We start from the raw sequence: 142,383 nt of genomic DNA, 5'->3' as shown, positions 1-142,383 counted from the left end.
CTTTTGCCAATAACACAGTTTTTATCATTGTACCTTTATAATAAGTCTTGAAATCACTATTGAAAGCCCCTTTTTTTCCTTCTTTTTCAAAATTGTTTTGTCTCTGCTATGTCCTTCCCATTTTCATACAAATTTTTTGTCAATTTCAGCAAAAAAGCCTGATGGGTCTACGATTGGGATTTCATTGAATCTATAGCTCAGTTTGGGGAGAACTGTCACCTTAACAGCACCGAGTCTTTTAATCGTCAAACATGGTCCATCTTTCCATTTATTTAATCTCTTTAATGTCTCTTGGTGACATTTTGTTTTCTAGATACATATCTTGCACACAGTGTTATTCATTTTCTTCCTTTTTTTTTAACCTTTGACATCCACTTTATTTTTTTTAATGTACATCCAAATTAGTTAGCATATAGTGCAACAATGATTTCAGGAGTAGATTCCTTAGTGCCCCTTCCCCATTTAGCCCATCACCCCTCCCACACTCCCACCAGTAACCCTCTGTTTGTTCTCCATATTTATGAGTCTCTTCTGTTTTATCCCCCTCGCTGTTTTTATATTATTTTTGTTTCCCATCCCTTATGTTCATCTGTTCTGTGTCTTAAAGTCCTCATATGAGTGAAGTCATATGATATTTGTCTTTCTCTGACTGACCAATTTCGCTTAGCATAATACCCTCTAGTTCCATCCATGTAGTTGCAAATGGCAAGATTTCATTCTTTTTGATTGCGGAGTAATACCCCATTTTATATATATATATATATATATATATATATATATATATATATATACACACACACACACACACACACACACACCATATCTTCTTTATCCATTCATCCATCGATGGACATTTGGGCTCTCTCCATACTTTGGCTATTGTTGATAGTGCTGCTATAGACATTGGGGTGCATATGTCCCTTCGAAACAGCACACCTGTATCCCTTGGATAAATACCTAGTAGTGTAATTGCTGGGTCATAGGGTAGTTCTATTTTTAGTTTTTTGAGGAACCGTTTTTGAGGAACGGTATGGAAAACCATACCGATTTCCAGAGTGGCTGCATCAGCTTGCATTGCCACCAACAATGCAAAAGAGACCCTCTTTCTCCGCATCCTCACCAACATCTGTTGTTGCCCGAGTTGTTAATGTTAGCCATTCTGACAGGTGTAAGGTGGTATCTCATTGCCCTTTTGATTTGTATTTCTCTGATGATGAGTTATGTTGAGCATTTTTTCATGTGTTGGTTGGCCATCTGGATGTCTTCTTTGGAGAAGTGTCTATTCATGTCTTTGGCCCATTTCTTCACTGGATTATTTGTTTTTGGGGTGTTGAGTTTGATAAGTTCTTTATAGATTTTGGATACTAACCCTTTATCTGATATGTTGTTTGCAAATATCTTCTCCCATTCCATTGGTTGCCTTTTAGTTTTGCTGATTGTTTCCTTCACTGTGCAGAAGGTTTTTATTTTGATGAGATCCCAGTAGTCATTTTTGCTTTTGTTTCCCTTGCCTCCGGAGACGTGCTGAGTAAGAAGTTGCTGCAGCCAAGATCAAAGAGGTTTTTGCCTGCTTTCTCCTCGAGGATTTTGATGGCTTCCTGTCGCACATTCAGGTCCTTCATCCATTTTGAGTTTATTTTTGTGTGTGGCATAAGAAAGTGGTCCAGGTTCATTCCTCTGCATGTCACTGTCCAGTTTTCCCAGCACCACTTGCTGAAGAGACTGTCTTGATTCCATTGGATATTCTTTCCTGCTTTGTCAAAGATTAGTTGGCCATACGTTTGTGGGTCCATTTTTGGGTTCTCTGTTCTGTTCCATTGATCTGAGTGTCTGTTCCTGTACCAGTACCACACTGTCTTGATGATTACAGCTTTGTAGTATAGTTTGAAGTCTGGGACTGTGATGCGTCCTGCTTTGGTTTTCTTTTTCAAGATTGTTTTGGCTATTCAGAGTCTTTTTGGGTTCCATACAAATTTTAGGATTATTTGTTCTAGCTCTGTGAAGAATGCTGGTGTTATTTTGATAGGGATTGCATTGAATATGTAGATTGCTTTGCGTAGTATCATTTTCTTCCTATTTAATGTTATTACAAATGATACAGTTTTTAATTTTAAGTTTAAAATATTTGGTGGTATATATAAAAATATATTGATTTTTATGTATTGATCTTGTATGATCTTGCTAAACCCTTATTAGTTCTAGAAGTTTTTCATAGATTCCTTAGGATTTTATATCTATACAATCATATCAGCTGCAAATATGGTTTTTCTTTTTCCTTTTCAATCTAGATGCCTTTTATTTATTTTTCTTGCCTTATTACACTAGCTAGGACACTAGCTAGGATCTCCAACACAATGTTGATTAGTTGTGGTAAGAGTGGGCATTCTTGTTTTGTTTCTAGTCTTAGAGAGAGCGAGCACTGTGTTTCACCATTAAATATGATATTTGTTGCAGGTTTTTCACCGATGGTCTTTATCAGGTTGAAGACATTTCCTTATATTTTTAATTTTCTGAGAGATTGTATCATGAGAGTTGTTTTGCCAAATTTTATCAAATGCTTCTTCTGTATCTGTTGAGATAATCGTATGGGTTTTCTTCATTCTGTTAATATGGTGGATTACATCACTTGATTTTCAAATGTTAAACCAACTTTGCTTTTCTAGGATTAACTCTACTCGGTCATGGTGTTTTTTAAATGGTTTTATATAAAAATACATATTACTAGATTCAACTTTGTAATATTTTACTGAATATTTTTGTGTCTTTGTTCATAAGGGTTATTGATCTTTAGTTTTCTTGCCTTGTGATATATTTATCTTGTTTTCATATTAGAGCAATACTGGACCCATAAAATGAGTTGGGAAGTTTTCCCTCTTTTTTCATGTTCTGAATTTGTGTAGGATTGGCATTATTTTATTCTTTAAGTATTTGGTCGAATTAATCTGGAGTTTTCTTTGAGTATAGAGCTCATATTTAAAATGGGTTCTAAAAGCTGCTTGGCAGTTCTGAGTACAAGGGTGGGCTTTCCTGGAGCATCATTGGAGGGTGATCCAGATGGGCTGTTTAGTAAAGGAATCTTTAATACCACTATCTGTTAATCTTCCCTCTTGCCTCTCAGATTCCTGAGAGCAGACTGTTCCACTCTCCAGCCCAAAGGGGTTAGGCTGGTGGTCTGCCCCGTGGGAACCCAGAGGGGGGACATCCAGCAATCAATGTTCCATGGCATGCCCCTGCCCCTCCTCACTTGGTCCAGGCTCAGGTGTCCCCCAGCTCAGAGCTGGGCAGAGTTGGGGTCTCATAGAGAGGACTTGGTTTCCCTCTCTCCAGAGAAATCTCCTAGCTGTAGGAGTGGAGGACAGACTGGGGAATCTTGCCCCTATGAAACAGATCTTCCAGCCATTCTTATTTTAGACTCCTTCTTCAGCCCAGCCTCTAGAGTTCCACGGCATCAACAGGTTCTGAGCCTTTTGAGGATTCTATGTTATAGACTGGGATGGTTCTAGGCTTTCCCTACTGCCTCCTCGGGATTCAGGGTGTTTTTAAGTCTGAAAGACCAGTTGCAGCTGATTTCCAGCTTCTAAAATTTTGGTGTTTCCCCCCCCCCCCCATTAGTTCTTTCCTTGTAGATTTATGCCTTTACTTTTTTTTTTTTTTTATCTTTATTTTTGAGAGAGAGAGAGCAAGCAAGCAGGGAAGCAACAGAGAGAGAGAGGGAGACACAGAATCCAAATTAGGCTCCAGGCTCTGAGCTGTCAGCACAGAGCCTGACATGGGGATTGAACTCACGATCTGCGAGTTCATGACCTGAGCCATAGTCGGATGCTCAACCAACTGAGCTACCCAAGCACCCCAGGTTTATGCTTTTACTTTAAAAACAACCTTTACTATCATTTGAGCGTAGTTTCAAGAAAGCACTTAAGTAGATATGTATGTTTCATCTGCCATATTTACCCCCCAAAGGACTTGTTCTTATTTCCAATCCATAGCAATCTGGCTTCTGATCAACCACTCCACAGAAAGCTGCTCCTTCCTAGCTCACTAATTAACTCCTCCTCACCAAGTACAACGAACGCCAATCAACCCTTATCTTCCCTGACCTCTCAACAGCATTTGTTACCCCTGGGCCTCCCTGTTGGGCACTGCTTCCTTCCCAAACTTCAGTGACCTCACACTGACCTGGTCTCCCACCTTATTTCTCTGTCTCGGTGACCTTCAACACTCCAACTGGAGCCATCTTCTCGAACCCTCATGTGCATATTCTTTCGTGGAACAATCACGCAGACCCAGGCCAATGACTCCCAAGTCCATTTATCACCTGCCTCTCCCCCAAATACCAGATCCAGGCACATAACTGCCTACCATGTCTTCTCATCCATGAACACCACGTGTCTCCATTTGATCAACACGTTTACGTCCTTCAGTAGAGATTTGTTTTCCTCTTTAAAATATTGCGTATTTTCTGTTCTATGGGTTCCTGTGTTCTTTATAACTTGTGTCGCTATCATGGCTGGAATCTCTCTGATGTTGCTTTTACTGACTGGCTGTTCTGGGGCACTGGCCACCTAATAATCTCCTATGGGGTTGCCTGTATCTGGCCACCCCAAGCCTCACTTGTATTTGCTCTAAATGTCCATCCACTGATCCTCTTGGATAATGTAGATGGACAATCGTGTCCCCTGTAAATGAAGACCATTTTGTTCCTTCCTGTGCCTTCTCTCGTCTTGCTGTGGTGGGTCAACTTCCAGGACAGAACTGAATGGTAAAGGAGCAGGCACGGAAGTTCTGCCCCATCCTTGAATGGAAGGAACGTTTCTAAGTTTTCACCGTTAAGTTCCAGGTTTATTCTTGTCAGTACTACTTATCACATTAAGGAAGTTCCCTTCTGCTTCCCGTTTGCGAGAGATTTTATCAAGAGTGAGTGTGACTTTGATCGGTTTCCTTGGCCTCTCTCGGAGACATCACAAGGTTTTCCCCTTTTAAGCTGTTATTCTACTAAATTACACTGGTATGACTATTACTGAGCTAACGCCGGAGCCATTGTTCTGGCAGCCTTCTGGACACCTTAACCCTACTATGTGATCATTTCTTCTTTTCAGGAGAGTAGACAGACAGAACAAACCAGGGCCCACGTTCTCAGGCAAGTTTCACCAATATCTGTTCGCCCCCTTACTGGAAGATAGTCTCAGGGAGCAACATCGTGTAGATCTGCATATTTTCCTTGTCGGACCAGTTTTTGGAGATGGGCTTGCTTAGCGTTCAGTGAAAAGTTGCACCCTTCAGGTCCCGAAGGAGGATGGAACCAAGCCAGGCTATGATCCAGACCTGTGATTTCTGCTTTAAGGGATACAAGCAGCCATTTAGAACACCCCCGCACACCCCTGCTCATGCCCTCAGTGACTGGCTGTGTCCACCTGTAGGACCAAGTGAGTGACCAGCTCCAGGGTCCAGGACATTCAGGCTCAGGAGAAATCGTACTCTGGATAGAAAAGTGGCTAGGGATAAGCACACTTCAGCTGGTCTCCATCTCTTGGTGTCTTGAAAGTTCATTCAGGGGCGCCTGGGTGGCTCAGTCGGTTAAGCGTCCGACTTCGGCTCAGGTCACCATCTCACGGTCCGTGAGTTCGAGCCCCACGTGGGGCTCTGGGCTGATGGCTCAGAGCCTGGAGCCTGCTTCCGATTCTGTGTCTCCCTCTCTCTCTGCCCCTCCCCCGTTCATGCTCTGTCTCTCTCTCTGTCTCAAAAATAAATAAACGTTAAAAAAAATTTTTTTAAAAATAAAGAGTCAGCTTTAAAAAAAAAAAGGGAAAAAAAAGGAAAAAAAAGGAAAAAAAAAGGAAAAAAAAAAAAAGAAAGTTCATTCATTTCCTTGAGATCAAAGGAATCAAAGTAAAGATTCACCCAGCAGAGGGAATAATTCCTCATTTCAGCAGGGCCCAACATAGTAATGGTATAATGTTCTTTATATATGCCATAATTTATTCAGAATTTTGGTTGGCGGATACATAGGTGAGATTGACACGGTTTTCTCTTCATGTCCTGCATAGACTTGGGGAGCTTCAAAAAAAATACAACCCGGGGTCCAAGCCCTGGAGATTCTGATCCAGTTGCCCCAGGATGGAAACAGGCGCTGTGCTGAGAGTGGAGGGCCCGACTCGGGGCTCGAACTCATGAACCCTCAAACCATAACCTGAGCCGAAGTCAGATGACCAACCGACTGAACCACCCACGTGCCCCAGGAATCTGGTGTTGTTGTTTTTTTTTTTAAAGAAGCTGTTTAGAAGCTTCTTAAAGACAGTCAGGTTAGGAAACTACTGAGTAGGAAGACGGTGGAAGGTCCTGGCCTCAGCCTCATCACCACTGAGATCTAGGAGTTCCTGGAGGGTCTTAGAGATCATGTGGATAACACAGACCTTACAGCCTTATCTTCTAGTGCCAGTTCCAGCCAAAGTGAAGCAGGAGTGTGTGTGCCTGTGTGCACAGTGCTGAATCCAGCTCTCTCTGGGAAATGGAGGGACTCTGATTTCATAAACCTGCGGTCCCGGAAGGCCCTGGAGACTGTACCTGCGTGCCCTTGTGTGATACACCTGTATACTCTTTAGTGCTATTTTTCAGGTATGTGTAGACGTGTTTGTGATACCTACAATACAACATGATGTAAAAACACTGCTGAACTCCGAGCAACCTTTTCGAGGTGTTACTTTTCTCTACCAACAGTTACTAGAAGTACACCTACTATTTTATGTGTCTTGGGTAGGGGGCCAATTTGTGATTTTTATTTTTTATTTTTTTAAGTGTATTTATTATTTATTTTGAGAGAGAGAGAGAGAGAGAGAACATGAGCGGGGGCAGGGAAGGGGCAGAGAGAGAGAGAATCCCAAGAGGGCTCAAACCCACAAACCATGAGATCATGACCTGAGCCAAAATCAAGAGTCAGATGCTCAACTGACTGAGCCACCCAGGTGCCCGTTATTTTCTATTTTTTTAAATTTTAGGTAGGGATCTCCATCCACGGAAAGGCTGGGAAGTCCTGGGGGAGAGGCCCCCTGGAGCCAGCAGTATCCTTTGAGTTCACAGCAGCTGGGAGGTTGCTGCTCTGTCCACTGGGCAGGCAGTCACCAGCCACCCCCGCCCCACTTGGGTGACCAGCTGGCCCGGGTGTTCTCCAGGACTTGAGTCATCCCAGCCTGTGACAGTGAGGGCTCCGTTAGAAAGGAGATTCAGGACCCAGGGATGGAGTGGTTCATTTGACTATAGAACAGTAGTAGGGGTGAGGGGGAGGGCACTATGGCTGCCATCCAAGTGGACTCCTTCTCCTTTCCCTCCCCCATTTCAGACTGACTCTTAGGGGATTTCTCAGCCTTTCCAACTTTGAGTGGAAGAGTCTATGTATTAACGGTCTCAAAAGCTTCTATAAGACCCACAAAGGCACCATGAATAAACTCTCATTACCTAACCAACCTCATGGCCCTTCCTAACGTGGGAAAAGTTATAAATCTGGGGTGACCTGGTGTCTGACTCACTCGCAGCCTTAAATCAGATGGTCACTGAAACTCCTACATGGCTTCCTACTGAGAGGACATCAGACTTCGCTCCTGTTAATCTCAAGGGCACAAAAGCCCTGACAATGCCACCATCTTGAGAACACACAAGACATCTGGTGGGGGTGGGAGGGGGGGGTATTAAAAGCCTTCATTTTCCTGAACTGTCTTGAAACCTCCTGTCCTTCCAGCACTTTCTCCAAACCCCCCATTCACCCCAGCTGGGGAATTGTATTTGGTCCCGAGTAAATGCAGCTTCTGAGAAATAAGCACCTCTACCTTCTCAAGGAAACTTTAGGGGTCCTTTTGTTCTTGCCCTTGCCAACCAAGACAGGTGTACCCACTTTTTGAAAGTTTGCATTAGGCCACTTCGCTTTTACCAAAGACATACATCAGTACCTATTTCCATCAACTCTAAGAAACCCAAAGAGGATTTTGCTTTTATGAAAAAGGCAAAGGGCACAAAGGGCATTCAGTGTTTGTTTTTCAGCCCGCCCTCCTGGAGGCAGTGTGTGCCCGGGATGAGAGTGGCGCCACCAAGCTCCTCTCCCCGGAACTACGCTCAGCACCTGCACGTCTAGCCGCTGGAGCTTTGAATCTGTACTTTACCTCGACTTATTGTGTGCATACATTAGCAAGATCTGTCTTAAGGTATCAGAATAGCCGAGAAGAAGTTATTTTGGGGGTATGGGCATGCTCAAAATTTTTTCCGTATAAATTAACGGTGATCACTTCAAATGATGGCTTGCGAAACGTTTTCATAGAAATGCTCTCCTTTCCGTTAGCAGGGAAACCTGTAAACTTATTTTGCAAAAACCTTCAGGACAGAATGCTTAGAACCTTGCTCTTGTTTTCCATTCTTAGAAGTGTTGCCATTTGTTCCCTGGGCTTCTGTTCCCAGACCCTGTAAAATGCTTTCCAGCTCTAGTCCTTTGAAGCGGTTTCTTTGCAAGCAGTCTTCTTCCTGCACAACATAATAGCAAGGAATGCCTCCGGCTTGTATTTCTTTTCTTTTTTTCTAAGTTTATTTGTTTATTTTGAGAGAGACATAAAGCGCATGCATGTGGTGGCAGGGAGCAGAGAAAGGGACAGAGGATCCTAAGTGGGCTCTGTGCTGACTGCAGAGAGACCAATGCGGGGCTTGAACTCACAAACCGTGAGATCATGACCTGAGCTGAAGTCAGATGTTTAACCGAATGAGCCACCCAGGTGTCCCAACAGGTTTTATTTCAACAGAGGGGGGAAAAAGGGGGCTGGATGGGCCCGGTGGTGGGAGCAGTTTCTTGCTGTTGAAGGCCACCAGCTTTGGGGTAGGGGCGGCAGTCTGAGGGCTTCCAGAATGGCTCTGAGGAGGAGAGAAGCCCTACCGAGCCTGGGAGCAGAGGCCAGGGAGCCTCTACTGGAGGCCTGGTCACAGCCTGAAGGCTTGGGGTAAACAGGGATAAAGCCCCCAGGGCAGCAGGTAAGGATAGCTGGAGGTTGGAGCGGAAGCCTTGCTCCCCGGGAGAAGGCTAGAACCCAAGAGGGTATTGCCACCACCATCTCTGTGGGGCTTCTGGAAAGGGCAGGGCAGCATCCAGGCAGGAAGAGACTGCGGGTGGCAGGATTGCTGGTCACCAAGGACATGAGGAACGGATACAGCTATGGGGTCTCCTCTGAAGACTGCTGTGATCCCAGCATCAGCAAAGGGTCTGAGAGAGGTTAAACGCCCCTTTTAAAAGACAGAGGCATCCCAAGGGGGTTCCTGAGAGCCACAGAGAACGTGACTCATGGGCTTGTAAGTTTGCCTTCTAAGAATGCCCTTGACCATGCTGATGGCAATCCCCACTATCCTTGTTGTATCCCCTGGCATCTCCCCAAGAGACTTCTCCCAGGCCTGCCCTCAGGAGGCAGAGAAAACATTTGCTGGGTCTCTGTCCTGGGCCCCAAGATGACATATATTTTTTTTAAGTTTATTTATTTATTTTCTTGAGAGAGACCAAGAGAGCACCAGCAGGGGAGCAGCACAGAGAGAGAGGGAGAAGCCTAAGCAGGCCCCACACTGTCAGTGCAGAGCCCGACGCAGGGCTCAAATCTACGAAACTGAGATTGTGACCTGAGCCAAAATCAAGAGTCTGACGCTTAACTGACCGAACCACTCAGGCGCTCTGGATGACATACTTTTAAGAGAGTTTAACATCAGCTTTGGTGAGTTGAATCCCCACGGAAGTAGGGCCCATGCTTCACGTGTAAGATGCAAATCTTATCCTGATTTTTTAGTTATATCTGCAAATGTTCTGAAAAAAAGAGAATCCCCCAAGGCGCCTGGTTGGCTCCGTCTGTTAAGCCCGCGACTTCGGCTTAGGTCATGATCTCACGGTTCGTGAGTTCGAGCCCTGCGTCAGGCTGTCGGCTGTCGGTGCAGAGCCCGCTTCCGATCCTCTGTCCCTCTCTCTCTGCCCCTCCTCTGCTTGCATTCTCTCTCTCTCAGAAATAAATAAACATTTAAAAATAGACAGAGAGGGAGACAAAGAGAGAGAGAGAATCTCCCAGTTTATGTCTACTAGACATGAACTGATTTCCAGGGATATGATGAGACAAAAAAAAAAAAAATGCGGCCCTGCTGTGTGGGCACGGACACCCAGGAGGAAGGGGGCAGCTTTGTTTTCAAGGAATCACCATTGCCAAAGATGAACCTTAGGTTAAGGGCTATAGTCCCCAGATCCCTTGTGCTTCCTGCAGCTGCCCCCCAACCCTGACTTACACTTTGGCCTTGTGAGCCTTAGTCTGAATGCAGGGATCTGCAGCTGAAAGAAATCTGAATATCCTCATGAGAGGTAGAGCAGCAAATGTGACTCTTTCAAGAGAGTATTTATAGCATAAAGCTGAAAGCTTAACTTGAATCGTGTTGCTAGTAGGTGTTTATACCCCCCATCCCCTAGGGATCTCACCTCTAGCATTGCAGATTGGAATGATGTATCTATGTGGTAAGCAAGCATTTCTAAATACAAAATATTTCCTTGAGAGGACAGAGATGGGTTGCTACTAGAATCATCCATTTCTACATTGTCGGAGGCGCTCATTCAATTAACAGAACGTGGACTACTTGGAGGAGTTCTCTCTGCCCCCTGGTGGTTGTAAGTATAACTTTTTAATAGTTTCAGTGAGGCGTAAATGACGTAACCGCATACGTTTTAAACTTACCAAAACTTTGGTAACTTTGGACATACGTACACGAAACCACTACGAAATCATCACCGCTACCAAACTAACAATCATATCTATTACCCCCAAAACGTTCCTTATGTCCCTTTGTCACCCTTCCCTCCCACACCTCCCTACCCTCTCCTATTATTGTTGGTTTGCCCTTAAAGAATAGAAATTACCCAAACTGAACAACAGAGAGTAAGCAGACTAGAAAAAAATAAACAGAGCCTCAGAGATATGTAGGACTATAACCAAAGATCTAACATTTGTGTCATCAGTGTCTCAGTAGGATGTGGGTGAAGTTGAAAAAAATATTCAAAAAAAATAAGAAAATAATAATACAACCCACAGAACGGGAGACCCTTTTTGCGAGTCATATATCTGATGGGGGCTAGATCTATAAAGAACTACTACACTCAATAAAATCACAAATAACCCAATTTTTTTTTTTTGAGAGAGAGAGAGCACACGAGCGAGAGAGAAAGGAGGAGAGAGAGTGCAAGTGATTGGGGAAGGGGCAGAGGGAGAGAGAGAATCTTAAGCAGCCTCCACACCAGCTCAGAGCCTTACACAGGGCTCGATCTCACAACCATGAGATCATGACCTGAGCTGAGATCATGACCTGAGATCATGAGATCATGACCTGAGATCAAGAGCTGGGCACTCAACCAACAGAGCCACCCAAGCGCCTCAACCCAATTTTTCAAATGCCCAAAAGAAATGAGTAGACATTTCCCCAAAGAATGTAAACAAATGGCCAATAAGCTCATGAAAAGCCGTTCAACATCATGAACCACTAGGGAAATGCAAATCAAAACCACAATGAGACACCGTTTCATACCTACTAAGGTAACTACCACCAAAAGACGGAAAAAAATATTGACGAAGATGTAGAAAAACCCTCATACATCACTGGTGGGAACGTAAAATGGTGCGGCCGCTGTGGAAGACAGTTTAGCAGTTCCACAAAGAGTGAAGCATAGAATTATGGCATGACCCAGCAACTCCACTCCTAGGTATATACCCCAAAGAAAACTTGTACAAAAATGTCCATAGCAGGGGGGCCTGGCTGGCCTCAGATGGAACAGCACGCGACTCTTGATCTCTGGGTTATAAGTTTGAGTCCCACGTTGGGTGCAGAGATTACTTAAAAATAAAATCTTTTTAAAAATGTGCATAGCAGCATTATTCAAAAGAGCTACTACATGAATCTTGACGTTATGCTAATTCAAAAACCCCCATCACAAAAGACCACAAATTTGTGAGTCCACCTACGTGAAATGTCCAGGATTGGCAAATCCATAGAGAGTAGACTGCTGGATGCCACAGGCCTGAAAGAGCGGGTAATGAGAAGGTACTGCGAATGGGTATAGAGTACCTTATTGGGGTGATAAAAGTTCTCAAATTGATCGTGGTAATAGTTGCACAGCTCTGTGAGTAAACTAAAATCTGCTAAATTGTTAGTAGGCATTTTTTTTCTTTTTCCATTTTTTATTTGCATTCTGATCAGTTAACATATAATATTGGTCTCAGGAGTAGAATTGAGTGACTCATCACTGACATAAAATACCCAGGGTTCATCACAACAAACCCTCTTAATGCCCACTACTCATTTAGCCCATCCCACACCTCTCTCCCTCCCTCCATCAACCCTCAGTTTGTCCCCTATCATTGAGTTTCTTATGGTTTGTTTCCCTCTCTCCTTTTTTTCCCCCTTCCCAGAGGTTCATCTATTTTGTTTCTTAAATTCCACAGATGAGTGATATTATATGGTATTTGTCTTTCTCTGACTGACTCCACTTAGCATAATACTCTCTAGTTCCATCGACTTCATTGCAAATGCCAAATTTTCATTCTTTTTGATGGCCAAATAATATCCACTGAATATATATATATATATATATATATATATATATATACCACATCCTCTTTATCCATTCATCAGACGATGGGACATTTAGGCTCTTTCCATAATTTGGCTATTGTTGGTAATGCTGCTAAGAACATCGGGTGCGTGAACCCCTTCGAATCAGTATTTTTGGACTCTTTGGGTAAATACCTAGCAGTGCGACTGCTGGGTTGTAGAGAAAATTTAATAAACAAATTATGAGAGAAAATTTTCCAAGCTTGGCAAAAAGACAGGTAAATCTGCAGACTCAAGGTGAGCAAACCCCAAATAAAATAGACTGAAAGAAATCTATACCAAGACACATCATAATCGGACTTCAGAAAATTAAAGACAAAGAAAAGTTCTTAAAAGCTCAGAGAGAAAACAGTACCTTGTCTATAAGGGAAAACAATTCAAATCACAGCACACTGTCATCAGAAACCACAGAGGCCAGCAGGAAGTGGCACATTTGTCAAATGCTGAAAGTCAGTAACTGTCAGCCTGAGTCCGACACCTGGTTCCTGGATCTACCCCAAAAGCATCAGCAGAGCTATTGTTGTCTTCATTGTATTATTAACTTCGCTCCACATTCTGTCTCGTTCTCTACCTAATTAACTTTGCCCTTTCCTCTCCTACTCCCTGTTTACCCACTGATTGTAGAAACCTAATGGGGACGGGATGGCAACATTTGTCTTGATGTATCTGATCTTACCAGGTCCCAATAGCCCCTCAGCGTGGGGAGGAAGGCTCACCTCCGCATTGTTTCTTTTCTTTTTTTTTTTTTTTAAACTTTTTTTTTTTTTTTTTTTTAACACTTATTTATTTTTGAGACAGAGAGAGACAGAGCATGAACAGGGGAGGGTCAGAGAGAGAGGGAGACACAGAATCTGAAACAGGCTCCAGGCTCTGAGCTGTCAGCACAGAGCCCGACGCGGGGCTCGAACTCACGGACCGCGAGATCATGACCTGAGCCGAAGTCGGCCGCTTAACCGACTGAGCCACCCAGGCGCCCCACCTCCGCATGGTTTCAAGTCCCCTCCCTCAAGGTTTCAAGAAACCCCTAACCCTCCTCTCCTGTGTATGTAAGCTGCCCCTGGGCTCAACAGGGCAAGGCAGCTTTGGAAATGATCCCCTGCCTTCTTGTCGGGCTGCCTTCGGATAATAAAGGTTTCTTTGCTTCAAAACCAGTGTCTCAGACATTGGCTCACTGTGCGTTGGGGTGCACAGACAAGTTTGGGTTTGGTTAACAAGCCTGGAATTCTCTATCTGGTGAAACTACTCTTTAGGAATGAAAGAAAAATAAAGACATTGTCACTGAAGGAAAACTAAGAGAATTTGTCAGTTAAAGGAAGTTCTTGAAGCAGGAAGGAAATGTGTGAGATGATTGATTGATTGATTGATTGTAGAAAGCAGGCAGATATATAATAGAAAATAGAAAAAACAAAAACAAAAACAAAAAACAAAAGAAACCTGTATTGCTCTCTGCTCCCAGTTCCTGGCACAGAGATCCTAAAACCATTGTAATAGCTTAAGTGATAAGCACTATCTTTTGTGCTAATAGTTGGTCTTTGACTCCCGTTGCTGACAGTTCCTAAATCCCTTGGAATTACCTAGGTGATGGTAGGGCCACTTGGGTGGCTCAGTCGGTTAAGTGTCTGACTTTAGCTCAGGTCATGATCTCTTGGTTTGTGAGTTCGAGCCCCGCGTCAGGCTCTGTGCTGACAGCTCAGCTCAGATCCTGGAACCTGCTTTGGATTCTATGTCTCCCCAGCTCTTGGCCCCTCACATGCTTGTGCTTTTTGTCTCTCTCTGCTTCTCAATAATAAATAAATATAAAAAAAAGCTGGGTTTTTTTTAAAGTGTCTTTTATTCTAATGAGGTGACTCTTGGTGGGCTCCTGCATGGGGCCTGGCCACCAAAACGACCAAGTCACGATTAGAAGCTTAGGATTTTCAGTCCCACCTTTCATTCTCCAAAGAGGGGAGAGGGGCTGGAAATGGAGTTCATGATCCATCATCCCTATGTGATAAAGATGCCATACAAATCCCAGAAGTACAGGTTTCTGGGAGCTTCTGGGTTGGTGAACACATGGAGGTGTTAAGAATGGCACACCCCTTCCCACGTTTCGTGCCCAGGCATTTCTTACATCTGCACATTCATCTGGATCTTTTATCATATCCTTTTTTTTTTTTAATTTACACCCAAGTTAGTTAGCGTATAGTGCAATGATTTCAGGAGTAGAATCCGGTGATTCATCCCCTACATATAACACCAAGAGCTCATCCCATCAAGTGTCCTCCCTAATGCCCCTTGCCCATTTAGCCCATCCCCCCACCCCCCACCCCCCACCCCTCCAGCAACCCTCAGTTTGCTCCCTATATTTAAAGGTCTCTTATGTTTTGTTCCTGTACCTATTTTTCTATTATTTTTGCTTCCCTTCCCTTATGTTCATCTGTTTTGCACCTTAAATTCCATGAGTGAAATCATATATTTGTCAGTCTCTAATTTCGTTTAGCATAATACACTCTAGTTCCATCCATGTTGTTGCCTGGCAAGATTTCATTTTTTAAAAAAATTTTTAATGTTTATTTATTTTTGAAAGAATGAGAGAGAGAGAGAGCGAGCATGAGCTGTGGAGGGGCAGAGAGAGAGGGAGACACAGAATCCGAAGCAGGCTCCCGGCTCTGAGCCGTCAGCACAGAGCCCGATGCGGGGCTCAAACTCACAAACTGTGAGATCATGACCTGAGCTGAAGTCGGACGCTTAACCGACTCAGCCACCCAGGTGCCCCAAGATTTCATTCTTTTTGAAGGCCAAGTAATCCTCCATTGTATATATATACCACATCTTCTTTATCCATTCATCCATCGATAGACATTTGGGCTCTTTCCATATTTTGGCTATTGTCGATAGCGCTGCTATAAACATTTGGGGTGCACGTGCCCCTTCGAAATAGCACACCTGTATCCTTTAGATAAATACCTGCTAGTGCAATTGCTGGGTCGTAGGGTAGTTCTATTTTTAACTTTTTGTGGAACCTCCACACCGTTTTCCAGAGTGGCTGCACCAGTTATCATATCCTTTTACAATAAACTGGTAAACAGTAAGGAAACTTTTCCTGAGTTCTGTGAGCTGCTCGAGCAAACTAATCACTCAGTGACAGTATCGTAGGAACTTGATTTATAGCTGATCACTCAGAAACACAGGTGACAACCCGACTTGCAACTGGCATCTAAAGTAGGGTGAGGGCAGGGGCGCCTGGGTGGCTCAGTTGGTTAAGTGTCTGACTTCAGCTCAGGTCACGATCTCACGGTCCGTGAGTTTGAGCCCCGCGTCGGGCTCTGGGCTGATGGCTCAGAGCCTGCTTCCAATTCTGTGTCTCCTCCTCTCTCTGACCCTCCCCCATTCATGCTCTGTCTCTGTCTCAAAAGTAAACATTAAAAAAAAAATTTTTTTTTTTAAATAAAAAATAAAAAGTAGGGTGAGGGCAGCCTTGTGGGCCTGAGCCCCTAACCTGTGAGCTCTGACCCCATCTTCAGGTAAAGCGTATCAGGATTGTGTTAAATTACAGGACACCTGAATTGCCTGGGGAAGGAAAACCCCAAGTCTGGCGTCAGAAGTGTTATGACTATGGCAGTAAAGGGGATTCACAGGAGAACTGGGTGTTGCCCTCCTTAGAGTGGTAACAGAAAGACTCTTGGAATTTCAGGAAAGAAGAAAAAAAACAATCGAGGAGCGCCTGGGTGTGGCTCAATTGTTTAAGCGCCCAACTCTGGGTTGCAGAGCAGGTCATGATCCCAGGGTCCTGGGGTAGAGTCCACCCCACCCAGGCTCCGTGCTGAGTGTTGAGCATGGAACCTGCTTGAGATTCTTTTTCTCTCTCTCTCTCCCCCCACTTCCCCTGTTCATGCTTTCTCTGTGTCTAAAATAAAAAATAAAAAAAGAAGAAACAACTGAAAGAATGAAAATTTGGGAAGGGTCTCCCGGCTGGCTCAAGTCAATAGAGCATGTAACTCTTGGTCTTGGGTTCATGAGTCGGAGCCCCATGTTGGGGATAGAGTTTACTTTAAAAAAATAATAAAATTTTAAAACATGGGTATACAAGAGGCTTTTTTTTTCTTCTTGAGTTTTCCATATTATGTTTGATGGTTAAAGCGGAAAATAGAATACTATGGCTCTAAACGTAGGTGGAGTAAATTTAAACACAATTACAGAAACAGGGGAAGGTAAGGGATTGAAAGGGAAGGTAAGGGATTGAAAGTTTCTACACTTGCAAGTGATTAAACGTCAACACCAGCAGACTGGTGAGGAGTGGCATTCGCACAGTGTAACACCGATACGGCGACTACTAAAACAGCCATACAAAAAGGTTTAAAAAGAGGATTTCTAGAGTCAAAAAGAACAGGGTTTGTCCATGTTCCTCGACTTTCTAGCTGTGTGACTCTAGTCAAGTACTTAACTGCTCTGTAAAATGAAGTTAATGACACTCATTTTGGACAAATCAAAGTTCATATATATTAGCTTTAATTATTATAGCAATTATTATTTGGCATATTATTTTTGCTTAGGTCACGCTATAAGCCCTGTCTTCCTAGTCCATTTGCTTTTGCTAGTTTATTTTATTATTTTTTTTTAAACTTTTTTTTTTAACATTTTTATTTATTTTTGAGACAGGGAGAGACAGAGCATGAACAGGGGAGGGGCAGAGAGAGAGGGAGACACAGAATCTGAAGCAGGCTCCTGGCTCTGAGCGGTACGCACAGAGCCCGACGCGGGGCTCGAACTCACGGACCGCGAGATCATGCCCTGAGCCAAAGTGGGAAACTTAACCAACTGAGCCACCGAGGTACCCCTGCTTTTGCTAGTTTAAATGAATATTTAAAGCAGTCTTGAACTAAAATATGTACGCACGGCTCCTCTCACAGTGACTGGTATATACCACGTGCTCAATAAATTAAAGTTGTAGTTCTTTATTATTTGTAAATAAAGAAGGTTGACCTTTCCTTTAAAAAGAAAGTGACATTCCAAAATGGGAAGGGCTGAGTCTCTTCTCGGTGCCAGGCAGTACCAGACGTGGCAACCGTGCAAGGCCAGAGGGAAGCTCACGTAGCACCTCTCTTTAAATTTGACCACGCCGAGCGCTTCATTCCCTGCGCCGCCCTCACTTCTTCCCAGTCCAGTCGGATGTCTGGAATGTCATCTTCCGGCTCCGGATCCTTTCTCAAGGCCCCCGTGGGGGAGGCCACCACGATGGGTAGAGGGCCACATTCCTCCCGGAATTCCACGACATGGAGACTCTTCTTATCAGCCAGTTGTTGGTGGGTTTCCTGGGCAAGACCAAATGGAGAATGCCAGGTTAGGTCTATGAGATACATCTGTAACTTAAAGATCGGGAACTTCCCACGTACCACTTGGGGGACTTACCATTTCAAAGTCGATTCCGGGCAATGTGTTTTGTGGCCACACCACAGTGATTTGGGGTGCATGGCATCATCTCCCCACTCCCAACTGGACTGGAGGAAGGGCGTTGGCCTCTGGTCTCTTGCCTTCCAAACCCTCCCAATTATGTGTCACGCTGTGCCCAAAACTGAACTTGATTCTCATCAAGCCCCTAGCTCTAGCTAACGTTTTACAGGACATGCAGGGTGAGACCTGCACTGAGGACCACAGGTATGTAGTCAGCACCAGACTGGGAAGCTACAAGACAAACAACCCAGTTTCCTAAAAAATATAATATAATATAATATAATATAATATAATATAATATAATATAAATAAAAATAAATACACACACACACACACACACACACACACACACGAGGAAAAAAAGAAGAGGGAAACCTATAGATTAGAAGTGATTTAAAAGACATGGCAAGAACTTACAATCTACAGACTTTTTCTGGAAAACAAATTATGTAACAAATTTCTTTTTAATATAACAAATGGATACATTTCTATGAACACTACCTAGGTAACTCGAGATACTGTGGTACTGTTACTTTTTAGGTATAATAGTACCAACGGGTACTTTTTAATCCTTATCTTTTAGAAATACATACTGAAATATTTACAAATGACATAAAGTGGTGTCTGAGGCCTGGTTCAAAATGACTGGGCTGCATGGGGGTGGTACTGAGACACAAAGATTGGCCATGAGCTGTTCAGTGCTGACATTGGGTAAGAGGGCCAAGGGGACTTATCATGGACAGTAGCCACAGAAGTCTGGAAAAAGGAAATACAGTTAGTTTATTGGTAGTACATTAAAATATCTGACATGCCAATCTCCTGTTTCCAGACCTTATGGCCATCTTGTACTATTCTCTCTAATCCTACAAAAGTTTGAAATTAGAAAAAAGATGAGCTGCTTCATAAAAACAAAATAATTTAAATTGGTAGATCTTATAGTCCATGGCATGTTGCTTAAATTGGTGACATTCTTTTTCTTTTTGAATAGCACATTAAATAATGCAACATTTTACAGTTGACAGCATCTTAGAAGAGATGATACCTGGTAATCATATCAGAAAATCCAAAGTACTAACTTAAAACAAAAATATTACATAAAAGAACAAGTCTACTTGATCATAAATATGACCTATCTAAAACCAATACCGTAGCTACATCAAAAAATTAAACATCTAACAGTTTGGATTTGAAAGTGCTTTTTTATTTTTTAATTTTAATGTTTATTCATTTTTGAGAGAGAGAGAGAGAGAGAGAGAGAGAGAGAGAGAGAACTGGAGCAGGAGAGGGGCAGAGAGAGAAGCAGACAGAGGATCTGAAGCAGGCTCCAGGCTCTGAGCTGTCAGCACAGAGCTGGAGGCGGGGCTCGAACACACAAAACGCAAGATCATGACCTGAGCTGAAGTCAGATACTTAACCGACTGAGCCACCCAGACCCTCCTAGAAGTGTTTTTGAAGCATATTTTAGACAGTAACAACACACACACACACACACACACACACACACACACACACACACACCTGTTCCAAAAGGATCTCTTCACCTAAAATTTTTCTTTTTTTTTCGTTTTATTTATTTCAAAGAGAGAGTGAGAGTGGGGAAAGAGGGGCAGAAGGAAGGAGGGAGAGGGAGAAGGAAAGGGGGAGGGGAAGGAGAGAGGGGAGGGAGGGAGGGAGGGAGGGAGGGAGGGAGGGAGGGAGAGGGAGAGAGAGAGAGAGAGAGAGAGAGAGAGAGAGAGAGAGAGAGAGAGAAAATCCCAAGCAGGCTCCATGCTCAGTGCAGAGCATAGGGCTTGATCCCACACCCTGGGATCATGACCTAAGCTGAAGTCAAGAGTTGGATGCTCAACTGACTGAACCACCCAGGCACCTCTAAAGCTTTTTCTTCTAATTAACTTTCCTATTTTAAACAGAGCATGTATAATTAGTCCAGGGACCACTTTATTTAAACCTAGCCATCAGACTTTGTTTTTTTTTTTCTAATGTTCATTTATTTTTGAGAGAGAGACAGAGAGCGAGCGGGGGAGGGGCAGAGAGAGAGGAAGACAAGAGAATCCGAAGCAGGTTCCAGGCTCTGAGCTGTCAGCACAGAGCCCGACATGGGACTCAAATTCACAAGCCATGAGATCATGAATTGAGCTGACGTCAGACACTTAACTGACTGAGCCACCTAGGCACCCCTGGCCATCACACTTTTAAGTGTCAGGAAGCCTGTCAAAGTCTTTAATAGGTCAGCAAGTGGAGTCTCTTGAACCTGGCTGTCTTTTCTGCTCATCCAGCTCCGCTAAGGTCTACCCTTAGCTAAGGACCCTTACCCTCCGCTAAGGTCCATCCCTTCAAGAACACGCCATCCCTCGGAGCAGTTAAGAGGGCAACCTAGGAGGAGGGGCCTCTTCACTGGGGAGTAGAGTGATTGCAAGCCTAGCCCAGGCTGAGTGGGCAGGCTGGGTGGCAGCCCAGAGCTTTCAGCTCTGCAGAGAAAGAACTTGGCATATTAACATTCATGGTTCCTACTAACGCAGGTGTCTGTCTAAACGACCTACGCAGGTAACTTGAAAACCGCCTGTGCTTCTACTGAAGACAGCACTCTAGAGTGGAGAGGTACCCTAGAGGCTTCACTCTAGTCCCAACTGAAAGAACTAAATTAGGAAACAGCCTTCCTGTTTTTACTTTACATGTCTATACTGTTAGAGCTATAGAACAAGCATAAATTCTTTTCGTAAAAAAACACAGATTATAATTATTGGCTTTGAAAAATACTAAATTTTGAAACTTCAAAATACCCCTGAAGTATTTTTTAAGGGTAATTTTCATGAACTAATTCTCCAGTTGGATTAACTTTAAACTGATGCAGCCATAGGCAACAAAGAATGCCCAAGTCCGCCGGTGGCCCCAGGCCATCATGGCTTAAATGCACACAATTGAAATACAAACTAGAACTTCTGTTTCAGAGCCTAGGGAAGGGTTACCTGGTGGGAAAGCCCACGGAAGAGGCCTCGTGTGAGGTTGAGCATGTTGACGGACCCAGAGACCTTGGCATACATGTCTTTAATGCCAATGAGCCGGCAGATGGTGATGATGGCCCGATGGCAGCGGAGGCCGTAGCCTAGAAAAGGAAAAACGCAGTCACCCTGCTGGCCTTCACACAGCTTTGGGCTCTGGGCTTAGGAGGCCCTGATTCATATTATGGCTTCATCGCTTCCCTGGACAGCTTCCTTAATTTCCATAACGACACTGATTTAAATGAGATGTTATAAAGACTAAAAAAACAATATATATAAATTTCTTAAACATGAGGGCAAAAAAACAGGAATATTATAAAGATTAACAGAAATGTGTGAAAGTTCTAGGCCCCCCACGCCCATGTTGGCTAAGGGCAGAGGGACATGTCTATTCTCCCCCTCCTCAATTGCTCATTTGCACTGAGCAGAGACACCTATTTCCTCTTCCAGGAAGAACTCCTCTCTTGGCTTTGGTAATGCACCCTTTCCCCCGCTCCCCACAAAACATAGCATCTTAATTGCTGCTTTCAGGCACTTAGTGGAACCTGTTTATCTGATGCTTCCCCTCACTAGAATGTGGGCTCTGTGAAGGCTAGGATATTGTTTGTTTCTACTGTATCCCCAGACCCTAAATCAATAGCCAGCAAATGCAGGCAGCAGTGAGAGAAAGACACCCCAAATTTAGACTCACATTTTGATTAGCCAGACATGAAACTTAGCACATGCCTCCCTGCTTTAAGGCAGAGGATCTACTCTAGATATTACATGTTACTGTCTTTCTAATTTCCAATTTTTTTTTAATGTTTATTTTTGAGAGAGAGAGAGACAGACAGAGCATGAGCAGGAGAGGGGTAGATAGAGAAGGACACAGAATCTGAAGCAGGCTCCAGGCTGAGCTGTCAGCACAGAGCCCTTTGGGGGGCTTGAACTCATGAACCACGAGATCATGACCTGAGCTGAAGTCGAATGCTCAACTGACTGAGCCACCCAGGCGCCCCTCTGATTTCCAATTTTCAATGGTAATTCAATATATGTGTGTAAAAACTACATTCGGATACAAGCAACTAACGTGGAACCATCCCTTCTACTTGAAAGAGCCAATTAAAGTGGACCCCATAGCTATGGCAGATCACATAAGAACCGGGGACCTCAGAGGGTAGCTAAGACAGGCAACAACGGGGTGGTCTGTTCTTCTGTGCGCAGAGTTATACACATAAAACATGTCCACGTGTGAACAAATGTATGCACGCATAGATGTGTATAGATGCACACACACCTGCAGACTGGTGCCCATGCAAGGCAGATCCTCGGAAGGGCCTAGAAGGCAAATTCTAACCTGCTACTGCTCACTGAATGATCCTAGGCCAGAACCTCCCTTGCCCTCCACACCTACGTGGCAGAGCTGATGGCGAGCTCCCGAGGGAAGGTGTGAATACCGCACAGCACCTGGACCATACACGGCCCTCCCCAAATGGTAGCCAGTTGTGTACATATACAAATACCCATATAATAGTGGTCATAGTCCCATGGGAATTATTTGGATGTACTTTGACTGTGAAGTCTTTCAGGCACACACTGTGTCAAAAACTCCTTGTTTAATGAAAGTGTGTGTGTGTGTGTGTGTGTGTGTTAAGATAGGAAATGCTTACCAGCAGAAGACAGGAAATAATAAAGATTGGAGCAGAAATTAATGCTATCGAAACCAAAAAAACAGCAGAAATCAATGAAACCAGAAGCTGGTTCTTTGGAAGAATTAACCAAATTGATAAACCACTAGACAGTTGGATCAAAAAGAAAAAGGAAAGGACCCAAATAAATAAAATCAAGAATGAAAGAGGAGAGATCACAACCAACACAGCAGAAATAAAAATAATAATAAGAGAATATTATGAGCAATTATATACCAATAAAATGGGCAATCTGGAAGAAATGGACAAATTCCTAGAAACATATACACTACCAAAGCTGAAACAGGAAGAAATAGAAAATTTGAACAGACCCATAACCAGTAAAAAAATCTAATTAGTAATCAAAAATCTCCCAAATACAAGAGTCCAGGGCCAGATGGCTTTCCAGGGGAATTCTACCAAACATTTCAGGAAGAGTTAACACCTATTCTCTTGAAGCTGTTCCAAAAAATAGAAATGAAAGGAAAACTTCCAGACTCTTTCTATGAGGCCAGCATTACCTTGATTCCAAAACCAGACAGAAACCCCGCTAAAAAGGAGAACTATAGACCAATTTCCCTGATGAACACGGATGCAAGATAGGAAATGTTTAGCAGTGCTGTGTGAGGAATCAGACACCATGCTGCAGCCAAGGAAGAAGTGTCCCATGACTAAATAAGTTTGGAAACGCTACATTCTCTATGCCCCTCTGGGGGATTCACATTGCACAGTAGTGCATTAAAGACTGTGACAATCAGGGGCGCCTGGGTGGCTCAGTCGGTTAAGTGGCCGACTTCGGCTCAGGTCACGATCTCGTGGTCCATGAGTTCGAGCCCTGCGTCAGGCTCTGTGCTGACAGCTCAGAGCCTGGAGCCTGTTTCAGATTCTGTGTCTCCCTCTCTCTCTGACCCTTCCCTGTTCATGCTCTGTCTCTCTCTGTCTCAAAAATAAATAAATGTTAAAAAAAAAAAAAAATTAAAAAAAAAAAGACTGTGACAATCACAAAGATGTACAAACATTTTTTTTTTTTTTTTTACTTTCCTTTATCATTTTCCCACATGACACTCTTTCTGGAGTTCACACTTATTAGTATCTGCTCATAGAAATAGTGATGCACAGGAACATAGTATAGGAAATGCTGTCTATAATGTATCACACTGTTTCAGCTTCAAAATCAGAATATTTAACCTCAATGCACAGGGAATGTGTTCAACTAGACAGAAACCTGAAAGATACAGCTTAAGGAGACAGGGAAGATAAAAAAGGTAACTTGGGCAATTAATGAAAACTGTAGCTATCTTTCAAAAATCATGTGGATATAGATGTATCTAAACCAACGCTGTTCAACAGAAATAGGACATAAGCCATATATGCAAGCCATAGATGGAATTTCAAATTTTCTCACTGATACATTTCAGAAAAAAAGGTAAAATTGGGGCGCCTGGGTGGCTCAGTCGGTTGGGTGTCCGACTTCGGCTCAGGTTATGATCTCACAGTTTGTGAGTTCGAGCCCCGCGTCAGGCGAGCCCCGCGTCAGGCTCTGTGCTGACGGCTTGGAGCCTGTTTCAGATTCTGGGTCTCCTTCTCTCTCTGCCCCTCCCCACTCATGCTTTGTCTCTCTCTGTCTCAAAAATAAATGTTAAAAAAAAATTAAAAAAAAAAAAAGGTAAAATTATTTTTAGTAATATATTGTATTAACCTAGTATATCCAAAACACTATCATTTCAACATGTAATCAATACAATAATTTTGAGATATTTTACATTCTTTTTTTTTTTTTTTCATACTAAGCCTTTGTGCTTCACAGATCTCAGTAGCCACATTTCAAGTGCTCAATAGCCACTCAGGGTAGTAGCTATCATAGGAATCGTGCAAGTATAAGCTTGACGTCTAAGTGTTCAATTTAATACTTTTTCTAATAATAAATAAAGGTTTTTATTAGGCATATGAATGACTGTGATTTTAAAGCAGAAGGTAAGTTCACTTAAAAATAGGCAGGTTCTCTTGGTGCAAAATTAGTACTGAATTTGATGTTTTTTCCTCCTGATTGATTTCCACGTCCTAGCTTTGACATGAAAAATTTAGGTGTCTTATTCTTTTTCTGATCCAAACTTTTTTTTTTAATTTTTTTTTTTTTAATGTTTATTTATTTCTGAGACAGAGAGAAACAGAGCGTGAGTAGGGAAGGGGCAGAGAGAGAGGGAGACACAGAATCCGATGCAGGCTCCAGGCTCTGAGCTGTCAGCACAGAGCCCGAGGCGGAGCTCGAACTCACAAACCGTGATATCACGACCTGAGCTGAAGTCGGTCACTCAACCGACCGAGCCACCCAGGCGCCCCTGATCCAAACTTTTAAAGATATGCCTAGAGGGGCACGCACCTGGGTGGCTCAGTCGGTTAAGCATCTGACTCTTGATCTCAACTCAGGTCATGATCTCACAGTCTCTGAGTTCAAGCCCCGAATCAAGGTCTGGGCTGATGGCGCAAAGCCTGCTTGGGATTCTGTCTCTCCCTCTCTCTGCCCCTCTCCTACTTGTTCTCTCTCTCTCTCAAAATAAATAAATAAATAAACTGTAAAAATAATAAATAAATAAAGATAGAGGTGCCTGGGTGGCTCAGTCAGGTAAGTGTCCAACTTTGGCTCAGGTCACCATCTCATGGTTTGTTGAGTTCAAGCCCCGCATCAGGCTCTGTGCTCACAGCTCAGAGCCTGAAGCCTGCTTCGGATTCTGTCTCCCTCTCTCTCTCTGCCCCTCCCCTGCTCATGCTCTCGCTCTCCCTCAAAAATAAATAAATGATGGGGCGCCTGGGTGGCACAGTCGGTTAAGCGTCCGACTTCAGCCAGGTCATGATCTCGCGGTCCGTGAGTTCGAGCCCCACGTCAGGCTCTGGGCTGATGGCTCGGAGCCTGGAGCCTGTTTCCGATTCTGTGTCTCCCTCTCTCTCTGCCCCTCCCCCGTTCATGCTCTGTCTCTCTGTGTCCCAAAAATAAAAATAAATAAATAAATAAATAAATAAATAAATAAATAAATGTTAAAAAAAATTTTTTAATAAAATAAAACAAAATAAAGATATACCAAGAGTATCATTTTTACTGTAGAACCATAGCTAAACAAAATCAAAGTGCTCAAGAATTCTATACCCAAAGTCCGCTGGGCATGACTGCCACAGCTCTGTGACCCTGAACTCTGCCTCCTTGCTTGCAACAGGAAGAAAGTCTACCTCTGCTTCCAGAGCTTAGCATAGCACCCAGCTCACAGATGATGTTCAATCAATCTTTGACGATGTGAATAAATGACTGGAACTGAAGAAGCTGTAAGTAGGCCATCTAACAACATCAATGAATTCTCAAGGAGAAATGAATGCTCGCGCTTATCCAAACCCAATGATTCATTCCATTACTATTTCCTATTCAGAGTATGCTCTTCCCACCTAGAATTACCCCTGGTACACGCCTGTGTTCACAGGAGCCTGAGTGCGCTGACTACATTTTATTTCCCTGGGAGCCTCGGCCTTCTTAAATGAAACTCAGGCCTTTCCATTTTGGTATTTTCAAAATGAGTTCAATACAACTGATCAAAAATACAGGACAGGATGGAATTGAGATAATTACTCTGCTTTAACAAATTATAAGAGTGTTTTCGGTTACCTCTGGGTTTTTTCTTCATCTTGATATGCGTCCTTTTAAATGTCAAAGAAATATCGTGGAATACTGGAGGATAAAAACATAAGCATAAGGATTAGGTGTGTAGCTTTAATGCCCTTGCAAATGCCACCACAGAACTAATGCTACCAAAGGAGCCAGCACACGTTGGCCAAGGATGAGTGACAAGATTCTGATTTCACTCATCACTAGGGAAGAAAATTTGTTTATGCATCTTATATAATTATTTGTTCCAGAACATGGTAACAAGCAGAGAACCGCGAAGATGGCCTTAGAGATATATTGTCACATATAATGAAACAAGTGTAATCCTACAAATGATTAACACTCACTTGTATGGTCTTCGTACCGTTCTACATAGTGTAAATATTGTACTGCTCTGTTCTTTGCCTGAAAGAAAGAAGGAAAACACTATTCTTAAATCTACTATTGGAATTTACATTTTCTTGGAGATGTTAAAAAATAGCTTGCAGAAAATATTTTATTACCGAAAATTTCCAACTTAAACATTTCATTATATACTTATAAAAAGACTTAATTTAAAAAAACTTATGGGGCGCCTGGGTGGCTCAGTCGGTTAAGCAGCCGACTTCGGCTCAGGTCATGATCTCACGGTCCGTGGGTTCGAGCCCCGCATCGGGCTCTGTGCTGACAGCTCAGGGCCTGGAGCCTGTTTCGGATTCTGTGTCTCCCTCTCTCTGACCCTCCCCTGTTCATGCTCTGTCTCTCTCTGTCTCAAAAATAAATAAACGTTAAAAAAATTAAAAAACAAAACAAAACAAAACAAAAAAAAACTTATAACCACAGTATCACTATCATATCTAAAAAACATTAACAATAATTCCTTAGTATCTTCGAACATTCTGTCAGAGTTCAAGCCTTCCCAGCTGTCTCATACTTTTGGGAAGCAATCACAAGTCTGCTAAAAATGACGCAAAAGAAAACAGGTACTGCTTAGGCTATGTATGAGTTAAGTAACTGTTGACAGTAAGCCTCAGAGGAGGGTTCTTATTTTTATTATTTTTTGTGTGTGTGGTTCTAATGGTACCTAGCACACCGAACTTTTAGTATCAACAAAAGAAAAATGTACGTACTTTTCTGAAAGCATCTGCTCGTTCAGTGGCTTTCCCAATGGCAAAACCTTAAAAAAAAAAAAAAAAAAAATGACAAATAAAATAAGGGGCATAAATTTGGCACATACTGTCTTTCACTACATTTTAAGTTTCAGTTCCTACAATATTTCGTAGCATTTCATCTTCTGCCCACAGAAAACCTGCTATCCAAAACAAACCATAAAACATGAGGCTACTGAGATTTGCCTATCTGTTTTGGGGCATTTTGGAAAGATTACATTTGAAAGTATCTATGAAATCCAAGGTTAGGTGTATAACATTACCTTTTGTAAGTCTCTAGATAAAACGAAATATACTTAAACAAAAACTAATCATGCTCTAAACTAATAAGATAAATGGTTTTGAACATTTTTTAAAATAGATTAAAACAACCAGAAAGGTTGGGGAAAAATATACACTGCTATAAAGAAAAACCATGACTTCCCTGGAACTTACAAATGCAATTCAAATTTCAATTAACCAGGAAATAAAATCAACAATTCTTAAGTTTGTGAATGCTTAACCCTATAAAATGAAATTTATCACAAATTAATGGAAATGCTGCCATTATTTGCTATCACCATTAATTCTTTATTTTGAAGAATGTATTTTATTTTTAAATTATATATAAGAAAGTAATATAAAGCAGGGCGCCTGGATTTCTCAGTCAGTTGAGCGTCTGACTCTTGATTTCAGCTCAGATCATGATCTCCCAGTTTGTGAGTCCAAGCCTCGCGTGGGGCTCTACGCTGACAGCACAGAGCCTGCTTGGGGATTCTCTCCCTCTCTCTCTCTCTCTCTCTCTCTGCTCCTTTCCGTCTTGCGCACTCTCTCTCTCTCAAAATAAATAAACTTAAAGACAAAAAGCGTCAGTAGGCAGTTTTCCAATTTTCTCTCCCGTACACGTTCGTGTATACATTTCAAAACCAGATGTTCACTGGGGAAATTTTACAGAGAAGTATAAAGAAGAAAGTTTAAATGACTGGCAAACCTACAGATTAAACATTATTAACCATTTCAGTGTATATCCTTCTAGTCTTTGCATATAAACATACTTTATATTAAAAAAAAACAAAACAAAAAATTGGGATTGTATTATACAGTCTTATATGAAGTTTTTTTGTTTATTTTTAATTAGCGTTATTTCATAAATAATTTTCTAATATATACTTTAATGGCTACAGAATATTACAATGTGTGGCTATACTTTTTTTTTTTTTAGAGAAAGTGCTCACATGCACACAGGAGAGGGGTGGCAGAGGGAGAGGGAGAAGAAGGGAGGGAGGGAGAGGGAAAGGGAGAGAGAGAGAGAGAGAGAGAAAGAGAGAGAAAGACAGAGAGAGAGAGAGAGAGAGAGAGAGAGAGTTTTAAGCAGGTTCTATGACCAGCACAGGGCCTATGGGGCTCAATCTCAGGACTGTGAGATCATGACCTGAACTGAAATCAAGAGTCAGACACTTAAACTGAGTTACCCAGGCGCCCTGGATATACTCCTCTCGTAACTACACCCCTACTGTTGAACATTTAGTGGCTTTCCCTCCCTAGTTTTTCATTATACATAAGACAACAGTGTCTTAAGCCTTTTAAAATATCCATTGTTCTCATAGAAAAAGGCAGATAGAGGAACTTCTGTTCCTTTTCCCTCCAAGGGATTTTATGTGTTTACCACAAGGCTTATGCACTTAAAAGGCTTAATCTGTACAAAGGGGCTGGGCACGGGCAAGAACCCGCAGACTCCAGGGCTGAGCCCAGGCCACACCTGTCCTCTGCCCCCACCTCCAGCACCATGCATATCACACCCCGGTCACCTGCGGCTCCTCTGCCATTCCCCACAGCGACCAGGACTCGGACTGATCTCTTTCTTCCCTCTTTTGCTGTCATGTTGAAAACATTTCTTACCTAAAACACAAAATGTTTCATATATATATTACACCTTAAGGAAATTCTGAAGTAGGGAACTGGACTGAGCCCCTTACACACACACAGCACCACCTGAGTAGCTACAACATCCTCTAAGTCATGAGTAGCAACAGCAACTCTCCAAAGGAAACCTCTCTCTGCAGTTTCTCTAGTGGTAAAATCGAACTTTCCCTTCCTATTTCCTAAGGTTGTTAGAAGGCTGAACGGAGATAACTTTTGAACGGATTAGAAACCATACAACTCGGGGCACCTGGGTGGCTCAGTTGGTTGGGCGGCTGACTACAGCTCAGGTCGTGATCTCGCGGTCTGTGAGTTCGGGCCCCATGTCGGGCTCTGTCCTGAGAGCTCAGAGCCTGGAGCCTGCTTCAGATTCTGTGTCTCCTTCTCCCTCTGCCCCTTCCCTGCTTGCTCTCTGTTTCTCTCTCTCTCTCTCAAAAATAATAAACAATAAAAAAATTAAAAAAAAAAAAGGGAAACCATACAACTCAATATACACTATTTTAGTGAATTTCACAAAGGAAGAAAGTTGCTGACCAAACTTTGAAAGAATTTGTAACTGACTTATTATAAGACATATTCCCGGTGATCAGAGATGTTAAAACAAAGAAGATGTGTATCTTAGAAATGAAAATGCAGTCTACAGAAAGAATGAGCACAGGACTGAATCTCTATGCTAAGGTTTAGGCTCACAGGCTCACCGGATAATACAAAATTTAGAAATACCTGCTTACTAGAAACTACAGGAAAATCTGTGTTTTTGTTTGTTTTGTTTTGGCATATTTAAAAGGCCAGGATCTATGAAACTGTTACCTTAAACTGCTTACATGGCAGGTCCCTTCCCAAAAGTAAGGTTAAAGGAAAAGGTCGAGTCCACACCCGTGGACAATCTTACAGGTGATCATCCACATATAAGAATTCTTCAAAGGGATTAACTTCCAAAAGATATAAACTGGGCCCCAAAGACATAAAATGCTTGTAAACATAAAGTACTGATATTGATGAAATAATATACATAATATACATACATATTCATCACAATATACATATTCATATGTATACATATACATACATACATTCATATACATACATAATATACATATTCAATCACAAAATCAATAAATGGTTATTCCAAATGATAGTTAACACTGGCCAAGTATGCAGCACTAGCTCAAAGAAAAGTGGACTATTTTGGTGATTTTCAATCACCCTGGAAAAAGTGACTGATATTTCCCTGACACAGGCTTCAGTTTCAACGGCCTGCAAACAGCCCAAAAGATTATTTCCCCATCAAGAGCTGGGCATTCACAGCAACTCAAAGCTTTCTTACCCTGCCCCATGAACTGAGTGCCAGGACAGATTGCTCATGCTAGCTTTAGAAGGGAGGGTTTCAATAGTAATCTCCAAATTCTGTTCTTGACCGTACCCCTGAAGTTGCCTTGTCATGAGAACGCAACTGGTAGCCCCCAAAAGAGGGCAGCAGTCAGGACAGCCAGGATCAAGTAACTGAAATTAAAGTTTTGTTATTCCCTTATCCGAACCAGCTCCGTGTCTCAGAAAAAAATCACGCACCAAAGGCTGTTCCTCATGGTTCCACTCGCACTATTCCCGCTCTACCCACACCAACTTCTCTAAAGGCTCAACTGGGTAAGTGATGCAGCACGCCTACCTCCAGTATTCTGGTATCAAAATCATCATATGTTTCTGTGGAGAGAAAAGAAGAAGGCATGTAGATAAACGGATCTCTACAATTAGTGCACAAAAGCATTTCTCAAACCAGGCACCATCACTGATTTTTAAGTGAGAAGGAATCTCAGATCTTTTCGTGTCACTCCCCAGGCCACACCCTAGTCCTCCATGATCACCAGACTGCTCCACCACTAAATTCCGACAACTCGGCCATCTCCCTGACTGCATCCTCCTACCCCTGCAGCTCTCTCACTCAGCAACTCACAAGGGGTGGTTCTTGGAGCTCCCCAGCACCACCAGACTCCTGACCCCTTCTTTATTTTCCCTCGGACCCCCTACGGTCTTCACAGCCTCTGCCACTCAGCCAAGACACCACAAGCCATCACTTCCACCAGACGTTGCAAATAGCCTCAACTTCTTCCCCCTCTTCTCTCCCCACCATACCATCTAGGCCAGAATCAAGGCAACTCTCTGGCCACACCTGACCTACCGGGTGCCGCTGCTAGAGAGAAGTCAAAGCAGAGTACACACGTGGGCCACAAAAAAGTCATCGTCTCCAACTCAGTCAAGTCCTCCCTGCTGCCTGTTGGCCTTTTATGTCTCTTTCCACTCACCACAGCAGCCATTTCAAACACTCTGGGTTCTCTGATTTTTATTAACTTTTTCCTATAGAAAATTTCACTCACATAAAAAATAAGATAGAACAACAAAATGAAGTCTTACACACCCATTAGCCAGCTTCGACAATTATCAACTCCTAGCCAATCTTCTTTCCTCTAAGTTCTGTCCAATTCCTACTTCGTTGGGTAATTTTTTTAAATTAATTTATTTATTGTTTAATTTACATCCAAGGTAGTTAGTATATAGTGCAACAATGATTTCAGCAGCAGACTCCTTAAAGCCCCTTACCCATTTAACCCATCCCCCCTCCCATAACCTCTCCAGCAACCCTCTGTTTGTTCTCTATATTTAAAAGTCCCTTGGGCACCTGGGTGGCTCAGTCGGTTACGCGTCTGACTTTGGCTCAGGTCACGATCTCATGGTTCTTGAGTTCGAGCCCCGAGTCGGGCTCTGTGCTGACAGCTCAGAGCTTGGAGCCTGCTTTGGATTCTGTGTCTCCCTCTCTCTCTGCCTCTCCCCTGCTCACGCTCTGTCTCTCTCTCTCACAAATAAACATTAAAAAAAAATTTTTTTTAAGTCTCTTATGTTTTGTCCCACTCCCTATCTTCATTATTATTTTTGCTTCCCTTCCCTATGTTCATCTGTTTAGTATCTTAAATTCCTCATTTGAGTGAAGTCATATGATATTTGTCTTTCTCTAATTTCACTTAGCACAATACCCTTCAGTTCCATCCACATAGTTGCAAATGGTAAGATTTCATTCTTTTTGATTGCCAAGTAATACCCCACTGTATATACATACCACATCTTTATCCATTCATCCATCGATGGACATTTGGGCTCTTTCCATACTTTGGTTATTGTCAACAGCGCTGCTATAAACATGGGGGTGCATGTGCCCCTTCGAAACAGCACACCTGTATCCCTTGGGTAAATACCTAGCAGTGCAATTGCTAGGTTGTAGGGTAGTTCTATTTTTAGTTTTTTGAGGAACCTCCATACTGTTTTCCAGAGTGGCTGCACCAGCTTGCATTGCCACCAACAATGCAAAAGAGATGCTCTCTCTCCGCATCCTCGCCAACATCTGTTGTTGCCTGAGTTGTTAATGTTAGCCATTCTGACAGGTGTGAGGCGGTATCTCATTGTGGTCTTGATTTGTATTTTCCTGATGATGAGTGACGTTCAGCATCTTTTCATGTGTGTTAGCCATCTGGATGTCTTCTTTGGAAGAGTATCTACTCATGTCTTTTGCCCATTTCTTCACTGGATTATTCATTTTTTGGGTGTTGAGTTTGATAAGTTCTTTACAGATTTTGGATACTAACCCTTTATCTGACATGTCATTTGCAAATATCTTCTCCCATTCTGTCGGTTGCCTTTTAGTTTTGCTGCCATTGGGTAATTTTGAAGCCAGTCCTAGATACCTGTCTCTTCATCAAAATATTCTGGTGCCCATGCTCATCAATGCTCATCCTACTTTCAGCAGATGACCCCATCTCCTCCTCACAGACTAAATGAAGCCACCAGACAGCTACCACTCACCCACCACACCCCCAGCAGGCCCACATTTCCACTACCAACAACATAGGCTCCACCTGAACCCATAGTCACGAGTTAATCCATTTATCCACCCTGGGTCTGGGTCCTCATTAGGGTTTTAGTTTATGAGTTTTTTTCTCTCCCTCCCATACCTTCATCCACTCAACTGAAGCATTTTGCTCCGTTCTAAGCATGTTTACCTGAATCTCTCCATCTCAACTTCTCTCCTCTTTAAGCCAAATTTAACAAAGTAGCCAAACTTATCTATTTCTTCATCTCCTACTCATTGACAATATTGAATTTTTCACGTGAGTTTTACTTCTTTACATATTCGGGATGGGGTGGTGTGGGGAGGACTTCATTTTCTAATTTGGCCTGATAAGTATTAGCAATTTTTATTTCATGTATGCTTTTATGACACTGAATGACAACTCTCTGGTTTATCTTCTGTTATCAAAACAGAACTCCCAAGCCACGCTGCTCCATAGGTACCCCATGAGCACCTGTGTTTGAGGAACTGCACCCGACAAGTAGGTCTGTATAGCTCTCAAATAGACCACCACATTCAAGGCTCTGAGAAGCCACAGAGTAAGGATTCCAGAAGCCAATGCTTTGCATCCTGTGTGTGGACTACTTTTGCGTATGGGCCTCTAGTGTTCCATAAAATACAACTGAGTAATTAACACGAAGTTATTTCAATAATGCTCAAATCCCTTTTTTTGGAAAAAGGCAATCTAAACAGACAAGTAAAATCCACTTAAGGAATTCTAGAACTACAAGTACTCTCTCCATCACAAAGGTAAGCAACACCAGGACTCAGCTACCTCCATTGGGACCAGGGTCCGGGGGGCCAAGACTGACGCCTCCCCACGTGTTTCCACTCCATCCTCGCTCCCGTTTAACCTTCATCTTCCTCTTCCGGTCCCACTCTTCCCTCTGCTGGACCATCTCCGCCTCTATCTTCTCCTGGTCTTCCTTGCTTCTTTGGGCAATGGTCTGCACAGCTCCGTCTCTCATGAGAGGGACATTGAGACCAGGCCATAGGAAGCCATGACGCCCTGGAGGTTTGAAAACATACATTAATAAGAATTTTTAAAAATCATTCGTTTCTTACGTGCTAAAATGGTAGGCAAGGGGTGTACAGATAATGATGCTGCCGGAGGGAGCTTAAACTAACAATCACTTGGCAGGCCACTTGGCACCATCTATTAAAATTTTAAGTGTACCTACTGTAATAACTAGTAATCCCACTTAATGCTACCTACAGAAACATTCCCACACAGTTACGAGGCGTAAGTGTGCTTGGACAAGGAGGTCCACTGAAGTGTTACTTGTAAAGGCAAAGAGTGGAAGAGATCGAAATGTACAGCAATAGTGGACTGGTTAAATGACTACAGCATCTTCAACCCGTATATATTCTACACTAAATTCAAAGAATGAGGTTGCTATAGAGATACTGATGTGGAACAATTTCTAAGACCTAATATTAGTGAAAAAAGTAAATTATAGGACAGAATGTACCATATGATAGAATTTACTTTTTTAAAAAGAAAATTATGTATTTCTTTTAGGGTATTTATGTATATAAAAACATTAAAAAGGGTCAGAAGAAGGGGCACCTGGGTGGCTCAGTCAGTTAAGCGTCCAACTTCAGCTCAGGTCATGATCTCATGGTTCATGGGTTTGAGCTCCCTGTCGGGCTCTGTGCTGACAGCTCAGAGCCTGGAGCCTGCTTCAGATTCTGTGTCTCCCTCTCTCTCTCCCCCTCCCCTGGTCGTACTCTGTCTCTCAAAACTAAACAAATGTTAAAAAAAAAAAAAAATTGTTTTTTAATAAAAAAGGTCAGAAGGAAACATATCAAAATGAGATCAGTGCCTTCCTTGGGGGGCAGCAACTGGGATTGGTGGGGAGATAGAAAGGGCATCAAGGGGACTTCAGATTTCTCTACAATCTTTGAATTTTTTTACTGAGAAAGTATACACATATGATTGCTGTACTTTTTAAAAAGTTAAAAAATAAAATAAGATATAAGGTGAGTCATCAGAGAAAAAGATTCAAGTAGACACGTAAGTGCAGTGAAAGGTGTTTTCTTTATGCCTGAAAGCTATTATTACCAAGGATAATTGGTCAATAACCATAGCACAAAATGTTGATCCAAGTACACTATACAATTTTTACTCTTTAAAAAACACAAGTATAAACAGTTATGTTTCCAGGGGTTGGCAGACTAAGGCTCAGGGGCCAAATCCTGCCCACCACTTGTTTTTATAAAGTTTTACTGGAACACAGCTCTCCTGGTTAGATCATATATTGTCTAGGACTGTTTCTGTGCCCCCTTAGCAGAGTTGAAGAGTTGTAACAGAGTCCATGTGGCTCACAAAGCTAAAAATATTGACCATCTGGCCCTCTGCAGAGGTTTGCCAACTTTCACCGAATCATAAGACCCTTGAGGGCACTGTCACAGAAGATGTGACGCAAGGGCACTTAGGCTTGTGGAATGAATAACCAAATGAATTCCTATGGGATTTTCTTCCCCCAGAATCATGGGGCATTAAGTGAGCCATTTGGTTTAATTCTAAAACTGCAAACCTAATGCCCTTCATGAGAAATGTATGAGGCTTCTAGGCTATAAAAATCTCTACAAAACTGGGAGGGAAACTTTAAAAAGCACATTAGACTTTTTATAAATAAGCTTACCTTCACCAATGATCTGACCCCTGTTCAAATCCTTTCTTCTCTTTTTCTTAGTTCTTTTGCCTCTTCCTTTTCTTGCTCCTGCACCAGTCTCTGCTAAAGCGCCTTTCCATAGCTCATCTGCTGTCACTGTAATGAAACAGGTTTTTTGGTTTTTTAATTACCAAGCAATGATCTGTGGTCCCCTGCTGAATAAAAAAGGCCCAAAGAGTCCAGCTCACTTGTATCACTGTGGTGATGAAAATAAAATTATATCATTCTTTATACATATCAAACACATGGTTACATTTGGACAACCCAAGAGATGACTATACTATTCTCAAAGCGCATGGCCTCCCTCCACAAAAGACAGCCAACATTTAAATCCCATTTGCCGGTAGTTCATTTCCCAGACATCTCATCAACTATGTTACAGGTCTCTTCCCTGCCCTCCTGCCACCACTATAACCACTGAGATAATACCTATCCTTAAATACAGGTTTCTTAGCCCAAACAAGAATCAACATTGCAATCTGAACTCATAAATCTTAATACTGTGAACTGTTTGCTCTATTCTTCTGTGAATGCCTTAAATACCTCTGTGCATCCTTCAAAATAAGATGCCCACATTCACCTTCAACTCTAATTAAAATCTAAACCATACATAGGAAGGAATGAGGAGGTAGGAGTCTGATAGCTAATATTTGCATAGAGTGTGTGTATTCTCAAACCATGCTTGCCTTTCACTTGATGTATAGACCCCTACACTGCTGATTTATTTCCATTTGTGAATTTCTAGGATCCCCAAATCTTTTACTACCATACATTTCAATCAGTACTTACCCCTCTGTACTTGTGGAATATTCAGATTCATTACTTTCGACACTACTGAATTCTATTGATGTAGCCAATTTAAGTCCTATCTTCCCAAGGACTTCCAGCCTTTCACAGTATCACCAATTGATTTTACAGTCATAGATTCTGTCCCATTACCAACTTATTTAATAAAGAATCACAGCCACACAAATGTTGTAGTACTCAAAACCCTAAGATACATCTACCTACATGCCGGAAATACTAAACATATTCCGGAAAACAAATGAGTTATCTTCATTCTCTTACCCTTAGGGTTTAAAAGTTCTACCTGCTTGCTTCCTGAAAGGTCTTCCCTTGATCTTCTGAGTAGATAGCATGGAAAGGGAAAAATGTTTTGGATTTATATTTTTAAAGGCTTTAATCTGTTCGGTATCCCATTTATGTAAACACATACATATTAGAGTTGATCTTCATAACTGAAGCTCAGAAGTAACTGAGATTCCACATCACATGCTGCTTTGCACCTCCCTGATCAGAGCAAAGGCTTTAAGTTGAGCTCAAACTTTGACGCTGATTCACTTAAAAGAACACAAGTTTGAAATAAAATCACCAACCCCAAACTAAATTCTCACTAAACATTTTATTTTATTTCCTAACCGCTTAAAAATGGTGCTACCTATAGATGCCATCAAAAACTTGAAAGTTCACAATGAAAGCACTTTTAATGGGGGCATATTAAGAGGTCAATTAGTTTTTCTTCATTTAGAATAAGCAAATCACTCATTAATACTAAAAAGGATCTGGGGCACCTGGGTGGCTCAATTGGTTAAGCATCTGAATTCAGCTCAGGTCATGATCTCACGGTTCGTGGGTTTGAGCCCCGCATCAGGCTCTGTGCTGACAGCTCAGAGCCTGCAGCCTGCTTCCGATTCTGTGTCCCTCTCTCTCTAGCTCTCCCCCACTTGTACTCTGTCTCTCTCTCTCTCTCAAAGATAAGTAAACATTAAAAAAAAATTTTTTTTAATAAAAGGGTATACTCTTGGGGCGCCTGGGTGGCTCAGTCGGTTAAGCATCCGACTTCGGCTCAGGTCACGATCTCACAGTCTGTGAGTTCAAGCCCCGCGTTGGGCTCTGGGCTGATGGCTCAGAGCCTGGAGCCTGCTTCTGATTCTGTGTCTCCCTCTCTCTGCCCCTCCCCCATTCATGCTCTGTCTCTCTCTGTCTCAAAAATAAATAAAAACGTTAAAAAATAAATAAATAAATAAAAGGGTATACTCTTTATTTCTAAAAAAAAAAAATACTAAAAAGGATCTGATTTTAAAAAGAAATTGATATTGACACAAAGATGTAAAAGACTAAAAAGTTTAGTTCATTTTCTTTATTACATATTCTAAGAGGAAAATAAAATTTCGAACTACATCGGGAAAAGACAGTGAGTCATATGTCAACTCTTGAATGCCATTATGCTATTAAAAATGGTTTTAGTCTTTTTTCAGATTATAACAGAAATAGTTACTTTTTAAAATTTAGAAAATATAGGGGTGTCTGGGTGGCTCAGTTAAGTATCCGACTTTGGCTCAGGCCGTTTCTCACAGTCCGGGAGTTCGAGCCCCACGTTGGGCTGTGTGCTGACAGCTCCCTCTCTCCCTGCTCCTCCCCCACTCACACTCTGTCTCTTTCTCTCAAAAATAAATAAACATTTAAAAAAATAAAGTGAAGTAAAAAATGAAATTTGGAAAATATAAACACTATGACAAGCATACAAAAATTAATCATAATCCCACTGTTAAATCAGAACATACATTTTTTCTTCCTTCATGCATATACACATAAGTGTACATACATATTTCATTTGTTTTAGACAAAACTGAAATTATGCTACATGTACAATTTTGCATGCTGGTTTTTTTTACACATTACATTGTGAGCCTTATCTCATATTCTTACTATTATTCACAAACATAATTTTTTCAATGGCTCTAAGTTGAATTAAGTTATTTGACAGAGATTTTACTATTTTAACATCAGAACATACTGGTCTGATTCTAATTAACCTGAGATGTTATTTAGAATAGATTTACTATTATTTCAGCTCTTTCTGTCATTTCTGGAAGGGCTTAGGTAGATTAACATATACACCTGTTAACTACCATAGTTAGGTAAAATATATTTCATGTTTTATACACACACACACACACACACACACACATACATATATGCAAAATCCACTATTACATCCAATTTGATACATGGAGCTATTTCAGACTTAATCATGCTAAGTAAACTACTTGCTAATTTGGATCAAAGGTATTTAAATGGTAGATCCCCGCCCCCCTCCACACACACACACACCCATAGCAGAGGGATAGATTTACAAGTACAATGTTAAATACTCTTAGGAAATCTTAATGAGTTTTGATAAATTATAGTTTTTGGTTTTTGTGGGGGTTTTTTGGAGGAAATTTACAAAATCAAAGACTATTTCCTACTGAAACAGCAAAAGCCAGCTAGCTCAATGCTAGTTTCAACTGAGGTCATCCTCTTAAAGTTAACCTTAGTGTGACTTGGGAGCAATAAACTCATAAGGGTTCAGAGTCCTGTAACTGGGGAAGAACGTAGGCTAATGGAGAGTCAGAGGCAGATATGAGACAACAGTGCACGGACAGGGGTGTCAAAGGGCAAGGGGCACCTCTAAAACAAGAAGAGTTAGAGAAAAGGACTTCTAGGGCAGGGGAAAAACAACGGACAGTCCCTGGGTTATGATGGCTTGACTTGTAATTTTTTGACTTTATAATGGTGCAAAATGACATATATTCAGTAGCAACTGTCCTTCGAACTCTGATTTTTGATCTTTTCCTCTTTTCTCTTTGCACCAAAATCCACAGATACAACTGAGCCTGTGTTAGTTGCAATCCCCCTACAGCCTGGTCCTCATTTCTGCACTGCTACACAAATGACCTACCTACTATAAGACTTCCAAAGTGAAGTGATCTTTGATAAAGTGACAATGGAATACTCTGTAGTCACGACACTGCACTGAAGAAGTCTATGTACTGACATGGAAAAACATCTAATACACTGTTGCATGAAAAAAGTAGCCGACCAGTGTTTTAAGGTAGTAGAATTATAGGTGATTTTCTTCTTTTTGATTTTCTGTATTTACCAAATAATCTAAAATGAATTGGCTTTGTAATCCTAATTTCTTTTTTTTAAACAGAAGCTCTTCTTTTTTTTTTTAAGTAATCTCTACACCCAACATGAGGCATGAACTCACGACCCCAAGATTAATAGTTGTACGCTCTACCGAGTAAGCCAGCCAAGCATTCCAATTCTAATTTCTTTTAATTTGTCTAATGCTGAGTTCTGAAATCAATCTCCATTTATTACGAATCAAGATAATTTCAGTTCAGACTCGACTATTTCAAATACTACTGCAAGTCAGAGCAGTGTTAGCAAAACAATGTCTACTTAAAATTAACTTTTCCTGACTTGTACTCTCTCCTCAACTGAAATGCAACTAAAAACAGACTTTGATTATATTCTTGGTGTGAATCTACATCAGCAGGGATCTGGGCCACGATTCACTACTCCTTAGGTCTCAGGTACCCAACCAAGGGGATAAAAGTAAACGAGTGCTCCCCAAAGAACAGTACAAATACCGCTGGTAATATGCGACATAATCCCAGGAGGTACTCTAAGGATTACTTTTATTTTAATAGCACATCATATACTAGTCTCTAAAGTGTTCATTCACTAAAGGAAGAAGAAAAAGAAGAAAAATTAAGATACGAAAGCACCTTTTATTTTTCTGTTTCACGAAATGGGAAGTTTGTAGCCAGTCTACGTACATTTAGTGAAGAAACTATAGGATCTATACTGCTGGCCCATCAAGTTACTGGGAGAAGAAATACAGCATTGTGTCTGTAGCGCACGGGTCAAGCTGGCAAAATGACGGCTGCCTCTGGTTCCTGGAGATGACAAAGGGCCTGTAGGGAGACGGAATAAAACTTTGGGTTAGATGTTCCACGCCTGCGGGAAAATATTGCCAGCACCAAAGAATGAATCATTACTAATGAAAGTAAGTCACTAAAATCCTGAACTTTTAAGAATCGTATTTTGAGGACAGTCTTTCTTTAAAATATAAATCAAAACTTGATTCTGCTAACTTAAATGTCCATCCTAGTTACAGAAGTTACAGTCTGTCCACACAACGGATGTAGCCATCTGAAGAAAGATGGAGATCTGTCCTTACCAGGGTTGCTACTTGCCCTTAGGAGCCCACAATCAACAGTGTAGTCTTGGCAAATGGCGACCTCTGCTGTATGAGCAGGGCCATGTACCCGTGTGGAAAGTACTATAAATGACCTGTTCAGAAGAGCAAGGTGCAGAACAGTAGAACATCCTGCCCTCCATGTTGCAAAAACCAGGAGGGGATATGAATATACTTTATAGATTAATTTCAGAAGCATATAAAGGAAACTGGGAACAGCGGTTGCCTCTGAGGAAGAAAACTGATGCGTTTGGGGTTAGAACGAGAGATTTGCTTTTTTGTGGTTCTTGGAATTTTTCTAACTACATGCATGTATCACATAAAGTTTTTATGAAAAACCATGTCTTAGAGGCAGCCATTTGACCAATCCCATGGATGGTGGTGTCCAGTGAGGGCAATGGCAGGGGTGACAGGATTACAAAAACCACGTACACACTCCAGCTTTGCATTTCAGTGGAGAATTTAGTCACTGTGAGAAAAGTGAAAAGGAGAATTAAAACAGCCCTCGAGAGAATAAAGTGTATTTAAGGGCAACAGGCTTGAATAGAAAGCCGAAGAGTGAAAGCAGCTATTTTTGAGTCTCTGGGAAATTAGGCCAGTCTCTGGCCTTCCTCACGTAGGCTTCTGCAGGCCCCATATCAGCTCAGGTTGGGGACACTACCTGGCTCACAATAGAGGGCACAGTCAGTAGTTTACAAACGAATGAGTCACCCAACTAGTCAGTGAACAAATAAAGGGAAGAGTTCAGGTCACCACCCTCTTCTGAACCCCTCAAGCAAGGTATGAAAGCATCTTCACAAGTGGGGTTAATAATATGAAAGGGAGGAAGACTAAAAGTAAAGCTCCAAAAGGCCAAGAAAACAATGAGATTTCAATTCCGCCCTAACCATAGGGAAAGGGGGTTCCACGGACCGTAAGCACAACATGGACCAAGCAAGGGTTGGTTTCCTTCCCTTCTGGAGAGTGACTGAAGAGAGGGCCCTGCGCTATGGCAATGTAGAAGCAAAGGCCTCTGCAAAGACCCTGCATTACGAGGATGCATCACAGTCCCCAGACAGCTCAGGACCCAGTCCTGCCATTTACTGGCTGTGCAATCTTGAGCAAGTCACTTAGCCTCTCACAGACTCACTCCATCGTCTGCAAGATGGAAAGGACAACCCCCTCATAAAAACTGGTGACGATTAACCAATATAACGTGTTACAAGCCTAGCACATAGGAATTAGTCAAAAACTGTAGCTATTATTTTTTAAAGCCTTGAACTATAACAACTGTAATCATAAAAAATTTGAAAAATACTCTAGACCTTATGTACTTCCATTATAAAGAATGCCCCCCCCCCAAAAAAAAGTATGTGCTCTGTTCATTTACAGTTACATGAAGCACTCTAGCATTAGATCCTGTAAGAAACAGTAGTTGGATAAATGAATCTCACCATTGCTGAGAACAGTCTTCAATGCCAAAATGGAAGCTGTTGGAAAGGTGTTTAGGTAAAGCTGCCTGGACCATATGTGACCTGTAAATTAAAAAAAAAAAAAAATCTTTTAAGATACTTTCTGCATTAAAAGGAACATTTTAACACCCAAAGAATATTAACATCTATAGAATAAAAGAACCAAGAGAAGGAAGTGAATAATTTCCAGGTTCCATGACCACATGAAGTAGACAGCATCACCTTCTCCTTCATGCTCACATCTAACCAGTTACGAAGCCCTATTAATTCTCTGCAAAAATCTATCAGCTACGCCCTCCCCTATGGTCTCACTGCCCCCTCTTTATTCAGGTGCCATCCCTCAGCCACAAAGTAACAACAGTCCCTTAGTAGGTTTTGCTGCTACCCCTCTCATTCCAGCCCTTCCTAAAATAACAAGTCTGGTCACCTCCCAGCTCTGATTTATCATTCTTTGGCTCCCTACTGCCTGCACCAATTCAAAACTCCTCAACATAGCCTACGTGACGGCAACGAGGACCCAACCTCCCATATCAGCCTCACTTGCCACCACTCTCCCCTCCACCCTCTCTGACTACACCAGACTTTGTAGTCATTCTTTTTTTTTTTTTTTTTTTAAAGACAGAGGTTGAGAGTGTGAGCTAGGGAGAGGGGCAGAGGGGGAGAGAGACAGAGAGAGAGAGAGAGAGAGAGAGAGAGAGAGAGAGAATATCTTAAGCTGGCTCCACACTCAGCACAGAACCCTAAGCAGGGCTCAGTCCCATGACCCCAGGATCACGACCTGAGCTGAAATCAAGAGTTGGACACTTGGTCACCCAGACACCTCCAACTTGTAGTCATTCTTGAACACACTGTGCTCTTCAATCCCTTTGTGTCTCTGACACGTTCTCCTGAAATATCACTCTTGGTGAAGGCTCCTGGTTCCCAAAGTGGCCCCCCCAGCACTCTGGGGGAGACAGTCCCCCTCTCTCAAGACTCTGAAACTCCCGCAGTCTCAGGCTGTAACCGTATTATGTGCCACTTCACATAGCAGAGTGCTTCCAAACAAGTTCTGACAGCATTTACTCGTAAGTGATTTTTGAAAAGGGTACCAAGACAAATCAGTGGGGAAAGAACAATCTTTTTAAGAAATGTTGCTAGGACAGGGGCGCCTGGGTGGCTCAGTCGGTTAAGCATCCGACTTCGGCTCAGGTCATGATCTCGCAGTTCGTGAGTTCGAGCCCCGCACTGGGCTCTGTGCTGACAGCTCAGAGCCTGGAGCCTGCTTCAGATTCTGTGTCTCCCTCTCTCTCAGCCCTTCCCCTGCTCACACTCTGTCTCTCTCTGTGTCTCAATAATAAATAAACATTAAAACAAAAAAGAAAAGAAAAAAGAAATGGTGTTAGGACAAACGAATATCCTCTTGCAAAACAATGAAGTTAGAGTGCTACTTCATACCATATATAAAAATCAGCTCAAAATGGGTCAAAGACCTAAAGGTAAGAGGAAAAACTATAAAACTCTTAGAAAAAACCATAAGAGTACATCATCATGACCTTCGAATTGGCAATGGTTTCTTAGATATACTAAAAGCATAAGCAACAAAGAGTAAATAGATAAATCAGACTTCACTAAAATTTAAAACTGTGTTTTAAGGGACACTATATTCAGAATGAAAAGACAACACACAAATGGAGAAAATTTTTGCAAATCATCTATCTGACAAGGAACTTATATCTAGAGTATAGAAAGAACTCTTACAATTCACTAATAAAAAGACAACCCAATTTAGAAATGGGTAAATAGGGGCGCCTGGGTGGCTCAGTCAGTTAAGCGTCCGACTTCAGCTCAGGTCACGATCTCGCGGTCCATGAGTTCGAGCCCTGCATCAGGCTCTAGGCTGATGGCTCAGAGCCTGGAGCCTGCTTCCCATTCTGTGTCTCCCTCTCTCTCTGTCCCTCCCCCATTCATGCTCTGTCTCTCTCTGTCTCAAAAATAAATAAACGTTAAAAAAAATTAAAAAAAAAAAATGGGTAAATATTTGAATAGACATCTCTCCAAAGAACATTCATAAATGGCCAAATAAACACACACAAAAAAGATGTTTATAAGCCACCAGGGAAATGCAAATCAAAACCACAAACTGATACCACTTCACACCCACTAGAATAACTATAATCAAAAGGACAAATAATAACAAACGTTGACAAGAATGTAGAGAAGAACTCTCACGCACTGCTGGCGGGAGTGTGAAACTGTGCAGCTACTTTAGAAAACAGTCTAGCCATTCCTCAAAGTTAAACATGGAGTTACCATTTGATCGTTTGATCAAGCAATTCCACTCCCGGGTCTATACACAACAGAAACAAAAATACTGCACACAAATATTTACAGCAACATCAGGCATAACAGCCAAAAGGTGGAAAAACCCAAATGTTCATCAACTGATAAATGGATAAACAAAATGTAGTAGATACATGCCACAGAAACTCAGCCATAAAACAGAATGCGGTAGTGCTACATGCTACAACATGAATGAATCTTGAAAACCTTATGCTAAGTGAAACAAGCCAATCACAAAAGACCACATAGTATATGATCCCGTCTATATGAAATATACAGAACACAGCAAACTATAGAGGTAGAAAGATCAGTGGTTGCCTAGAGCTGGGAGCAATGAGCAAGTCGGGGGGATGAGAGCAAAAGGGTATGTTTTTGGGGAGATGAAAATGTTCTAAAAATTTATTATGGTGATGGTTGTATAGATTTGCAGATATACTAAAAACCACTGAACCATACACCTTCAGAGGATGAATTGTATGGTGTGTAAATTACATCTCAATAAAGCTGCTACCAAAAGAAAAGTTTATAATGCACCAGAAGAAGAAAAAACAAAACAAAACAAAACACAATCAGGCTCTGGAGCCAGATGGTGTGGGCGCAAAAACCTGACCTCCTCCCAGTGTAACTTTGAACACAATTCTCAACCTATGTGTCTTAATTCTTGGTCTGCAAAATAAGAATAGTAAAAGCATCTATCTCACAAAGGCACTGTATAGATGAAGTGAGGAAAAGCCTAAATAGTTTTAAGATAGTTCCTGGAACACAGTAAGAACTCATGAGGGAAAGCTACAAACGCTACAGGTGTTATTTGAATGGAGCCTTGAAAAGAGGAGGAGGTGGTCACAACATGAACAAAAGTAAAGAATGTTCAGGTCAGATTTCCGGCCAAATCATTTCAGGTTAAGTTTCCCAACAAAATGAGTTACCAAAAAGAAACAAACAAGACCTTTTCCGTTTTCAGAGGTCTTTAGAATTTGGAATTACGAATGTTGGGTTGTGGGTTTACAATAAAATAGAAGGATGAAAAAAAGCCCTAGTCATGAAGCACAGTGGTAGACCTTATGCTAAAGGATACAGCAGACTGACCCTCCTCAGGCTGCAAACCAACAAGGGGGGCGGGGGTGGGGGGTGGGAGGGGAGACAACAGTAACAGCAAAACTAAGGACATTCAAAACATCCTTCTTTTCAATAATGACACTGATCAGCCCGGGATCTAAAATGACTGACACTAATCCTATCCGACCCAAGCTGCAGGACTGCCTCCATCGGCTTCGAACTGCCACATCGACTTCACCAAAGGAACCTGTGGGTCACGCCCGCCGGGAAGGCGATGCTTGCTCCCCAGTTTCCCGCGCCTGTTAGCCAAGCACGCAGCAGGAGTCCGGTGAACTGGAACGAGCCTTGGACAGCGTCCAGTCCACCCTCACTTTACAGACAGAAGCCCTGCGACCCAGAGAGGGCGCGGAAGCGTGCAAGGTCACACAGCAGCTCCGGGCAGGATCGGAGCCCGGCATGATGGGTTCAGAGGCCGCTTCTTTCTGCCCGTGCATCTGCAGGCCGCAGGCGAGCCCCCGCTCCCGTCCCCGCTCAGAGCCCCTCTCCCGGCGTCCCGGCTCTCACCCGCCGGCAAGCCACACAGCGCAGGGAGGCAGCCTGCAGCGCGTACCACCGCCGCCATGGTGGAGCCCTGAGAGAGCCTCTGTCCAGGTCGCTTTCTCCACCGCCTGCCGCGACTGCTTCTCGCCAAACGGCTGGCCACGGCCTGCGGCTGAATTCCCGAGGCCAAAATGCCGCACCGCAGCGCACACCGAGGTGAGAGATGGTCTGCACCGGTGACAGGATAGAAATGAGTACGGCGCCGCCGCGGACAGCCCCGCTGAGGGTCCTCGCATTAAGACCCGGGGGCGGGGCTTGGGCTGGCTGCCGGTGGGGGCGCAACCGAGAAGGCGGCGGGTCGCTCCGGTGCAGTGAGTTGGTGCTGTGGGCCGTTCGCAAGAAGTGCGAGGTACAGACGAGCGCGAAAAGGGTCTACGTGAAGGTCCAAGGCTGATGTCTCCAGGAGGCTTAGAACTAATAGGTGAATAAGACCAGGAGTATAAAGTGTTCATACCCAACTTCAGTAAAGCTTGGAAGTTGGTTAGATTTATTTAAGCACTTCTGTTACCTTGTTACCTTGGACTTCACACGCATTTGTGTGTTCTGATTCTAACGTTTGGTCACACGCTCGTAACCTAGACCTATGCTACGGTTTTTCACGAGCCCCACTCGTGGCTTCATACCATCTGGGCCTGCCCGCATTACCCAAGTATGTAGACGGATTGAAGACACGGACTTCTTGTAAGAAGCTAGTATTCCTGCTCAGGCCGACCTCTGATTTTCAAATTTAGTATGAAAATTTTCAAACACAGAAAAACAAAAATAGTGACAAGTTAGAGTTCAAAAACTAAGACTGACACGGTTGCTTCACCTGTTCTTTCTCCCTCATTATTAACAATCAAGTCCTGTGCATTTTTTGAATATCCTCGTTCCTGGGCTATGTAAATTTCTTGATCTGAAGATACTGGGGATGTATCTTTTATTGGTGTTGGGACTGGTATGAGACTTAATATTTGTAGACTTTGTGCAGCTTGCTTTGCTGCATAGTCCGTTATTTCCTTTAGATTCTATAGACCCTCCCTTTTGATGCCTCCCAGGTGAATTACAGCCACCTCTTTAGGTTCATGCACAGCCTCTAAGACAGCTATTATTTCAGGTCCATATTTAATAGGAGAGTTATGATTTGATAACAGCTCTCTCTCTCTCTCTCTCTCTGTGTGTGTGTGTGTGTGTGTGTGTGTGTGTGTGTGTGTCTGTCTCTGTCTCTCTCTCTTTCTCTGTCTCCAGATTGCCCCATGCGTTTGAGGCTCTTTGCCAATTGTAAAGCACGAGTGAGCGCTATTAACTCTGCTTTTTGGGCAGATGTATTTACTGGGAGTGCTTTGGCCTCAACAGTGTGAGTCTGACTGTTGTGTCCCCAGCTTTTTATATCCCCCTTTTCATGAAACTACTGCGGTCAGTAAATCATCATCTGCATCATCAATAGGAGAATGTTTTAAGTCTGATCAGGTAGAATAAACAAGATCAATAACCTCTGAACAGCTATGCTTTCTGGAAGTATGATGGTCAGGCCCAGGCATAAGAGTAACTGGGATTACGGTCTGATGGGTCTTAAGGACCACTTCAGGTGTGTCTAAAAGCATAGCCTGGCGTTTAGTAAGAACCCCCCACTCCCATCATCCATTGGTGGCCTTTAGTTTCTAAAACACTTTGGACCTGATGTGAAATCATTACTATCAGGAACTGTCCCACAGTAAGTTTTGAGGCTCCTTCCACCAGGAGGGCTGTTGTATGCTTGGCTAAAGCACTATTTGCAATTTCACATCAATAGCGGTAGTTCCTAGGACAAATATGGCTAAGGGATAAAACCATCAAGAAGCGCTCTTTGAGGTCTAGCCTTAACAATATCTTAATTACAAGGAATCACTGACAAGTGGGGCAAGACTTGTCTAGGAATAGACAAGACTTTAGAATAGACAAGTAGGGCCCCAAGTGCATCATCCAATCTAAAAGCATAAGGAAAGTGGGGTTACCCATTATCTCCACAAGTCCATAATTAACCCCGTGGAGTGGGATACACTCTGGCTTTTAAGGAACAATTTTGTCATCCCAGCCACACAGAATTGGTCAAGGTGATAGCTGAGTTATACAATTGTTGAGGAATCCATCCTATTTTCCAGCTGTTTAAATTATCATATGCCCAGAGCGCCTCAGTCATGGTTAGGCATCTGACTTCAGCTCAGGTCATGATCTCATGGTTTGTGGGTTATAGCCCCATGTCAGACTCTGTGCTGACGCTCAGAGCCTGGAGCTGTGCTGGTAGCTCAGAACCTGGAACATGCTTCGGATTCTGTGTCTCCTTCTCTCTCTGCCCTTCCCCCACTCACACTCTGTCTCTGTCTCTCTCAAAAATAAGTAAACATTCAAAATATTTTTTAAAAATCACGTGCCCATGGGGTCCTTCTTTATCCCTACAGAATAACAAGCAAGAAGATTGTTGATATATGAGCTATGATGGCAATTTCTCTGAAGTTTACCTCAAGCTGTCTAGCTTAGGCAAACAACAAACATTCAAAAATAAACTAGAATTTAACATCCACCAAGATGTGTTATTGAAACATAATTTTTCTCTCTAAAATCACCCATATTTCCAGAGATAGCCAAATCAAGACTAATTCATTTGAAAAACAAGACCAATTTTAACAAATTTAGCCGGATTATTTATATAAGCTCAGTAAGAATAGCAATTGACCTTCCAGATCTTTTAAAATCTGCTTTGCTGGAACTTTTCATAATGAATCTAATATTAGTAGCCTCTGTAGGCCAGAAGCCAAGCCACATACTTGCCATCAGATAAGCCTGCAATACCTATAGATTTGGGCAAATTCCTCTTCGTGAAGACCCCCCCGGAACATCCTGACGTTCCTGCACCTGCCAGAAAGTGGCTTTCTTTACTCACCCGATAAGGTTGCTGGGCACTCTATAATATATAATGCTGGCCTCTATGAGGCCAGCATTTCCAAGGGGCTTTATGGCTCCATATTTCGTAAAGTCAGCCTTAGTTCCTTAAAGCTGTCTGGTCATGTCTGAGTCTATGTGATGAGGTTTTAGAGTGATGGGGGTCTGGAGCCGACAGACCTCTTCTTATTCCTGTCCTTATACAAAGTTGTCTGTCTTGGGCATGGGACAGCCACCTAAGTCACTAGCATGGTTGCCAATCTTAAGACTCATGTGTGAGGTTTCCTCCTCATTGGTCTAATGTGATCCCCTTCACATCTCTGGTCTAGCCTCTTCTGGCTGTGAGACCTCTGCTTGGAGCCCACCAAAACCCATACCCAAATGAATTAAAACCCAACTGGGGACTGTTTCCTAGGGAAATTGGCTATAAAAGACTTCCTGTGTTGGAAAGCCGCTTAGACCGTGATGGATTTCTATCTTGAGGGTTTTCGGTCAATGTCCTCTACTAACTACTTAAATTACCAAATTGGATAAATTCCTCTTGTAAATCTTTTCTAATGTTTCCCATGGGTTTAAAATGGTATGTTTGTCGCAGCATGGCATGATATTTCAGTCCATTCACCGGCACCCATTTGTAGGATACAGTAGAGAAGCCGGGGGGGGGGGGGGGGGAGCTAGCATCCCTCCTACAGGGCCTTTATGGTAGGACAGTGATCAACAGCAATTTCATTTGAGGGAGACCTCTAGTCACTTTGACATCTGCCCTAGCAGGCATTTTTGGAAGTAGAATTTTAATTTTATACTAGTGTATTTTTAAAATCCATTCATTTCAGGGGCACCTGCATGGCTCAGTCGATTGATGGAGCATCTGACTCTTGATTTCAGCTCAGGTCATGATCCCAGGGTCGTGAGATCAAGCCTAGCATCGGGCTCTGCAATGAGCATAGAGCCGCCTCAGGATTCTCTCTCTGTCTCCCTCCGCCCCCTCCCCCACTTACATGTTCACTTGCTCTCTCAAAAAATAAAAAAATAAAATAAAATAAAATCCATTCATTTCAACCTTAGTCTGTCTTGACCACACATAAAATTCCTTTCCAAAGGTCTCCTTCACAAACCTTCTACAACTTTACTTTGCATTTAGATTTTGTCCCAAGCCATTTCTCTCCAAACAACCAGTCTAATTATGGACAAAATTACTTTCTTTTAATTCAACAAACATGTATTTCCATTCCTTATATCCTTCTTACACATCTACTTTCCTACATACACAGTTGCTTCCTTTATTTTCATCAGTCTTAATTACACTTAGCAGAATTTTGAACTCTTAGAAACCTTAGTCTCCAGTGAAAACTAAGTAGCAACAAATTGTGAACTGTTATACCAGAATTCTTTAGATGGCAAACTTACGAATCAATTAAGCATAAAGCGTATTACCAGCAGACTCAAATATCGTTAGTTTTTCTGCAGTAAGAAGCCAAAAGTACAAACCTGTGTTCAGTTGTCAGTGCTTTAGCACTTTCTCCTATTTGGAAAAGACCTAGAAGTCCAATGAAAAAGAGGACATCAAGTTTCTGGGTCTTTTTACCATTCTGACCAAGGCACTAATTTCCAGCCAAAAGACAGGCTTTCTCCTCCCCATAGAGTAGCCGCAGGCTAGAGGATTGCAGCCTGAGAAATTGACATACAAGTATTCCAATAAAACCATACTCCTTGAAAAGCCCCTGAAATTAAAGAAAGAGAAGAGAAAGTACTCACCAAGTTTGCACCACAGTTCAAAGTCCAGATGAGAGGATTTGGGCCCCATGTTGGAAACCAAAATGATGTGGAAATGAGGTTCTGAGCGAAAGGTCAAGAAAGAATTGAGACATCTTTGGTGCAGAAAGGTAATTTTATTAAAGCACAGGGACAGGACCAATGGGCAGAAAGAGCTACGTCGGGGCCATGAGGAATGGCTGATTATATACTTTCAATTATATATTAGAGATAGCATAAATCTCTAAGGAATCTCTAAGGAAGGATGTTCAATGAACTTAATTCAATCTATCATCCAAGCAAAACTTTAAAGTTAACAATTATCCATGAAAACTTTGAAATAGAATTAGCCATCGTTTTTTGAGAGAGACAGAGAGAGAGCACGTGCACAAGAGTGGGGGGCAAAGAATCCCAAGCAGGTTCCATGCTCAGCACGGAGCCCAAAGCAGGGCTCAATCCCATAACCCTGGGATCATGACCTGAGCCCAAATCAAGAGTTGGACACTTAACTGACCACCCAGGTGCCCCAACCATCATTTTAAGTCATCTTTTTGTTAACAAATTACAACAGAGATAACACAAGCTTATTAAACCTTCAGTAATCCTTGGTAGAATAAAAGTTTCAATTACTTTGAATATTGAATTATGTTCCACTCGGGTCCACTTAAGATTTGTTCCCCATTGTCAGTTTTTTGGGTTGGGTTTTTTTTTGTTTTGTTTTGTTTTGTTTTGTTTTTTTGGTTGTTGTTTGTTTTACTTGGGGCACCAGGGGGGATATCTAAAGTGGGCAATGATAAGTCTGAGGGGTGCTCTTTGCTCCTGGACATCGAGGGGAGGAGGAGGAGCCATTGGTGCTAGAGGCCAGAGGATGCTCTAGGAACCAGTTATGTAGGCCACACCCAAGGTGGTGCAGAAACGGGAGGAGTGGGAGAAGTGATGTGCTGCCAGAAGGCAGAGAAAGAGAGTTCCCGGTTCTAAACCTCATCAGCTCAGACAGGTGAGCAGATACCATATTTTTGTGGTTGTCTTTTTTCCACCAAAGTGGAAATATGCAGTCCACGTTGGGCTGGAGAATAGAAGGTACTTTCCCAAAACAAAAGGAGTTTCAGCAGCTGCCTAGGAATATTCCTTAAAGTCCCCATCCCAAGGCAGACTAATCACAGTTGGCTCTAATTATCGCCATGGAGCTGGGAAATGAATGAGAAGAAGCCCCCACATCTATTAGGAGGGAACAGTGAGAGGGTTACCATCCCCTTAATTAGGAATGGCCTCTGTTTCCTCCAGCAACCTGGGTTTAGAAGGATGCCTATTTAGAACATTTTCCAATATGTCAGGAGCGAGTTTATTGGCCTGGCTAAGTGGCCAGACACATTCTGCAAGAGGTCTTTAGGTCTGAGTCCTGATTTAGAGCCATGAAGGCCTGGACATAGTGTACCTCCATCCATTTGCCCTATTTCCTGCAGCAGATATCTGATAGGTCATACTGAGATCATGCAGTGTTACAGGAGATGAGTCATTTCTTTTTATTCTTCCAGAGAGATTGAGAAAGGGGATGAGAGAGAACCCCAAGCAGGATCCCCACTGCCGGCACAGAGCCCAATGTGGGGCTTGAACTCATGAATTGTGAGATCATGATTTGAGCTGAAACCAAGAGTGGGATGCATAACCAACTGAGCCACCCAGGCACCATAGGATAAGTCCTTTCTTAAATTTTGCAATCCAAATTGTTCCCAGTGGGTTAAAAGGCATTCCAAGGGGGGCGCCTGGGTGGCTTAGTCAGTTAAGCGGCCGACTTCGGCTCAGGTCATGATCTCACGGTCTGTGAGTTCGAGCCCCGCGTCGGGCTCTGTGCTGACAGCTCTGAGCCTGGAGCCTGTTTCAGATTCTGTGTCTCCCTCTCTCTGACCCTCCCCTGTTCATGCTCTGTCTCTCTCCATCTCAAAAATAAATAAACGTTAAAAAAAAAAAAAAAAAAAAAAAAAGGCATTCCAGGGGACAGTCCTTGGGAATTGAAGAAGAAAGAAGGTCCATTACTAAAACTCCGCACAATCCCAGTGCAGCTTTTTCTGCCCACAGGTCCTGTCCCCATGCTTTGTAAAACCACCTTTTTGCAGTGAAAACATCTCAAAAATTCTTTCTTGACTGTTCGCTCCCAGACCCCAAATAATATCACAGACACTGTGGAAAACAGTATTGAGGTTCCTCAAACGAATTAAAAATAGGGGCACCTGGGTGGCTCAGTCAGTGAAACGTGGGATCAAGCCCCAAGTCGAGCTCTACACGACTCTACACGACTGCAGCTCTACCCGACTGCAGACCCTGCTTGGGATTCTCTGTCTCCCTCTCTCTCTGCCCTTCCCCCCACTCGCTCTCCCTTGGTCTCTGTCTCAAACTAAATAAATAAACTTAAAAGAAAAATAGAACTACCCTATAATCAGTAATCACGCTACTGGGTATTTACCCCCCCCCCAAAAAAAAACCCACTAATTAAAAGGGATACATGCATTATTTACTGCAGCATTATTTACAATAGCCAAACTATGAAAGCAGCCCAAGAACCCATCAATAGATGAATGGATAAAGAAGATGGAGGGGCGCCTGGGTGGCGCAGTCGGTTAAGCGTCCGACTTCAGCCAGGTCACGATCTCGCGGTCTGTGAGTTCGAGCCCCGCGTCGGGCTCTGGGCTGATGGCTCGGAGCCTGGAGCCTGTTTCCGATTCTGTGTCTCCCTCTCTCTCTGCCCCTCCCCCGTTCATGCTCTGTCTCTCTCTGTCCCAAAAATAAATAAAAAACGTTGAAAAAAAAATTTAAAAAAAAAAAAAAGAAGATGCAGGGTGTGTGTGTGTGTGTGTGTGTGCAATGTATTTTTCAGCCACAAAAAAAGAATGAAACCTTGCCATTTGCAAAAACATAGATGGAGCTAGAGAATATAATACTAAGAGAAAGAAGTCAGAGAAAGACAAATACCACATGAACTCACTCATGTAGAATTTAAGAAACAAAAACAAATGAGCAAAGGGGGAAAAAAAGAGAAACCAAAAAACAGACTCTTAGCTGTAGAGAACAAACTGGTGATTACTAGGAGGGGGAGATGGGGGAATGGGGGAAATAGGTGATGGGGATTAAAGAGTACACTTATGAAGGGAGAAAAAAAGAAAAAAAGAATTGAAGCATTTTCACGTTTTCACATCCATTTGAATGTGTGTGCTTGTGTCATAAAGAACTTGGCTGGTCTTTGTCCCTGGTTCCTGGGAGGTAACCCCTCAATCCTTGGAATTTTCTGATGTGTCTTTGTTATTCATAGCGGGGTCTTGAGACCACACCTGATAGTTTATGCTAATGAGGGGACTCTTAGTTACCCCTAGTTTATGCTAATTAGATGATTCGGGGTGAGGGCTGACCAAGTCAGAAAGACCAACCTTGTAGTTGGAATTGGAATTTTGAGCCATGTGATATCAGCCCGACCTCCAAGGAGGGAAGGGGCACTGAAGCTTGAGTTCAACTGTGTGGTCAACCAACCATGACAACATAATGAAACGCCAGTGAAGACTTTGGACAACGAAGGTCAGGTGAGCTTCCCTGCTTGGCAGTACTCTGCGTAGTTACACATATGCCCGCAGGTGATGTGTTCCTGGGGAAGAAGAAAGCCTCACATTCGAGATGCTCCCAGACCTCAATCTATGTGCCTCTTCCTTAGGGTGCTTTTGATTTGTATCTTTTTGCTATAATAAAGTTATCATAACATAGCCCTTTCCAGAGTCCTGAGACTTGCTCTAGAGAATTAACAAGCCTAAAAAGTGTGGCAACTCCCAAATTTGTAGCCAGCTGGTCAGAAGAGTAGCCTAGGGACCCCCAAATTTATGGCTGAAGTGGAACAGTCTTGTGGAGTACTGTGTCTTTAACCTGTGAAGTTTGGCCTGATTCTGGGTAGTTGGTGTGTTAAATCACTGTAGCGCTACAAAATAGCAATGAGTTTTTATGTACACACATACCAACCCACCTCCAAAACTGGAACAACGGCCAATCTATACTTGATTTGAAAAATAATTACAGGAAGCAACATTGTATTTTTCGAAGAAAATATTTAACTGGTAGTTTTCTAGGAGTTTTTCATCTAGTACAAAAGTGTGAAGTCAGGGGCACCTGGCTGACTCAGTCAGAAGAGCACGCGACTCTTAATCACAGGGTCGTGAGTTCAAGCCCCACATTGGGTGTAGAGATCACTTAAGATAAATAAATAAATATTTTAAATGTGGTATATCTGAAGAGTAAAATACTTTTTAAAAGTCAGAAGTAGTGAGAAAAAGTGGTAATACAAGTTTTTCAAATTAACACATGGTTAGTAATGACCTACTGTCTGCTCATTTGAGAGGAAGTATGAGAAATTACCCGAAGCAGCTGATAATCTGGTTCAGAAGACAAGAAAGTGGGAAACTGATAAACAACCAGTAATTTAAATAGATCAAAACAGTAGTAAGAACTATCCCAAGACAAGATACTTTTTGTTTTTAAAAACCTTAAGCAAACACAAATGCTTTTACAATTGCAAATCAGTAAGCTATGACTTCACATCAATGTTCAAGAGAATTCTTCCCTGAGGAGGGGGGTGTTTGAACAGGGTTATGACCGATTATCAGGCTTCAGATAAGTGAAGGGGGCATCCCAGCCTGGTGGAACAGGCAGGGGAGTGTGGAGGCATGTCTGAGGTATGACAAGCTAACTAGTTTGTCTGTACTAGAGGTTCTGTCAGGAGCAGCAGGAGGTTAAGGCAGAGCAAAGAGGACATTTAATGCCAAATTGAGTGAAGATAGATCCTCACTCAGTTTGGCATTAAATGTCCTCTTCACAAAGGTTTTCAGATGAGGCAATGGGTGCACACTGATAATGGTTAACATGGCAAAGATACACAGGAGGGACAGACGTTAAGCAAAAAAAGCTATAAAGTCGCAGGTATCCAGGTATATAAAGGGACTTCGGTTGGGGTTAGAGAAGGGCATTGGGAGAACAGATGGAGCAAACTAAGCTATTACTAATATAATAAATTTGCTCTTTCTTTCCTGTGCAACCTGGCTCTCTGGGAAGCAATTTCCATGATTTCTAGGTTCCTAGACTGGCATTCTGATCTCAGCTGTCCAGATGCCTCCTGTTCATCCTATCTGCCTGCACCCCTCTGTCTTAGCCAGCCTGTTGGACCCCTAGTCCTGCCTGTCTGCATGGACCCACTTTGAACTGATCCCCTGATGTCTGGGCTCAGCTTCCTAATCTGGAATTAAAATGGTTAAAGGACTGTTTTTAGTTTAAGCTAATCTTGTAGTCAAGACTATTCTGGTCTATGCCAGCTCCTGCTTTTGGTTTTTCCATATAAATTTCAGAGGCAACATGACATGAACTTGAGACTCAGTAAGCTTAGGGGGTAACTATTTCAGAAAATAAACATACACAGACACACCGAAGTAACAGACAAGACAGGAAAAGTAGTTTAGCAATAGTTGGTGTATTTGTATATTTGAGATTTTTAAAAAACAGTTTTTATTCAGGTGTATTTTACATACTATAAATTTCACCCATATTCTGTGCACAATTCAATGATTTTTAGTATATTTACCAAACTGTTCAACCGTCACCATAATCCAGTTTTAGGACATTTGCCTCACTCCAATAAGATTCTTTGTAACATTTGCATTCACTCCCAATTACCTCTCCCAGCACCAGGAAATCAGGAATGTACTTTGCCTCTGAAGACTTGCCATTTCTGGACATTTCCTATAAAAGGAACTACACAGATGGTATCTGGCATCTGGCTACTTTCACTTGGAATAATGTTTTTGAAGTTTTGATTTTTTTATACAATATCCATATTTAATGATTTTAATGTTTAAAAATTTTTTATTTTATTTTGAAAATCCCAAATCTAGTAGCATAATGATCTAACAAAAATTGCTTTTTGCTCAAACTTTAAAAATACCACTCCACTGCCTCTTAGAGAAAGGTAATGTGTAATGAGCGCACGGGGGTTTTGTACAGGAAGATCTTCAGTCTCTCCATCTCAAAACCACAGCTGTGAACCAGAAGGAACGAGGCCCAGCCCAGGGCATGGCACTTCCAGAAGATCAGTTTCCTTAGCTCTAAACTATGGTTGGGCTAAGTCACTGGTGACTCTCCACCTCGCTCAGCCGCCATTCTCTTCGCCCACATGGTAACACCTCCCTCCGCTCACCGAATGGGGAGGCAAAGCACATTGCAGTTACAAAGAGCCCCTACCAGGTAGAAAATCACCAGACTAGGTGATTTCTCAGATTCCTTTCAGCTCTTGTTTTAGGAATCTCAAGTCTGAAAGGAATTTTCCCCACATCCATTAAGTTCCCAGGTTTCTCTACGGAGTGAAGCCTTAATGTATGCTGAGGCCTGAACTATACTAGTGGGTTTTCCTAGTTTCACCAAATTCAAAGAGTCACTCTAGTACACATTCCCTGATGTGCAAAATGGGTGGAAAATCTGCCAAAGGCTTTTCCACATGCATTACATTCCCAGGATTTCTAACTAGTAGGGTGAGTTCACTGATGTTTATAAAGGAAAGAGGTTTGGCTAAAGGCACTCCCACATTCACCATTTCCATAGTGTTTTTCTCAAGAATGATTCTCTGATTCTTTTGAAGAGATGAGCTCTGACAGACCTTCCCACATTTACTGCTTTCAGGGGGCTTCCCTTTTTTATGTGTTCTTGGTGCTTAGTAAAGGAAGAAGTATCACAGATGGCTTTTACCACACTTGTAGTTGCTCTCCAGTATGAGTTATCTGATGTTTATTTACTTACTGGTTGATTGATTGATTGATTGAACAATATGTGACTGAAAGCTGTGCCATATTCATTGCATGGATAAGGCTTCTGGCCAGTAGAAACTGTCTGACGTTGAATAATGGGTATCCTCTGACAAAAGCCTTTCCAAATCTATCACACATACTTGGTTTCTCACTAGGATGGATTCTCTGCTGTTTGATAGTGTGATTCAAAGCCCAGCTTCTCTCTTAACATTGATAGAGCGTCTCTTTAGCGTGTACTGTCTGATGTTAAATAAGATGTCTTCCAACCAAGTCATCGCACATACATTACACTCATAGGAGCTCTCGCCAATGTGCGTAATGTGACTCATGTGTGTACTCCAGCTGAAAGCCTTCCTACGTTCACTGAATTCATACAGCCTTTTTTCCAGCATGACTTTTCTGATGTTTAATAAGGGATGCAGTATGAGCAAAGGCTCTCCCACATTCATTACATTTGTAGGGTTTCTCTCCAGTATGAAATCTATAATGTTGAGTGAGAGATGAACTCTGGCTGAAGGCTCTCCCACATTTATTACATTTGTAAGGTTTCTCTCCAGTATGAAATCTATAATGTACAATGAGAGATGAACTCTGGCTGAAGGTTCTCCCACATTCCCTGCATTCATAGGGCTTTTCTCCAGTATGAGTTCTCTGATGTTTAATAAGGGATGAAGTATGACCAAAGGCTCTTCCACATTCATTACATTTGTAAGGTTTCTCTCCAGTATGAAATCTATAATGTAGAACAAGAGATGAACTCTGGCTGAAGGCTCTCCCACACTCGCTGCATTCATAGGGCTTTTCTCCAGTATGAGTTCTCTGATGTTTAATAAGGGATGAAATATGACCAAAGGCTCTCCCACATTCACTGCATTCATAGGGCTTTTCTCCAGTGTGACATCTCTGATGGCGCCTAAGTTCTGACTGGAAATGGAAAGACTTCCCACATTCATTACATTTACAAGGCTTCTTCCCTGGATGGGTTCTCCGGGAGTTACTTCTTCCTGAAGTCTGTCTGAATTCTGTGTCCGATTTATAAGATCCTTCTCCTACGGGAACATTGTGTTGGTTAAAAAGGACTGATCTTAAGTCTAAACTTCTCCCAAAATCACTCCATTCACGATCTATCCTAAGGGTGGTGGTAGATTTGTGAGTGACTGACATTTCTTTCGGATGTCTCTCCAGTTTTTTTGGATGTATCTCTAACTGGTCATCACAACCACAATTTGCTTTCAGTTTGCAGAAGGAGAGTTCATCTCTGATGTGTTTTTCTACTGATGCTATGGGGAATAATTCCTCTTTGGAAATATCCTGATTTAGTCTTGATTCCTTGGCTTTAGGCCTTTTCTCCCAATCTGGGTGGGGGGAAAAAGAGATATGCTTGTATTAACTGTTCCATGGGCGAAGAGGAAGTAAAATCCTATAACGGATGTAGTAAGATCATGAAGCTTTAAAATAATATCTGAGGCAGACAGCCTCTCCTTTGCTGTCGCCTCTCCTTTGCTGTCCTGCCCACTGCTTCCTTGCAGTGTATTCAATAAACTTCTATCTCCTTTGTCTGCCTCAGGTGAATTCTTTCACCTCAAAATAATGATAATAATAATAATATCATCTGAGATGTGTACAGTTTCTTTCAAGAATGGTATATGTCTGAGGTTTTGGAGTTACCAAGAATAAGTGATAAGCAAGTGAATGGAGATTAGGAAAACCTGAAAAAATAGTGTTTGGATTCCAGTACACAAGGTAAGTCCAAAGATCGTAAAGATGAGAAGAGGGTAGGAAGATGCCCTCACAAGGTCCCCTCAGCACTTCAGTTTATATTACTATATATAATTGTGACAGGAAGATTAATTCTCCCTCAAAGACATCCATGCCCTAATCCCAAGAACTTGTAAATATGTGCCTTACATGGCACAAGAAGAAAAAAAATGCCTTACATGGCTAAAGGGACTTTGCGGATGTGATTAAGGGCCCAAAACTTTAGATGGGGAGATTATCCTAGATTATTCAGACAGGACCAATGTAATCACCCGCATCCTTCAAATCAGAGAGCATTTCATGGCTGGGTCAGAGAGATGTGGTGTGAGAAGGAGTCAGCCCACCATTTCTGTCTTTGATGGTGGAGAAAGGGCACCAAGAGCCAAGGAATGTAGCAGTCTCTAGAAACTGTTACCATTCCTCAGTTTATAGCCAGCAAGAAAACAAGGATCTCGGTTTCACAACTGCAAGAAACTGGTTCTGCTAACAGCTCAAATAACCAGAAAGCAGATTCTACCCTAGCCACTCCAGAAAGGAACACCTCTGCTGACATCTTGTGTGAGACCCATGCCAGACTTCTGACCTATGAACTACTAACTAATAAGTCTAAAGTCTAAACTAATAAGTTTAAAGTCTTTAAGTTTGTGGCAATTTGTTTCAGCAACAATAGAAAATGAATACAATAATAATAAAGTGTCTGAAAAGGTAAATGACTAGTGATGCCAGTGCTCCCAAAGGCTAGATTCTGAGTCAGTGGGTCTTGTGTGACCCCTGGGGATCTGGATGTTTCAACAAGTTCCCGGAGAGATTCTGAAGCACAGCCATATTTGTAGAGCACTGTAAGTGGACAGATATTTATCTTGAGACCAGATCCAGATGTCAGACCCTTGCTCCCAATCAGAAAAAGAACAAGAAAGGAGCACCTGGGTGGCTCAGTCGGTTAACCATCCAACTCTTGATTTTGGCTCAGGTCATGATCTCATGGTTCATGAGATTGAGCCCCACATTGGGCTCTGTGCTGTTGGTGGGGAGCCTGCTTGGGATTCTCTCTCTCCCTCTCTCTCTCTGTCCCTCCCCAACTTGCAGCTTAAGTGCTAGAGAAGAAAATGAACATCTCTTCTTCTGACACTAGAGATAATTACAAAAGCCTAATAGTATTCAAAATACTGTTGGGGTACCTGGTGGCTCAGTCGGTTAAGTGTCAAACTTCAGCTCAGGTCATGATCTCACAGCTCATGAGTTCAAGCCCTGTGTCGGGCTCTATGCTGATGGCTCAGAGCCTGGAGACTGCTTCAGATTCTGTGTCTCCCTCTCTCTCTGCCCCTCCCCCACTTGCACTCTGTCTCTCAAAAATAAATAAACATTAAAAAAATTTTTCAAAATACTGTAGTGGGTGGAGGGCTTCTGACAAGTAGCCTCACCTCTCAGAGGATGGTCCCCTAACCAAGGTTTCAGGGCAACTTCCTACCCAGGGCTGATCCTTACTACGTGTGATGCTGCTTAGGTCTCACTCACTCACCTGTTGAGATTTCTCCCTCTACTACACAGGGCTCTTCCCCTTCCTCCAACTGGCAGATCACATGTGGTTTAGATACTGGAAGCCCTGATGGTAGAGAAAGAAAAGGATCATGACTGGGTATGTTAAAGGCCAAGGCTTTAGCCCTAGGTCTTTCTGTTTCTGGGGGAGAAATAGGTGTGGAAAGCATACAAATAGGCGTTGTAAAATATTAGGAGCAGAATCATGAAACTTCTTATTATGGTTTCATAGCGAGCAAGACTTTTCCTACGAATGAAGAATGAGGACTCCAGAGAAAATGTAAATGTCTGATTCCAGAACCCCAGGGCAAAACTCAGCCAACAGGCCTAGAAACCCCAAGCTTTTAAACAACAATGAAATAAAGATGGCAGGCCTGATGGGCAGGCTTTAGGCTTTGGAGGAGCTGAGCTCACCCAGAGAGGCCAAGTTCTTGAAGTTCTCCAGCATCACTTCCCTGTACAGGTCCTTCTGAGCAGGATCCAGCTGCCCCCATTCCCACTGGGTGAATTCCACAGCCACATCCTTGAATGTCATCAGATCCTGAAACACAGAAGACACTGCTGTATCCTTAGGGAGCACACTAACAGCCCCAGGAAGAAGAGAGGATGGGCGTCTGAGTAGAACCTTAGGATGTAGAAGGGATTCCACGAGTTCCTAGCTATCCCAATGCCCAGTTTGGGATTTTGTCATCTCAAAAATATTTTAAGCTGCTTCAGGAAACGTATCTTCCTTACTACTTGGAAGTAGTAAGTGCCCGCTCTTGTCAATACTTTAGTCACACTGCTTAGAAATATAATCAGGGTCAGAAAGAGGATCTCTTTTGCATTGTTGGTGGGAATGCAAGCTGGTGCAGCCACTCTGGAAAACAGTATGAAGGCTCCTCAAAAAACTAAAAATACAACTACCCTACAACCCAGCAATTGCACTGCTAGGCATTTATCCAAGGGATACAGGTGTGCTGTTTCAAAGGGGCACATGCACCCCCATGTTTATAGCAGCACTATCAACAATAGCCAAAGTATGGAAAGAGCCCAAATGTCCATCGATGGATGAATGGATAAAGAGGTGGTATATATATACAATGGAGTATCACTTGGCAATCAGAAAGAATGAAATCTTGCCATTTGCAACTACGTGGATGGAACTGGAGGGTATTATGCTAAGTGAAATTAGTCAGTCAGAGAAAGACAAATATCATATGACTTCACTCCTATGAGGACTTTAAGAGACAAAACAGATGAACATAAGGGAAGGGAAATGAAAATAATATAAAAACAGGGAGGGGGACAAAACAGAAGAGACTCATAAATATGGAGAACAAACAGAGGGTTACTGGAGGGAGTGTGGGAGGGGGGATGGGCTAAATGGGTAAGGGGCACTAAGGAATCTACTCCTGAAATCATTGTTGCACCACATGCTAACTAATTTGGATGTAAATTTTAAAAAAATAAAAAATAAAACAAGTTAAAAAAAAAAAAGGAAATATAATCAGGGTCTCAAGAGAATCAGCCCTACAGAGACATTCTGCTTAGGAAGGAGACAAACGTAATCCATTTCCTTCATTTTCTACAAGTTCTACCCTCAACTTAGTTGCACTTAATTAGAATCAACTAGAAATAACAGGCTATACGCTTTGCATTCTCAAACGCACTAGTATCAATAGTCTTCTATTTTTGAAACTTGTGACCTATGATTTTAATGACAACTTTCACTAAATCCAAATCAAATAATTTGGGATTTATAATAATTTACCTCCACCCCAGCACACAGTTCAGTGATAGTGTACCAAGTAGCCTTATAATGAATCGTTAAGTCTTTTATGAGTTTGATTACCATGAATCTTCTCCCCCAAAGCCTAATCACTTTTCTGTTGCTATTCATTCAATTCCTGAATGTGCAAAATTGACAGACCCTGGATCCCAGGTCTCCACAAGGGACAACCACTCTGTGGATCCCAACCAGAAGTATCCTGTCACCCTCTATAACAGCAACGAGATAACCTCCCATTTGACTTACACTGTATGATAATTCACATACCATGAACTAAAATGCAGATAAATGTAGCATAAACTCCTATACTTTTCCCAAAATATGTTTAGAAATCCCATTTAGACATTGATTCCATAGAATAAGTCAAAGTAAAAATTTTACATTAACATAAGTCCGTCCAAAATAATCAGATATGGAAAACTCACTTCTAATAACCCCTTTTGATAGATTATATTATTTATTCAAAATATTCACTGGCTCTCCCTGTAGGATTGAATTTCCTGTTCCACTGACCTAAGTGTAGTCAAATAATCTGCTTTTCACAAACAGAATGTGAAACATGTAATACAGGCAAAAAATAAACCTTTGATGATAGAAGTCTTTGAAGTTTTGCTGTTCTTAGCATAACTAGCCTAAACTGACTCATTAAAAAAAAAAAAAAAAAAACAACTAGTGCTTAAAGCAGGGTTCTGCCATCACAAAAAGCCTAAAATATGTGACTTTGGCTTAGAGCCAGAAGTAAAGAAAGTTACTGATGCTATGGCAACCCATGTAATTTGGTGGTGAACTGTGTGCTAAAACAGTTGTCTGCAATAACTGGAAAGACGAACAATGTAAGAATGAATTTGTGGTGCTGTGAGAAGAGGCTGGAACATCAGTAGTGTGAGGTGGTTGTTATTGGCAGAAGTTGACAAAATATCTCAAGAAAAAGAAATGAGCTCAAGAGTTGGCTAGTTTGCAAAATAAAAATGGAAGGCAAAAGAAAGGATCCAGAAATTGTAAACTTACAGAGTTGGAGATTTAACCAATTCTGGTTCCCAGTTGGTCAAAGACAATATAGATAAGGCTTTTACGTGACAAAGGATGGTTAACAACCTAACGGAAGGACCAAAGAGTGTGGTCGTCAAACCTTTTGTTTAAACCTCTGAATAATTTCAGATGGCTCCCAGTAAATCCTTTCAGGGCAGCTGAAGTGCTTAGTGACTAAAGGAATGGCTTTCTCAAGAAAACCCCCAAGAGTTCCACAAAAAAGAACTGTGGGTAAAATTGCTGACACATGGGAGTGACAGAAAACAAATACATAAAAAGCTGATGACCTTTTCAAGAGTTACGCCGAATGTTCATGACTTGAAAAAATCCTTGGGCCATCAACTTACTCAAGTAGGATGAAAAAGTTGCTTAGCCCTCAAGTGAGTTTATTCTCCAATATCATTTCATAGGTGACCAAGGAGGGTACTGCAGAAGGAACTTGGGGGCAGAGCCAAGAGCTAAGGAGAGCACTGGCCTGAGGAGCTCCATCCAGGTAGCAGAAGCAGGGCATAACCGGAAGACTTCCCGGTCCCAAGGTCAGCGTTTCTCACCAAGTCTGCCCAGAGGAATTTCATAGCTGCTGCAGACCTGAGATTGCTGGGCTCCTCCCATGCTTCCCCTTCCCGGACTCTTAATTGTGGTTATCTTGTGATAATCCTGTCTGCATTATTCCACTGTATTGGATATATGGATTCAGGCAATTTGTCCTTTTACATCATAGGCTCAGAGGTCTCCAGATCCGGAGGAAAAACATCCAGACCTGATGTTGAGGCCATCACACCATCCAAGACTTTGATCTTAATGCTCTTAGTAGGTAACTAAATAGAGGTTTTGGGTTATCTCTCTTGGGGAGAGATTGTGTGTGGAGGGAGGGAAGCGAATATTTGTAAGAAAACAGACAGTGGCAGACTAATTATCTGTTCAAAGTATTTACTGCCCCTCCCCTGACGCCCCACACTATGGAAGGCCTATTTATACTTCCCACCTCACTGACATTAGGCTTGGCCACATGACTTGCTTCGGCCAATGAGTTGTGGGCAGAAGCCAGAAGAACCATCTCCTGGTTCTGACACTGTACTTTTCCCTGCCACATAACAACATCCCAGAGCAGACTTGATCTTTCAGCATGAATCCCAGAGCAAAGAGGGTGTGGAGGAGTCAGAGCTGGCCCACCAGTGATTCGTAACATAAAGAAGAAATACACCTTTGTTACTATGAGCCATTGAGATCTACGGGCCATCATTCCTACGACATTCCTAGATTAAGCTCTTTGATATACCTCTGAATGGTGTACATTAAGGCCAAAGAGGTTGAAACTCGATTTATTATCCTACTAGTTATCTGTGAGAATCCTCTATTGGTGGGGGTTTCCCCCACTGGCTAGAAAATTAAATACAAATGTCTATCATTAGGCTACAATACACGAAACTACCATCTTGGCTGCTAGGAAATGAGGCAGCCTGGCATCCACAGCCTTCCACTTGATTTTCTCCACATCCAGCCTACTATAGCCAAACCTGAATCCAATTCTGGAGTCGGTCACCATTACCCCGTTTACCCCCTCACAACCGAAGCTGACTAGGAATTACCATTTACCAGAAGACTCCAGCAATGATATGAGGTAACTGCGTTATTGAGTGGTTAAGATCTTAGAGCCAGACAACCTGGATCTGAAACCAGGATGCCTTCCTTATGTGCTAGATAACCACGAACAAGTGACTTTATCTCTCTTGCTTTTCTCAGTTACCTCTCTGTGCCTCAGTTGCCATTCTTCAAAATAAGAATGTTTGAAAGATGAAATGAGTTAGTGTAAGTAAATTGTGTAGAACGGCTCCTGATACATATTTGGTTCTCAGTACATAATGGCTATTACTATTTTCACCATTATCATTAACATGATTTAAAAAAAAATTTTTTTTTAATGTTTATTTATTTTTGAGAGAGAGAGACAAAGCGTGAGCAGGGGAGGAGCAGAGAGGAAGACGCAGAATCCGAAACAGGCTCCAGGCTCTGAGCTGTCAGCACAGAGCATGACATCGGGCTCGAACTCACAAACCATGAGACCATGACCTGAGCTGAAGTTGGACACTTGACCAAATGAGACACCCAGGCGCCCCACCATTATCATTAACATGATTACCACCCTCATTTCACAACTGCAAACCCAATGCATAGAGAAGTTAGGTGAGTGTTCCAGCCAGGAGGTAAGTTAAGTCTATCTTCTCACTAATCCAGGAAAATAACATCTGAACAGGCACACAGCCTCAAACGGCCTCCCCACCTGTCCATACCCTCAGAATGTCCTTGCCCCCTTTTCTCCATGAGTCTTCCCGAACCTCGCCAGGCTCATTGTTCTTTTACTACACCCTGATGGAAAGGCCTATCTGTGCCACGTCCATCTGTCATCAAACCATGCACAACCTTACTGTGACTGGGGCTGCGTCCTGGGTACCAGAGTCTCCCCCTCCCCCCTTTCTGTGGTAGTGACACTCCTTCAAGTTCAGGGCTCCCTCACATTACTTGGTACTCACTGCAGTGCTCATGACAGAAATAAACCAAAGGATCTGTGTGAGTACATACTGAGCAGAGAGGAGGGGGCCCTAGAAAGGGACAGGGAGGCCAGCATCCACCTTGATGGGTTCAGCCTCCAGCAGAGCAGGAAGTGGGGTCAGTTCCCTTGAGCGAACAAAGAGGCTCCAGAGAAAAGGAGGCGAATACATTATAGTCCAATCATTTGAGGAATAATGAAGAGAACCCCAACTCACCTGGGGCCTGGCTTTCAGGAATAAACTGGCTGTTCCCTTTTCTCCTGGGTATCTCTCTGGAGAAAGAGCAGGGTCCTGAGAAGGGAGAACTAAGAAGGTAAAAGGAGCCATAAGGAAGGCTAACCCTTATGGCCTTTGCAGCTCCCAGATTCCCCAAGCTGGAAACCCCTGAAGAGTCAGTGTGTCACCTCAGTGGTTCTGAGGACAGAGCTGGGTCAAAGGGAGCTGACGGGCAGCCTCTAGCTATCCTACAGGAGACAGAATTGCACAAACCCTCCCCCACCTCTCCTGTCCAAAGGCCACAGCAGGCTTCAGGTAACTGAAGTACCACCAAATTCCAGCCACTCCACTGGAGAGTTACTTACTGGGCATCTCCTCTACTAGGCCTTTTAAAAATATAAACATGGAGAAGACTTTCAAGGAACTTTAAATATAGCCTATGGTATGAGATTAAGAACACAAAACAAGGCCCAGGGCAAGGCCAAGAAATATATACACTTTAAGGGAAAGAAGTTACACCTTTCCCCTCATCCTTGGGAACCCAGCTCAAAGGTCAGTTCTCCCTGAGAAGTTCCCAAGCATAGGTCTCTGCAAGCATACTTTTTAAGTCCCACTATAATAGGGTTTTTATATCATACTATTTTCAAAGCCTGAAAACAAACAAAACACTAGCCGCAACCATGCCAAAGAAGTTATCATAGCTAGCAACAACAAAAGCATGGAAATGGCAGGCAGCATAGCATAGGTCAGCACATCTCAAACGTTAATGTGTGTATGGATTCTGGGGGATCTTGTTAAACAGACTCTGATTCAGTGTATGTGGGGGAGGGCCTGAGAGTCTGCATTTCTAAAGAGTTTGAGATGATTCCTGTGCTATAGTCTACAGAATACAAGGCATAAAGGAATACAGAGGGGGTGGTAGTCCCAGAGATTCGGCCCAGTTCTGCCACTGGCCAGTCTTGTGACCTTGAGCATGTGCGCTGAAGAACGAAAAGTTAAAATGCCCACTTGGTGAAGGACAGAAGATTCTAAACATAGAAAGAAATGGCTTAAAAACTCATGGGTCACCTGGATTGCCTTGTCCCCAACACTAGTGAAGAGGTGACTACAGGAAGTACCCCCCACGTATACTGCTAATCTTCCACACAGTTGAGCTAGAAAGGCTGGAGGAATCTTATTACTTAATGAAGCAATAAAGGAAATGGTGGCAAGGCTCTAAATGGCCCCACTGCCCTCTGATCCCTGGCCAAGGCCACTCCTTCACAGGTTTGTTTATTTACCCTCTCCCTCCCACACAGGAGAGCCTTCCCCGCTCTCCTCTGGCTTTTGGGAAGTCTTCCGCGGCCATCCCCTCCACCTCTACCATGGTGTCTGGATACGGAGACTTCACGCTCCTGGGCTTGGATAATTAGGAAATGCCACCGGGAAGGCGATTACAGGCTCTGCCCCTTCCTTGGATTCCTCGGCCTCTTCCTAGGGTCGTCCTCCTCCTTGGCCCGCGACTAACTCCCCAGAAGGGCTTCTGGCCCTCTCCGCCCTCGAGAGCCAAACCTGATGCTGTGGAGTCCATAGCTGGGGCTAAGCGGCGACGTCCTTTCACTAGGTCCAAATGTCTGTCCTGCAGCCGCAGCCCTGCGGTCCTCCCTTACGGCTCAGAGAGCAGGGAGCAAGCTAGGTGACATCGGGCATTCCCACTCCGCGCAGTGACGCCCAGGCGACCTGCAAGGCCCAGAACAGGGCAGTCAAACCCAGACTCCTGTCCGAGCGCGTAGCGCTGCCGCCCGGGGTGGTGCGCTTCCCCTGCTTTCAGGCGCGCTCTCAGACCCCTCACGAGCCGGGCCTGGGCCCCCTGGCTTCGCTCCGTCGCCTTGCTCCTCGGGGCCGGACTCTGGACCCCAGTTTCACCGCAGACCCACACCCATGATGACGACCACACCGCCAAGAGATACGGCCGTAGCCACACCTGCTACCTCGGTACCCAGTGCGCCTCCGCGACCCGGAGCTAGCAGGGATTCAAAAGAGAGCCTCACGGGGACACTGCAACTCGATCTCCTAGCTCCAGGCCCCACAGCCCCTCGCGGAGGGACACTCCCAACAATGTCACGGACTGGCGCGCAGCGCTCGCAACAGGCCGGCGACCCCGAAGTCTCCGAACCCACAAAGAACAAACCCCACCCCTTCCCCGGCCCCTCCTCCCAAGATAAGTCCCGAGCCTGCGCAGACGGGCCACCGCGCACGGAGCAATCAATCCTGCGTGCGGGGCGGGGCGAGCGGCGCCTGCGCCCTGGAGGCCGGAGAGAACTGAGAGGGGTGAGGTTGCTGGCGTCTCAGGGAAGCTTCTCTGTGCGTCACTGACGTGAGTGGAGGAGTCTCCCAGCCGGCTCCCAGCGCCGGCTGGGACCTGGGAGCAACTCCCACCTTAGACGCGATAGCCGGGTTTGGGGCTCTCCAACCAGAAGCCACCACTCTTTTTTGTTAAAAAGGGAAACGTGGGTCCTACCCTGAATCTACCGAGTAAGGATTTCCAGGAGGCTCTCTGGGCGTATTTCTTACAGGGCGCCCAGGAGATACCCATGTCTCATTAACTACTAACTGCTGTTTTATAGGCCATCCGGTGTTTCTCCGCCTTTCCCTCACGGCCCCAAGTTTTGAATTCAGTGAAGGGTCAGTGAAGAAAGGACTATGGACTCCTTCCTGCTCCACAAAGAGTATCATTTAGGACCTGAAAGAAATATTTGCGCATCACCCCCCAACATTCCCTTTTCCTGCTCCTTTGTAGTCAAACGTTTCTCCCATTCCAGCCCATTGTGACGGCTCTCTGTTCTTTCCGTATAGTTTTGCCTTTTCCAGAGTGTCATATAAACAGGATTATATAGTATGTAACCTTTTGAGAGTGGCTTCTATCACTATCACACTCTATCACTTCTGTCACAGCATTAAGCCCTTAAGATCCATCTGTGTTGTCATAGGGACCAATAATTCATTCCCTTGTACTCTTGAGTCTAGCTATCCTATATGGAAAGCTGTCTTAAGGAGCTACACAGCACATCCATTTACATCCTATTTACCAGGACACTTGACCACACCTAGCTGCAGAGAAATGTATTCTTTAAACATGTGCCTGGCTAGAATTCTATTACCATGGAAGATGCAGAGAAAAAAATAATGGGTAACATCAGATTTTAGGAACAGTACTGATAAACTGCAGTTTACCAGAGGAAGAGCAGAGAGCAAGAGCATCTGTAAATCAAATCAGCCTGAAGGAGGTGGCTTACCCTATTTTAAGAACTAATGACAAAAACGAAAAAAACAAAAAAAAAAAAAAGTGAAAGGTGCTTTTGTAAGGCAGAACTGAAGCACAGAATCTTTTAAAGGTTTTATTTTTAAATTTCTATGCTTTTATATGTATTTTTGAGACAGAGACAGAGTGTGAGTGGGGTAGGGGCAGAGAGAGAGGGAAACAGAATCCGAAGTAGCCTCCAGGCTCTAAGCTGTCAGTGCAGAGTCCAACGCGGGGCTTACACTCAAGGACTGTGAGATCATGACCTGAGCCGAAGTCAGATGCCCAACCGACTGAGCCATCCAGGCGCCACAAGATTTTATTTTTTTTAATTGTTTATTTTTGAGAGAGGGAGAGTGCGAGTGGGGGAGGGGCAAAGAGAGGGAGACAGAGATCACAGAGCCCAATGTGGGGCTCTAACTCACTAACCATGAGACCATGACCTGAGCTGAAACCAAGAGTTGGACGCTTAACCAACTGAGCCGCCCAGGCGCTCCTAAGATTTTATTTTTAAGTAATCTCTACACCCAGCGTGGGGCTAGAGCTCACAACCCTGAGATAGAGTCACATGCTCTACCAACTGAGCCAGCCAGGTGCCCCAAAGCACAGACTTTTCTACAGGTCCTCCGAGTGGTCAGACATCCATCATCACACAACCTCCAACTCTCCTGGGTTGGCAGCCCATGGTAAAAACAGCAACATGTTCACAATTAGGGCTTGGGTCATTGACAGTGGACTAAAGATGCCCCAATGGTGGCCATTTTGAGAAAAGGTATTACAAAAACAAAAACATAGAAGTAAAAACTACTCCAATCTGGTATCAGACCTGGGTATTAGAAGCAACAGTGTTTTTTTCAGGTATAGCGTGAAATTGTGCCTGAATGTTTCTTTTCCGCCCCATCACCCAGCTTCTGATGATACACATGCACTGCAAAAAAGAAAGTTGATAGTAGAAAATAAACAATATTATTACTAAGTAGTCAAACCTCTTTGCTAGGGGACCAACCATCCTTTCCCCCATTGACTGAGTGATAAAACTGAAAATACCACTAAGGACCTGTGCTATTCCTCTAAGGTAGCACCTCTAAAAAGGCCCCATGATGTAAAGGGATGATGCTTTCTTCTGTGAGAGGTAGGTAGGCAGGCAGATATGGAGGTAGATAGATGGATTAATAGATAGATATTGTAAGATGTAGATCTGGACACAGAGTACTACGTAGCAGCAGCTAAGGAGAGATGCTTAGAGAAATAAAGCCAAAAGGTGTTCAAGAAGAGAGGTCTTGGAACTGCAAGAAGTGACCTAGGAGGAGCAAAGATTGCTGGTAGAAGCAACTTCAGGAGGCAATACAAACAAGCAGAACCGTGAGGGAAAGCAAAAACGTTGGTTGAAATAGGGACACTTCTACATTCCGCCCCCACCCCTGCTTCTCACAGAGAAACGCTCATAAAAGAGGGAAGGCCAAAATCCTTTTTGGCAAGTTTTCTCTTAAGTCTATTTATTTATTTTGAAAGGGGGGGGGGGGGGAATGCGCACGAGCAGGAGAGGGGCAGAGAGAGAGGAAGAAAGGGAATTCCAAGCAGCCTCCATGCTGTCAGCGTGGGCTCTGTGAGCCCTGTGAAGCCCAGGGTGAACCCTGACACAGAGTTCAGTCCCACAAACTATGAGATCGCGACCTGAGCCAAAATCAAGAGTTGGACACTTACCGAGTGAGCCACCCAGGCACCACAACAAGTTTGTTTTTCATGGCCACGGATTCTTTCATAGACCTCCCTTTGAGAGTGGGCTGTATGGTGCCTCCTCTTGACTCTGGACAAGCTTATAATGGCTGCAACCAATAGTGTGCAATAGAAATGACACTACTGATTTTCAAAGCTAGGTCATAAAAGGCCATGCAGCTTGTATTTTGCTCACTGGAACACTCTCTTGGAGCCCTGAGCTGCCATATACCCTGCCTGATTACCCCGAAACCACCTACTGTGAGGTAGTCCAAGAACAAAGAGAGGCTGCCGGTAGAAATTCTGGCCCACAGCCCCACGTGAGCCCAGCCACAGGTTCCAGTTCAGGTAGCAGACTCAAGTGGAGAAGCCGTTTGAGTCCTCCCATCTGAGGGTCCAGAAATTATGAAGCAGTGAAGCAGAAGCAAGCCATTGCCACAGTGCCCTGTCCAAATTCCTCACCCACGCAATCTATTCGCGTGATACAGATGTTTTAAGTGACTAAGTTTGGAGTAGTTTGTTACACAGCAGCAGATAGCCATAACGTCCTGAAGTTTGTCGGAGCTCAGAGTTGGTGGGCCTAGTGGACATCTGTCTTAACCTAGACAAGATAGGTGTTGTTTCTTGGTTGCTCAGCATCTATATGCCCTTTCTCTTTTAAGAAATTCAGCTGAAATTCTCTTTAAACTTTCCAGCAACATGGCAGATTGGACACCCTGAACAACTCTCCTAACTGAAAACACTAAAAATGCTGAAAAGCTATAAAACATCTTTATAAACACACTGGTCACCAGGTCTGAAAGTGAGGAATTTGCAGACTTAAAAAAAAAAAAAAAAAAAAAAATGGAGAGCTACAACTCTGAGAAGGGAGCAGCAAACCTGACTTTTTCACTGCTAAACCCCAGAGAACTTAAGCTTCCACTTTGACAGTTAACCGGGGTCAGCAAAGAGAGATAAAGCCTAGGGCCTGCCCAAGGGTGGGGAGTTCTAGAAGGAAACTCATCTAGAACCCACAAATTTCCACTCTGCATAAGGCTGAATTAAAACAAACACCACACAGAAAGGAAGAGCAAGAAAATATGTCTTAGACATCATGACTTTAATCAAGGACCTTTAATCAAGGTCCAAACCCTTACTACAGTACAAAATCATCCCCAATCTGGCCCCAAATTACGGTTATCAGCCCCTAAACACCCACTCGCCAGTCATCTTGCTACTAATTCTTTGCATTTTTATCCTCTAGTCTGTACCTTTACAGGTGTTATTCTCTCTGCATAGACTGCACTTTTTTCTTCTTAATTATTCTTTTTCAAGTGTACCAGTTACAGGAAGCCTTTTCTAACTTTCTCAGCCATAGTTAGTTGCTTCCTCCATGTGCTCCCATAGTGTCTTAGACGTGACATATAGAACATACTGCATTGTGTTGTTATACTTTTACATTCTGGGTTTTCCTTTGGAGCATGAGTTCGTTTGGGGCGGTTAACTGTGTCTTATTTATATCGGTAACGATGCCTTGCCTAAGCTGGCATTTTAGGCTTTTTGAGTGAAAGTACAGACTTGTTCCCAAAGTAGGATTTTATCATATTCTTGTAATCTCCAGTCTTCTCTGGAGCTCTCGCTCAATGGTTCTTAGCTTTAGCTGCACAGTAGAGTCACCTGAAGTTATTAGTAAACTCTCGCTCCTGAATGGATTCCAGGTATCAATATGTCCAAAGCTTTTCAGGTAATTCCGACATGCAGCCAAGGCTGAGAATCCCTACGACGTCTCCACCCAGGGCCCTCTAGCAGTACCAAGGCAGGCAGGCTGGTGTGCGCTCAAACTGTCGGTAGTCTGCCCGGGTGCCCAGTTTGTATAGACGTGTATCCTGGGCTCTCCACTTAGGGCGCAAAAATGTGCATCCTCTGCCTCAGGCGCAGCCTCGTCCTCAGAACCAAATTCTCTATCTCTCCGGCCCAAATTTCAGAACCAAATCCCTGAAAGTGGACAAGATGAAGCGGAAACAAGCCTCTTCGAAGCGCCAGGAGACTCGTTCTTGGTCTTCCCGGGCAGTGAAAACGAAGGGTAGGGACGGGCCCCAAAGATCCCACACATTTTCTTCGGACGGCCCTTCCATCGGAGGACTGGAGGGACGTGACATCACACGTAGGCAGTATTTCCAGGGTGAACATAAGCCTCCTTTACATCCTCAACCGTTCTCCCCCGACCCGGACTACGGCTGCCGGAACGCTGGGACTAAACACCTTCAGAGCCATCAGCCTTTTTCTCAGAAACACGCGCTTGCGCGGAATTTCATACGTCATATTGAAGCGCGCTGGCCGCTGAGACTTCTGGGGAATGGAGTTTGTGAGAAGGCCGAACATTGATTGGGAGCGCCAACGTCAGAGGCTTTGCGCAGGCGCATTGTTTTCCGGACCTGAAGAGGCGCCGTCTTCCTGGGTCCCGAGCACTCTGTGCCGGAGGTGAGGGCTGGGGGTGTTTGTCTTCGAGATGCGGAGTGAGCGCAGCGGCCGAGAGAAGGGAACACTGAGAACTTGGGGGAGGTGCTGTGGGAACAGAACGGGGTGACGCGGACGGAGCCAGCTTGCGGAGTGTGTCTGTGTGTGTGGACGTCCCGGCTCGGAGAGGGGCGGACGGAAAGTTGCCCCTCGCCCGCTATGTGTGCATGTGTTCCGGGGAGTGTGGGCACTGTTACGAGTGGTCTTTCAGAATAGATCCACTATATGCCAGATCTCAACTTTCAGGTTGGAAGTTTGGAGGCTTCCTCCGCTCTTTTCGTTCTTCTTCCCATAATGGGTGTTTAATAAATACGGGTGGAAATTGACACTAAATTCATAGAATCGCCCACTCCGCCCCTTCCCTCTTTCCCAGAAAGAGTCTCAGATTGTCTCGTTTAGCCCCCTGCCTTGGGCCTTCGTATGAGGCTCCCATTTAAGGATAGATACTTCATTTTTTAGACTACATCATTGAACATTTTTACTTGATTTTAACCACGGCAGTTGAACTTTTAAGCGGTTGGAATCCATTGTTGAAACCTATGGTTATTATGTAGTTCATTGACAAGTTTAATTCTCGAAATAAGTACACCTCTAAGATATCCTCGATTTAAAAGAAGAATATTAGTGAATCGAGTCTGAGATGCAGTCCTTAAAGCTCTTGGTTTGACATATATGGTTATCCATTAAACCAATAATTAAAGCTACCTTAATGCCTAATGTGTCTGTTTCAGCTGTCAACATCATATACAATCTTTTCTTAGTTCAAAGGAATGAATGGCAAAATGAACGCTTTAATATCATTCTTTAGTTGCTAGGGGCCTTGAAGAGGGGCCCTTTCAAGGAGGAGGTAGGATCTGAGGTGGCAAAAAAGCAAACAAACAAGGAATAAGTAGCAAATCATTAGTCAGATTTGAGAGGGAACTGACTTTAACTGAAGTGAAGTGTCAAGAATAGTGGGAGAAAAGTATACTGGTGTGATGACCTAGAGAATCAGGACAAAACCAAGTAGGCAGGGTGGATTTTATGGTACTGATCCGGAGACTGACAGGAATAAAACTATTTGGGGACACCAATTCTAGAGGTCATATCTAGGACTAGAGAGAGGAAGGGACCAGTGGCAGGGAGCCAGTTAGGAATGCAAAGTAATCCTGATGCAAGTTGTTAGGGACCTGAATTATGGTGTCAGTGGCGGGGAAAGGATAAAAATGACAATGCAGAAGAAGCGTCAAGGGATCTATCTGGTGACTAACGATTTGAAAGGAAACAAAGGTAAAAGTTTGAATTGGGGGCATCTGGAAAATAATAGCACAATAGAAAGAGAGGGGCTGATTGGGGAGTTGCATAGGGGAAGATGGTTTTGAGGTGCTGGCAGAATGCCAGATTCAACATTTGAGTCATTTGGAAACGCAAGTTGGGTTTGGAAGAGGGATTGGGACTAGATTGGGAGCCATCTCTGTAGAGGTGGAAAATGGAATGCCAGCTGGATGGACTTTCTGAGGGATAGCAAGAAGAGCATTGTACAAAGACTGAGCATTGGGCAGTGTCCTTGTTTCCAGGGCAAGACTGGGAAAAAGAGGCACACAGAGATGCAGTTTTATTGGTAGGAAGAAAGTCAGGCTAATGCAGTATCATAGCAACTACAGTCACCACTTAAAGAAGCAGGAACTTGTCAGGACAGTCAAAAGCTGCAAGAATTAAAGTTAAGGAGAAAAGGACTATCAGAATTAGAGGTCAGAAATGCACTAGTAAGTTTTGAGCGTGCAGTTTCAGGATGTGAGGGGTAGCAAGAGCAGGATAATGGATTCAAGAAGAGTAGGTGGCATTGATAGGTATATGTTACCAAGATTGATCATGAAAGGAAGACCCAAATGAGAACCCTTGCTACAGAGAGGCCATGGGATTTGGTGGAGATAGTTTCAGATAGATGAAGGGTTGTACTGTTTGAAGATGTGGGAATTGAAGCTATTGGTGAGGTGGGAGATGGTGGAGAAAGAAAGATTGGGAGCAGGGAGCAGATTCTAAGAGGCAACAGTAGTGGAAAGAAAGTAGGACACAGTCAGAGGGACACTCAGGTAAAGTCCCGGAGACAGACATTTCTGTTTCGTTGTCCTCACATCCCATGCTACCTAGCACATAGCAGGTGCCTGGACATATTTGTTGAATGGTAGGATGAATGAGTGGATGAATGGGTTGGTGTTGGGCAGTAGCGAGGAAAGCAACTTTCGTTTGTTGAACAGACAGAAAAATAAATGCTTTCCATTAACTATCTCATTCAATATTTATAACTACTTTGTGAAGTAAGTATTAAACAACTGGGGGTCAACTTTTAGCTTAAGTGATATGCCCAAGCCTTTACAGATAATAATTAAAGGCCTGTGGAATGCGTTTTACCACACAGACCTGCCTCCTCTGGAACTCTTTGTGAGTGAGTGTTCTACTGAAATTGAATGGTAGCTATGGAGCAAGGATGGGAACACTAAAAGCTTTCCAGACAAGGGCTTATTTGAAGATCTAGAATAAGAATTTGGGGAGTTTTTTCCCCAGAAATACTCTGAGAACCGGGAAGAGGACAAGAGAGAACAGAAGTAACTCCACGTGAATTTGGTGGATTTGGGGAGCCTTGAATTTCACCGAGAGCCTACTGAAGCAACTGCCCAGGAGGGAAGTCAGCCTGGCAGGGAGCCCACAGATAATGAGCACCCTGGGGGAGTATTGACTGGTTGCTTAATGGCTGGGGGAGCTTTTATGCTCCCCATCATTTGTAATTTTTCAATGCTCACTTTATGAAAGTCATAATCTAATAAATGAAACTTTGAAAATTATCTTTAAGGGGCGCCTGGGTGGCTCAGTCGGTTGAGCGGCCAGCTTCGGCTCAGGTCATGATCTCACGGTCCGTGAGTTCGAGCCCCGCGTCGGGCTCTGTGCTGACAGCTTGGACTGTGGTGACAGCCTGGAGCCTGTTTCAAATTCTGTGTCTCCCTCTCTCTGACCCTCCCCCGTTCATGCTCTGTCTCTCTCTGTCTCAAAAATAAATAAACATTAAAAAAAAATTAAAAAAAAAAAAGAAAATTATCTTTAAGCATTTAAACACTGAGCAGTTTCAACTACAATTTCAGATGTAGTTCAACTGATTTGTTTGAAAAGCTCAAATGCTTTGGAAACATTCAAATACTTTGATTCCAAAGCTATTACTACACTTATACTTAAACCTACTCAAAAACATTGTAATTATAATTTCGTTGTAATTAGTCTTTTCATTATTTCTACCTTCCTAGGATTATAACATGACTTTTAGCTAATGCTAACACTTAGCACATTATTCTGTATGCTTTATAGGTATTATTTAAGCATTACAGTAACTGTATTAGACAGATACTTTCATTATTCTAACTTTACAGATGGGTAAACTGAGACACAGGTTGAGAAACTTGCCTAAGGTCATACAGGTAGTAAGACACAGCTGGAATTTTATTTCAGGCAGTCTGCCAGAGTCTGTACACCTAATGACTAAACTGTCCTGTATCTCTAAATACTAATTTTGACTTCTTACTAGGGCCCAAGAGTAATATTTTAAGATCCTCCTGGAAATGGAGGAATCTTAACAAACAAGGAAAAGACTACTGTCTAAATGCAACTTGCAGGCTACTGATCATATCTGTTTCCATTTGTGTATATATCACTCTGCCTCCTCCTAACAAGATTCAAACCCCAATCTCTCCTCAGGTCAAATTCTTTTTTTTTTTTTATAGTTATATTAAACTTGTCTTTCCAGTACTTTTTTTTTTTTTTTTAAGTTTTTACCTTTTGCATAGGTTTTACACATTTATGCAAACTGGTGTTCACCTCAGGGTAATATTCTTTTAAAGTCTGGCTTAACCAGTGTTCAGTAACCCCTTGTCTAGTAAATGTATATTGATCTGGTCTTTCAGAGTGTTTGAAAACTGTACCTTATTAGGATCTTATTAATAAGGCAAGATGGAGGGTTCATCTAGGGAAGGAAGGATTAAGTCTGCACGGTTACTTTGCCTTTTTAGAATCTAAAATGGATTCATTATTAGAGATACATGCTCTTCTTTCTTCCTGACCTCAGTACTGATTAGTCTGTTTAGGGTTTGTAGTTCCTCTCTCTGGCATTACTTGGTTTTACCTCCATTCCCTAGATTTCTTTTTTCACGCTTATATGAATGGGTGCAAGTATATATCCTAAGGATACATCTGTATTTGGTGAGTAGTCATATAATTAATAGAAAAAAACACAAAGTACTTATTTATATAACTAAAGGCTTACTCATTGCCTGTTTGTATTACAACCAGTTTTTAATACTTTATATTAATTTTTCTATTTTGAGCATTTAACTCACCGTCCTTCAAAATTCAAACTATTTCATTTAGCGATAATAATTTTTACAACTTGGCCAGTGAATCCAGAGTCACCTGATTTTTCCTATCCAAAGATGTGGGAACATCTCAAATTCGAAATACTCCAAGCTGTACTCATTAGCTTTCCCCCCAAACCACCTTTTCCATTGCACATCTCCACGAATGGTAGCATTATGCACAGCGTTGTGCAAATGAGTGACCTGGAAGTCCTAAGTCATCCTTGCCTCTCCCATCACCTTTGGCCTTCACTTCCAGTCAGTCTACTGTCTGTTCTTCATGTCTTGTCAGTAGTTCCCCTTCTTTCCATTTCTGCTGCCACTGCTTTTGTTCAGTTTTTCTTCATTTTTACTCAATTATGAGATTCCTCACTGGTTCTTCCTTACCTCCATTTTTGCCCTCCTCTGGTCCCATTCTGCTGCAGCTTCCAGAGTGGCATGGCTGCCTGTGTCAGAGGTCTCCAAGATCACCCCACATTCAAGGATTTGCCGGAAGGATGTGGGACTCAGCTTATAGTTGCACTCATGTCTAAGATGATGACCGATCTTGCAAGGATGCACAGCTAGGTCGTAAGGGGAAGAGAGGTAGAATCTGGAGGAATTCATAGGCAGGCTTTCTTGTGTTCTCTCCTTGCCAGGAGGGGTCACACAGAACACATCCTTTCTAGCAATGAAAATGCAACAACATGTGTGTGATGTTCCAGCCCAAAAGAGCTCATTAGAGACTCAGAGCCCAAGTTATTTTTTATTGAGGGCAGGTCAGGTAGGCACCCTCTGCCTAACACCTACCAAAATTCCAGAGCGTCTAGCAGGAAAGCAAGCATCCAGCATAAACCGCATTGTTTGCACAAATCATTTAGGCATGGACCCAAATCATTTAGGCAATGGACCACCCTTCTCTTTTAGGGAACCCTCCCCAAATCTGAGTTCCCAGACCCCAGCCAAGGGTCAATCTCACAAGTAGACCTTTCTAAGAGTAGCAGTCTCGGGTCTGCTTTGTAACTTTTCTGTACACCACCTTTCCTTCCTGTTATTTTTCCTGTACACCAAAGTAAATACGTACTCTTGTAAAAACAAAAATTAGAATGTAAAGAATTGTAAGAAATAGAATAAAATCACTTACAATTCCACCAGTCAAATTCCATTTACATTTTAGTATATATTCTTTCAGTCTTTTTTCTATACACATGTGCATACACAAATAAGTAATTTTAAGTGTGCATTCTTTTTTTTCTTTTAAAGTTAATTGATATTTGAGCAAGAGCACAAGTGGGGGAGGGCAGAGAGAGAAAGAGAGTGGAAGAGAGGGGGGAGAGAGAGAATCCAAAGCAGGCTCTGCACTGTCAGTGCAGAGCCCAGTGTAGGGCTTGATTCCACAAACACTGAGATCATGACCTGAGCAGAAATCAAGAGTCAGACACTTGACTGACTGAGCCACCCAGGCGCCCCTAAGTGTGCATTCTTAATATTTGTGAATTTGTTTGAAAAACTTTTTTAGGGTGGCAGGGAGGGGAGAGTAGGTGATGAGCATTGAAGAGGGCATCTTTTGGGATGAGCACTGGGTGTTGTATGGAAACCAATTTGACAATAAATTTCATATATTAAAAAATAAATAAAAATAAAAATTTCATTGCACATTTTCACAGGAAAAAAAAACTTTTTAAAATAAACATCACAAAGTTGAACTCTCCTGGTTATCTGTACCAATCCCATATCCCTCCCTCCCCAGGGATAACTCACAATTTAGTGCTTATTGTCCCATATAGACTTTTTTTTAATATTTAAGGATTATTTCCATTTTTTAATGTCTATTTATTTTTGAGAGAGAGCGAGAGCATGCACGAGTGGGGGGAAGGGCAGAGAGAGAGAGAGGGAGTCAGAATCCGAAGCAGGCTCCAAGCTCCATGCTGACAGCACAGGGGCTGACATGGGGCTCAGACTCATGAACCGCGAGATCATGACCTGAGCCAAAGTCAGATGCTGAACTAACTGAACCGCCCAGGTGCGCCCCCATATAGATTTTTGTAGGTATTATTTACCTGTTTTTAAGTTTTGTATAAATACTACACAGTAATTCTAAAGCTTTCTTATTTTTTGCTCAGTAATTCTATGATTTATCTCTATCATTAACATACAGCTCTACTCCATTCATCTTAATCAACGTGTAATATTCCTATACACATAAACTCACACACATAAAATCACAGTTTATCCTACTGATGAACATTTAAGTCGTTTGCAGTTTATCACTAGTGATCTTTTCCTTGGTGACTTTTTGTTTTAAATAGGCTCCATTTAAATAGGCTCCCCCCAATGTGGGGCTTGAACTCACAACCCTGAGATCAAGAGTTGCATGCTCTAGTGACTGAGCCAGCCAGGTGCCCTTCCTTGGTGATTTGTAATGCCACCTCAGTTGTAGTCAAGCTTCTCTACATGTTTGGATATGTTTGCAGATTTTTTATTCTAGTCTATTAGTCTGTTATCTATGTGGTTATTTTTTCATGAAAATAAAAATCACATAGCATAGAGATTAAAAGCTGATTGACAGACCTGGGTTCAAATTCTACTTCAGCCTCTTACAAAGCCTTAACTTCACTAATCTGTAATATTGTACCTACCTTATTGATTTATGAGGATGGAATTAAATTATCCTTAGAAAGAGTACTTAGCAGGGCCACCTGGGTGGCTCAGTCAGTTTTTTTCTTTTAATGTTTATTTTATTTTTGAGAAAGGATGTGAGTGGAGGAGGGGCAGAAAGAGAGGGAGACACAGAATCTGAAGCAGGCTCTAGGCTCTGAGATGTCAGCACAGAGCCCGACGTGAGGCTCAAACTCATGAACCCTGACATCATGACCTGCGCCAAAGTCGGTCGCTCAACTGACTGAGCACCCTAAGCATCTGACTCTTGATTTCAACTCAGGTCATGATCTCACAGTTCATGGGTTCGAGTCCCGCATTGGGCTCAGTGCTGACAGCTCGGAGCCTGTTTGGAATGCTCTCTCTCCCTCTCTGCCCCTCCCCCACTTGCGTGTGCTTTCTCTCTCTCAAAATAAATAAACTAAAAAAAAAAAAAAGAGTGCTTAGCACAGTGCCTGGTGAATAGCAAATGCTCAATGAATGCTGGTTACTATGATGTTAAATGGTATTACAGTGTATGGATGGGCTGGATCACAAATTATTTAATCATATCTTCTGTTGTAGAAACTTAGGATATTTCAAATTTTTCCTGTATTTTAAGGATTAAATGAGATACTACATGTAAAGTGCTTAAAAAGTTACCACATGTAACACCTCAGTAAAGGTTAGTGTTAATGATGACTAAGAAAAACTTTGCATATATTCTCACTTATTTCCTTAGGACAAACTCCTAGGAGAGGGTTGCTGTGCCAAAGAGTATCTATATTCCAAGGCCTGTGATACCAATTGCAATGATTTTTCTAAAACATAAATCTGATGATAACCCTTCCATGTTTAATCCTCAGTGGTCTCCATGGCTGTGGCCCTTCTTCTATGTATGGGCCCATGCAAAATTGTCCTTGATCTACCTGGCCTCTGGCCACTTCTCCAGTCTCATCTTTCCTTACAGCACTACTCACAGCCTAGACTTCTCCCATTCTAAACTACTTACAGTTGTTAATCTTTTCTGTGTAAGGACCCATCTCCTCGGTTTTTTTTTTTAAAACTTGATATTTTTCTTACCTAGAATGTTCCACTTCCTCCCCCCAAGATCAAAACTTATCTTAGATCCTGCTTCTGCCAAGGAACCTACAGCCTCCTATCTGCATTAGGCAAGCCCCTGATGGACACTCATCAGGTATCTCTTTATAGTACGTATCCATCCTGTAGTGACTCATTTGGGTTACTCTTTTGTCCTGTGTTCTAGACTATAAGCTTTTGGAGGACAAAGACAGTGTCCTATAGTTTCTGTCTTTGGTATAAAAAGTTGGTGCTAAATAAATGTTAGTTAGTAGACAAATGAATGAATACCAAAGATCAGAACATATATTCCCTTGACTACAGGAGAATAGTCAGTGGGCCATCTCTTTTCCTCCTTCTTCCCAGACCACACTTCCCATACCACTCATGAATCCCAAGAATGCTTGATTCAACTGTGTTTAATTAGACTCCTGACTGTGGGAAACTGAGACCTACTCAGCTAACTCAAGTAAAGGGAGTTTACTGATAAGGATTCACACAAAGCCTAAGAGGTTTAGAGTCTTTTGGAAATCGAAGAATAAATAAGGCTGGTCTATATGCAAACTGGAGCCCAGAGATGGTCCTACATGAATTGAGGGACTTCAAAGCCAGTACAAAACTCGTAGGTCTTTGCTCCACTGCTGATGTGAGCAGGCTTTTCTTCCCCTGACCCATGTCTAGTCTTACCATATTGTGCCTCCCATGTACTCACTGGCTCTGCTTCCTGGTGACTTGGGCTCCCCTGATCCTTATGGCTACTTCCGTCCCTCATGACATCCTTTCAGTTCATCACCCACCTGTTGTCCTGACATTTCTTAGTTCACATTCCCGAGGAAGGATGTCACCTTTTCAAGCTAGATTGCATCTCAGTCTACTGGTCAACCTGCACATTGCCCACCTGAGACCTAAATCAGTGTGGCTCCCAGAATGAGACGCAGCATCATGCAGAACAAAACATGGCTGTCCAAGTGCTGCTCCTGGAGCACGGGGTCGTGAATGGGTTATTTTTCTCTTAAAGAGACTATGGGTGTTTACGTGACACATCTTATCCATATAATCATTTATGAAATTTCTTGGACTTTTTTTCTGGGAGCTATCAGGGCAACAGTGAATGTGACCTTATAAATACAGTATAAGCTTAATACGTTCTTGGTTCCCAGGAACAGAACTTCTCCTGTGGGATCATAGTAAAACAAGTCCCACATTGTATCCTGAATAGTAATATCTGTGGTCTTTCACTCCAGTTCTGGGGTGGGGTGGGGTTGCTCCTGGCCTTGCTTTGCTTTGTCTTCCCTTTTTGTAGGGTATTAGGAATGAGAATGGGCATATGACTCACTGGTATTTGGAGATTTCCTGCTTTATGGGTCAGAAAACTACAAGACTAGTCTTTCTCATACCGACTTTCTCATCCCGTACCTCTTCCTCATTAGGACTCTGCCCTTTTCTACAAGGAGAGCACACAGGAGGGAATGGCCGCTGTGTCTCCAACTGACAGATGCCAGGTGAGGTGGACTTTGTGTTTCTGAAATACTCTGTTAGTCTCCAGAATGTAACCACTTTTCTGTGTCTATCCTGGAGCTTCTTCAATCAAACCTAACCAGGTGAATGAAGGACTCCACAGGGAATGCGTCTTTCCCATTTGATCTGTGGTATCCTTCAGTGACCTTTTCTTACCTTGAACATGTGCCCAGTAGCCTGTCACCAGGCACACTGTGACCTTTGCGCTGAGTGATTTTGACTAAAAAGTGTTGGTACAGGTCTGCTTGGATGGTTTGGGGAACAGTTCTAGTCCTTATTTCCCTTTAGTGCATCTGTGTATAGACTGAGAGCAGACCCCAAGTATTCCAGGAGGTGTTGGGTTACGCCAATGACACCTGTTGTAGAGCATCTCAGTGAGGTGGTAAGAGTTCTAAAGAGAGATGAGTGTGGGTAGAGACATGTGGCTTGCCCCATTCCTGCCCAAGGGCCCAGTGTCTTGAATTCTGTGCTCTGGCTTAGAACGTCTGCATGCACACTGGAGACTCATCTGGAGTTTTAGGACTGGAGGTAAAGATGCAGCCTTGCAGAATCATGAAGCATTAGCGTGAAATGAGGGGATCCTAAGGACAACCTAATCTACATCATCATTTTATGGATTTGTAAAAAAAAAAAAAAAAAAAAAGACAATTGGTGGAATCTGAATAAGATTGTAGATTATAGTGTAATATCAATGCTGTTTTCTTGGCTTTCATAATTATACTGTGATTATGCAAGAGAATATCCTTGTTTTTATAAAATATGAGTAAAGAAGCATCATGTTTGCAAGTTACATTCAGGAAAGGGACACCTGGGTGGCTCAGTTGGTTAAGTGTCTGACTCTTGATTTCAGCTCAGGTCATGATCTCACGGTCATGAGATCGAACCCCATGTCAGGCCCTGCATCAGGCTCTGCACTAGGCATGGAGCCTGCTTAATATTCTCAATCTCTCTCTCTCTCTCTCTCTCTCTCTCTCTCTCTCTCTGCTCCTTCCCTGCATGCATGCACACGCTTTCTCTCAAAAAAAAAAAAAAAGTTCAGGAGAAAGATAGAATGTGTATGTACTGAGAGAAAGATAAAGCAAATGTGGAAAATGTTGACATTTGGGGAAGCTGGGTGAAGGGTACATAGGAATTCTTTGTTCTTTCCTTGCAAGTTTTCTGTAAGTATGAAAAAAGAGCCCCTGATATTCACAGGCTGAGCTGTGAATATAGGGATTATGACCAAGAACTTCATGCCTCAGGGAATTATGCCACTTTCCCCGAGTGCTTCAAAGCCCTGCTTTATCAGAACCATGTCCCTTAACCTTCCCTCCACAACCTCGGGGCTGTCATCTTTATAGACTGTTTTGTCTGGTCCATGTAAAAAGAAGGGTTATGAGTAAGGGAGAATGTTATTGTGTTTCCAGGAATCAGTGACATTTGAGGATGTGGCTGTGATTTTCACAGATGAAGAGTGGAGGCATCTAGTCCCTATTCAGAAGGACCTCTACAAGGAGGTGATGCTGGAAAACTATAAGAGCATTGTCTCATTGGGTAAGGAGAGCTTCCCGCAAGAAGTTAGACTCTGTACTGCGTTAATGGGGGGTCGTGGGCTAATAAGTGATACCTCTTCTCCCACCTGAGTTCTGAAGCACTGAGAGACAAAATGGAGGGGTAGAAGGCTATGGCTAAGATGTACAGCAACAGTGGACTTCTCAGTTATGAACCGCAGCATTGGACAGACTTGTTCCCTGAGCCGTAGGCAAGGGAACCCCAGCCTCCCTTGCTCAGCAGCCTGCCCCTGCAATACAGAGGGCCCCCTCCCCAGAGCAGGGGCAGACAGAAGAAGCCGAGTCACATATGCCCCGTCCTTCCCCCAGCTTATCAGGCAGGTAACTTTCTCAGCTCCATCCAGAGGATTAAGGGTTGGTGGGGTAGGTGGGGGGCAGGGGCTATCTTACTGAGGGAAATTTTCTTTTCAGAGAAGCAAAGAATGGGAGGAAGAAGTGTTTCCCTTTTAAAAGAGGGCAGTATGGGCACAGAAATACAAGGCTGTGCCTCAGAGTAGGTCACTACTCTGCGTTTGATTTTGAATATTTATCTTAAATACAATCTTAGAGGCGCACAGAAGGCACTTTGCAATTATAGAGACCTGTGTGACAAAGGGAAAATTAAGAATGAGTGCTGATGGAGGCGCCTGCCTGGCTCACTCGGTCTGTACGTCTTGCAGCTCTCGATCTCAGGGTTGTTGAGTTCAAGCCCCATATTGGGTGTAGAGCTTACTTAAAAAAAAAAAAAAAAAAAGAAGCTGATGTAATATATTTGTGAGAAGTAAAGTTAGGCTCCTGTAGGTAGTGAGAACCTCTCAGGAGCTTCTAGAATAAGAGGCTGGGAGAGTGTACAGATTCAGAAACCAGTATAAAATAAGCAGGAGGTGGCAGCCAAAGGAGTCCCATTACAGATTTTATGCAAGGCATGTCAAGAATTTAAATAGGCCAAATAGGAAAAAACAGGTAAATGTTCAGGGAACATTAAGGGAGACTGCTGAGCCTTTGTCACAGGCTTTGGTGGGATGAAATATTGGGGAAAATAGAATTCCTAGCAAAGGTCAGAAAGAGGAAGCCACAAGGAGGCCATGGATGTGGCCAGTTTATCAGCCGAGAATCAGCGTACAACCAGATAGGTGATCCGTGGGCCCAGTAAGAAAGTGTGTCTCTTTCCCAGTTTGGGGCCCCCAGTGCAATAGAAGTTTAGACTTCGAGACTATTTCTAGGATGGGTTCTATTTCTTTAAATAACCAAAAATGGACAGATTCACTTCTAGAAATTTGTCCCAAGGAAGTAATAGGATTAACAGCCCCTGGTATATAAAAATGTTCACCATATCATTGTTTGTTAATAGCAAAACATTAAAAACAGTCTGAATGTCTGTCAGCAGGAGATTAAATAAATTAGATTATTCCATACAACGTAACCTCATGTAGCCATTAAAGTGCTAAGATAGATCTGTGTTAATTGAAGTAAAATAATATTTAAGTTTATTATTATGTGAAAAAAATCAAATTTACAAGTCAGGATTATTTTATAACCAATTTAAAAAAAAATTTTTAATGTTTATTTATTTTTGAGAGACAGAGCATAGGTGGGGAAAGGGGACGGGAGAGAGGGAGACACAGAATCCGAAGCAGGCTCCAGGCTCTGGGCTGTGAGCACAGAGCCCGACATGGGGCTCGAACCCACAAGCTGTGAGATCATGACCTGAGCTGAAGTCAGATGCTTAACCAACTGAGCCACCCAGGTGCCCCTATAACCCAGTTTTTAACAGAATGTATCTATAGGTATCTTTCAGTTTCAAAATAGATACAAAGTACAAAAGGTGATTTTTCTTTTTACTTCAATTTACCCCTAATTTTCCTACAATGAGCATGACCCACTTGTTTAAATAAGAGCTTAGTAGTAAAGGGTAAACAAAAAGATTATGTTTTTACTCAGGATGATCTGTTTTGATTCTCATCTTCCCTGACCCAAGGACTCTTTCCCCCCATCCTACCAGTGCTAAAGCTGGGACATCCCATTCAGTTCAGTGGGAAGAATAAACACATAATTCAAATGAATTTTATCAACTTTTTGACCAAGTGCTACTTTGTTTCCTTTAACTTAAAAAAATTTTTTTGATGTTTTTATTTATTTTTGAGGCAGAGAGAAAGCACGAGATGGGGAAGGGCAGAGGGAGAGGGAGACAGGAACCGGAGTGGCCTCCGTGCTGACAGCAGAGAGCCCGAATCAGGGCTCGAACTCAGAGTGATGAGATCATGACCTGAGCTGGAGTCAGACGCTAGCTGATTGAGCCACCAGGGGCCCCATCTACTTGGTCCCTTTTAGAACCTCCATTCTGAGCATTCTTTTGCAGTACTTTGCGCTCTGTATTCCTGGTGTGTGCCCTCTGCCTTTTGCATTTTCTCTCAGAAGCACTCTGAGGCTGGGATTACGCTTTGAAATAGTGGCGTATTTTCATCATGTGCCTGGCTTGTTTCTTTCTCCATGAGCAGGACTCCCAGTTCCTCGACCTGAGGTCATTTTTCAGTTGAAGAGAGGGGATGAGCCTTGGATAGTTGATCTTCATGGATCTGAGGAGAGAGAATGTCCAGAGAATGTCTCTCTAGGTAATTGTGTATGAACAGGGCTGGGCAGAGTTTGGGTTTGTTTTGTGGTTGTTATTTGGGTGTTTGGGAGGGAGGCTTGGGTACCACGTTTTTCCTCACATTCAAATCTTCTGCTTTAGTGTTTACTCTTTTTTTTTTTTTTTTTTTTTTTTTTTTTAATTTTTTTTTTTTCAACGTTTTTTATTTATTTTTGGGACAGAGAGAGACAGAGCATGAACGGGGGAGGGGCAGAGAGAGAGGGAGACACAGAATCGGAAACAGGCTCCAGGCTCCGAGCCATCAGCCCAGAGCCTGACGCGGGGCTCGAACTCACGGACCGCGAGATCGTGACCTGGCTGAAGTCGGACGCTTAACCGACTGCGCCACCCAGGCGCCCCTAGTGTTTACTCTTTATCACCCACGAGCTTGGACTTTTTTTCTGTACACCTTAAAGTGTTACTTATCTTTGTTCACCAAATGTTGTTCTTTCAGGTCTGTCACATTGCCCGTTCACCCTTTGATATTCCTATTCCCCACCACCCTCTCCACCCAGTGCAGTCTCCTAGTTATCCTGGCCATGCTCCCGATGGAAAGTCTTCTCTTTTCTGAGATGTCCACTGTCAGTTCTATTCCCTACTTTCTTCTGCCTTCCCAGGTCTCAGTCTTTCCCCAGCATGGACAAGTGTCTGTGCGAGCCAGTGAGGCAGTCACCACACTCTACTTTTCCGATTTATCGTAGTGTCTCTTCTTTCTGATGTAGTATTTCCCAGCCCAGGAAAGAAACTGCATCTGTATTTTCTGTCCATTCCAGATTGGGAGACCAAGCCTGAGCCTCAGGGTGCTTCGGAAGAAGAAAAACCAGGACAAATAGTGAGGGAAAGGCTTGGAAGAAAAGTTCCTCTGTGTCCTAAATTTGAAGCTCATGCCCTGGAGGGTGAGTCAGAAACAGGGAAGGGGAGCCCTGTGGTGCAGACCTGCAAGAAGTCCCTTTCCCAGAAGGAAAATTTGCAGCAAGGGTCTAGCCCTCTGAAGAAAATTCTCACTAAGGAGAGAGACCAGGAATGCAGCAACTGTGGGAAGACCTTTTTTGACCACTCATCGCTTATACGCCACCAGAGGACTCACACTGGAGAGAAGCCCTATGACTGTCACGAGTGCGGGAAGGCCTTCAGTCACAGGAGCAGTCTCAGCAGACATCTGATGTCTCACACGGGGGAGAGCCCCTACGAATGCAACGCGTGTGGGAAGGCCTTCTTCGACCGGTCGTCCCTAACGGTCCATCAGCGAATTCATACCGGAGAGAAGCCCTTTAAATGCAGCGAGTGCGGAAAGGCCTTCTTTGACCGCTCGTCCCTTACTCGACACCAGAGAATTCATACTGGAGAAAGTCCTTATGAATGTAATCAGTGCGGGAAAGCCTTCAGCCAGAAAAGTATTCTTACTCGACATCAGCTCATCCACACTGGCAGGAAGCCCTATGAATGTAATGAGTGTGGGAAAGCCTTCTATGGCGTCTCGTCACTGAACAGACATCAGAAAGCTCACACTGGAGAGCCTCGCTATCGGTGCAGCGAGTGTGGGAAAGCTTTCTTTGACCGCTCGTCCCTCACGCAGCACCAGAAGATTCACACTGGAGACAAGCCATACGAATGCACCGAATGTGGGAAAGCCTTTAGCCAGAGGTGCCGGCTCACGCGACATCAGAGAGTGCACACGGGAGAGAAACCCTTCGAATGCAGCGTGTGTGGCAAAGTGTTCAGTTCGAAATCGTCAGTCATTCAACATCAACGGCGTTATGCCAAACAAGGAATAGACTGAGTTGGGCGGAAGCTTCAGTCAGCGGACCACCGTAGAAACCCAAGACTGGTCTTTCCCACAGCAGGCAAATCCCTCATTTGAGCACTGTACATATTCTGGCCACTACTCCCCTTTTCCATCTCTGCTGCCACGGTGTGAATAAACACTCGCTACCTACTGTGTTATAGAACTGATGTGGGATGCCGGAAAGGAGGCTGTGACTCTAAAGAGTCGACATTTTGCTGAAGCTTATCAGACAATAGGATAAATGTTAGGAGGTGATCCGCAGGCACGCCTCTTGTCTGAGGCCCCAGGTATCACTGCACTTTAATAACCCGAGGCCAGGATGGGAGGGATGGCAGAATTGTGTCAGGGCCGCACTGTTGCTTCCAGAATGGTTCTTTTTATAGCTGGGTCCCTTTCCCCTGGGAGCTTTTTTGGGCACTGAACTTGTGCTTTGTGTCCTAGCTTGTAGGTCCCTTCTGCTGCTGCTGCTGCTGCTGCTGCTGCTATGACTAGCTAGCTAGCTAGCACTTACCGAGTGCTCATTATGGGGTAAGCACTCAGTGGAGAGTTCGGCAAAGAGTAGATTATTTGGTCCTCTCACCAACCCTATCAAGTAGAAGTAGGTACTGTTACTATCCTCATTTTACAGATGAGCAAACTGAAATTTAGAGGTGTCGAATAATTTGCCCAAGGTGACACAGCTAGGAAAAGGTGAAGCCAAGTCTTGGATACAAGTCTGCCTTCCAGGTCTGTTCCTTTAAGCATTATGCTCTACGGTTTGTCTCATAATTTATGTACGTGTAATCTCTCCTCAACTAGATTGTAAGCACTTGGAGGCGTGACTTACGTGTCTTTGTATCTCACACGGTGCCTTGCACATAATAGGTGCTCAATAAATATTTATCCGAATTAATGACATTTCTACCTACCAAGTTCTCTCTATGTAAAACATATCCTTGGGTTCGTCCTTTCTCTGAATTTTCAGTCTAGCCTACACCTTTCTCATCTCAGCTCCCTTACTGCAGTAGTCATTTCCTCATTTGAATTCTTCCCTCTTCACTATTGAACAGGGGAATGCTATGCTATGGTGCCATAGTAAGTAACCCCCCAAGTAAAGTTTTCTTTCTCACATAAAATCTGATGTGAGTCAAGTCTGTCTTACTCCATCCTCATCATTTAGAACTTGTCGCCTCTAGGGTTATCATGAAAGAGAAAGCTGGGAGGTATTTTAGGACATTTTTAAGGGCCATCCCTTCTCTCCACATCTGATAAACCAGAACCCAGCACCAGAGGCTAGGAAAGCACCTCAGTATTTGGTTAACATCAACGGCCTCTGTCGCAAATTACATTTTGCACATTACTGACACTTTGCACACTACTATTAGGCCAGTCTTTCTAGTCTTTCTAAATGACTCTCTCCTGCCCATCAATGCCTTATTCAAGACCTAAAATAGCTCCCTGTTTAATGAAATCTCGGAATATTTAAGGTCTGCCTTGATATGATTCCACCTCTCTGAACTTCTGACTCCCGAAATTCTGAGTCCCAAAAAACACCTGTATGCCCTGGGCCCAGTCCTATATTTTTATTTTATCAAAGGTCAGGCGCTAGGCAACTTCGACTCCAGGTGTCTGCATTCCTTTCCGGGTTGCTTTAGGTGAAGCCCAGAAGAGGACTTGATTCTGAAAGGCTGTCTGGAACTTAGTTCTCCCAGCATGAATCCCAGGGGACCAAGAAACATTTCTCCTGGGAGCTAAAGTCATATTCAAGAAGGTGGATCGCCAAACAGACCACTCCCCACCTCCTAACAACCCTATTTGTCTACCTTTCTTAGAGCAGACGAGTGGCAGGGAAGGCTTTTTCATGTGTGGACTCTTGAAGCAACCTAAGGAAAAACACTTCACAGAGTGCAGAATCTATCAGAGTGGATAATAGCTGGTATTATTTAATGTACAGTAGAAAATAAAAGGGACGATTGACAGACTTTTGACTGATGACTATATCTGAGAATTCTGAATTTTTAATTTATTCCCTTGTTAGAAGTAAAGTGAGGATCAAGAGCGCCTGGGGGGCTCAGTCAGTTGAAGGCCCAGCTCTTGATTTTGGCAAGGTCATGATCCCAAGTTCATGGGATTGAGCCCTGCATCAGGCTCCACACTGAGCCTGGAGCCTGCTTAAGATTCTCTCCCTCTGCCTCTCTCCCTTGCTCTTTCTCTCTACAAAGAAAAAAAAAAAGGAAGACGTAAATAAGTAAATTGAGAATCAAGTATTTTCCTAAGATATTCTGCTATTGTCAGCAAGATAAAACTAGAACAAATTCAGAATACTAATGGACCTGGGAGTACAGTGATTAGTGAAACAGAAAGGGGATATAAATTTGATACTTTCCCTTTGTTACCTTTTTGGTTTTTTTAAGTTTTTTTTTTTTTAAGTTTATTTATTTAGCAATAGAGACAGCATGAGCAGGGGAAGGGCAGAGAGAGAGGGAGAGAGAATCCCAAGCAGGCTCCCTACCATCAGCACAGAGCCCAATAGGGGGCTTGAACTCAGGAAACCATGAGATCATGACCTGAGCGGAAATTAAGAGTCAGATGTTTAACTGACTGAGCCACCCAGGCACCCCATCTTTGTTCTTTTTTTAAATTTAGTGATCTGGAGGGTTTTTGTTTTTGTTTTTAAATGTGAAGTACTATTCCACCTACTAAAAATTCTGAGGGAAGGGCCACTTTACCTTTGAACTGGTATCTCGCAATGGGGCATACAGTACTGGAGGCCTTAAATTTTGAGGTTTTAGCTTCACCAAATGATCATTAGTAGTAGCAAATCTTGGAACCAGAAATTGGTCAAATTTTTAAAATTAAAAATACCATAGTTTTAAAATTAAAAATGAAACTGGTGGGATTAATTTTTATAATTAAGTTTTAATTTAAAAATAGTTGAATAAATGTTTCATTCAATGTCATTTCCACATGTAATCAATGCAAAAATTATTGACATGTGTTACAACCTTTTTGAAAAAAACTAAATTTTCAAGGTGACTGGGCGGCTCCGTTGGTTGGGCACTCGACTTCGGCTCCGGTCATGACCTCGTGGTTCCACGGGTCGGAGCCCCACCTCAGGCTCTGTGCTGGCAGCTCAGAGCCTGGAGCCTGCTTCTGATTCTGTGTCTCCCTCTCTCTGCCCTCCTCCTGCTCATGCTGTCTCTCTCTCTCTCTCAAACATTAAAAAAAGAAGAGAAAATTTTAAATAATCTCCAACTTCTTTGTATTTATAGCACATCTCAAGTTCAGACTAGTCACATTTCAAGTGCTCAATAGCTACCTGTGGCTAGCAGCTACTATATCGTACAGCACAGTTTCAGATAGCCATCAGGGGTTTTTATAGGTAACAGATAAAGGGACTATTTTGAGTTTTTTTTTATTTTTAAACTTTTTTTAATGTTTGTTTTTGAGAGAGAGACACACACAGCTTGAGCGGGGGAGGGGCAGAGAGAGAGAGAGAGAGAGAGAGAGAGACAACCTGAAAACCTGAAACAGGTTCTAGGCTCTGAGCTGTCAGCACAGAGCCCAACACAGGGCTCAAACCCATGAACCGTGAGATCGTGACCTGAGCCAAAGTCAGATGCCTAACCGACTTAGCCATCCAGGCGCCTCTGAATTTTTTTTTTTTAATGTTTCTTTATTTTTGAGACAGAGAGAGACTGAGCATGAGTGGGGGAGGGACAGAGAGGGGGAGACACAGAATCTGAAGCAGGCTCCTGGATGTGAGCTGTCAGCACAGAGCCTGACGCAGAGCTTGAACCCACCAGCCGTGAGATCATGACCTGAGCCAAAGTCAGAGGCTTAACCGACTGAGCCACCCACGCACTCCAGGGGTTATTTTGATCATTGGAGATGTTTGAGGGGTGCTTGTTTCTGGTCCTGTGGTAAGCACTCTGCACCTGCAGAAAGAAGTCTTTTGCTTCCAGTAGGTCAAGCGTTTGGGTGAGGTCCAAGCCTGGGAAGCCTGTTGTTACCATCCCTCGGGCACATTTTTTCTTTTAATAGATCTCAAAACAGCTGCTTGGATCTTTGTGTGCCTGACTCCTTTGTTCTGAGTTGGATCTTTTGTTATCTCAGGTAGGGAAGAGATGTTACTTATGAACCTCTAACAACCCAATCAGGATATATGGAAGAGGAAATATCTAAGGTTGCCAGTTGTGAAAGATAAACGATCCTTCGTGTGATCATCACCTCTTTCTGAGAAGGATATTAAAATCCATTTATTATGATTCTAGAGGGAGGAAAATATTCTATTAGAATGGGCAAAGCATGAATGGGTGCTGGCAATGGATGTGCCCAGTGGAAACTACTGGAGCTCCCCCACCACTCCAAAACTGTCAATATAAAACAGTGAGGAAAATTAAAGGCGTGACAATAAAGTTGGAGGACCTGGGAGTGATTTGTCCCACCATTTCCTTTCTGATTCCTTGACTTGTCTGGTGAAAAAGCTAGATCCTAGAAGTTAACTATCTCTGATAGCTCACTAGAAAAGCTAATGAAGAAGAGTCAACTGTAGCTTGTTTTGTGCTTCCCCTTGTTTCTATATTGGAAGATGGCTGTCAGTTGCCTCTTGACGGATATGTAGCCATTGATCCTGTCAACACATTCTTTTCTATACCCATTAAATCGATCCACTAATAGCAGTGTAAATTTAACTTCACTTAACAAACTAGCAATTTGCTTTTATTGTCCTGCCACTGGGATAATTCATTATTTTTGCATTATACCATAATCTGATAGAGCAAGATTTAAATAATTAAAATACTGATGTTAGTCATTACACTAATGACATTATCTGTTAAATAAGGGAAGGAGAAAAAGCCAATAAACAGTGTGTAATTAAGTTGGTCACTGCCGTGGCAACTGAGGTTCAGTCCCGCTGGGACCTGGGGAGTCATGTTGAATGAGCCTCAGGATTATCTGCCCTTGAAGTGGGGAGCATTTATCTACTGGCTCCCGTCCCCCATTGGTTAAGTGTTGCTGCATGAACATCAAGGCTTGCTGTAGTCATCCCCTGTGGCAGAGTCAGAGAGTAACTCCAGGGAGGAAAGTGAAAAGTGTGGGGTACGACCGAGGCAAGGGGTTATCTGATTATGTTTGTGCAAATGTGGTTGCTGCAGCATGGCTGGGGTAAAATTTGGGCCAAGAGAATATGAGGTAGTGTACCCAGGGTGTTTGGTATAAGGGTAGAGAGTGAGTCCATTTGAATATAATGAGCTTGAGATGTTTGTGAAATATCCAGACATATGTAGGAATGTTCTGCAGGCAGACTGAACCTGAAAAGAGTGATTTCATATATATGGATGATACCTGAAACCATATAGGTGGTGGGAAATAGCTTATGAAGGTAGAGTGTTGGAAGAGACTAGGATCTAGGATAGGTCCTTGAAGAACACAGATTTAATGGGCATGAAAAGAGGAAGAGTCCATAAAAGAAGAGACTAGGTAGGTAAGAGAAACACTAGGTGAGAGCAGGTTAACAGGAAAGACTTTCAAGAAAGGGAATAGTCAAAAAGTGTTCAATGTTGTCAAGTGGTCAAGAAAACCAAAGCATTAAGGGTGCCTGGGTGGCTCAGTCGGTTGAGCATCCGACTTCAGCTCAGGTCATGATCTCACAGCTCGTGAGTTTGAGCCCCGCCTCGGGCTCGGTGCTAACATAACAGCTCAGGGCCTGGAGCCTGCTTCGGATTCTGTGTCTCCCTCTCTCTCTGCCCCTAACCCACTCGCATTCTGTCTCTGTCTCTCTCAAAAATAAATAAACATCAAAAAAAAAAGAAAACCAAAGCATTACCCACCCCCACCCCCTGATTTGTCGGTAACCTGGATGGTGGCGCCAAAGCCATATTGGAACAAATTTGGTTAAGGAATGGGTGGAGAGGAAGGTAAACATAGCAAGTATCTTCAATGCTGAGTAGTTTCGCTTTGATAAAAAGGAGAGGTTAAGATTGGTAGCTGGAGGGGGATGTGAAACGAAGAGAATATTTCTTTTAAAATGTAAGAGATGTAAAAAAAAAATGTAAAAAATGAAAGAGATGTAAAAAAAAAAAAGATGTGAACATGTATCAGGATGCCTTCGGCCACAGCAGATAGAAAATGCTTCCTCAACTTGCTTAAGCCTCAAGGGACTTTATTAACTAACATAATTACAAAGCCCAGATGTATCTCTGTTTATTGTTCTAATTGGAGAGGGCAGTAGAATGAACGTGAAGAAAGGCAAATTTGTATTTCTGATTACAGGCAAGTATGGGAATTCTCTCTCAAGCTTTCTCCGCTCCACCCCCACTCGGAAAGCGAGGGAGATGAAGCAGCAGGTGCCTGAAGAGAGTAGAGGTTGCAAATATCCTCCTGGATAGAAAACTGCCTAAGAAACAGAGGCATCCTTGGTAGGGGTCCGCCTGGGGCAAGCGAACAGGGAGGGCTAGGAGACAGCCTTGGTTCTTCACTTTTTTTTTTTTACTACATTTTCTTTCTTTTTTACTACATTTACTACATTTCTTCCCTTCATTTTTACTACAAGTGTCACCTTTCCACCTTTTGAATGACGCGCGCGACTACCCCTGTTGTCCCTCAGGAGGCGGGGCCTCCGAAAACCCGCCCCGAGGCCTTCTGGGAATCGTAGTTTTCCGAGGGCACTTTGCGCAGGCGCTCTGTGGTCCTTGCTCCTCGTGGGGCCGCCGGGAGCCGGTTGGCGCCCAAGGTGAGGACCAGGGGTTGGGTGTGGTGGGAGCCGTGGCTGCGGCGAGAGGAAGGTGTTGAAGAACGGGCAGGGAAGGAAGTTGGGCTGCGAGGCGCGGTGACGTGAGGGTGGAACCGAAATGGGGTGTTTGGAACTATCCTTGGCCGCTGCTCCCAGGCTGACCTTGATCCGACCTGCAGCGGGGAAGGGGAGGAGGCACCAGCTGCAGGCCCGGCGCGACTCAGGGTGACGACATGGGTGCGAGGTGAAGTGAGACGTCAGTAGCCTGGCCCCGCAGTGTGAGATGACGTGCGCTGGGTGCGCAGGGCCGCTCTCCGCAGTGTGTATCCGCCGGGTAGAATGGCGCATTTCCTCCCGAGGCGGTCCTTCCCCTGCTTGGGAAGTGCTGGGGGCTCAGTACACCAGGATTGAACTGACTGCGCTGAATCCTGCTGGTCCATCCTTCCCGGAAAGCCCCTCAATTACTCATTTCTCTCGGTTCCCTGGGCCAGGGTTTCAACCCCTTGCACCCGGCTTCTTGGAGCTGTCCAGTGGCGCTCCCTCTTTGAGAGCCGCTTTCCAACACCAACTAGACTTTCTTGCAAAACTTGGTATTTCAATTAGTCTGCAAAGATTTCTGGAGTACTAAGTATGTGGAAGTAGCTTTCTTAGTGTGAGGAAAGCAAGATTTGACTCCCAAGATTTACCTACTTGGAAAGATAAAGATACAAATAACTGTAGTATAAGATAGTATACACTAGGTGATTGAATCAGAAATCTGAGCGTTCAAAGAAGGTAATGACCCTGAGTCTTTGTTTTGTGATGTGGATCAATTTGGTTATGGATTGGAAAAGAGTTTATAGGTTTGGCTGGAAACATCCACAGCTTATTTTAATGATACTGGCAGGCATCTTAAGATTAATGCCACCCTTTTGGTTCTGTGAGCCACACTGGGTGCTGTGTCCTCTATGTACCCCCAGGACTCAAAAGAGCTCTTAAGAGGAGAGGTCTGGTAGCAGAACGTGAACAATGAAACCTCAGGTAAGAAGGTAGAAGATTGGTTTTGCTCCCTGTCTTAGGTCTCTTTGGGTTGCAAACTGCAGAAACCCCGCTCAAACTAGTAGAAGGGGGATTCATTTTGAGGATGCTTGGTTAGGTCACGGAACCCAAGGAAAAAGACTGCGGTGTGCTTGTAAACTGGAACTGGGGACAGAACAAAAAAAATCAGGACCCTCTCTTAACCCCTTGCCTTTACTTCTGTTTGGACTTATGTTTTATATTTCCCTGTCACTGCTGACTGGCTTTTTCTGCTCTCAGATGGCATGACAAAATGTGACTGTCAAGGGCTCCCAGGTTTTCATGCCCTCAAGGGGAGCCTCATGAGAGGCTGACCTCTTTTTCTTGGTTCCACTTCCAGAATGCCAGGGGAAGGACTAATTGGTTCAGATGCCAGTCAGCTTTGGCCAGGAAATAGAGACCGTTTTTAGTAATGTGTGGATGTGAATAAAGATATTGCCTTGAAAAGTGTGAAGTGTTGGCAGAGCTCCAGAGACAGAACAGTAGATGCTTCTTGTTGCCTGCCACTCACCTTGAAATACGACTACTAAGAAAACCACTCTATAAAGAGTGGTAGGCCTGTCCTGGCCATAGTTCATGTCTCAGACTGCTCTTCATTGTGCTCCTTGGCAATGGCAGAGTGGGCAAGAGGTGGAAACGTGATCTAAGGTCATTAGCCTCTCAATGGCTAACAACCACAAAGGTCTTGAGAGTTCTAAGTAGGAGACACAGAGACCATGGCCACTTAATTGTGGGTGTTAGAGCAATAAACTCAGGAGGGCTGGGAGTTAAAGACCTTATTGAACCTTGTCTGTACAGGGGAGAATGTTCCGAGAACATTCCTCTGAGAACTCAGAACATTCTCTTGGGGGATGAAGAGGTGCAAGACCCATGTAGCCCTTGGTGTCTTGGTTCCAGCACCATTCTCATTTGTGGTCACCTCCAGGCACATGTCAGATGGCCTGCGTACACAGAAATTATCAATGTAATCTTGCTGTTGGCCATTCTAAATGTCCAAGATGGTATATCCAGGTCCTCTATCAAGATACGTTGCTCTATCTTGATCTCAAGAGCAAGAGATAAAGATGTATGGCACCATCATTATCCTTCAGTATCCAGCAGGATACACAAGTCTATTCATGAAAAAAAAAAATCTGATTGGTAGTGGATCACCATCATAATTGGAGTCCAGAAGATAGTGCCAAATGTGACTTATCCTACTGGTTTGTATGGATTATATTACATAGAGTCAGCCTTGGATGAGTACTATTGGGTCCCTTTACCCTCTTTCTTTTTCTAGTCTTTTGCCCTCCCTACTGGATACCGACTACATTTTTAACAGTCTTTGTAATAAAACCCTGAGAGAATGTTATTCTGGCATTCCCTGTGGACAGGGAAGTTTGGGGAGATCGTTGTTCCCGGCTCTACTCCTGGAAGGATTTTTCAGATCCTCTGAATAAAGCTTCTGTTAGGTAAATGAATCTTTTTCTTGAGAATAGTATTACCTCTCCTGTCTTCCAGTTGCTGTTATGTCACAGAGTGTCTCCATATCAGGCCCAAAGATCAGAAGGCCTGGAGAGAAGAGGACGGAGATTCTTCCTCCTGTTTCGGACATATAGTTACACTGTACGGTCTGCCTTGATACTTGACTGCTGGGCTTTTAAGACTCACCCCTCCTTCTTGCCCTTGTGTCTCACACCTGGACAAGCTGATAAGGAAGTCTGAATGCTCTCTCCTTGGGTATTGGCGGGGGATTCCAATCACACAAGCCCCTTCCTGTGGGCATGTGGGCACGCTCACCCTGGCCCTGCACCCTAACCACAATAAAGACCAGGCTGGTCTCCTTTCCTCCTTTCCTCCTCCTCTCTAGAGCCATTTTGGACCTATTGAGAGACCGGCTCTGCTCTCTCCAGAGACCTCCATGACATAAGTAATAAACCTTTTTATATACCTGGTCTGTGTTTGTGCGTGTGGCATCATCATTCTCAATATTGAAACCAAACTTCGCGTGGGGTCTGTCTCTGCAGGTGACCATTGCACTCTGGACACCCTAGCTCTCTAGCTAATCCTTTATTTCCCATGGGCTTCTGTGATGCCAGCCCGTGCTGTAGGGGCAGCGGTCAGTCAGTCCATCCCGGTTGGTCCTGCTGCCCCTTTTGCTGGAGAAGCAATTGTATTCAGTTCTGGACTGAATTGAATAGCTGGGTATCATTTTGCATATAGCCTCCTAGTTCTATGGAAACTTTAAAAATGACTGTAACAGGGGCCTCTGGCTGGCTCAGTCAGAGGAGCATGCGACTCTTGATCTCAGGGTCATGCGTTCAAGCCCCACGTTGGGTATAGAGATTACTAAATAATAAACTTAAAAAAATGGACTCTAACAAAAAAAAGATGACCCTGAAGAAACTGGCTGGAATTTCTAGCATTTGGTGTTTGACTCCATTTCTTGTGTTGTTGTTGTTGCTGTTGTTGTTTAATTTTTTTTTTTAAGTTTGTTTCTTTTTGAGAGAAAGAGCACAAGCATGTGCGTGTGAGTGGGGAAGGGGCAGAGAAAGAGGGAGAGAGAGAGAATCCCAATCAGGCTCTGCACTGTCAGTGCTGAGCCCGACTCAGGACTCAATCTCAGGAACTGTGAGATCATGACCTGAGCTGAAATCGAGGGTTGAATGCTTAACCAAATGAGCCACCCAGGTGCCCCTGACTCCATTTCTTGATGGGATAGGACCCAGTCACTTCTTGAACCTCTACTTGGGACCTTTGGCAATCAGGAAAGAATTAGGACAGGAGGCCAGTGCTCTTCATCCCAGTAGGGGACAGATGTCATGAGGCCTAGATGCTGTTTAATTACAGTATCCTTATAATGTCCATTGTATCCTAAAAATAACACCGTAGCTTGCTTGAACATATTTCTGGCCCTTAGAACTAAACGAAACTTGACTAATAGCACTAATACACGAATTTGCTTTTGCTTTTTTATTCTTGACCATATAGGCTCCACATTAGCCTTTAAAAAAAATGGTAGTATAAGCATCCCTCTGGTCATCTTGAATTTAAAAGTCAGATTGAGTTATTTATTAAGTTGCCTATTTATGTCAAAATACTACAGAGCACAATGCTTATTATAGATTTATAAAACGGAGTAAAAATTGACTTCATTGTAAACTATTTGATTTTTAATAGTTTTCTGATATGGGAACAGAGCTCTGTTCCCAGGAAGCTGCTAACTCAGGAACAGAGTTGTGGCACTATCCGTAATTTCCATCTCCTGGGAAAGGGTGAATTTACTTCTAGGCTTGCTTTGCTCTTAGTGGGGTATTGAGCGTAAGGACTGTTTCACACCTAATGGATATGTAGCGGTTTTTAGTCTGGGTCAGATAACTATGAAATGGGAGTGGTCTCTTTTCATGTTTCCTTCTCTAGCTCTGCCAACTCTGACCTGGGCCTTTTCCAAGAGGACATAGTAGAGGAGAGAATGGCAGCTGTACCTCTAACAGCCAGATGGCAGGTGAGTTGGATTTTCTTCAGTCCGGAGCTTCCTTGCCAGCCTTGAGATTGGTCCCATTTTGGTAGAAGTGGTGCTCTGTAGAAAAGACTAGTACCCTTTCTGGCTTCAGATTCTCTCCCTTCTCACCATACAACAAAGCTGTAGGGATCTTCCTTCTAAAGTTTTTTGTTTTTTTTTCTTTAACATTTATTCATTTTTGAGATTGCGAGAGGCAGAGCATGAGCAGCGGAGGGGCAGAGAGAGAGACACAGAATTGGAAGCAGGCTCCAGGCTCTGAGCTGTCAGCACAGAGCCCGATGCGGGGCTCGAACTCACAGACCATGAGATCATGACCTGAGCTGAAGTCGGACGCTCAACCACTGAGCCACCCAGGTGCCCTGGGATCTTCCTTCTAGATGGCCCTTCATAAGGCCTTGATGACCAGCCCCGTCCTGTGTTTTGTAATGGTGGGGAAGCAGAGAATTGAGGCAGTTCTGCCCTTAGCAATGGCTCAGGGAGTGCTTAGAGAACTTTCATGAGAATATAAAACTTCTGAATCCTCTAGTCTGGAATATTATCTTCCTTTCAAAGGGACACCATATTTTTTATCCTTTTTCTTCAGTTTTAGCTCTTACAAGTATCCTCTGTTCTTTGTACACTCATCATGGATCTTCCCTTGACTTGAGAACCTGTTGTTCAAACTGAGATCTCATGGATCCATGAGTGTTAGAGCTGAAACGGAATTTAAAGATCATCTAATCTAATTCTTTAATTGATAGTTTAAAAAATTGAGGCCAGTAACAGTGTCCCTGAAGTTTGGAGGCTCTGTCACGGATATGATGACAAGAGGCCATCACCAAGAGTTTCATGCCTCAGGTCACAGACCTGCACCTCTTACTTAAAATATCCAGTGCCCTTACATCATCAGAACAATTTCTTTTTTATTCCGTATGTCTTCCAGTGCTGTAGTCTTTACTCTTCCTCAGTGAGACATAAAAGAAGACACGTAGGTGAGTAAGAACATGTTTGTCTTTTCAGAAGTCACTCAAGTTTAAGGATGTGGCTGTGAAGTTCTCAAAGGATGAGTGGAAGCAGCTGGTCCCTACTCAGAGGGCTCTTTACAGGGAGGTGATGCTGGAGAATTATCAGGGTTTTGTTTCTTTGGGTAAGTATGATTTTCTTCAATGACTCAGAATCTGCCATTGGGTGAGTGTGTAGAGAATATGCCCCCCCTTTTTTTAAAGTTTATTTATTTATTTTTGACAGAGGGGAGAGGGAGAGGGAGAGAGAGAGAGAAGGAGAGAGAGAGAATCCCAAGCAGGTTCTATGCTCAGTGTGGAACCCAACATGGGGCTCAATCTCACTACTGTGAGATCATGACCTGAACCAAAATCAAGAGCCGGATGCTTAACTGACTGAGCCACCCAGGTGTCCCTGGCCCTTCTTTACTTACTGGGGCAGAATTGTACATCTTTAGATAGATCCCTAGCAAAGGTACAAGTGGTTTGTGAATTTATTTACCTTTCGTTGTTTGCTTGTATTTAACTCATGGCTGTCAGTACTATCAGTAAATGGTCCTTTTGATTTGGATAGAGTCTGAAGGATAAGTGAAGTTTGGTCTGAGACTCTAGCTTTAAGCAAAAAATTGTGTTATATAAAATGGAAAATGGGTACCCCTTTTTCTGGGGATTGTCCTAAGGGGGAAAAATCAGATAAATGTTTATCCCTGTTTTGGCTAAAATTGTGAAACAATGGAAACAGCACAGGTACTTGGTAGTAGGGATTTAGGTAAATAAACCATTGTACATCCATAATGGGCTATAGTATAGGATGGGCCTTGACCATGAGTGATATTTATAGAGTTAGAAAGATATTAATGATATATTGTTAAGTGATAAAAGCAGGCTACAAAATGATTGGAACTTGAGTACATTCACAACATATATCTATATGCATAGAAAAAGTGGAAGAATCTACACCAAAATTTTACCCCTAATTGTCTTTGACTAGTAGACTTACAAGTAACTTTTTCTTTTTTATATTTCTTAATGGTCTACAATGAACATTACATATTTTTTTAACGTTTATTTATTTTGAGAGAGAGAGCATGAGCAGGGGAGGGGCAGAGAGAGAGGGAGAGAGAGAGAATCCCAAGCAGGCTATGTGCTGTCAGCATATAGCACCTCATGGGCTCGATCCCATGAATGGTAAAATCATGACCTAAGCCGAAATCAAGAGTCAGGCGCTTAACCAACTGAGCCACCCAGGTGCCCTGAACATAACATATTAAAAAAAGATTTTTTTTTAACATTTATTCATTTTTGAGAGACAGAAAGAGAGCATGAGCGGGGAAGGGGCAGAGAAAGAGGGAGAAACAGAATCTGAAGCAGGCCTCAGGCTCCGAGCTGTCAGTGCAGAGCCCAACATGGGGCTCAAACTCACGGAGTGTGAGATCATGACCTGAGCTGAAGTCAGACGCTTAACCGACTGAGCTACCCAGGCGCCCTGAGGAAACATTTTTAAATGCATAGAGTGATTTACATCATATTTAGTATGGTGGGTACCTCAGTAGGGAAAGGGAGAGGGGATGAAGGAGGGGCTTCAATTTTAGTGTTAATATTAAGTTAGATGGTGGGTTCATAGCTTTTTGTTTTGGTCTTTATGCTTTTTGTATGTCTTAAACATTTAGTATTGCATTTTAAAACATAAATATAGAAAATTTATGTATGTCACCATATAAATTTATATTATATAACATTTATAAATGTCATTACTTTAAACAATCAAAAACCAAAGACATTATAATTCATTTTTTAAGGATTTCTAAAAAATTGTTCACTGATATTTTTAGTTTTAAGTGTTTAGTATTAACTGCACATAAGTTGAGTCATATTTCTTAAACTATTCCAGTTTGATTTGTTAGTTGCTTCAAATTCAGTATAATTGCACAGAAGTATAATTAAAGGATACAAATCTATTCTTTAAGAAACTACAAAAGAAGATGGGGTAGCTTCTTCACCTTAGTTCCTTGAGGTGCAGAACCTTCTCCATATTCCACTTCTCTAAGCTAAGAATTTTCCCTCAACTCTTAATACTAGTTCCATCTTGGGGAGGTGCCTCCTACATCAGAGAAAAATTAGTGAACTACTTCAATAGATCTAATTCAGATTCTCTAGAAAGTCAGTACCGACTTCCCTTTAGAGAAGAAGAATTAGCATCTTATTTTAGAAATTAGCATATGATTTTTGGATACTGCCATTTTCCTATCTAGAGAATAAGGGGATTTTATTAAACCCTGGGATGGTTGTGAATTTCCATCCCAAACAGCCATTTCTCATTTTGTCCTTTGTGAGCAGGACTTCTAGTTCCTAAACCTGATGTGATTTTCCAGTTGAAAAGAGGTGAAGAGCCATGGAAACTTGATTTTCAGGAAGATGAAGAAAGAGAAGCCCCAAGAAGTACTTATTTAGGTATGTGTAAACTAGGCAGATAGGATTTCGATAGACAGTTCACTTGCAGAGACCATTCCTCAGGACCTCTTAGGCCTGTGGAGATGTTCACTGCTTTTGTCTGGAACACTCATTCCCCCAGATAGTCATGTGGCTTTCCTGTCACCCTTTTCAAGTTTTTGCTCAAATGTGCTGCCTTCTCAGTCAGGCCTGCCCTGATGACCCTATCTTTTTTTTTTTTTTTTTTTTTTTTTTTTTTAAAGATGTTCAACATCATCAGTCTTTTTTTTTTTTAATGTTTATTTATTTTTGAGACAGAGAGAGGCAGAGCATGAACGGGGGAGGATGACCCTATCTTTAATTGCAATCTCTCCATCACCTTCCCCCTCCCCAGCCCCTGCACTATCTAGCTCTCTTCCCAGTCTGTCTTCCTAACGTACTGTATTTTTTTACTTCTTTATTTTGTTCACTGTCTGTCCATACCTGCCCACTAATTAAAATGTAAACTCCATCAGAGGTTTTGTATCGTTCACTACTGTATCCCCAACGTTTTGAATAGTACCTGGTACATCGCACGCACTCAGGTATTTATCAGATGAATGAACAGGTAGCAAGGGGGTTGGGGGAAGGTTGAGACCTATTTATAATGAACTCTGATAACACTTTTTTTATCTTTCCTACTTATCCTTTACCATATCTCCTTCCTCTTCCTTTAAAAACCGTTCAGTAGTCACTGACAGTTCACTTTCTCAGGTCCAGGCCGGCCTCTCCACTTACCCTCTGCTGTTTAAACTCATTGACCTGTAATAAACTGCCTCGTCATTTCCATGCTTCTTTGTGCATAGCCTATTTTTCTGCACTCTGTGGTGTTTTATTTGTTTTTTTCTTTGTCTCCTGTCGTGTTGAATATAAGCATCATGAGGGCAGGGACCATGTCTGTCTTGTTCATTAGAGTCCCAGTGACTTCTATTGTGCCTCCCACTTTGTAGGCACCTAGAAAATATATAATGAACGAATAACAGAAACTTGTTTAGTGGGCCAAATGACCATCTTCCACTTCCATCTCTGTTCCTCTGTTTTCCTCTGCCATTTTTCAGCCTCTCTCTGATGCTTTGCTTTTGAGGAGTTACAATAAACCAGGACGTATTTTATATTCATTCTTTTCTGAACAAAGATAATGTTCTCTTTTTCACTAGCACTAAGACCCAGTCATATCTATATTTTCTATTTGTTTCAGACCAGAATGCTAGACTTGAGAGCTGGGACTCAACTAAAAGCCAGGATATTTCTAAAAAAGGAAAGTTGCAAAAGACACTAATGGAAAAACTCAGAAAAGATGGTCCTCTGGGTCCTGCACTTGGCTCAGAAAACCTCAGGGGCACAAAGAAAGAACATCTATCGGGGGAGATTTTGAAGAAATCCTCCCCCAAGGAGAAGGACTCCAGGCAAAGATCCACTCTTGCCAAGAAAACCAACAGTAAGGGGAGAAACCTTGAATGCAGCATATGTGGGAAGACCTTATATAACCACTTATCCCTCACTCGCCATCAAAGGACTCACACCGGAGAGAAGCCCTACAACTGTAAAGAATGCGGGAAAGCCTTCAGCTATAGAAGTAGTCTTAAGAAACATCTGATGTCTCACACTGGGAAGAGCCCCTTTGAATGCAACGAATGTGGGAAAACTTTCTATGACCGATTAACCCTTACTGAACACCAGCGAACTCATACCGGAGAGAAGCCCTTTAAATGTAACGAATGTGGCAAGGCTTTCTTTGTCCGCTCATCTTTTACTCGCCATCGGAGAATTCATACTGGAGAAAGTCCTTATGAGTGCACAGAATGTGGGAAATCCTTTAGCCAGAAGAGCATCCTCGCTCGCCACAAGCTCACTCACACTGGAGAGCGGCCTTATGAATGCAAGGGCTGTGGCAAAGCCCTGTTTGACCGCTCCTCCCTCATTCGCCACCGGAGAGCACACACTGGAGAGACCCCTTTTGAATGTAATGAGTGTGGGAAAGTTTTCTTTGACCGCTCGTCCCTTAATCAGCATCAGAAAATTCATAGCGGAGACAAGCCCTATGAGTGCACTGAATGTGGGAAAGCCTTCCTTCAGAAAAGACGACTTACTCAGCATCAGAGAGTGCACACTGGAGAAAAGCCCTACGAGTGCAGCGTGTGCGGGAAGGTGTTCAGTTGTAAGTCATCTATCATCCAACATCAGCGACGTTATGCCAGGCAGCCGTCAGAATGTCACAGAGGTGCTCCAGCCCGGCAGGGGGCCCCCACAGAGACTTAAGATGCTTTTATGCAAGATAATGAAGATTTGTGTTTGAGCACCTTCTAACTACCGCATATTCTCATGTCTCCATTTGGTACTAGAGGCTCAATAAATAGTCTTAATGGACCGTGCCATAGACTTCCACTGGGATGCCTCATACTTAATATAATACCCCGAGGATCCCCAAATTGGTCAGAAGCTCTCCAATCAATATGTTTTGTAAGTGTTTGAAGGGGACCCAGAGATAAGCATTGTATGTTTGTATTTATTTATTTATTTATGTATTTATGTATAATTAATTAATTTTTTTAATTTCTAGACCACTCCATAAGAACAGGAACTATTTCATACCTGTGAGCTGCTGTGTCCTCAGTGTGATGCCTGCCACTTATTATATATTTTCTCAATGAATGAATACCTGTCTAGTCATCAGAACTTGAGTCCTCAATCAAAAGCACTTTCCAGAACTAGAGACTTCAGTAAGAAAATTAACATGAAGCTAATACATCTGTAGGACTGTAAATACCTTCATGATAATTGTGCTATTAGCTCTTAATCTACTGTTCTTTGAGGTTCCTGGAGTCCTGGTTTGGGTATGCCCTGTTCTTCACTAGGGACATCATCCAGCATCAGTTGGCTCTTCTGAACTTTGGCTCTTCTGCCCTCTAACCTGACCCTGAACTTTGGCTCTTCTGCCCTCTAACCTGACCTTTGGTCTCTAGTAGACTAACCCATCACCCTTGTTGCCAGGTTAGCGGTTGTGTTTTTGTGTTACATGTGTTTAGTCTCATTGCTAACTAAAATTCCTTAGTGTAGCTCTGCCATTCCATCCATATTTTGACATAACACCTTCCCTTTCTCACAATGTATTCGTGTATAAATGCTGAAGGGAAAGAATATTTATGCCGAAAGTTCTCAGTCCAGTTGCAAGCCAGCTACAGCCATGGCAGCTGGGTGGGGTTCCAGGCTGAAGAAGTCAGCCACAGTGAACCAGGAGATGGCGCTATGTCTAATCTCAAAGAATATCACAAAGCAAAGTTAACTCCAGGCCTAGGTCATCCATGAGCAGTCCTCCTTTAGTACCAAACAGCAGACATGAGGCTGTAGCTGAGAGCCGGGCCACCGGGTCTATGAGACATGATGTCCTTCTTGCCCTCAACATCAGTATCTGTGAAACCAAAATGCAGACTGTCCTATCCACGCCTACACAGTGGAGGCAGAGATTGACTTCCTCACACCTACATCCTGGGAATTCCTGCTTAGTAATAAAGCAGTAATTCCCTGGAGCAGCTGAGAGAACATGAACACCAAGATGAGGACAGGTTCCTCATGTCTAGGTGTGTTTTTTAAAAAGCACAGTTCTTTCCTTTTCTTTTCTTTTCTTTTTTCTTTTTTAAAATTTTTTCAATGTTTTCATTTTATTAAAAAAAAAATTTTTTTTTAAGGTTTATTTATTTTTGACAGAGAGAGAGAGAGAGAAAGAGCATGAGCGGGGGAGGGGCAGAGAGAGAGGGAGACACAGAATCCGAAGCAGGCTCCAGGCTCTGAGCTGTCAGCACAGAGCCCGATGCAGGGCTTGAACTCACAGATCGTGAGGTCATGACCTGAGCCAAAGTTGGACACTCAACCGACTGAGCCACACAGGCGCCCCTCATTTTATTTTTTAGAGAGACAGAATGCAAGCGGGGGCAGAGGGAGGGGGAGACACAGAATCCAAAGCAGGCTCCAGGCCCTGAGCTGTCAGCACAGAGCCTGACGCAGGGTTCGAAGTCACGAACCGTGAGATCATGACCTGAGCCGAAGTCGGGTGCTTAACAGACTGAACCACCCAGGTGCCCCCAGTTCTTTTCTTTTCTTTTTTTTTTCTTTTTTTTTTTTTTAAAATTTATTTTTGGGACAGAGAGAGACAGAGCATGAACGGGGGAGGGGCAGAGAGAGAGGGAGACACAGAATCGGAAACAGGCTCCAGGCTCCGAGCCATCAGCCCAGAGCCTGACGCGGGGCTCGAACTCACGGACCGCGAGATCATGACCTGGCTGAAGTCGGACGCTTAACCGACTGCGCCACCCAGGCGCCCCACTTTTCTTTTTTTTTTAAGTAGGCTCCACACCCAATGTCAGGCTTGAACTCACAACCCCAAGATGAGAGTTGCACACTTGGGGTGCCTGGGTGGCTCAGTCAGTTAAGCGTCTGGCTCTTGGTTTTGGCTCAGGTCATGATCTCCCAGTTCGTGAGTTTGAGCCCTGCATCAAGCTCCGTGCTGACAGTGCAAAGCCTGCTTGGGATTCTCTCTCTTTCCCCCTCTCTGCCCCTCCCCTGATTGCGCGCTCTCTCTCTCTCTCTCTCACTCAAATAAATAAACTTAAAAAAAAAAAAAGAGTCACATACTCCAAGAGTCACACCAAATAAGCCAGCGAGGCGCCCCTATTTTAATTTCTTGTACCATATTGGCATTACAATCGATGAAGGATAGAGAATGAGCATGACGCTCTCTTCTTTCATCTTGTTAATGGGCAGGAACCTGGGACCTTAGAAAGGACAAATGGAGTTAATAGTGAAGCCCAATAGCAGAGGCCACAAAAAAATCAGTCCCCATGATGATCAAAGATCTCATGTCCAACCTGCTAAGCATGCCATAAGTATCCTGTAAAGATGTGGATTCCTTTCCTTCCCTTCACACATGTGTCTAAAACCTATGCAAAGTCTGCAGAAGAGGCAATTGACCAAATAAACTAGGATCAACTTATTGAGCCACTTTGTAGAACCTCATGATTAAGCAACCTTGCAATAGCTAGTGTTGATAATAAGCATTAACTAATGCTTACTGTGGCAGAAGCCGTTAGTTGCCTAAGTTGTAGGTGTACTTTTTTTCGTCCTTAACAATAGGAAATCCAAGGCTCTTCTGAGCACAGCAGAGTGCTCAGCTTTATTTCTCAGCCTGTCTTGTAGTGAGGTATGGCTAGTCAGACCAATGAAATACTGATATATCAAATGTCAGGCCAGTAATGTATTGATGTGTCAAATATCAAGCAAATGATATGTTAATATAATTGGAATTTGTTGGACAGGACTTTTGGAGACACCTTCAAAGGGATGAACAGCTTAAAAAAAAAAAAAACCCTTTTGCTTTTGCTCTTCCCTTCTTCTCTACCTGGAATGTGGATTTAGTGGCTGGAATTTCAGCAGCCATCTTGTGACTTTGAGGATATAAGCCATGCCTGAAGGATGGGAAGGGAGAAAAGCAAAAGACTTCTGATTCCTTGGTGATCTTATGAAGACTCCATACCAGCTCTGGACTGCCTAATCCTAATCTTGAATGAGAGAAAATAAACCCTTATGTATTTAACCACTATATTCACAGCCAAAGGAAATTCCTGTTAAAAGTTGATGGGCAGAAGGAATTTAACTGATCAGATTCCTCCTGTTTACCCCACACTTTCAGGTTGCATCATCCAGCCACCCCTAGAGAGGCCAGATCCCAAGCCATTGTGTGGCACTTCAGCAAGCCTGGAAGTGGTGCAAGGAACCAGAAACTGGAGCTGTGCAGTTGTCTGGGCTGTGGCAAGCAACGGGGAGAGACTGGCACTCCCAGCAGATAACTGTACAGCTGGAGGTGGTGCAATCAAATGTCTGAGTTAGTTCACAGGTTCTGGCAGCTGAGTTGGAGCAAAGAGCTGAGGATATGTGCCCAAAGGTAACATGTAACATAACTAGGTACTTGACTCAGGCCTGATTTATTACCTTTGCTATTTCACTCCCAAGTTTGATTGCCTCACATCTGCCTTCCTCTCTCAGTACCCGAGACCTTTAGCACCTCTCTCTTCTGTTGAATCTCATGTCCCTGAAACCTCCATCTGTTTGCCACCCAAATCCTACCTTTACATTTCCGGTTTTGCCCTCTTCCAAGGTCACTAAAGGATTCCTTTTATATCCTCTGCATATCCTTTGATATCTCTCTATATATCAATTTCACATCAAAGTAAATGGCCTTTAAAGGCAGCTTCTTAAGGAATGCAAAGATGTGTTCCTGGTGGGATGTTGTGGCAAACACAGACTAAAGGGAAACAGAAGCCCTCAGTAAATTTAGGAAAATTCAAGGACAATCTACCCTTAAGAAACAATGGGGACTCATTGGGGATTTTTATCTTAAAGTGTTCCAGCTCCACTCTACTGTGGGACACCAATTTATGTGCTTGGGCCAGCTGGTAGTGTCTAGGGCTACCTTATTTCTAAAGTAGGGCCTCTGGGGGCACCTGGGTGGCTCAGTCACTAAAGCATCTGACTCTTGATTTCTGCTCGGGTCATGATTTCATGGTTCGTGAGATTGAGCCCCAGTTGGGGTTCCATGCTGACAGCAGGGAGCCTGTTTGGGATTCTCCCTCTCTTCCCCAACGCCTGCCCCCCCCCTGCTCTCTCTGCCCCTCCCCAATTCTAAAAAAAAAAAAAAAAATCCCCAAAACTTTAAAGTAGGGCCTCTGTAAATAAAAGGAGGGTTACAAAGGACGTCCAAGTTTTCCAAAATCACCCCAAATGAAAGCCAAGAAAAGCAACAAGGACAGTATTAGTTTCGGGCATTTGTACCTTCTCTACAAGTACAGAGAATATACTCAGTTGCTGTTTATCTAAGTAGCAGTAAATACTCTGGGATACTCCTCCCATGGAGTTTAATCTGTAGTGTTGGAAGACACCCCCAATAAACAAAGTTAATTACATGTTAGAAATAGAAAAGGGCTATGGAAAAGGTCTGGAGGTGAGAGAGCAAGCTCTGTGGATACCTGGGAGTATCTACCCAGGGTGTCTATCCAGGCAGAGGAACAAGCACAAAGGCTCCATAGTGGAAGCATGCTTCATTCAATTGAAGAATGACAGGCCAGTATGGCTGCAGCGGAACAAATAAGGGGAAAGTGGTAGAAGATGAGATCAGAGAGTTAGTGTGGATGATGGAGATCTTGAAGGGCTCTGTGGGCCATTGTAAGGACTTTGGCTTTGTTTGGAGATAGAAGAGCAGGTGTGTTGAGAATAGGATAAACAGGGCAAGAGTAGGAGACCAGTTGGCAGGCATTTGTAGTGATCCAGGCAACAGATGACGGGTGCTTAGACCAGGGTGGCAGCACTGGAGGTGGTGAGAAGTGGTCAGATTCTGTATGTATTTTGAGAGTACAGCCAACAGGATTTGCAGAGGAACTGGATGTGGGTTGTGTGATAAAGAGAATGATGACCACAAGCTGTTTGAACTGGGCAACTAGAAGGACGAGTTGCCATTTACTGAAGGAGGGAAAACTGCAGGAGTGAGTTATGGCATTGGGGGAGGAAGGATCTCAAAAATTCAGTTTTGAACGTCCTATACTAGAGATATTCATTAAACAAGTAAGGAGTTGAGGAGACAGCTCAAGGTCAGAGGAGAAACCCATGCTGGAGATATATTGGGAGTTGATCACATTTGGATGGTATATAGAACATCTAGATTGAACAAGACTACTGAGAAGTGTTCACAGAAAAAGAAGAGCGGTCCAGGGATTCCAACATTTAGTTGGTTTCCAAATGAGCAGCTTCAGCATCCCTTAGGAACTCGTTAGGAATGCAAATGCTCAGGTCCCACTCCAGATTCCTGAATAAGGGTTGAGTTTAGCACTGTTTTAACAAGACTTCCAGGTGGTCATGGTACAGTTTGAGAACCACTGGTTTAGAGGCTGCGGTTACTTTATATCATCTCTGTTCCCGCCACAATGGGCGGACTGATAATGGGCGCAGAAAGGAAGCGATGCGGCGGCCTCTCCTCCCGAGGAAGCACCGATGCGGCGGCCTCCCCTCCCGAGGGAGCACCGCCGGTAGAGAGGGAATCCAGGGTAGGTCGGGGGTGGCGCCGTTGGCTCGTCACAGTTGCGGGGCAGTGAACGTCCTCTGCGAGGCGGGAGTTAGTGCGGCCGAATACATCTTCTGAGCCGGGGCCCAGCGTCCGCATCCAAGAAGGAGGGCCTAACACGCCTGGAAGGGTTTCTGAGGGGCCTAACTCTCTCGGCGACCCAATAAGTGCGTGACTTCGGTACAGTGCCGGCCCGGAGTGGGGAGGTTCGCCTGGCCAACATCCCGCAGAGTCCTCTGGGAAGCGGCCACCGGTGACGTAGGCCGCGCCCCGCGGAGGATTCTGGGAGTCGTAGTTCAGCCTCGAGATCGGGCAGGCTCAACTTGGCCCGGCCGGCTCTTAGATGCCTTTGTTGCTAGGCCGGGGCTGCTTCTGCGTGGTGCGGGAGGTCGAACCTGGGGTCGAGGAGGCCTAAGCGCGGGTCCTTCCAAGTCTGAGTGGACGGAAGGAGGGCGGCGGGAGGGCCCCGGGGTGGCGCCAGGCTGCCCTGCGAGGGTCGCGCGCGCGTTCCCGGGCCTCTGAGTGCACCAGAGCGGCGGACCCCCGGGGTCCCTCGCGCGTTCGCTGCGCCCTTCTTCCGCGGCCGTCGTCGCCTGCGCGGGCCAGGGGAGGGAGTCTCCATGGAGCCTGGGGGCAGAGGTGAGAATTTCGGAGGGATGCAGCCGCAGAGCCTGCTGGAGAGAAAAGAAGGGAAAGGCTGCCCTCTGGCTGGGGCAGGCTCTGGAAGGAGAAGCATCACCTCTTCTCTGTGAGACGACAGCCCTTTCCAACTGGTTGGTTTCCCGTTAGGGTTTTGAGGGAGAGCCCGCTACCCCATTGCCCTGCGCGTCTTTAGGATGATGTGTGCCTCCCTTGTCCCCCAGATCACCAGATTTGACAATTTGGCTTTTTTTTTTTAATTTTGTTTTTTAATGTTTATTTTTGAGACAGAGAGAGACAGAGCATGAACGGGGGAGGGTCAGAGAGAGGGAGACACAGAATCTGAAACAGGCTCCAGGCTCTGAGCTGTCAGCACAGATCCCGATGCGGGGCTCGAACCCACGGACTGGGAGATCATGACCTGAGCCGAAGTCGGCCGCTTAACCGACTGAGCCACCCAGGCACCCCGACAATTTGGCTTTTGATAATGACTTCGTTTTGTCCTCACGGGAACCCTGTAAGGTGGTAGGAAGAAGATTGTTGTACCCATTTGCAGATGCAGAAAGTGAGGTTTCTAGAAGTCACAGGATTTGTTTAGAAGACTGGATTTTTTTCCTCCCATAAGACTCATTGCTTTTCTAAGAATGCCAGTATTATATCTGAAAAGCCAGTGTTCAAAAGGAATTTACTAGTCTTCCTTCATCCTGTGATTCTGGAATAGGACAGGAATGAACCATTAAGTGAGGAACGGATGGACAGACTCTTGAGTATTACTTTGTCATTCAGCAGATGATAGATAGAAATAACGTATTTAATTTATGTGTCTAGATGTTCACTGCAGAGTTCTACTAGAATTTAAGGGCAGAGGATAGGAGGAATGGGAGGTCGTGTTTGTCTTGATTCAGGGATGTTGCGGGATTGTGCCTTGATTTCCTGTGTTGGCTTTTCTTAGGTGACAAGTAGCTGTGTATGGAAGTTTCTGCAAGTTTACTGCAAGGCAAGAGTAATCGTCATGGCTCCTATCTCCACTTGTAGGGTCGCTTTCTGAGGACTCAGACCTTCCCGGTGCTGAAAACCCTAAAGAAAATGGCATGATCACTGTGTTGCTGACCGCTGCATCCCAGGTGGGTTTGGTTTTCTTTTTTTTTCTTTTGTTCTCAGAACCGGACTACAGTTTCTGCCATTGTTATGGAATCGCTCAGCCCTGATTCCTAGACCACTGAGTTCATCCTGATAAAATGATGAGTGACGAGCCTGACAGTAAATGCTCCTTACTTGTGCAGAACTTTCCTTTCGGCATTACTTCTTGATCCGCTTAGTACTCGATTCACTCTTACTAGCTCTTCAGCACTGTCATTGGCCTCATGGTCAGATGCAAAGTGATAAAAGCCAGTTTCCCTGCCTCATGAAATTTACTGAGGAAATAAGATAGAGATAAAAAAAAAAAAAAAAGATAGCTAATCAGCAAAAATGAAAGTCATTTCATACAGAAATGACTGGTACAGACAAGTCCTAAAAGGCCTTGGAAGAGGTTTTCCTTCCCCCCCCCCCCCCCCCCCCCCCATCCTCTAGAGAACTTGGGATAAAAAATACTGGGATAAAAGCTGCACTTCGGAAAATATGAGAGTAGGTAACTAGAGAATAGAATACAGAATTATTCTGTATTGCTTTGGCTTTGGCCAAAAGTCTATAAGTGAGTTGGAGGTCTTCAAAGGCTATGTGTGTCACTGTAGAGTGACCTGAAGTGTGGTAAGGGAAGCTTAGGTCCGTAGCCAGACTGCAAGAAAACCTACGCTGGGTCTCATTCCAAAGGTAAATAAAGCCCCACGAAAGTTTCTAGAGGCCCGGCAAGATGAAACACGCCTCCCTCGGATTGAAGGGAAGTTAGTCAAGGTGCTTCTGCTGGATCTGGCCTCGGATGATGAGACAATGGCAGACTCTGTGGGAAAGGCACTGGGACTGTTTGACAACTTCAGACCTGCCTCACAGCGCACTGTGAAACACTGGGGACTCTGATCTGAATTTGTAGATCTCGTTCGGAAAACAGGGGAGAGAAAGTAGCATCTGCTGGACAGTTTCCGGTTGATCTTCCTGTGTCTTCCAACTCCAGCACATGCACGCAGGGCAGCAACTCCATGAACGAGTTTGACTGCTGCGGTTCTCTCGGGGAACTAAAGTCTAAAAGGAGTGCCGGTTAGTCTGTTACTGTTAGCATTGTTTGTAAAGAGAGAAGACCATAAAAATTGTATTGCTGTGTGATCACTCCCGAGGCATACGGTCTTAAGGGACCAGAAACTTAAATAGAGGCAACTGGGTGGCTCAGTCTGTGAGGCCTCAGACTTTAGCTCAGGTCATGAAATGTGGGAAATAAAGAGTTAAATTATTTCGAGCAGGGGATTTTCCAAGTAGGTAGTTCTTTTAACTTTATTTTATTGTGCGAATTATTTTACCAGTTGTTTTAGAGGGCTGTGTCATAAACGTTAGAATGCTGACTGCAAGCAAAATCACCCAGTATATTCATTTATGCGCTCAGGGAGCTATGGCAAAAGTGGTGGCTCAAAGCAAGACAAGACTGTTTCATTTGCTAGCATCCCAGAGACTGGTCTGTTTTAATGTATCACAATTAAAGTTGTACAGAAAGTTTTTTTCGTGTAGAATGAGAAAAATTATTAGACATCTGTCTTAGCAGGAAATCGATTCAGCTATAGATTCAGAGGACCATTACCCACTCTGTTCCCTTTCCCTACATTTTAGTAGACAGTCTGAACTTTGTGCCTGCCATCTAGATCAAGGTTAGGCTTGCCCTCCTGCAGTGTTTTCAATGTATGGTATGTTCTGTTCCCCTCTCCACCTCTGTTCCCACGCATATTCTTTTTTGAGTGAGAGTGAGAGGGGGAGGGGCGGAGAGAGAGAGGGAGACAGAGAATCCCAAGCAGGCTCCACACTATCAGCACAGAGCCTGATGTGGGGCTTAAACTCATGAACTGTGAGATCATGACCTGAGTTGAAATCAAGAGTCAGATGCTTAACCGAGCCACCCAGGCGCCCCTCCCACACACACTTTTATAGAACATCCCGTGCAAACTTCCTGTGTTCCTTCCTTCATTCAGCTGTTTGACACATGCTTAGTGTTCCTGCGCTGTGCCAGATAACTAGGGTTGCTTCGGTGAGCAAAATTGGACCCGGTTAGCCTCTGTTCTCATGGAGCTCACTGTCCAATGAGAGAGACAGACGTCAATCACAAAGTCCCCTCAGTGTGTGCAAAACCCAAGAGAAGTGAACTTGGTGCTACAACCCTACAAGCCCAGGGAAGGCTTCTCTGAGGAGGTAACACCTGAGCTGAGATCTGAAGTGTGAGTAGGATTAAAATAGCTGAAAGGCCCCGCGTCAGGCTCTGTGCTTACAGCTCGGAGCCTGGAGCCTGCTGGGGATTCTGTGTCTCCCTCTCTCTCTGTGTACCTCCCCTGCTCGCGCTCTGTCTCTCTCTCTCTCTCTCTCAAAAATAAATAAGCATTAAAAAAAAATTTTTTTTTAAATAGCTGAAAGGATCAGATGGGGGAGAACATTCAAGAACAGGAAGCAGCATGTAGAAAGGGGTAAAAGGGAGTGTGGCACACATTTCAAGCAGCTGAAAGGCAGCCACCAACTGGAACACAGGGGACATGGGGGGAGTCGTGTAAGATAGGTTAGAAAGTACATGGAGCAAAGGACGGGGGCTATCAGATTGATCAGGGCCACTATGAGAAATGGTGAGAACACGTTAGGGACTTTCATACTTTGGGCTTGAGACACTGTTTTACAAATAAATATATATTCTGTGACGTGTAGCAAACATCTCAATTTTTAATACGTATTGGACTGATTGTGTTCTCAAAGGAGAATTAGAGAGAAAACTGTTTCCTATTTCTTGAACCCCTTATATTTTAAAACCATATCACAAAGAACAGAGTTAACTCATAATTATATTTTCTCCACTTTCCCATGTCTAAATGGTAACGATGTCTGTAGTTCTATAATTTAATTTACCAATGCATAAACTAATGACTTGGTGCCTTCAGATTTTACAACGAAGGTTCCTTCCTTCTTTCCGGTTACATGCAATTCTGATACATTGAGGCAAGGAGTGAGTCTGTGGCTACAGATACACCAGAGAATCTTACTGTTGGAAGGGATGTTAGACGTCATTTTGTCTAACCCTCGTGTCCATCCTCTCTTTCTGCTCTGAGTGCTTCTCAGAGGCTTCTGGAAGATCCCTTGGTGAGCACTGGTGTGTTTGCTTTTTCAGGAGTCATTGGTAATCAGGGATATGGCCGAGGCTCTCACCCAGTGGAAGCAGCTGAACCCTCCTCAGGGAGATGTGCCTGAGAAGCACAGGAATCTGGTCTTGCTGGGTAAGGGCAGCTCCCTCCTCCACTTTGAACTTACCCAGTGTCGTTTCTTTGCTTCCTTAGTTCCTAGGAGTTCTGAGGTTCTTAGATTCAAGGATTCTTCATCGTCGTGTAAGTCCTGAGACAGGCAATGTCTACTTTTGTTTCTGGATACACGTTTAACCCTCCCACAGTTAGAGATGGACACCTTTTGATTATATTTGCCTAGGTGGTAGCATCCTTCTTCTCTACTCCATGACCAAGGATGTTGAGATGAAATTCTAGTGAAGATACCTCTTAAGAAATGGATGCTTATTCTTTTAATAGAGAGAGCTATTCTTTTAATAGAGACTCAGTTGTTCTGCTCAGATAGACCCCATATCCTCTTCCTCCCTTTTTTTAAGCACCATTGAGGGAGAAATCCAAAACCAGCCTCTCTCTTTCTTTCTCTTATGCTGTCTCTCCTAACAACCAAGGAAATCATACCGAACTCTTGACCAAACTAATTTTTCTTTTCCCATGAGCAGGGCTTCCAATTTCCAAGCCTGATGCGATCTCTCCTTTAGAGTGCGGAAAGGAGCTGGAGAGAGAAGTCTCAAAAGCAGCTCTTTCAGGTGAGTGATGACATAAAACCCAGGTGGTCATTGGGATCAAATGGACCAAAGCATCTTCAGAGTGCTTGTGGAGGAGCCTTTCCAGATTTCGTTAGACCCGTGAAAAAGTTGAAGTGAAGTCCCTTTCTCCCATGCCACATTCCAGCTCTGTGGATGGTCATCTATTAAAATTCATAATTAAAAAAAAAAATTTTTTTTAGAAAGTAATACTTTCCACCCTTTCAAACCAATTCTTTTCCCCAAATAAGGTACAATGAAATCAACATTTTTTTTTTGATGAGTCACCATTGAAACCATATTTATTTCCTACCTGGGGATAATTGTATCCTGAAAATTCACTAAGCATGATTGTTTCTTTTTTTTTTTTTTTTTTTTAAGTCTTTTATTTTTATTTTATTTTTTAAATTTACATCCAAATTAGTTAGCATATAGTGCAACAATGGTTTCAGGAGTAGATTCCTTAGTGCCCCTTCCCCATTTAGCCCATCCCCCCTCCCACACCCCCTCCAGTAACCCTCTGTTTGTTCTCCATATTTATGAGTCTCTTCTGTTTTGTCCCCCTCCCTGTTTTTATATTATTTTTGCTTCCCTTCCCTTATGTTCATCTGTTTTGTCTCTTAAAGCCCTCTTATGAGTGAAGTCATATGATATTTGTCTTTCTCTGACTGACTAATTTTACTTAGCAGAATACCCTTCAGTTCCATCCACGTAGTTGCAGATGGCAAGATTTCATTCTTTATGGTTGTCGAGTAATACTCCATTGTGTGTATATATATATATATACATATATATATATATATACACACACACACCACATCTTCTTTATTCATCCATCGATGGACATTTGGGCTCTTTCCATACTTTGGCTATTGTCGATAGTGCTGCTATAAACATGGGGGTGCATGTGTCCCTTCGAAACAGCACACCTGTATCCCCTGGATAAATGCCTAGTAGTGCAATTGCTGGGTCATAGGGTAGTTCTATTTTTAGTTTTTTGAGGAACCTCCACACTGTTTTCCAGAGTGGCTGCACCAGCTTGCATTCCCATGAAATCAACATTTTAATATTTGTTAATTATATGTTTGGGAGTTAGGTTCTAAACTAGGCTTTTTCATATATTTTTTATCTCTGCAGGATAAGGTGACTTTTTGTCTCAGACCAGATTGTCACAGATTGACTAAAAATCAATCTCTGAGTTTCCCCTTGCCTTTCTCTCTATGTAAGTGGACGCAGCATAGTATAGTGGTTGAGTGCAGATTTTGAAACCACTTTGTTCAAAGCCGGTCTCAACTACTTACTAGCCCTGTGACCTTTGACAAGTGAATTATCCTCTCTGTGACTCAAATTCCCCAGCTATAAAATGGGGATAATGATCGCACTTAACTCCTAGATTTGCTGTGAGGATCAAATGAAGTAATCCAAGAGAAATGCTTCGACTAGTACCTAGCTAAATGCTAAGTAAATGATAACTATTAAGTCCTGGTAACTTTTTTGTGATAGATACCATGAATTTGACCTGATCATTTCTATCCAACTAGATACTGCAATAGACTGCCAGCTAGTTTTACTTCCTTTGGTCTTACCCTTATCTAACTGACGCAGCATATCACTACTAGATTCCCCACTCTGCCAGTTCTGTATTATTCTACCTGCTTCTAAAGCTTTTGTTGCTACCTGCCTAACCGTTTTATCTTCTGTATTCTCCAACTCGAACCCTTAACACCAGACAAGCAGTCTCTTATTTTCTTCCGCCAACTGTGTGTTCTCCAAATGTTTGGGATTTAATTCCTCCACTCCCCTTAGATGAAAGTCCATTTGCCTTTAACTTATTTCTGTCTATTTGCTTTTTAAAATCCCAGGCACTTCCCTGATTATGATGTGTAGCTCACAACATTGTATTATATTGATTTACTTTATTTATTTATTTTTCTAGTTATTTTATTTTTATTTTTTAATGTTTATTTATTATTTTTTTAATCTTTTTTTAAAAATTTTTTTAACTTTTTTTTTTTTTTTAATTTATTTTTGAGACAGAGAGAGACAGAGCATGAATGGGGTAGGGTCAGAGAGAGAGGGAGACACAGAATCCGAAACAGGCTTCAGGCTCTGAGCTGTCAGCACAGAGCCCGACGCGGGGCTCGAACTCACGGACCGCGAGATCATGGCCTGAGCCGAAGTCGGACGCCACCCAGGCGCCCCAATGTTTATTTATTTTTGAGACAGAGAGAGAGAGAGAGAGCATGAACAGGGGAGGGTCAGAGAGAGAGGGAGACACAGAATCTGAAGCAGGCTCCAGGCTCCAAGCTGTCAGCACAGAGCCCAACGCGGGACTCAAATTCACAGACCGTGAGATCATGACCTGAGCCAAAATCAGAAGCTCAACTGACTGAGCCACCCCTTTAAAAAAATTTTTTTTAACAGTTATTTATTTTTGAGAGTGAGAGAGACAGAGCATAAGCGGGGGAGGGGCAGAGAGAGAGAGGGAGACACAGAATCTGAAGCAGGTTCCAGGCTCCAAGCTGTCAGCACAGGGCTGACGCGGGGCTAGAACTCACAGACTGCGAGATCATGACCTGAGCTGAAGTCAGATGCCCAACCGACTGAGCCACTCAGGTGCCCCTATATTGATTTATTTTATGTAGAGTCATGGTTGGAATAGAAATTAAAGACCGTTTAAGCCTGAAAATAAACATTTTTAGCATTTTTAACTTTAATCCCAAAATTCTTACTCAGAAGCCTAGGATTTGGAGCAGGTATCCTGACAAGTTGGGACCAATCTGAGCATGTAGAGATTTGGCCTTCTCCTCCCTACATGCTGCTCATTTTTTTAAACGTATATATGTTTAAGTTTGTTTATTTTGAGAGAGAGAGAGAGAGAAAGAGAGAGAGCAAGAGCATGTGATCAGGGGAGGGTTAGACAGAGAGGGAGAGAGAATCCCAAGCAAGGCTCCACACTGTCAGTGCAGAGCCCAATGCGGGGCTGGAACTTACAAACCATGAGATCATGACCTGAGCTGAAATCAAAAGTTGGACGCTTAACTGACTGAGCCACCCAGGCGCCCCTTATTTTTTTTTAAACTTCATTCCATTTAATTGTTTGTAGTTTGTTGTTATTGGGCAATCAAAGGTGATCAGTTACTTCTTTTTTTTTTTAATCTTTATTTCTGAGAAAGAGAGAGAGAAAGAGTGTGTGTGTAAGCGGGGGAGGAACAGAGAGGAGACACAGAATCCCAAGCAGGCTCCAGGCTCTGAGCTGTCAGCACAGAGCCCGACGCAGGGCTCGAACCCACAGACTGTGAGATCATGACCTGAACTGAAGTCAGACGCTTAACTGACTGAGCCACCCAGGCACCCCAGTCAGTTACTTCTTAATCACCAAGCGTTGTGATGGTGTAAATTTGTCGATCTGGACCACTTTGAATGCTAGCTTAGAGAATCTGTGTCTCATCTTGAGGCAACAGAACCACCAGAGATTTTTGTTTAACAGCGACAGTTTTGAAGGTTAGTCTGTTAGCAGTGATTGGGAAATACTAGGATGGGGAAGGATTGGTGGCAAGGAGATCAGCTACTGATGGCTATTCTCAAAGCACGAAGCGCAGAAGCTCCAGTGAGGGGGTAATAGGGGAAAATCCCTGAAAGACTGTCTTCTCTGTCTCTGCCACAGCCGGTTTCTAAAATCTTATCTGCCATTTCCCCACATCACCTCTGTTTAGTCTTCTCTGTTATTCTTTCTCATCTCCTACCCTACTAGGTAGAGGAATTTTGAGTACCTGCTCACTGTCTCCCTTTTGTGCAGCTGAACTTCTTTGCCCCCCCCATCTTTGTTTTCTCATGTTCTCTCAAGATTGCAAAGCTATTTTTGAGAGCTTTCGAGTTCCTGTGTTCCCTGTAAGCATGTTTTCATTTGTTTGTTTTTCATTATTTTCCTACTACATCAAATATTTTTCTTTCCTGTGTAGGAAATGGTACATGTGTATTTTTGTTTCTTTCAGACTGGGAGACAAGACCAGAGAGTAAGGACCTAACTCCAGAGCAGGATATTTCTGAAGAAGAATCAGCCCCTGGGGTGTTAATAGCAAGATTTCCAAAGGAAAGTTCCAGTGAATACGAGGATTCTTCAGAGAGTCAGCAGGAAAACCATGAGAAACATTTAATACAGGAGGTTGTCACTCAGAAGAAATCTTCTGGGGAGAGAAGTTACCAGTGTCATGAATTTGGGAGAAGTTTTAGTCGAAGGTCATTACTTGTTCAACAGCAAGGAGAGAGACTACATAACTGTGATTCATTTAAAAAGAACTTAAAACAAAATTCAGATCTAATGAGGCACGAGAAAGTTTGTGCAGAAAAGAAACCTTGGAAGTGTAATGAGTGTGAGAAAGCCTTTAGTTACTACTCAGCTTTTGTCTTGCATCAGAGAATTCACACAGGAGAAAAACCCTACGAATGTAATGAATGTGGTAAAGCTTTTAGCCAGAGTATACATCTTACTCTACACCAGAGAATTCATACTGGAGAGAAACCCTACGAGTGTCACGAATGTGGGAAAGCCTTCAGTCACCGCTCTGCCCTTATTCGGCATCATATAATTCATACTGGAGAGAAACCCTATGAATGCAATGAATGTGGGAAGGCCTTTAATCAGAGCTCATACCTCACTCAACATCAGCGAATTCATACTGGAGAGAAACCTTATGAGTGTAATGAATGTGGGAAGGCCTTTAGCCAAAGCACATTCCTTACCCAGCATCAGGTCATTCACACTGGAGAGAAACCCTATAAGTGTAATGAATGTGGGAAAGCCTTTAGCGATCGATCAGGCCTTATTCAGCACCAGAGAACTCATACTGGGGAGAGGCCTTATGAGTGTAATGAGTGTGGGAAAGCCTTTGGCTACTGTTCAGCCCTGACTCAACACCAGAGAACTCACACTGGGGAGAAACCCTATAAATGCAATGATTGTGCCAAAGCCTTCAGTGACCGCTCAGCCCTCATTCGTCATCAGAGAACACACACTGGAGAGAAACCTTACAAGTGTAAGGACTGTGGAAAAGCTTTCAGCCAGAGCTCATCTCTTACAAAGCATCAGAAAACTCACACTGGAGAAAAACCCTATAAGTGTAAGGAATGTGGAAAAGCTTTCAGCCAGAGTTCATCCCTTTCTCAACATCAGAAAACTCATGCTGGAGGGAAAACCAAAGAATACGGAAAAGCCTTTAGTGAGCATTCAGCCTTTGGCCAGCAAAAGAGAATTCATACTGGATAAAGACTATGTAAATGTGGTACATTTGGAAGATTTTTATTGAACATTTACTAAACGTGGTGTGAGCGCTACAAAGGAGTTTAAGAATGTGTTACAAACAAGATATTAATTGAGAAGTCATTGTTGACACGGGACATAGCTTACTTAGAATGTGAAGGAGGAGTTTTACATTTTTTTTAGTGCAACAGAGGACTTTGAATTTCCCTGGGGAAAGAGGAAGATTATTTCCAGCACCCTAATGTGTATGTAAGCTTCCAAATCCTTGAGAGAGAAACAGGGTGTGCGATGATGGAAAGAAGACATCTTGTCTGGGCTGGGTCGTCTCTTAATGCTAAGGAGATGGAGTTTTAAAGAGATGAGTGGTTCTTTAGGGAAGTTGCAGAGGCAGAAATAAGAGATTGAGAATTCACAATGAGTTTGTCCAGGGTTGAGAGTGGAGATGAAAGGGAAGTTGTCCTTAGGCTCAAGTACAAGGGCACTTAGGAGGTAGATGGGAAGGAGAGAGAAAGAGAACCGGGGGAATGAACTCAAGAAATGTTGATTGAGATAACTGCTCAAACGAGTGCTCCCAACTGGGGAAATATCCATCAGTTGGTCAGTTGCAGTTTCTACCCTGAAGCCAAGGAACACTGGCCTCGCAGTCTGCTTCTGCACTTTCTGTCTTTGAGATCTTGCTTGTTGATTTGCTGCCTGCTAAGAATCGCGTTAACTCCAAGGGTCAAGACTGACAGCCTAGAAAGTACAGCAGGGACCTTTGATGTTTTCAGTCTATTTTAAGCTACCTATTTTAAGCTAAGTTCCCTGAGAATGTGCTTATTTATAAAGATGTTACCTCAATTGTCTGTAGTTAGTACTTTAGGCTTATTCATACCATAGTAAAATTTAGTTGTAGACCTGAACTTACACTACGTATTGGATTGTGAAAGACTTGAAAAGAGTCCAGAATACTTCCTTTCACCATTTTACTCTTGCGTAGAAGCAGACGATGCCTTTGCATATATATTTTTTTCATTGAAACTTCAAAGGTTGTCATTGCACACGTTTTGAGTACTGTGTTTTTAGTTTTCACAAGTTTGTGTGTCTTGATGTGGATTTCTTTGAGTTTATCCTGTTTTATGAACTTCAGTCTGTAGGTTTATGTCTTTTGCCATATTTGGGGAACATTTAGCCCTCATTTATTTGAATACATTTTTTGGCCCTCACTCCTTCTCTCCTTCCAGGACCCTGATGACACGAATGTTAGGTCTTTGATTGTAGTTCCGAAGGTTCCTGAGGTTCTGTTTTTCTTCCTTTTTCCCCCCAGTATGTTTTATCTCACTCTTCTCAGGCTACCATAACAAAACACCATAGACTGGGTGGCTCAAACAACAGAATTTCTCAGTTTTGGAGGCTGGGAAGTCCAAGATCAAGGTGTCAGCTTTGGCCTCTGGTGAGGGCTCTCTTCCTGGATTGCAGAAGGCCATGTTCTTGCTGTGTCCTCACACAGCCTTTCCCCCCCCCCCTTTTTTTTTTCTTTCTTCCTTTCTTTCTTTCTTTCTTCTTCTTCTTCTTCTTCTTCTTCTTCTTCTTCTTCTTCTTCTTCTTCTTCTTCTTCTTCTTCTGTTTGTTTTGTGCTTACAGGTGAGAGAAAGCTTTCTCTTTCTCTTCCTGTAAAGGTTTAAGTCCTATCTGGTTAGGACCCCAGCCTTATGACCTCATTTAACCTTAATTACCTCTGAAAAGCTCTGTGTCCAAATACAGTCACATTGAGAGCACTTCAACATGAATTTGGGGGACACACAATTCAGTCCATAGCATTCTGCCCGCGGCTCCCCCAAATTCATGACCATGCAAAATACCTTTGCTCTATCCCAGCGTTCCCTCAGATCTTAACTCATTCCAGCATCAAGTCTGAAGTCTTACCTAAATATCACGTAAATCAGATCTGTGTGAGGCTTGAGGTGTAATTTAGCCTGAGGCAAAATTCTTGTCCAGCTGTGAACCTGTAAAACCAGATAAGTTATGTGTTTACAAAATATGATTGTGGGACAGGCATATGATAGATATTGTCATTCCAAAAGGGAGAAATAGGAAAGAAGGAAAGAGTGAGAGGTCTCTAGCAAGTCCAAAACATAGCAAGACAAACTCCATGAAGTCTTAAATCTTGAGAACAATGCTCTTTGACTTGATGGCCCACCTTACAGACCCACTGAGGCCATGATCCCACTTTCTGCGCCCACTGGTACAGCAGTCCCACCACCAAGGCCCTGCTGGGCATCCCTGCCTCCAAAACTTTGGTTGTTGGCCATCTGGCCTGTTGAAATGGAGGTGATGTCCGCGCCCTCTGAAACGGAGGAGGTAGTTTCAAACTGATGATCCTGAAATTGGCTTTCGAGTCATTCTTTTTTTTGAAGCCTAGAGCATGTCTAGCTGAGTAGCCCTATTGTCTGGTCCTGTAGGATCTAAGAAGTCCCAGTCTTCCTCCATTTGTCTAGTTTTCCTGTCCCTTTAGTCCCAGCTGGCAGTGTTTCTGTTGGTATAATCCCATTTTTATTCCTGGCTTCTGTGAAGAAGGCTGAACTTAATCACACCCATGAGTCACACCCATGATCTCTTTTTCAAGTGGTTGTTTAAGCCACACCCTTAGTGTTCTCTTCCAAACCAGTTTTCTCAGTTTTGCAATATGGGTGGACAGAATTTTCCAAATCTCCAAGTTCTAGGGTTTTGTTTTTTGTTTTGTTTGTTTGTTTGTTTGTTTGTTTGTTTTTGCTTAACAGTTCCTTCTTCGGTTCATCTCTCACCTCTCATATTTTGTGATAAGCAGGAAGGAGGACCCAGGCTGCACGTTCAATACTTTGCTTGGAAGTCCGTGTTCAACGTCCGGTTTCATTGCTCACAAGCTGTACCTTCCACAAAACACTAAAACACCGCTCAGCCCAGTACTTTGCCACTTTACCACAAGGATTGCCTTCCTTCCAGTGTCCAGTAATGTGTTCCTCATTTCTGAGATTTCATCAGAATGGGCTTTAACATCCATATTTCTAGTATGCACCCCAAAACCGCCAGACTCGACCTGTTACCCAGTTCCAAAGGTGCGTCCACATTTTAAGGTTATTTGTTGGAGCAGCACCCCTCTCCTAGGTACCCAAATCTGCTTGAGGGTGCCATTACAAAATAGACCGGGGGGCTCAAACAACAGAAATTAATTTCTCATAGTTCTAGAGGCTGGGAAGGCCAAGACCAAGGTGCCAGCTGATTTGGTTTCTGGTAAGAGGGTTCCCTTCCTCGCTTATCGATGGCCACCTTCTGGCTGTGTCCTCACAGCCTCTCCTCCGTGCGTGCATGTGGTGTGGAAAGAATCCTCTCTTCTGTTCTCACAGGGCTACCAATCCTATCAGCTGAAGACCCCATACTTATGACCTCATTTAATCTCAACCTTCTAAAAGCCCTTTCTCTAGTCACCCATGGGTGGGGGGCGGTTAGGGCTTCAACATGAATTGGTGGTTTCGGAGGGGTTGACATATAATTCAGCCCACAGTAATTTTCCCTCTATTCTTCAGGTTGGGTATTTTATATTGTTCTCTCTTCACCTTCACTGATTTCTTTCTCTGCCCCTTGCAGCCTGATGTTGAGTCCATCACTGGGTTTTATTTCAGGTATATTTTTCTGTTCCATTTGATTTTCTGTATTCTGTGTTTTTGTTTTTGTTTTTTCCCGGGGCTTTTTAAAATGTGTGTCAAGCATGTTTGTAATTGTCCATTGAGGCATTTTATGATGGCTGTTTTCAAATATTTATCAGGTAATTCCAGCAGCTGTATCATTTCAGTGTTGGCATCTGTGAGTTACCTTCTCCTGCAAGTTCAGATTTTCCTGGTTCTGTGTGTGATGGTGATTTTCCGTTGAACTCTGGACATTTTGAGTGTCATGTTATGAGACTCTGTATCCTGTTCAAAGCTTCTGTTTGGACAGGCTTCCTCTGACACCGCTCTGGTGAAGAAAGGGCTGAGGGGAGACTGCCTTGTTACTATACGTTGGTGTTGGAAATGCAGGTTCACCGGCCTCTACTGACACCTGGATCGGGGTCCTCACTACTGCTGGGTAGGGGTGGGAGTTACAACTCCCCACTAGGCCTCTACTGACACCAAACCAGTAAAGAAGGGGAGAAATATCTTGTCTCTGGGTAGAATTGGAGGCCTACTCTCCCCACAGTGTCTCCAATGACACTGCCAGGGTGGAATGGGGAAGGGGTTGGTTTTGAAAATTCTGTCCCTGACTTGACCCTCTCTGACACCAATGTGGTGTGGGGGTGGGGCATTGAGGAGCCTATCACAGACCGGAGAGGGTAGAAGTGTAGGCTCCCCAGTTGGTCTTTAGTGTTTGGCTGGAGTAGGATGGGTATGGTCTAAAAATTGCCTGGCTTGCTAGGCCACTCCTTTCCTCCTCCTTTGTCTAGAAAGAACAGACTTTTCTTGGGCCCTTTTTGGCCTGTGCCCATTGACATTTCTCAGTTGCCGGCTTCGTCAGAATCTGGTCTGGGATAAATGAAGCAAAACAAAACAAAACAAAAACCAAAACCCAAGGAACTCAGTGCTGTGTTGTTCTCCAGGTCTTGGAGAAGGACCAGTCTGTACTCTCTCCACCTTTCAGAATCATCTTATGTGGTTTTATACATAATATCCATACTCTAGAGAAATAGGGGAAAATACTACTACATGTCCCATGACATCCTTTCAATTGGCACCAAAATCACAGGTCAAGTTGTCAAAGCCTTGTGGTGTGCATAGGTCATCTGCAACCAGTTAGTATTAAGGACCAAGAGGAATGCTCACTTGTTCCTCAAATGTAAGTTGGCCAGTTGGTAGGTAGAAACTACCAGGCTGCAAGCTTCATCTACCTTTTAGGGAACTATAGTTTTTAAGTTGAAACACTAGTATTTAATTGTAGATTACAAATTTCAGAAGGAAAGATAGATATGGCTAAGAATATAAACTATAGGGTTAATTTTTTTATTTATATTTGTTCCAAGAGCATGTAAAAACCACTGGAGAATTTACTTAAGAAATTTTGGTGGTGTTTTTCTATTATGTATTATCTATTTGTAGATATCTGTTCATTTTTATTTGGTACATAACACGGGATATCATAGAGAACCAACAAAATAAAGAATGAAAATCATTGGGATTTGGGACAAATGACTTCATCCTTTTAAATCTGTTTCCTCGTTTGTATGTTTTTAAAAATGTAATACCTCCTTCAGAGTGGCTAGATTATATAGATAATGGATGCAAAGTGATTTGCAAGCTATCAAGTGCTACATAACTATTAGGTATTGTTGATGTAATCATTTGTGACATGTCCATCATGTATGCTTTATGATGGTGTAGCCCAATAAAAATGACGATGAATATGTCAATGTGTCAAAAATGACGATGGAATGTGTCTTTTTATCTTTTTTTAAAAATAAGTTTTCTTAAACAGTAGTAAAGTCTGCATCTTTTGAGATGATCGTATGGTTTCCTTTCATCTCTTAAGGTGGTAAATGACTTATTTACTTATTTAATTAATTTTTATTTAAAATGTTTTTTTTTTTTTTATTTTAAAGAGAGAGAGCACTAGTGGGGCAAAGGGGCAGAGGGAGAGAGAGAGAATCCCAAGCCGACTCTGACGCAGCGTGGAGCCCAGCATGGGGCCCGATCCCACAATTCTGGGATCATGACCTGAGCTAAACTCAACCAACTGAGTCATCCAGGCACCCCAATGTAGTAAGTTACAATGATAGATTTTCTAATGTCAAAGAATACTTGCATTCTTGGGATTATCCAATTTCATGATTTTTCCCACTTCTGGAAGAGTTTGTGTTCCTTGAATGTTTAGTTGCTTTCACCTAGTTAACTGGATTTATTACGTGTGGAGTGTGTACCTTGGTTGGTTTTAGGGGCAGATCTTCTATTTTTTTCTTATTTAGATTTTTCTATTTCTGAAATTTAAAAAAAATTTTAATGTTTATTTTTAAGAGAGAGACAGAGTGCGAGCAAGGGAAGGGCAGAGTGGAGAGAGGGAGGGAGACAGACTCCTAAGCAGCCTCCAGGCTCTGAGCTGTCAGCAGGGAGCCCGATGCAGGCTTGAACTCACAAACTGTGAGATCATGACCTGAGCTGAAGTCGGACGCTTAACCTACTGAGCACCCAGGCACCCCACTATTTCTAAAATTTTTTAATTGCGTTTTTCTAAAAAAAGAAATATTTATTTTTTTAAGTTTATTTATTTTTGAGAGAGAGACAGAGGGTGAGCAGGGGAGGGGCAGAGAAAGAGGGAGACAGAGAATCTCAAGAAGGCTTCGCACTGTCAGCACAGAGACTGATGTGGGGCTCGAACTCACAAAACCGTGAGATCATGACCTGAACCAAAACAAAGAGTAGGACACTTGACCTGCTAAGCCACATAGGTGCCCCTAAAAAAATTTTTTTTTTTGCCATTAAGTTGTTCAAATATTTTTACAGTATTTTCTTTAAAATCCCTGTTTTACTATGCTATGTCCTCTTTTTCATTCCTGGAAATGCTTATCCATAGTCTCTTTCTCTTGTTTGTGTTTCCAGAGGTTTGCCAATTTTACTAGTCTTTTAAAAGGACTAGTTTTGGGACTTTGGGGATTTTAACTGTATAAAGAAGTATCCGTTACATAAATAAAATTCACCCATTTCAAGTGTCCGGTGAGTTTTACAGATGTAATATCCATTTAACCACCACTATAATTGTGTGTGTGGGTTTATAGTACGGTTTCTTCCTTCTCTTTCTCCCCCGTCAATTTCATTGAACTTTTTAATAACCCAACTCTTAGTTTCATTGATTTTTTTCTATTGTTTACCTACTCTCAAGTTCATTTGTTTCTGTCTAATCTTTATAGGTCATGGGCAGAGAGACGGAGAGAAGATACTGACCTGGGGTTCTGCCTTTATTGGGGTCTGAGGGTTGGGTGCCTAGGATTTCTCGGGTTCACTCTGGTGAATTTGAAACATAAGAGCAGGACTTAGGGCACAGGATGGGGAAAGTGGGGTCAGTCCAGCTGTCAGTTATGTATGTTACCCAGGGCTTTCTGAAAGGGGAACATGGGTCTCTCACCCAGTTGTTTTACCAGTAACTGACACACAGCTGGCAATATGTGTATTCGAGATGGATGTCTCTACAATGGATGCTTGGCTATCAAAAGCTTAATGTCAGACACTTAGACTACAGTTAGTTTTCCAAAAATGTTCCTTCTAGCTCCTTGCTTCTTACAAAATGGTTGGTTCGGAATATCCAATGCAGATATTTTGCATATCTCTATTGCCGGATCATGTCAGGGACTATCAGCTCTCTCTTTACTCCTAGAAATAGAAACATTAGTGTCTTTCTTTTCAATTTAATTTTATTAAAAAAAATCTTTTTTAACATTTATTTATTATTTTTTAGAGACAGAGTGAGACAGAGCATGAGCGGGGGAGGGGCAGAGAGCGAAGGAGACACAGGATCCAAAGCAGGCTCCAGGCTCCGAGCTGTCAGCACAGAGCCCGATGCGGCGCTTGAATCCACGGACCGTGAGATCATGACCTGAGCTGAACGAAGTTGGACGCTGAACCGACTGAGCCACCCAGGCACCGCTTTTTAATTTTATTTTTAAAGTTTATTTATTTATTTTGAGAGAGACAGAGAGCTCAAGTAGGGAAAGGGCAGAGAGAGACAGAGACGGAGACAGAGACAGAGACAGACACAACTCCAAGCAGGCTCCGTGCTGCCAGTGCAGAGCCTGACGCAGGGCTCAAACTCGTGAAACCGTGAGATTGTGACCTGAGCTGAAACCAAGAGTCAGATGCTTCACGACTGAGCCACCCAGGCACCCTGAGTCTTTAAATACAATCAGATTTGAGAGCCCATTCCAGGACCCCTGGAACAAATTCAGGAAACTTATCCTTAAAATTCTGTTTTTCCAGAACCACTGTTGGTACCAAATTCTGTATCAGTCAGGGTTCTCCAGAGACACACAACCAATAAGATATATATATATCTATATATCTATATATCTATATATATAGATATATATAGATATATAGATATAGATATATAGATATATATATATATCTTACTGGATAAATAGTGATATTTATTACAAGGAATTGGCTCATGCATTTATGGAGACTGAAGTCCCATGACCTGTTGTCTGCAAGCTGGGGGCTCAGGAAAGCTGGTAGTGTAAATTCCAGCCCAAGCCCACAAACCTGAGAACCCAGAGCACAGAGGACAGGAGAAGACCCAGTGTGTCAGCTCAACAGTCAGTCAGGGGGAGCCAATTCAACCCTCTGCCTTTTGGTTCTATTTAGTCCGATAACATATCGGATGATGCCCACCCACACCGGGGAGGGCCCTCTGATTTACTCAGCCCCTCGATTCGAACACTAATCTCTTCTGGAAACGCTCTCACAGAGACATGCACAAATAATGCTTAACAAGATATTTGGGCATCCCTGGCCCTGTCAAGTTAACAGGGACACCTGGGTGGCTCAGTCGGTTGAGCTTCTGACTCTTGATTTTAGCTTAGGTCGTGATCTCACATTCGTTAGTCTCCAGGCTGAGCATGGAGCCTGCTTGGGATTCTCTCTCTCTCTCTCTCTCTCTCTCTCTCTCTCTCTCTCAAAATAAATACATTTTGAGATGTAAAATAAAAACATTAAAGAAGTATTTATAAAAATTAACCGTCACACTAATATGTTTTTATATTATACCAGTTAGTCTTGTACTTTCTTTTTGCCTGTTCCCCTCTTCTTTCTTGTTTTCTTTCGGATTGATTAACAAATTTTAGTTTTTACTTTACAGGTTTGAAATGTACATACTCTTTCCATTCTTTTTCATGGTTATTGTTAACATTTTAACAAGCTGAATTATATTAAAGCATGCTTAATTCATACTCTTATTCAATTTCATTGTAATCCCTCCAAAGACAGTAAGGACCTTGGGATATTTTAGCTTCAATCACTCCTGTCTCGGTTAGTTATTGCTGCATAGCAAAGCATTCTAAAATTTAGTGGCTTCGGGGCACTTGGGTGGCTAGATCGGTTAAGCGTCCAACTTCAGCTCAGTTCATGATCTCATGGTTCATGGGTTCAAGCCCCGCATCGGGCTCTGTGCTGCCGGCTCGGAGCCTGGAGGCTGCTTTGGATTCTGTGTCTCCCTCTCTCTCTGCCCCTCCCCTGCTCACATGCTGTCTCTCTCTTTCAAAAATAAATAAACATTAAAAAAATTTTTTAAAATAAAATTTAGTGGTTTAAAACAACAGCTACATATGATTCCTCATGAATCTGCAGGTCAGCTGGATGGTGCTGCTGATCTGATCTCAGTGTCTACAGTCAAGGGATGGGTTGGCTGTGTGGCTGGTTGGTGGAGGATGGCCTCGGATGGGATGTCTCTGCTCTCCTCCCTCCTATTCCAGGGGGCTAGCTCAGACATGCTCTCCTGGTGGCAGAGGTCCAAGAGAATAAAGGCACGCAAGGCCATTTGAAGCCTCCGCTCAAATTTAGCGCACCAAAACTTTCAGCACATTCTACTGGCCAACGCAGGTCACAAGGCTGGCCTGGATTCAAGAGGAGGGGAAAACAGACTCCGCCTCTGCATTAAGGGAGCTGAACAATCACATTACAAAGGGTGTGGACACAGGGAGGGGCGAAGAACTGGGTCAGTCTTTGCAATCGATATACCGCACTGACCGCCCCATCCTAAGTGTTGTTTTTACAAGTACTAACATGGTCACTGTTTTATACAATCAGTGTTTGTTTGGATTTGCCCACATGTTTATCTCTATTCCTTCTTGCATTCCAGAAGACCTTCCTTCTGGAGGCATTTTCTTTCTTCCCGAATGACATCTTCTAGAGGTTACTCTGGTGAGGATCCGCGGATGGCAAATACACAGATCCATGTAACCACCGGCCAGCTTTAGGTCAAGATACAGAACATTTCCATTATTCCAGAAGGCTCCTTCTTGCCTCCTCTTTCCAGTCAATCCACCCCATCCCACCTCGTCTTCCCAGCGTCTCACCTCCCTGTCCCCAGAGGTAATTGCTGCTTCGGTTTCTACTATCCTTGACTAGTTTTACCTATTTTTGATCATTTTAAAAAAATCATATAATCTGGCTTCCTCACTCCACATTTTGTGTAATCCAACCATCTTGCATGTTACCAGCAATTTGTTGTCTTTCACTAATGGTATAAATTCTGTTGTATGAATATACGGCAGTTTGTTTATCTATCCTACTGTTGATGGATATTTGACTTGTTTCCAGTTAGGGACCATTATGAATACAACTGTTATGGACATTCATGGTAAGCATATGTCTTTCTCTTGGAAATAGATACTTGGGAGTAAATTCCTGTGTCATGGAGAAGTCATATGTTTAACTTTAGAAGATAATGTCAAATGGCATCCAAATGACTTTAGCAATTTACAACACCTCTATCAGCAAAGTATGAGAGTTCCAGTTTTTCAACACTTTATAATTTTAGTCTTTTAAATTTTAATTGCCTCGTTCACGGGTAGTAGTCTCTCATGGTGGTTTTCATTTTCATTGTTCTGAGAACTAATGATATTGATCACTTTTTCAAATGCTAATTGTACATTTGGATATCTACTTTTTATTTTTGTTTACTTTTTTAATTTTTTTAATATGAAATCTATTGTCAAATTGGTTTCCAAACAACACTCAGTGCTCATCCCAAAAGGTGCCCTTCTCAATACCCATCACCCCCCCCCCCCCACCCCCCATCAACCCTCAGTTTGTTCTCAGTTTTTAAGAGTCTCTTATGGAAACCAATTTGACAATAAATTTCATATATTAAAAAAAAAAAAAAAGAGTCTCTTATGCTTTGGCTCTCTCCCTCTCTAACCTCTTGTTTTTTTTTTTCTTCCCCTCCCCCATAGACTTAAGTTTCTCAGGATCCACATAAGAGTGAAAACATATGGTATCTGTCTTTCTCTGTATGACTTATTTCACTTAACACTCTCCAGTTCTATCCACGTTGCTACAAAGGGCCATATTTCATTCTTTCTCATTGCCACGTTGGGTATCTACTTTTTAGAAGGTGACTACTCAAATCTTCTGTCCATTTAAAATAATTGTTTTTTTTCCTAAATTTTTGTTTATTTATTTATTTATTTATTTATTTTGAGAGAGAGAGAGAGTGAAAGAGAAGAACAGAGAGAGAGAATCCCAGGCAGGCTCCACGCTGCCAGTGCAGAGTCTGACATGGGGCTCGAAATCACAGACTGTGAGAGAGTGACCTGAGCAGAAACCAAGAGTCAGATGCTTAACTGACTGAGCCACCCAGGCACCCCTCAAATAATTCTATCTTTTTGATTCATTTGTGGGAGTTCTTGGTATGTTCTTGACACAAGTCCTTTGTAAGATATTTGTACTGAGAATTTTCTCTCTCATCATTTTGTTATGACAAAATGTAGATAAGTGGGAGCCCTTCACGCTAGCCCCTCTATCCTTTCCTTTGAGTATGCCCTTGTTTTCTGACTTAGCAGGAGGTTCCAGGCTCATTTTATTCTTTCTTTTTTTAAAAATGTTTATTTATTTTTGAGAGAGAGACAGACAGAGCATGAGCAGGGGAGGGGCAGAGAGAGAGGGAGACACAGGATCCGAAGTAGGCTCCAGGCTCCAAGCTGTCAGCATAGACCCCAATGTGGGGCTCAAACTCACAGACTGGGAGATCATGACCTGAGCCAAAGCCAGACACTTAACTGAGTGAGCCACTCAGGTGCCCGTCATTTTATTCTTTCCTTGCACCAAATCTGGAATCAGCCATTCTCCAAGGATCCTTGGTTCCTTTTAGTGAGAAGTGATGTTTTTGTTTTTGTTTTTATTTTATGGTTTTGACATCTGGAGGTAGCTGTTACATTCTTATGAGCAGACATATTATGCTTTAACCAAGTGTTTCCATTTTAAATCGTGGCGAGTTTTATAGAACATCTGCTTCACCTAATGCTGATGCAATAGTTTATATGAAGGCTTATTCTACGCGAGCTGCCTTGTTTTGCAGCTCACATAGAATTGGACTCCTTCGAACTTTAGAAGTAAAAGGAAATACTGCAGGTGGGAAGGTAACAATTCTACCACCACTTTGGAAAATGGTTGGGCAGTGTCTTATAAAGATAAATATATACCTACCCACTGACCCAGAAAGCTGACTCCTGAGTATTTGCCCAAGATGTGAAAACATTTGTTCCAGAAAAGACTTCCACAGAATGTTCCTCGTATGTAGCGCTGTTCTTGTAGCCAATGGTAGAAACAGCCCAGATGCCCATCAGCAGTATAATGGAAAGACAAATTATGCGATATTCACACAATGGACTATATTACTCTACAATAAAAAGAACGAGTTCCTGAACGAGTGCCGACTGTGATTCTATGTACATGGAACTCTAGAAAAGATAAAACTGGTCCCTAGTGACAGACAATACAAGAGTCACTGCCTCTTAGAGGAGAGGCACAAGGGAATTTTCTAGGGTGGTGAAAATGTTCCTTATCTCAATGGAGGTATGGATTGCACGGTGCGTATCTGTTTGTCAAAATGGTACAGTTAAGATTTATGCATCCAGTATATATAAAATGTCTAAATATATGTGTGTGTGTGTGTGTGTGTGTGTGTGTGCGCATGTGATTCATGTCTCTGGGTTTAAAAAGAAATAAAAAGGAAGGAAGGAAATACTAATTGCCTGGCAAAGGCTTAGAGTTAGCTGAGTAGATCGCATTAATTTAACTTCAGGGGAACACTTGGTGAAGGGGGGCGGGCAGGAGATCTCTGCAGCGTGCTGGGCTCCAGTACGCTGCTGTCTAGAAGCTCTGCCTTCCGGTTTTGTGCTTTTAAGGATTTATTGGCCTTTTAATAACTGCCCTGTAGTTCCCCTAGGATTCACCAGGTGGCAGTGCTGCACCAGTTATCTGAGTGCCCAGGAGGGGTCCCTAGAAATCCCAGTGCTCTCTGGAGCCACTAAAGAGAACTGGTTTCCTTACGTCATCATCATAATCCACTTTTGAATAGATGGCATGAGTCACCTCGGTCGCCTATTCACTTCACCAGCCTTGGCTGAAAACGACTTTTATCTTTTTCCAAAAATTAGCAGCTAGGGTGCAAATGTGCCACCATAGCAGGTATTCAAGAGAATGTGCTTAGGGCCCTGTTGAAAGCTAGGCTGGAGAAGAGTTCCCCAAATACTGAAATGTCGTCTCCCAGAGTGGCTGACTTGTGGCATAGTCCCCTTGGAGGAGTTTGGAGAGGTCTAAATGATTTCCCTCCGATGGCTCCCCTTTCACAGAGCCATGCCGCGATGATTTTCGATGTATTAATGAGCCCCAGGTTCTGATGATAATGACCAACATTTGTTGAACATTTGCCATGTGGCAGGAACGACTTCAAGTGCTGAATATTCATCACATCACCTCCTCTTTAGGAGGGAGGGGCTATGAATACACCAAGCTTCCAAGCGAAGAAACGGATTAAAAGGGGTTCTGTGATGTCCCAGTGCAAGTAAATATGGAGCTGGGAGCCCCTGGCGATGGGACTCCAGGGTTACAAGCAAGGCAAGTGGACCTGGGACTCTCCTGGTCTAGCAGCCGAGTAAAACCATAGGAGACGTGTTTGGGCTGACATTTCCAGGATGGTATTTTGCTTTTCACGTCTTCATAACTCCGGAGTGACTTCACCGGTTCAGCGTTTGTCGGTCTTAGTACATCCCATGGACTTTGCTGACATTTGATCCGGGACGTCCAGCTTGTCTGCTTCAAAAGAAAATAAAATGGCTTGTCTCTTTAGAAGCCTTGTCTGCAGAGAAACAACAAGAAAAAGGATTCTATTTTCTTGTCATTGTCTAGCACATCTTTGTACCCTGATCCCTACAATAGCTCCTACTAATTTAGGTTTGCTCCTTTTTTATTTTTAAGCGAACGGAGTTGCAGAAATATTCCTCCATTCAGCCGTGCTCCCAGCATGGTGGTGGATGTCTAATAGGTGCTCAGTGAAAGTTTGTGGACTGAATGGTCTTTTGAACTCTTGGAAAAATGCACCTGAAATTATTTTTTCGTTCCAATTTCAGTTTGCCTCATTATGTGGCATATCCTGTTCTCTGTTGGACTAATTGTTTTGGAAAGATGCACTTTCCCCAGGGACAACTTCAAGTCACATTCAGAATCTTTGGTTTGAGTTTTTGGAAGCACACCTTTATCCAAGGTTTCTTGTAAGGATTCCAAATTATAGCTCTTTGTTTCAGCCTTACACACACACACACACACACACACACACACGTTTTAAATATTTTGTTCCTTTTTTAAAAAACATACTTATTTCTAGAAGAGTGCAAGTAGGGGAGGGGCAGAGAGAGGGGGACTGAGGATCCCAAGCAGGCTCTGAGCTGACAACAATGAGCCCAATGTGGGGCTCGAATTCATGAACTGCGAGATCATGACCTGAGCTGAAGTCGGATGCTCAACCGATTGAGCCACCCCGAGGCCCCTTCATTCCTTTTCAATACACCCATTTACTCAGCTTGGGACAGGCTGCTTCTAGCTGACACCTGTGAACACTCTGTACTCCTGCACCTTGGACAGGACAGGGAGCCCACACACTGGCTTGTCACCCAGTCTCCCATTGGGTCGGGCCTGGAAAGTTGTTACCATAGAAACAAGCAGAGGTCTCAGGATAGGGGAGGAGATCATGACCTGTGGTGGGGAGATGGCTCTGACCCCAGCTTGTTGGATGGAAGAGGAAGGCATTATGGAAAGTGCTCTGGAGAAGGTGCTGAGGGAGTCTTTGGACCCCCCAAATAGAGGCTCTGTGTTGCCATTCCTTCTGTGCATAGAGGTGAAACCTGAGACCCCTTGCCTAAAAATGCTTAACACAGGGAACCACAGGAGGCTTAACCACAGAGAACCACAAGAGGGCACTTGGGTCATGACACAGCATGTCCCATGGCAGAGACATACAGGCATGACAGAAGGGCATGTTGGGGCCGAGACATCTTCAGGGTGACTGTGTCTGGGGATAGAAGGGTGTGGCGCTGGAGATAACAGTTGGTTGTGAGAGGGTTGCATGTGAAGACACTGGTCCATCTGGTGGCTGTATTTAGCTAGGATAGTCTAGGTTATGTTTCAGGAAGAGATTAACTACAGATCTCAGTGCCTCGTCTCCATGTCTCTGCCAAGCAGCCCAGGGATCCAGGCTGATGGACGCCCCACCATCTTGTAACCTCGCCATCCCCATGCAAGGGGAGCAGAGAGTTGTGGGACCTCACACGTGCTCTGCTGTGCTTTGGCCAGGGGCTAACTCATCTCACCTCTGCTTCCGGCCTGTCCACCGGGATCCATCGCATGGATGGATCCATCCATCCATCCAACCCCACCACAAGGGAGGCTGGGAAAGGCAGCCTCGGGGAGAGGAGGCTGAACTGGGGCTGGGTGAACACAGAACACTGTCTCTGTCATAGCATTTAACAAACACTGGGGGGGGGGGGGCAGAACTTTATTAGGGGGCACAAGTAGCCCTGAGGTGTTTTAAGTGGGGGAGCGTTGTGATCCAGTGGGGCCATCTGTGGGCCGCTGTTCATGGCGGTGCTGCTCTGGGAAGGCCGTCCCCGGCCTTCGGCTGACACGGAGGTGCAGAGGCCCGGGGCTGCTCCAGGATGCGTCCGTGCTGCTGAATCCCAAGGATTTTCGGCCAGAGGGGATGCCAGCTGTGCCCACCCACCGACCTGAAGCAGAAACCATCTCTCCCCGAAAGTTTCCAGGGTGCTCCCAGCTGCCTGACATCTCCCCAGGAAGAGCTGCTCGAGCCTCCCTATCAGAGCTTCGGTGTGGAGAAGTGTGGAGTCCTTGAGCCGACCCTGGAGCGTCTGCCTCCAGCGTGCATGCCCGGATCCTGCTCCTTCCGGGGGGCTCCCAACATACTAGAGTTGGGGCCTCCTTCTTCCTGCTGCTCCGCTCTGCCTTCCTGCCCTTGACCTCCCGCTGCCTGCTGACACTTGCAGCCACCTGTCGGGTGCCTTGGTATCTGCATTCACCTAAGCCCTGCTTTGCTCAGCCTGCTGCCTCCCCTTGGTGCCAAACTTCCGTCCACGCGCCGGTGGGCCATGGGCCACCTCGTTGCTTCACACTGACCTTGGATTGAGTGTGTACCTGGACCCCACGCTTCCTGCCCGGTCCCTGGCTTAGCCTAGGTCCTTGGTTCTAGCTTATTCCCTCCTGGGGAATCCCATCCTGCTGACACCCACGATCCCCATGTATCACAGTTCTAAAGGGACCAACCTGCATCCGGGCCCAGCGCCTTCTTCACCCACGTGTTCTCCTGGCCTGGCCATCGAGGGGAGTCTGTTTCCTCAGATGGCAGTAATTTATCCCATGGGACACTCCGCTGGGCAATGGTTACCCTTCCACCAACGCCTTGATGTTCTCAGTCTCTCGGGTTTCAACCTCCGACTCTCCATTTATATTTTCTTCAGTACTATGTACCTTGGTCTGAGAATACTTTCACTCCTGGGGCATCTGGGTGGCTCAGTCGGTTAAGTGTCCGACTCTCGATCTCGGCTCAAGTCATGATCTCTCAGCTTGGGACATCAAGCCCCACGTCGGGCTGTGTACTCGCAGCTTAGAGCCTTCTTGGGATTCTCTCTCTCTGCACTTCCCCCGCTTGTGCGAGCGCTCTCTCTCTCACACACACTCTCTCTAAATAAATAGATAATCTCAATTTTAAAAGAAAGAATACTTTCCCCACTTTGGGACTTTTGGGGTCCCCACTGTAGAACGTGTACATGTATGGGGCAGGTAGATGTAATACGTTTCTCCACAAGTTAAAGGAAAAGAGCCACACTTTCTGAACTGTGTGCTCTGTGAAAAAAAAAAAAAAGCCATCTGTAGTCAAATGTGCTTGAAATACCCAGGGGGCAGTGAAGGCTGGATCCACCCAGTGTCCCACTTCCCTTCTCCCTAAGCCACAGAACCCTGGCTTTATTCCAGCAGATTGCCCAGCCCAAAGAGCATGTTTCCCAATCTCCCTGTAGCTACGTGTGGCCCTATGATCAAGCTCTGGCTGATGAAATGTACATTCAAGGTCTGGAAGTGACTTCTAGGAAGGCTGCTTAGAGGAAGGTGGTACCTCATCCAGAAGGGATATCAACCCGTCCAGGCCATCCCCCAGCCTGGAATGTGAATGTGATGGCTGGACCTCCAGCCGCCATCTGTACCATGAAGCAATCCCAAGGGTAGGAGTAAACAAAACAGAGAAGGAGCCTGTGTTATTGTTGCTTCTTGGAACCACCGGGTTAGCCCTGAATGGCCAACCTCCAGTCTTATTTCATGCGAGAATGCCTACTGTTATTTTAGATTTTCTGAACATTCAACAGAATCTAATCCTAACAGATACACCTGACATAGGAAAAAAAATAAAGAAAACAAAACAAAACACCTCCATCTGGGGGAGTCAGAGTTCACATCAGCAAATTAAAGACAGTGAGAAGCTTTACAATAAAAAAAACCTATCGGAGGCAAAATTCCAATGATGTCTCCTGAAGACTCTTGTCCCTTGGTTATTCAAATACTGTTCTGTGATGTGACGGGGCTTTGCAGATGTAATTAGGGTTACCAATCAGCTGGCTCTCAAGGAGGCAATCCAGGAACATCCAGGTGGGCCCCACTGGGTCTGTAATCACAGTCGAGGAAGCAGACGAGTCGGCCAGAGAGCAGGGAGATAAGGTGGAAGAGGCAAGAGAAAAACAACAGGGAAGTCAGAGGGATTTCAAGTGTGAGAAGGATCGGACGCACGGTTGTTGGCTGAGGGGTGGAGGGGCCCACATACAGGGAGCTGAGAGCAGCTTCGAGAAGCTGAGGGCGGCCCCGGCTGAGAGCCAGCACGGCAACGGCGACCCCAGGTAAAGGCACTGCTCCAATCGTCCGATTATGTCATCATTATTTTCACACGTTTGTTTATCTTTGAGAGAGAGAGAGAGAGGGAGCGAGCAAGTGCTCACAGGAGGAGCAGAGAGAGGAGGAGGCGGATGATCCAAAGCAGAGCTTTGGCTTTGTTCTCAGTCTCAGAGAGACTGACAGCACAGAGCCCGGAGGGGGCTCCAACTCACGGAACAGTGAGATAGGACCTGAGCTGAAGTTGGGCGCCCAACCGACCGAGCCACCCAGGCACCTCTTATTGTGTTGATTTTGAAGCCCTTCCCTCACCGTCCTCTACATTGGAAGAACCAACTGAAGCAAGGCGGGGACCTCACTGCTCTGGTCACTTGTCTGTTTTCCTGCTGGCACGTTAGCCCATCCCCAAGAGCTCTCTTGTGGCCCCGCTGGGGACCCAGGCAACCCCAGAGGCTGCCCGGACCTTGTCGGGGAGCTCTCTACATCTCCAAACATGCTGGGGACAGGTGTGTGTCCCCAAATCCCAGCTACTCGCAACTAACTGAAAGCTTCCCCAAAGCTTCTGGGGCCTTTCTGGGGCCCAGGCTCCTCCCCGTGACCCACTGCTTCCCGCCCCTCATACCCCGAGAATAGCTGAGGGACCCAGCTCTCTCCCTACACCTCCTTCCCACGTATCGCTCCCAGACCTGTACTGATCTGGTCCCCCAAGCCTGGCACAGAGGGACCTGCCTATGGTGCATGGGAAAGGTGGGGTTGGAGATGGCCACAGGCAGGAGTGGAATCCTGACACCCTACTCCATGCCCCCGCAGGAAACTTCAGGAGTGCGTGAGGTGGGGGTGCCCCTGCCCTTCAGGATAAGGGCTGCTCTCCTGGAGCGGGGCTAGGTCTGCCCATGGCAGTGGCTCTCAGTCCACCTGGCCCATCAGAACCCGTGGGG

The 142,383-nt window shown here is 43.5% G+C and overlaps 5 protein-coding genes across 28 annotated transcripts; 3 read left to right on the top strand and 2 right to left on the bottom strand.

Moving 5' to 3' along the window:
* Positions 1–17,566: 17,566 nt before the first annotated feature.
* Positions 17,567–46,632, bottom strand: MRPS5 (mitochondrial ribosomal protein S5). Its single transcript, XM_078444745.1, has 12 exons — positions 46,436–46,632; positions 42,479–42,559; positions 40,624–40,761; positions 35,984–36,109; positions 34,111–34,344; positions 31,107–31,141; positions 29,329–29,419; positions 27,503–27,549; positions 26,741–26,798; positions 26,394–26,456; positions 21,045–21,181; positions 17,567–17,939 (listed from the first exon to the last, which is right to left on the bottom strand). The coding sequence occupies exons 1-12, from the start codon at positions 46,491–46,493 to the stop codon at positions 17,715–17,717; spliced, it is 1,293 nt and encodes a 430-aa protein (XP_078300871.1). The 5' UTR covers positions 46,494–46,632; the 3' UTR covers positions 17,567–17,714.
* Positions 46,633–56,596: 9,964 nt separating this feature from the next.
* ZNF514 (zinc finger protein 514) lies at positions 56,597–71,893 on the bottom strand. 11 transcript variants are annotated; one of them, XM_060654210.3, is made up of 6 exons: positions 68,765–69,021; positions 68,353–68,520; positions 66,802–66,890; positions 61,651–61,777; positions 61,220–61,303; positions 56,597–59,297 (listed from the first exon to the last, which is right to left on the bottom strand). In XM_060654210.3, the coding sequence occupies exons 2-6, from the start codon at positions 68,369–68,371 to the stop codon at positions 58,312–58,314; spliced, it is 1,305 nt and encodes a 434-aa protein (XP_060510193.2). In that variant the 5' UTR covers positions 68,372–68,520; positions 68,765–69,021; the 3' UTR covers positions 56,597–58,311. The 11 variants fall into 11 exon arrangements, with proteins under 11 accessions (XP_060510193.2, XP_060510202.2, XP_060510209.2 ...); XM_060654219.3 differs by having other exon boundaries at positions 68,772–69,021; XM_060654226.3 differs by having other exon boundaries at positions 68,832–69,021.
* Positions 64,760–90,734, top strand: LOC132692145 (uncharacterized). 6 transcript variants are annotated; one of them, XM_060654305.3, is made up of 6 exons: positions 64,760–64,846; positions 65,977–66,220; positions 83,796–83,867; positions 85,290–85,416; positions 87,911–88,024; positions 88,815–90,734. In XM_060654305.3, exons 3-6 carry the CDS (start codon positions 83,835–83,837, stop codon positions 89,819–89,821), a joined length of 1,281 nt encoding a protein of 426 aa, XP_060510288.1. In that variant the 5' UTR covers positions 64,760–64,846; positions 65,977–66,220; positions 83,796–83,834; the 3' UTR covers positions 89,822–90,734. The 6 variants fall into 6 exon arrangements, with proteins under 6 accessions (XP_060510288.1, XP_060510271.1, XP_060510261.1 ...); XM_060654288.3 differs by lacking the exon at positions 64,760–64,846 and having other exon boundaries at positions 65,795–66,220; XM_060654278.3 differs by lacking the exons at positions 64,760–64,846; positions 65,977–66,220 and adding an exon at positions 74,158–74,257.
* Positions 90,735–96,483: 5,749 nt separating this feature from the next.
* Positions 96,484–110,720, top strand: LOC132692075 (uncharacterized). 6 transcript variants are annotated; one of them, XM_081795219.1, is made up of 7 exons: positions 96,525–96,542; positions 97,502–97,562; positions 100,998–101,082; positions 102,100–102,226; positions 104,418–104,531; positions 105,748–107,269; positions 110,233–110,720. In XM_081795219.1, exons 3-6 carry the CDS (start codon positions 101,050–101,052, stop codon positions 106,806–106,808), a joined length of 1,335 nt encoding a protein of 444 aa, XP_081651345.1. In that variant the 5' UTR covers positions 96,525–96,542; positions 97,502–97,562; positions 100,998–101,049; the 3' UTR covers positions 106,809–107,269; positions 110,233–110,720. The 6 variants fall into 6 exon arrangements, with proteins under 6 accessions (XP_060510149.2, XP_081651345.1, XP_060510165.2 ...); XM_060654166.3 differs by lacking the exon at positions 97,502–97,562 and having other exon boundaries at positions 96,484–96,542; XM_060654182.3 differs by lacking the exon at positions 96,525–96,542 and having other exon boundaries at positions 96,549–97,562.
* On the top strand, positions 110,370–124,570 carry ZNF892 (zinc finger protein 892). 4 transcript variants are annotated; one of them, XM_078444746.2, is made up of 5 exons: positions 110,370–110,484; positions 114,328–114,416; positions 117,578–117,683; positions 118,187–118,273; positions 122,266–124,570. In XM_078444746.2, exons 2-5 carry the CDS (start codon positions 114,384–114,386, stop codon positions 123,534–123,536), a joined length of 1,497 nt encoding a protein of 498 aa, XP_078300872.1. In that variant the 5' UTR covers positions 110,370–110,484; positions 114,328–114,383; the 3' UTR covers positions 123,537–124,570. The 4 variants fall into 4 exon arrangements, with proteins under 4 accessions (XP_078300872.1, XP_060510104.1, XP_078300873.1 ...); XM_060654121.3 differs by lacking the exon at positions 110,370–110,484 and adding an exon at positions 112,695–113,292; XM_078444747.2 differs by lacking the exon at positions 110,370–110,484 and adding an exon at positions 112,696–113,292 and having other exon boundaries at positions 114,245–114,416.
* The last annotated feature ends 17,813 nt before the right edge of the window (positions 124,571–142,383 follow it).

Source organism: Panthera onca, chromosome A3 (assembly GCF_046562875.1).
Source record: "Panthera onca isolate mPanOnc1 chromosome A3, mPanOnc1 haplotype 2, whole genome shotgun sequence".
In the NCBI taxonomy this organism is placed as follows: Eukaryota; Metazoa; Chordata; class Mammalia; order Carnivora; family Felidae; genus Panthera; species Panthera onca.
This window is presented reverse-complemented; position numbering and strand designations above follow the sequence as displayed.

Excerpts from the sequence above, each read along its gene's own strand:
- MRPS5 (XM_078444745.1), bottom strand. The coding sequence starts at position 46,493 with ATGGCGGCGGTGGTACGCGCTGCAGGCTGCCTCCCTGCGCTGTGTGGC. Across the intron at positions 36,110-40,623 it reads CTATAGTTTCTTCACTAAAT|TGACAGCAGATGAGCTATGG; the intron begins GTACGTAGACTG and ends GTTTCATTACAG. Across the intron at positions 21,182-26,393 it reads GATGAAGAAAAAACCCAGAG|GCTACGGCCTCCGCTGCCAT; the intron begins GTAACCGAAAAC and ends TTCCTTTTCTAG.
- ZNF514 (XM_078444751.2), bottom strand. The coding sequence starts at position 66,912 with ATGGCTCCTTTTACCTTCTTAGTTCTCCCTTCTCAGGACCCTGCTCTT. Across the intron at positions 61,304-61,650 it reads CAAGAACTTGGCCTCTCTGG|GGCTTCCAGTATCTAAACCA; the intron begins GTGAGCTCAGCT and ends CTCTACCATCAG. Across the intron at positions 59,298-61,219 it reads AGAGGGAGAAATCTCAACAG|ATTGGGAGAAAAGGCCTAAA; the intron begins GTGAGTGAGTGA and ends CCCCCCACCCAG.
- LOC132692145 (XM_060654305.3), top strand. The coding sequence starts at position 83,835 with ATGGCCGCTGTGTCTCCAACTGACAGATGCCAG. Across the intron at positions 85,417-87,910 it reads TAAGAGCATTGTCTCATTGG|GACTCCCAGTTCCTCGACCT; the intron begins GTAAGGAGAGCT and ends CTCCATGAGCAG. Across the intron at positions 88,025-88,814 it reads TCCAGAGAATGTCTCTCTAG|ATTGGGAGACCAAGCCTGAG; the intron begins GTAATTGTGTAT and ends TGTCCATTCCAG.
- LOC132692075 (XM_078444749.2), top strand. The coding sequence starts at position 100,963 with ATGGGAGTGGTCTCTTTTCATGTTTCCTTCTCTAGCTCTGCCAACTCT. Across the intron at positions 102,227-104,417 it reads TCAGGGTTTTGTTTCTTTGG|GACTTCTAGTTCCTAAACCT; the intron begins GTAAGTATGATT and ends CTTTGTGAGCAG. Across the intron at positions 104,532-105,747 it reads CCCAAGAAGTACTTATTTAG|ACCAGAATGCTAGACTTGAG; the intron begins GTATGTGTAAAC and ends TATTTGTTTCAG.
- ZNF892 (XM_060654121.3), top strand. Across the intron at positions 114,417-117,577 it reads TGCTGACCGCTGCATCCCAG|GAGTCATTGGTAATCAGGGA; the intron begins GTGGGTTTGGTT and ends TTGCTTTTTCAG. Across the intron at positions 118,274-122,265 it reads CTCAAAAGCAGCTCTTTCAG|ACTGGGAGACAAGACCAGAG; the intron begins GTGAGTGATGAC and ends TGTTTCTTTCAG.